Here is a 144,179-nt window from a genome sequence, read left to right on the forward strand (position 1 = left end):
AGAAATGGTGAGTCCTTGTTCTCTGCATCTGATGATGCATTGCATGGACGCTCCCTACCATAAAGCCCATTGTGTTCAAAGAACCACCTGCTCTTTTCTAAGAGACTTAAGACACTTGCGAAGGCAAAGGGAATCGTTAGGTCGACATCGTCCGCTTACGAGTGTCCGTTGTCATCCCCGAAAACAGAAAGACACTAGAAGCTATATCCTTCATCCAAAGTCAATTGCTCTGATCATTGATCATTTAAATGAATAGTGTAAAGAGACAGCATCTGGATACTGCTTAATGTTATGGATGATCCACTTCTTAAATCTTAATGACAAAATATGCATGCTAGTATAGCAAGAAAATTCAATATTTATAAGTTTGAATCTCAAATGAGTATTTAATCTGATAATAATTCAATTTTTATATAAAAATTCATTAAGTTGTTTAAAATCTTACTATTTTATTAAAAATCTCTCCCCTTTACTAAATAATTTTGGTGAAACCTAAAATAAATTTACGTTAATATCCTTTTTTTCTATTCACACTAAAAATAATTCCAAAGTTTATTAGTAATTCCATAAGCGAAACAATTAGTGATCTAGAGTTCGAGACTCAACTGCGGCATATTATTATGAATTTTTCTCATCATTAATTTTCTCTGGTTGTTTTATATAAAAAAATATAGTTCTCTTTAGTCCCACATTTTAGAATTGACAACACTATGATCAAAAAAACTTCTATAAATATTTTAGGCTGACAATGTTAAAAAATATACGTTTCTTAGTTTTTTACTAAAATAAGTATAATATTAAATTAAATTAATTTTTTTCATAGGGAAACCGTAAGAGTGACACTCGAAAATCCAAACAATTCATATTTTCAAATATTCAAATAATTTAGATTTTCAAAAGTCAGGTAAAGTCAGATACTTTACCCTAATGAATCTCCTCTATTTTAGTATTTTAATGCTAAAATACTTTAATTAATATAATTTTATTATAAAGGGTCAATATGATTTCAATGTATTATATTACACGCGACGCGTGCACGATCACTAGTCTTAATTATAAATGGACCAGAGGAATACAATATTACAAATGTAAAATAAAGAATTTAAATTAAGTTATCTGGTTCGAAAAGTCCTTAGAATACTAGTTCAAACTATGTCAAGTCAAATTGCTCAGGAGACAATTCAAGTCAAGAGCACCCAAGAGACTAAGCCAAGTCGGAGTACCCGATAGCCGGTTGAGCGACTAGGGGAGACGAGCTAAAACTTTTGTGAGGACAATCGAGATCTATGAGAAACATGATTTCTTTAAAACTGGCACAAAAATTCTAACAACTATTAATCCAACCACGTAATGGCCATTAACTACCTATACTATTTGAAACAACTCTGATTTGATTAATGACTATTCATTTCAATCAAAGAGCATTACGTGGATGATTTTTTTTTGTCTCGACCTATTTGACATCCAACATGAGTAAGATACAAATCATAGTCTTGCCAAAATCTACGTGATTATTCCCTCTTTTGTATTAGAGCTAATTTCATCTAATTTCCCCATTCATATCAGACCAATTTTAGTCTATTCTTTATTTATTTATTTTTTTTAAAAAAAGAATCAGCCGGTCTACATTCGGTCTATATCCGGTGTAATTTTGATATGTATGAATTCAATTAAAGTGGGTTCAAATAAAAAAAAGTAGATTAAAATAATTGATCTATAAAAGAAAGCATTCATCTGCATTTGGACTCCTCGTGCTAAATCAATACAGTTAGCCAACCACACCTCCCGATTTCGACAGATTACAGAGAAACACTTACGTGTGCCTTTTGGTTTCAGCTGGCCAATCCTAAACATACAATTGTTGTTGGATTACAAACCTAGGCCAATCATCAAGCCTCTTGCTCCTTAAATTTCAAATATTTAGGATTCGAGCTCGACTTCACTTGAACCGCATCCATTAGTGAATGGAAGAGAGTATGGAAAAATTTATTTAGATCTAATTAAATAATTTAATAATTGAGTATAAAAATTTTTGAGTTATGATATGGAAATAGATATGATAAAATCTATTCACATCCGACATAAATACATGTTTAATTTGTTAATTTTTATCTTTAATTTTTTTAAAAAATTTGATAAATATTCATGACTTTAATTTAAATTTGAAAAAAAATATAATTATAAGTGGTAATAAGATTTTTGAAGAGAGTATCAGTATCCTCTGATGGATATGAAAATAAAAGTTGAATACTGATGAAGATAAAAATGAGAGTAAATATAATAAATGAGGATAAGAATAAAAAAATTATGAAACTTGATCTAAATCCAATCCATTAAAATCCCTAGGACTCAGCTACTTCAACTACATACTACAATGTTCGACCATACCATGATATTCTTCTCGAATCTCATTTGACTAGAACTCTTCTTAGTTATAATCATAGAGAAAAAGATGACCGTCTCTACATGATAGAGACCTCATTTTCTAAAAGAGAATTGATCATGTTCGAGTGCTAAGACGATGGTCGCTGGAGACGTGACGCTCCCTGCTGGCTTCACGTAGACTTCGGGATGATGTAGACCTCTGTCGAGAACCTGCAAGCACAAAATCGAGCCGGGAAGGGGTTTCCGGCGATGACCTTCCGACGCTCAAGTCAGTTCCCGGCGGTGAGAAATCGAAGCAGAGTAACGAATACTGTAGTTACAGTGGTGAATAGCGCATACCTCCGTTGAAGTCTGGGGGTCCTTATATAGGACTCCCTGAAGGTGCGAGCACGCTTACCAAGACATGCGTTCTTCTCAAAGCATACATGTAATGAGTGTGTTAGAAAAGCGTGTCTGACGTCATACCTTAACAGACCGAGCATATCCCTGAAGTGACAGTGGAGGCTTCCACCGTACGATTCTCTGCCTGACTATGCCGCCAACCATGCCTATTGTCGGTGACACCTGCCCCGAGGAAGATATCCCCTCCTGCTCATCTGGCCGTTTACAAGACTGAGCGGGGGATCCGTTCGGCTGCACTCCCATACCGCTGAGGGAGTGACCGAGCCGAGTGGGAGGCCTGCTCGTCCCCTAGTGCCTCATCCTGCTTTTGCCTCGCCACGTGCGGTCGGGCAGTGTCCACAGTCCGCCTGAGCGGGGACTCCGCTCGACCCCTGAGTGTCGGAAACCCAGTGTTGAGCACTTGAGCTGGGTTGTTGCATTGCCATCCGGGCAGTACACCAACTGCTCGCCCGAACCCAAGCTGTAGACCGTGCTGACTTTGACCCCACGTGTCCAGCTTCTTACCATCCAGGTTCCACTTTACCCCTGGATTAAGAATAAATCACGATGTAATGACTCCTTTAGTTAATCTCTAGGATGTCCCCACATAATGACTCTTTGCGTGAGAAAAATTAAACACTCAATAAAATAATTCAGACCAATTAAGAATTAACCTTAAAATTTATTAGAAAACCATTCATACATGTCCCCTAGTCATCCATGATCCAACGCTGCAAGCCTCATCGGATGCGTCAGCGTCGTTAGTTATGGGGAGCTCCTCTAAATAAAATTCGATCCGCCCCGGCCCTTCAATTTGGGTATTTAGCTATCGAATCTGTGCGCCCCACGTGCCGCTGTGGTCCACCACGCACTGTGGCCCCCACGGAAGTCTATCCGTCCCTTCATTGCCAGTCCGCCGCCGCCGTTTGTTTCCAGTATAAAACGGCGCCAGCTTTGAGCCTTGTTTTAACTAACAGTCCAAGCTCGCTCCGGCAGGAATACAGCAGAGCATTCATGGAGTATTCCTTCTTCGATTCCCTCCACCAACACTCGCCGGAATCATTCACCGCCTCCGCCGAGGTCTCGCCCTTTCCCACCCTCACCCTCGGCCTTTTCTACCCGGACGTCCCTCTACCCTTCAACATGAACGACTCCGACGAGATGCTGTTGCTCGGAATGCTCGCCGAGGCCTCTGGCGAGGCCAGCGAGCAGAGTCTATTCAGCCACAAGGAAGAGGAGGTAGACTCTTCGCTCGACAAGACCGCGGAGAAACCGGCGGCGCCGGCGGAAGCAGAAGCGAAGGAGAAGGCTTACCGGGGCGTGCGGAAGCGGCCGTGGGGGAAGTTCGCGGCGGAGATCAGGGACTCGACGCGGCACGGGATCCGGGTGTGGCTGGGGACGTTCGACAGCGCGGAGGCCGCGGCGATGGCCTACGACCAGGCGGCTTTCGCCATGCGGGGCGCCACCGCCGTGCTCAATTTCCCCGTGGAGCAAGTTCGCGAATCTCTCCTCGGCATGGACCGCCGGAAGGAGGACGAGGAGGTGTCTCCGGTGGTGGCACTCAAGCGCCGCCACTCCAGTCGGCGGAAGTCGATGATCAAGAAGGCTAAAGAGGAGATGAAACGCAGCAACAGCTGCAATAGCAACAGCAGCGGTAGCAACAGCAGTGTTGGTGTGGTGGAGTTCGAGGACCTGGGAAAAGAGTACCTGGAGGAGCTTTTGTGGACGTCAGAGGTTGCTGCCAATCCCTCCTCTGTTTTTGACTGAGGGAATTCTCTTCTTGCTCTTCCTTCTTTAAGCAATGATAATGAGACTCGAAATTTTTGCTTCCGCTGATGCACAAACAACTGCTATTAATTGATCTTTTGAAAATTGAAACGAAATGCAAAAGAATGATAACGACGATAAAAAGACAGAACACATTATTACGGCAAAATGATGAGATAAAATAACGGACCTGCATGGGTAGCTGCTAAAAGCTACAAGCCTATACTATTGACACGTTTGCATGCTTTTGCAAACAACTAGGAAGGTGAGATTCACTCTTCCACCTGCGAATATCATTTTTTATTCTCTGCAGCTATTCATTTTGGTTCTGCTGCAATCACCAATTTTTTTAGTTGAAATATCACGTTTCAAGTTTCCGTAATGCGACCAAGGATGAAGGATGAAGTAGGCAGCAGAAATATAAATATCAAATGGATGAACTGTCGGCCATAATGAATGTTAGGCATGCTAAGTTTTTGAACATTCATTTTTAATGCAGTTATAATATTATATTAAAGAAAGATACAAAATCACAGCTCTGATAAACCTTAGCATGCATATTTGTATTTTGCGATCATCAAAATGCTGTTAAACTTCTGACGCGGATGGTTTAAGAAAACACAGAATTTTTTTGTCCAAACCAAAACCTTCACGTATTGCAGGGAGAGATACGATCACCTTTATTTTTTTTTGTCTTTGCCATTGTTACCGCATGTATGATACGAGGTACGCCTCTACCGTTGCCTGCCATCACATCGATCACATAGTCAACAATAGCAAACCAGTTATAATCAAAGTAATCACTATCATGATAAACTCTGTGCAACGTTCATTTAAGCTAAGCTTTGTCATTTTCTGATAATTTACAAGCGCATGAGTTGTCTCAGTGTTGAGTTATCAAACTAATCACTAAGACCATGATGGCAAACACTTTATCCTTTTCATCGAACCAGAATTTTTTTGGTTCCGAATCAGTGAAGTTGGATACTAACTTTTATCTCATACCATGCTCCTACCTATTGTCTGAAACACTTCTATTAGTTGTACCATCCTGGAAGTTATGTTTTTTTTCTCTGATAGAGGACACTTTGTTTGAGTCAAAGTTTTCAATGTCAGATGAGGAGAAGCTTTGATGATCAAATTCAGTTCAGTGATCGGAGTGCATTAGTGTTTGCTACTTCGAACAGAGCACTTATGGATGACCGATAAGTATAGCTCATCATTGTCATGAAGGCATGTTTCTCTCTAACTATTTGGGTCGATATGTAAAACATTTCTATGGGGAACACATGATGAAGCATTTCCACCTTAGATGGTCAGGAGATTCAATAGATACAATCCATCATCTGATCGATTAGACCCTTCTAACTATAGAATCTTTTGGTCACTTTTGAACATGTTTATAATATATTAATCTATTTTCTCTCACTTTATCATATTTAGATACAGTCTTAGGGAGGATTAAGGAAAATGTCAAGACTGACCTAATTATTGAGAAGCACAACGGTCTTGTTTCTTCTTTGTGTCTAAATTATTTGCCCATGTATTTGTAATGTTACATGAGGCTTCAACCCCTCTCTGAACCAACCTCCTTTGAAGGTGATAAAAGGTTAGAACCTACTTCAAGCCCATAATCTAGTCTAGGGGTTCTAGTTTTTCTTGCATGAATTCTCACTTGACCTCACCTATCCTACCCCTGAACATGATTGAAGTAGCAAAACAATCAAATTTTGGTTTTTAGATGACAAGTCAACCAAAAAGTTTGGACATTGCCACGTATCTTTCTTTTATATAATTTTCGTCTAGTATATTTAATATTGACCTATAACAGAATTGGCTTTAGTGATGATTGAACTGGCCGCTTGACAGATTCAACAGATCCCGTTCGATAAAATTGAACTCACAGCAAAAATGAGAAGACACTAAATTATATGAACTATTGAACCGTAGAATTTTTTTCGGCCAACTTTCACCTTAAGCAGATTGTATCAGTACAACCTTCTATATAGAGATGCAAGGAGAGCACATGAAGGAAGCAAAGAAAGGTGGGGATCTTACCAACTGAAACACCCCATTTTCTACCTGTTCAAAAGAATAAAATCTGGTCTATTTGAATTGTCATGATCCAGGATAAGATTGTTCGATGTACAGCAACAACCAATAATGTGCAAGAGTTGGGCTGCAAACAAGAAATGTTTCTGTTATGCTGTCAGTCAAAAAACCTATCTTAGCATTTTTCTTCTTCCTTTTTTAGATTCAACTCCCAAGCCCATTGAGGTGAGGTACCATTAAAATATTAAAGATGTATTCGAGATCTATTGTCATTAACTAAATTTTGATATCCTATTCAACTTATAAAAGGAGAGGAATTGAAGATCTTGATATCCTTTTTATCATTCATTTTAGATTCTATAATATAATAATGCCTGTTCGAAATGGGCATACACATTACTTACATGGTGTTAAATTATATTTCCTGTGATACAGTTGCAAAGCAATTAAATGCTTATCATGAATTAGGGTTCATCTACAAAATTGATTATTGTTTCATATCATGTCAGAGAGCTTGTCATTCGAGTTGTAGTGATTTTCGATAGGTTATCCTAAAATGTAAATCTGCAGCATATTTCAGATCATGACCTAGAGAGAGCATGTTAAAAATTACAGAAATAGTTCTTAAATATAACGCCCGAAAATTCTCAAAGTAATTTTAGAAATATTCTATGATTATTCTGGAATTTTAGAATATTTTTATGGAATTTTTGGAATAGCAGAAGTAACAAAATTAGATAAAAATGTAAAATAGCCTAAGCGGTAATTGAACATGACACCTAGCGAACTCTATGCCTTATAGGGTGACTTAGTAACCAGGAGGCCCCAGCAGGGGTGTGCTGAAAGAAGAGGGGAACAATTATATTTAAGGTTTAGTTGGGGTGTAATTATCACTTAATATAAATAGGGAATTTAAGTGAAGATTGTTATTTTCTTGAACGACAATTCTTCTTTTCCCTCAACCTCACCCGCCGACCCCTCTCTCTCCAAAACCTCTCGGCGCCCAAGCTCAAGAAGACCTAGGGTTTTCACCCTAGGGCCATAGGAGCACCTTCCAGCGACAATTCCGGCACGAGGACGCTCCTCTCCGCGAGAAGAACACATAGACATAGGAGGATCGTCCAAAGGTTCGTCTTCTCAGGAAACCTAGCGATCAGATCGTAAGAAAACTTAGCGCAGGATGTGAGTAACCCCTCACCTGCAGTATAAGTAGCTATTTGTATGTTTCAATGCTTTAGTTTTGTCATATGCTAATCCATTAGTACGTAGGGTGTGAATTAGTGCACACCAAGTGCTCGATGAAATGGTTAGCACAGCTAAATGCCACAGTAGGCATTTTAATAGTTTAGTTAAATGCTGTAGATGCATTTAAATAGTATACTTAGCCTTGCTTCAGCTTATATGGGACTACGGTCCAATGGGTGAGCTCCCACAGTCGCCTCTAGGTTCAGATAACCTAGTTCTAGGTTCAGATAACCTAGTAAAAGCAAGTTAAGATAAATCAGTCTATAAACAATATTTTACTTTATCAGAGGCTCTGTACTGGACTCTCAGATGTCCTTGGGTTGGGCTCCCACAGTCGTCCCTAGGTTTAGATAACCTAGTAAACCCTACTAAATTCGGGCCTTGCAACCCCGGGTCTAGTTAGGGATGCGTGCATAGCAAGTACAGTTGCGGGGCACATTAGCAGCATGATTAGTATTTTTATCTATCTATGAAAATAGTTTTTGCAACTTCACAAAACAGATGAATGAATTCAGCTTAGCTTCCATTCAGTTTTCTACAGATATAGCAGATAGCTTTATGTTTAGTTCTTGATTGCCATGATTTATATGCTCATGTGCCATGTTCTAGTATTTCTAGTATGATTCTCAGTTTGCATATCAGCATAGCATCTTTTAAAAAAGCATGATTTCTCAAATGCATGTTTTTGTGAGGTAGATGGTTTCTTACTAAGCTCCCAAGCTTATAGTTGCATTTTCCTTATACTGCAGATACAGGTAAAGGAAAGACGGATTAGCGGAGGCTGGAGGACAATGCTACTAGATGTGTGTGAAAGAGGAACTTGGAATGAAGATTTTTGGGAATTAGCAAAGTTAAACTTCAGTATTTTCTTATGTTATTACCTTTCTGCACTTTTAGGATGATAAGTATCAGAAATGGTGAACTTAAGTATTATGTCATGCTTCGACTGCTAATTGTCTTACTAATAGATAGTAAATGTGAGTAATGATACGCTTAGTAGTGATAGTATGCTCTTAGTTTAGTTCTGAAGGGTCCTGTACGAGTTCGGGTGAGATTTCTGCAGAAATCAGAAACCCAATCGATCAGTTGATCGATTGAGCAGTCCTCAATCGATCAGCCGATCGATTGGGAGAAGTCCCCGCGTACAGAAGGCTAGTGAGTCGATTAGCTGATCGATTGGGAAGCCCCGATCGATCAGCCGATCGATCGAGGCGCGATCTGTTGCGTACAGAGAGCTGATGAGTCGATCAGCTGATCGATCGGCCATGGATCGATCAGCCGATCGATCGGGAATTAATTCCCCGCGTACAGAACGATCTATTGAATCGATCAGCCGATCGATCCAGTTTTGACCCCTTGCACAGTAGCGAGTTGAGTCGATCAGTGGATCGATCAGACAACTCCAATCGATCAGCCGATCGATTGGAATGTCTGATTTCAGCCAGAGGTGCCTAACGTCAGTTTTTAACCAAATAGAAAGTTAAGTTTCCTTCCTTAGCATATGTATACACTCAGAAGTGCATTCGAAATTTAAATTCCCAGATGTTATAATAAAAAGCAGAGTAAGATTTTAATTAGTACAGTTTTCGCATCTTATAGTTCAGTTCAGCATAATGTAAACCCCGGTCTCGCAGCCTAGCCAGTAGGAGGCGGGGCGTTACAGAGTGGTATCAGAGCAAGTTCCATACTTCCTTCACACACATCAGCATTGAACCTGCAGCTTCCAAGTAAGAATACCTCTCATTGTATTATGTTCTTGCTTTCATGTTTATGGATAACAGTAGCATGTTTATATATGATAGCATCTAACCTGATAGTAGTAATTATATAAACATGATTGTATTAGTTATGTATGTCCTCTATCTCTCTAGAAAATGGTACGAGGACGTCCAGCTAGAAAGACACCAGCTACTGAGCCCCAGCATGAGGCAGGCAGCTCAGTGCCTCCTCCAGACCTTACAGTAGTAGTGGCTCAGTTACAGAAGCAGCTAGCTGAACAGCAACAAGAGATAGCCACCATAAGGGCTAACCAACATAACACTCTCACTGTCACTCCAGAACCTAACTTAGCAACCCCAGTGGTGATAGAGGTTCCACCAGTCCAACCTACAGCACCAGTAGCCCCAGCAGCAGGGGCAAGAAGAGAAGCCTATTTGACCCAGTGGCAGAAAATCAAGCCAGAGAATTTCTCAGGCACTAGTGAACCATGGGATGCTCAAGCCTGGTTCAAAACACTGGATAGTATGATGGAGCTTCTGGACTGGCCAGAGTTTGAAAAGGTGAAATGCGCCTCATTCTGCCTGACAGGAGACGCACGTATGTGGTGGGAGAGAATTAAAACGAAGCGCCCAGTGAACCAGATGACATGGGCTGACTTCGAGAGAGAATTCTTTGAAGAATTCTTCCATATGCGGGTCACAAACTGCCACTACGACGAGTTCACTGAATTTCGCCAGAGCAACCTTTCAGTTGAGGAAGCCATGAAGAAATTCAACAGACTGGCTCGTCTATGCCCTGAACTAGTCAGCACTGAAAAAGAACGAGTCCGGTTGATGCTCAAGATGCTAAGGTCGGAAATAGCAATGAATGTGGCCAGCGGCGTTCATAGGCCACAAACCACTGAAGAACTAGTAAGCAGTGCTCTGACCACCGAACACTACCAGAATAGCATCAAACAACAGAAGCAAGCCTTCCCAGAGTCCAAAGGTCAAGGAGGCTCAGGTACTCAGGAACACCAGGGCCATAGCTCTAACTGGAAAGGGAACTCCAGCCACAAACGTAAACCAGAGAGTTACCCAAAAGGAGGACCATCTAGTAAACAACCTAGTTATCCCAAATGTTCCACTTGTGGGAAATTCCACCCCGGAGTTTGTCGCAAGGGCACACGAGGATGTTTCGAATGTGGCCAGGAAGGGCATATGGCTAAGCAATGCCCGAACAAAACTAGCAATCCTCCACCACAGCCGATTCAATATGGAGATAAACCAGCACAGCTACACTGGATACAGGCTGCTATAGATGGTCCACATATCAGCCAAGGCCGACTAGAAGCCCCCTCAGCCACAACGAACGCGAGGATCTACTCACTCACCAGGGAGGATGTAGCAAATGCCTCGACAGTTGTTCCAGGTCAGACTAATATTTTACAGCAAAGTGCAACTGTCTTATTCGATACTGGGGAAACTCATTCTTATATATCCAGGGCATTTGCCGAAAAGTTAGCAATAACTCCAGATGCACTTAGTGGTCAGTTTTTGACAACATTGCCTTCAGGAGAGATCATGGCATCCACACACTGGCTCCGCCAATCATTATAGCAGACAGAGAGCTTTTTGATGATCTGATAGTGCTAGATATGACTGACTACGATGTCATTTTGGGAATGAATTTTCTGATCAAGTACGGTGCCTCCATAGAGTGCCATAAACAGAAAGTTGTATTCCAACCTGAAGCAGGAGTGCAGTTTGGTTACATCGGAGAACCAAAGAGAAAAGCCAAGAAGTTTCTCTCAGCTTTGAAAGCACAGAAACTACTGGATTCAGGGTGTACGTGATGTTGGTGCGGTTAGCACTAACGATTTAACCCAAGTTTTGATGAATGACAAATAGGTTAAGTTAGGTTTATTGCTGATCTAACACTCTGATCGAGTGTGCAGGATAAGTCCAGACAGGTCGACGGGCTGACCGGATGTCTGGCACGAAGCCCAGGTCAGGGTGGCGGATGGCGCACGAAGTCCAGAGGGTCGACAGGTGGCCGGACGCTTAGGCCCCGGCTAGGTCAGGTGGCCGGATGGTAGCGAAGTCAGACGGTCGGCCGGACGTCTGGCGGTAAGTAAGGTAAGTCGGCTGGAGGGTGATGCGAGGCGCGTTCAGGAAGGAACATTAGGCGTCGATCCGGCTTAGATCCATTTGGGATATCTAAGTCGAGATCGTGACTAGATTCGGTCTCGGAAAGACGGAATCTAAGTCATACTTTTCTATTAATTCATACTTTATAAATTGTGCTAACAATATGTATTGCAGGATATATTTTGCCTCGGACTAACCTTGTTTTGCGGAGAAGGAATCTACGGAAAAGGTGGTCCGGCGCGGAGGATCTGGGCGCCGGAGGATCAGGCGCCGGAAGAGATCCGGCGCCGGGCTTTTATCCTCTGCGTCGCCTCGCCACGTGGATCCCTGGTTGGACTTGCCACGTCGCACCGGCGCTCGGAGGATCCAGCGCCGGGCGGCATATAAAAGAAGCCCGGTGAGCTTGAATCATCTCGAATTCCCAGTTGCTTTCTTTCTGTGCTCACGCTAACAAAGCTCGACAACGCCCTTGCTCTTTAAGCTTTCTTTTAGTCGGTATAGCCTTGTGTTTTGTTTCATTAGCTTTTCTTGCACTATTTTGTAATCACATTCGAATTGCTAGTGATTGCCCAACGAAAGTGGTCGAGGACCACGGGCCTTCGAGTAGGAGTCGTCCGAACGAAGTAAAATCAAGTGTGTTCATTTACTTTTCCGCTGCGTGCTTTTACACTCGAGTTTTGAATCGATTCCCTACGTCAGTCAATCCAAAGATTTTTGGTTTTACCTTTCTTTTTTTATCGCTTTCAACATAATTTCTTGGATTTTCTTAAACCAAATTTTATCTAAATTTGCATTATAACATATTACAATCTTTGAATTTGGGATGCAACTGAGGAAGTTGTATCTGCCACATAACACTTGGGATTTTATTTTCTTTTCTTTCTTACCAGAATGTCTGAAGTGCTTTATTATCTGAATGGATTCTATTCCATCAGACTAATTACTTCCATTAGCACTTAATCAGAAACCGTTGAGGTGTTATCTCTATAAATAGTAAGAAGCATGTTCTATAGGAGTTCAAGATGCAAAAGAATATTCCTCCCCCGTCATCTTCTAGATAAGATTTGTCGTTAAAGCTCAACACTCTCGTCCTCTGATTTCGACGCCAAGATTCCTCTAGGTTGTTGTCGTTGTTGATGCGGTGAGTTTGCAATCAAAATAAGTATGATTACAAACAGTACAGCTTTTAAATAAAATTCTTAATATAAAAATGCAGGAAGGTGAAGCGGCGAATCAGCTCCACGCGAGGATCAAGGACATCCTCAACGGGCTTCATGCGATAGGCCACCGGATGGAAAATAGAGACTTAATAAGTACGCGTTAAATGCTTTTCCACGTAATAGTTTGTGGGCATCGATCGTAGATGCCTCTGAAAATTTCTAAAAATCTCTAAGTTAAAATTAGGCGAGCTTTTATGTGAATTAGAATTACATGAACAAACTAATCTTGGAGAAAGGTATAGCTTTAAGGTTCCTCCAAAGAAAAGAAGAGCAAGCCTGAATATGAAGAATAATCAAAGACTCAGAAGGCGAAGAACACCGTGAACTTGGTAAGAAAAATGTTCACCGGGAGAAAAAGGAGCTTCAAAGAAAAGGACCTTCAAAAGATCGGTTCTCCTCGAACAAAAGAGCGTGACTTGCTTATTTGATAAAAGGGACACTACTGAGCAGATGCCCAAACGAAGTTCGACAAAGGCGAACGAAAAGAAGGCCCTCAAGCAGCGTGGGACGACTCCTCGGACGAATCGGAGGAAGAAGAGCGGAAACATCGAGCCACCTCGCATGATGGCCCCGGCTGAAACAGAAGACGAGTCGGAAGATGAAGACGGGTCTGAACTCGTTTCGAAGGCCCAAATGAGGTATATTTTAATTTAAACAAAATTTTTTTAGAATTATTTCCTGTTTAAATAGTAAATTAATTAAAATAGAAAATGAAAACAAATCACTTCTTGAGGAAAATCAAAACCTCGAGGAACAAATAAAAATTCAAATCCACTCAAGATCTAACACTTGAGGAGGAGAATTTATCATTAAAAATGATATTAACAATTTAAAGAAATGCTAGAAAATTTACAACAAGATCGAAAAATCTTGACTTAATCCCGAACAATCAAAAAGCATGTTATAATAAAACCGGACTTGGATACAAGTCGAACTCAAATAAAACTTTTAAGTCATTAATAACTCAATACAAATCAACTAATCAAGCTTGGGTTCCAAAAGCGTGTCTGACCACGCAAGTAAGACTTAATCAATATTATATACCTAAATAAAAAGTATATTATATAAACTCGATTAAACCAAATAAAAAACCAAAATACAAACCTAAATCGAAAAATTCAAAATTTAAAACTCAACAAAATATAAACTATCACCAAGTTAATTACAATTATAAAAGAAACACAAACCTAAAGCGAAAATTTAAATTAAAGGTCAATAATTGGGCTCCAAATAATTGGCACCTCCAAAATTAACTAACACGGTAGGGTAATTAGGATTAGTTAAAAGAGACCAAGTTTAACTTGAATCATGGTATTGGTGAAGTTTTGGATGATAGTACGTTAGGGAAGCTTGGGCATCGTATGTAGAAATATATGGTTTCGATGCAGTGCGTTTGGCAGTGGAAGCCGACCAAAGCTACCCTTAAATGAATCCTAACCAGTTAGACCAAGATTTAGTACTAAGCTCCGTGGATAGGACTATTCGGAAAACCTCGAAAGGTTGGTTACTACTAATGACGTCCATGTGACTCACCAAGCTTAGAAGTTTATCCGAAGATTGCCTATTTGTGGAGACCAAAACTAAATCTGAATCTAACACAAGTTAAACCAAATCTCCATAATTAAAAATCCAATTTCATCTCACAAAATCATAGGATTCCCTGATTGATAATAAAAATCGGGTGAGATGAATAAGGCTTAAATTTGTTTAATTAAAAATTAATTTCAAAATTTTAAACTTAAAAATTAATTTCAAAAATTTAATTTTAAACTTAAAAATTAATTTCAAAATTTTAATTTTAAACTTAAAAATTAATTTCAAAATTAGACGTAGTTTTGAAAATTGAATTTAAAAATCTAGTTATGAGAATTTGACTTTACTTAATTCTACAAAAATTAATTTTTGTAAACTAAACGTAAGTTTATAAGCTAAGTCTTTTTAAAATTTTTTATAAACTTAGCTTTGAAATTAATTTTTTCTTCAATCAATCTTGAAATATATTTTAAAACTTAAATTTGAAATCTTGCTTATGTTTGAAAAGAGTTGAAACCTGTTTTAAAAATTTTTTTTCTTGAAATTTAGAACTTATTTAGAAGCTATACTTGAAAAATTAGCTATTTTTCACAAAACTTAGCCTTGAAATCTAATTTTTATATACACCTATTTTTGAAAACTAGCTTTAAAAAATAGATCTTTTAAACTTGTCTCAAAACTTAGCTCTTTTACAAAAGATAAATTACTAAATTTAACTCCCCCAAATTAACTTGACATGACTCCTTATTTTGTCTGAAGTCTGTATTTTTAGTTACTTTAAACATGTTTATTTTTGATGAATGCCAAAGGGGGAGGGTTAGGTGGGTTAAGTTAGTCAAACCAATTGAAAATACAAACTTACTTAAAAACCTCCACATAATGATGTTATTTGTTTTTCTTGCAAATATCTTCACTAACTTAACCAGGTTGTCATTCCATCAAAAAGGGGGAGATTGTTGGTGCGGTTAGCACTAACGATTTAACCCAGGTTTTGATGAATGGCAAATAGGTTAAGTTAGGTTTATTGTTGATCTAACACTCTGATCGAGTGTGCAGGATAAGTCCAGACAGGTCGACGGGCTGACCGGATGTCTGGCACGAAGTCCAGCTAGGTCGACGGGCTGACCGGATAGCTGGCAAGAAGTCCAGACGGGTCGAAGGGCTGACCGGACGTCTGGCAGGTAAGTGAGGTAAGTCACTGGAGGGAAGTGACTACGAGGACGCATTCCCAGGAAGGGAACATTAGGCGTCGATCCGGCTTAGATCCATTTGGGATATCTAAGTCGAGATCGTGACTAGATTCCGGTCTCGGAAAGACGGAATCTAAGTCATACTTTTTCTGTTAATTCATACTTTATAAATTGTGCTAACAATCTGTGTTGCAGGATATATTTTGCCTCGGACTAACCTTGTTTTGCAGGAGAAGGAATCTCTGGAAAAAGGTGGTCCGGGCGCTTGGACCTCTGGGCGCCCGGAGCATCCTGACTGGACTTGCCACGTCGCACCAGGGCGCCCGGAAGGGATCCAGGCGCCCGGAGCAGCATATAAAAGAAGCCCCAGGGGTAGAGCTTCAAGATCATCTCAGAATTCCCAGATTGCTTTGCTGCTCTGTGCTCCAGCGACGTTAACAAAGCTCCGACAACGCGCCCTTGCTCTTTAAGCTTTCTTTTCTGTCGGTATAGCCTTGTGTTTTGTTTCATTAACACAGACAGCTTTGATATTTACAGTGACGCCTTTAAATTGGGACTAGGAGCAGTACTGATGCAAGAAGGTAAGGTGATCGCCTATGCCTCCAGACAACTCAAGGACTATGAGAGGAACTACTCTACTCATGACCTTGAGCTTGCAGCAGTCGTCTTCGCCCTCAAAATTTGGAGACATTATTTGTATGGAGCTCAATGCAGAGTGTATACAGATCATCAGAGTCTGAAGTACTTCTTCACTCAGAAGGATCTAAATATGCGACAACGCAGATGGCTTGAGCTAGTCAAAGACTATGACATAGACATCCTCTACCATCCAGGAATGGCAGACGCTCTTAGCAGGAAATCCAGTGCTATCTTACTATCCCTAGCAGCCATGTCACCGCCCCTACAAAAGGAGATTACAGATTTCAGTCTCGAACTTATAGTCAGACAACTCTGCTATGACATTTGCATCTACCCTGCTTAGTGACATCCAGACAGCTCAGGATCAGGACCCTGAAATTAAGAAAATCAAGCAAGGGTTAGCAGAATCAGAAAGTGGAGAGTTCAGAGTATCTGATAGTGGGATACTGTATTTTGGTGACAGACTATGCGTTCCGAATCAGGAGGAACTACGGAGAAAGATCCTAGACGAGGCTCACAGGACTCCTTATGCGATGCACCCTGGTTCCACCAAGATGTACCAAGACCTAAAGAAACGTTTTTGGTGGCCTGGGATGAAAAGAGACGTCGCTAGATATGTCAGTACCTGTCTGACCTGTCAAAGGGTCAAGGCAGAACACCAGAGACCAGGAGGAGTTCTGCAGCCTATTCAGATCCCAGAATGGAAGTGGGAGGATATTTCCATGGATTTCATAGTGGGACTACCCAGAACCACGAATGATTTTAATGTCATCTGGGTAATAGTCGACAGATTGACTAAGCCAGCTCACTTCTTAGCTATCAGGATATCCTACTCCATGGAGCAGCTAGCCCAGTTGTATCTCAAGGAGATTGTCAGACTACATGGAGTCCCACGGACTATTATTTCAGATAGAGACAGTAGATTCACATCACACTTCTGGGAGTGTGTACAGTCAGCATTGGGCACTAAGTTAAAATTTAGCACAGCTTTCCATCCGGTCAGACGGAGCGAGTAAATCAGGTACTCGAAGATATGCTCCGAGCATGTGCCCTAGACTTCAAGGGAGGTTGGTGCAAATATCTGAGTTTAGTAGAATTTGCATACAACAATAGCTATCAGGCCACTATCGGCATGACACCTTACGAGGCTCTCTACGGGCGGAGGTGTAGATCTCCAATCTGCTGGTATGAAAGTGGTGAACAGAAAGAACTAGAAATTCAGACAAATCTAGTAGCAGATACCACAGCAGCTATAGAGCAGATCCGCCAGAGGATAGAGACAGCTCAGAGTCGCCAGAAAAGCTATGCTGATACACGGCATAGGCCCTTAGAGTTTTCAGTTGGGGATACAGTATTCCTCAGAGTAGCTCCCATGAAGGGAGTAATGAGTTTTGGGAAGAAGGGCAAGTTAAGTCCCAGATATGTGGGACCATACCTTATCACTAGAAGAGTTGGCAAGGTAGCATATGAGCTAGAGCTACCTCAGGAAATGTCAGCTATCTACAACGTATTTCATGTCTCTATGCTAAAGAAACATATCCCAGATGCCACCCAGGCGATTGAGCCCCAGTCGGTACAAGTCCGCGAAGAGCTCAGCTATGACAGTCGGCCTATTCAGATAGTAGACCGAGCAGTTAAGAAATTACGGAATAAGGAGGTACCATTAGTAAAAGTAATTTGGCAAGATCACACAACAGAAGAGACAACTTGGGAGACAAAAGCTAGTATGAGGCAGAAGTACCCAGAGTTATTCTAAGTTCGAGGACGAACTTTTTATAAGGTATGGGGGATTGTAACGCCCGAAAATTCTCAAAGTAATTTTAGAAATATTCTATGATTTTTCTGGAATTTTAGAATATTTTTATGGAATTTTTGGAGTAGCAGAAGTAGCAAAATTAGATAAAAATGTAAAATAGCCTAAGCGGGAATTGAACCTGAGACCTAGCGAACTCTATGCCTTATAGGGTGACTTAGTAACCAGGAGACCCCAGCAGGGTGTGCTAAAAGAAGAGGGGAACAATTATATTTAAGGTTTAGTTGGGGTGTAATTATCACTTAATATAAATAGGGAATTTAAGTGAGGATTGTTATTTTCTTGAACGACAATTTTTCTTTTCCCTCAACCTCACCCGCCGACCCCTCTCTCTCCAAAACCTCTCGGCGCCCAAGCTCAAGAAGACCTAGGGTTTTCACCCTAGGGCCATAGGAGCACCTTCCGACGACAATTCCGGCACGAGGACGCTCCTCTCCGCGAGAAGAACACATAGACATAAGAGGATCGTCGAAAGGATCGTCTTCTCAGGAAACCTAGCGATCAGATCTTAAGAAAACTTAGCGCAGGATGTGAGTAACCCCTCACCTGCAGTATAAGTAGCTATTTGTATGTTTCTATGCTTTAGTTTTGTCATATGCTAATCCATCGGTACGTAGGGTGTGAATTAGTGCACACCAAGTGCTCGATGAAATGGTTAGCACAGCTAAATGCCACAGTAGGCATTTTAATAGTTTAGTTAAATGTTGTAGATGCATTTAAATAGTATACTAAGCCTTGCTTCAGCTTATATGGGACTACAGTCCAATGGGTGAGCTCCCACAGTCGCCTCTAGGTTCAGATAACCTAGTTCTAGGTTCAGATAACCTAGTAAAAGCAAGTTAAGATAAATCAGTCTATAAACAGTATTTTACTTTATCAGAGGCTCTGTACTGGACTCTCAGATGTCCTTGGGTTGGGCTCCCACAGTCGTCCCTAGGTTTAGATAACCTAGTAAACCCTACTAAATTCGGGCCTTGCAACCCCGGGTCTAGTTAGGGATGCGCGCATAGCAAGTACAGTTGCGGGGCACATTAGCAGCATGATTAGTATTTTTATCTATCTATGAAAATAGTTTTTGCAACTTCACAAAACAGATGAATGAATTCAACTTAGCTTCCATTTAGTTTTCTACAGATATAGCAGATAGCTTTATGTTTAGTTCTTGATTGCCATGATTTATATGCTCATGTGCCATGTTCTAGTATTTCTAGTATGATTCTCAGTTTGCATATCAGCATAGCATCTTTTAAAAAAGCATGATTTCTCAAATGCATGTTTTTGTGAGGTAGATGGTTTCTTACTAAGCTCCCAAGCTTATAGTTGCATTTTCCTTATACTGCAGATAAAGGTAAAGGAAAGACGGATTAGCGGAGGCTGGAGAACAATGCTACCAGATGTGTGTGAAAGAGGAACTTGGAATGAAGATTTTTGGGAATTAGCAAAGTTAAACTTCAGTATTTTCTTATGTTATTACCTTTCTGCACTTTTAGGATGATAAGTATCAGAAATGGTGAACTTAAGTATTATGCCATGCTTCGCCTGCTAATTGTCTTACTAATAGATATTAAATGTGAGTAATGATATGCTTAGTAGTGATAGTATGCTCTTAGTTTAGTTCTGAAGGGTCCTGTACGAGTTCGGGTGAGATTTCTGTAGAAATCAGAAACCCAATCGATCAGTTGATCGATTGAGCAGTCCTCAATCGATCAACCGATCGATTGGGAGAAGTCCCCGCGTACAGAAGGCTAGTGAGTCGATTAGCTGATCGATTGGGAAGCCTCGATCGATCAGTCGATCGATCGAGGCGCGATCTGTTGCGTATAGAGAGCTGATGAGTCGATCAGCTGATCAATTGGCCATGGATTGATCAGCCGATCGATCGGGAATTTAATCCCGCGAACAGAGAGCTTCTGAATCGATCTTTGGATCGATTGACCAGATTGGATCGATCAGCCGATCGATCCAGTTTTGACCCCGTGCACAGTAACGAGTTAAGTCGATCAGTGGATCGATCAGACAACTCCAATCGATCAGCCGATCGATTGGAATGTCTAATTTCAACCAGAGGTGCCTAACGTCAGTTTTTAACCAAATAGAATGTTAAGTTTCTTTCCTTAGCATATGTATACACTCAGAAGTGCATTCGGAATTTAAATTCCCAGATGTTATAGTAAAAAGCAGAGTAAGATTTTAATTAGTACAGTTTCTGCATCTTTTAGTTCAGTTCAGCATAATATAACTCCCGGTCTCTAAGCCTAGCTAGTAGGTGACGGGACGTTACATTAAATCATGTCAGTAGTAAGCCTTAAATCTGAAGCATTGTTTTTGATTGTAGGAATCTGAAATTTCTAAAGCATTCCACGCCAAAATCTTCAACGACAAGAATAAAGGCGAAGTCATAAATCCGAACAAGATGGAAATTTCGATGGAGACGCGCATTATTGCACATGAACGCATGAAATCCGAAGAAGCCGGAAAACCCTAAATCGAGAACCATCGTCCACTCAAGCAATTTTGCACACTTCAAATCTGAATTGCTAGATCATCCGCAGCCATGTCAAGGATCAGGAAATCGAATACGTACCCGATGAGCGAGGGGGAAAAAGTCGCGCAGCTTGCAGATTTTTCACGGCAGAAACAATGCTTTGCCCCGTCGCCTGCAAATCTAACCAATTTGGAGGAATCGCCGTGCAACGGAGATGAAAGGAAAACCCTCCGTCGAGTCACCGCTGCTCCGTAAAGCTGTCAACTTTATCAGTTTATATTTCAATTTTAATTTCGACCCAGAAATAAGAAGCATGATTTCAATATTTCATTCTCAAATTCGAAAACTAGATCGATTTCAAAAACGAAACTCAATGCAATAAGATAGAACATTTCTTAAATCATTCTGTTCTAGATTAATTTGATGCAGTTGAACATTCGAATGATTCCGTCTGAAGTTCTAAACATGATCTTATTCCTAATTTCCTATCCAAAACAAAACCACGTCAAAATTGGAAAGGATTTTATACAGTTGCTGGAAATTATTTTAAATACTGGAAGTTGGAGTACTAGTATGAAAAGTGGATCCATAGTTTAGTCTATAAAAATTTGAAAAGTGAAGAAAAAACATGGGAGCAAGCAAAAGAGGGAGGGCGGCAGAGTTGTGGCGGTCGCGACGAAAATGAGAGGTCGTGCCGGCCTCAACTCCCGCGAGAAGACGACAATGTCATAGCCCACGCCGTTTCTCCTTCCATCAGAACTTGTTCACCTAATCTGTTCCCTCAAGATCAACGAAACATCGAGGGGGCAGAACCGTGGCGTGTCTAGCCTCTAGGGCTCTTGCACCTGCTGCTGTCGATGGCGTCCAACGGCCACTCCCGCGCATCGGTTCGAACTGAGCGCCAGGTTCCTCCCACGAAGGCCAGCGGCGGCGGGAACCCTCCGGCGCGACCTAGGGCGTCCTCGGCCAAGCGCTCTTCCAGAGTCTCCGTTGATGATGACAACGGTACTCGTTCTGTTCTTATGGAACTCTTTTCTCCATTTTTGCTGCTTTTATTATGGTATTCTATGCCTTCTGGTTAATAAAAATTTGATCTTTGAGTAATGCCTTTGTTTATTCGGTTAAGTTTTTATTCTTTCCCTTGGGAGTTGGGAAGCAGAAGATGGAGTTACAATAATTCCATTGGAATAAGGAGTGCATTAATAAGATAACATACAAATGTATACATTTGAAAGTAGTAAAGGTCGATGATCTTGTCCGAAAATGGTGAAGAAGGTTAGCTAGGGATGTGGCTCTTCTGTTGACATCGGGAAGACTTCGCTCCAATCTCGTAAAGACTCCACCCCGACCTGCAATACAAGAAATGTCAGTGCCGGGCCAGAGAAGGGGTCCTCGGCATTGACCCTCCGACGCTTAAGTCAGTCATCGGAACAGTAGAAGAAGGCGGAGCAACGTAGCAGCAGCGAAAGCATAAGCGCGAATAGTGAATAACACATACCTCCGTTAGTGTATGGACCCCTTTTATATAGTGCTACAGTAGGCGACGTGCACGCTCCTGAAGGCGCGGACACGTTCTCCAAACCATCTTGTGAAAGAACAAATCAGAAAAGTGTTTCTGACACCATACCTTAACAGGGCATGCAAATATCTGACAAGACAGTAGAAGCTTCCGTTGTACGATCTGCCTGTTGATAATTCCATGTTGTTAGCGACATTACCTCCCAGAGGGATATTAGGAGATATGAGAGGGGTTCCATTGTTTGGCCGAGCTGACAGTTGAAGCCAGGAATCCCTGCCCAGTCGACCTTAGCTGTTTTTCCTCGTAGTGACTTGATTCGGCTAATCATGTTTGGCCCGACTGGACATGAGCTCTGGTCGACCTGGCGCTCGCTCGATCAGTTGTGAGAATCTAATGTTCTGGGTATACTGATCCTGTCCGGACGAGCGATCCACTCCGCTAAGCTTCCTGGCCGATCGGACCAATCAAGCCTGATTGACAGTTGAAGTCGACTTTCGCACGACCCACTTTTGGTGAGCCCGTTGGTTCCCTTGCGTTGACCGCCTTAACTTTGACCTCCATGTCGGCTGCTATCTTCGTCCTTGGCCCGCACTTGGTGGGTCTCCCTTATCACCGCATCACAAACCTTCCCCTCAAGTCTAGTCGAAGGAGGTTGTAAATCTGACTGACTAGACGTGTAGTGTCTTCGGTGACCTTCCCTTGATCGGGCATTCTCTGTTCTCAGAGCTTTCAATCGGCTCATATCATCTTCATAGTTGTCGTTCTGCTTGATCTTACTGACCTGAGCTTAGAGCCGCGGCTCGACTACGACGAACATTGAAGCTGATGCTTCCCATGGGTTTAGAGCCGCCACTAAGCTAATTAATTACACACCTGGGTTTAGAGCCGCTGCTCGACTATCACTCAGTCAAGGATCTGTGTCAGTCGGGATGGTTGGCAACAACACTTAGAAATTTTTCCACATCTCGTCGCTCCTTCGGACGAGTGCCTTTTCTAGGTTGCTAACGTCCTTTCAATTTCTAGAAGACTATGCAAATCTCTGGTCATTATTACCGAGCACGCTGCCCATGTCTTTTAATTAAGCCTCATTAATGCTCCCGTGTCGCCTGCCGCCACGTGTCTCACCCTCTGTCATCGCATGCCTGATGTGACAGGTGGATATTTGAGATTGATATAACAGACGTCGTTTTGAATTTAACGGCCAGATCTTGGCCTCGTTTCCCGTAACCCTCGATCGAATGGCTCAGAGCGACTGTTCGCTGGGCTTATAAGCCTTTACTGTCGTCATTTTCATATTTCGTTGCTTTTCTCCTTCGCGTATGTACTCCGCTGATTTCCTTCTTCTTCTTCGTCGCTTTACCCTTTTTCAAGGATCAGTTTTGCGTCGGCCTCCGCTTTCTTGTTCACCCTTTCTTTTCAAACGTATGTAGATATTTCTACATTTCGTTGCATCAACTTGTGCCCAATTCTTTTAGGCTGTTGTGTAGAGTGGTCATACTATTTCATTTGCACGACATCCCTTTAGTACCTAGGGCATTCCATTATTTTTATTACCCAAAGTTGTCTGCGCCGGGGATCTTTCTATTCCAAGCCCGAGTGGGCGCTGTCTTTTTTGACAAAATACTGTCCTCCAATAAGCATTGGAAAAAACACTACTTTTTTGTTCGCTTTCCTGCTCGTCCATGCAACTAGTCGCTAAGATGCTCGACCGACTATTTCCGCGTAGGTCGAATGACCTCTTACCCTTTCTAATCGAAAATCTTATCTGCCAATTGGCAATAAAACTGGGGTTCACAATCGTTGCTTGACTGCCTGATAGCTTTCTTCTTGAATTTATAGTCACCGCTCAGCTGTTGTCTTCGACAGCCGAGCTTTCTTCACAAGGATTTATAGTCGTTGCTCGACTGTTAATCCGGGATTTATAGTCGCCACTCGACTTTATTTGGCGTAGACTCTCGGGTTTATAACTATCACTTGAGTGTGTTCTGTTTTGTTTTCTTTTAATTCTGCCATTTTGTAATTGTTTTTGATCCTCACTAGGTTTTTAATGAACTCAACTATTAAGTTAAAATCCACCTCCTTGCTGATTGAACACATGAAGTTATTTAACAAGCCATGTCAAAATTTTAGCATTGATGAACCATATATGAAGCCCTTTACAAATCCAAAAACATCATCCGTACTACTTAAAGAAACAACCAATTTTTTTAAACCCATAGAATGGAGATCTAAAACACTAAACTACCAAAAAAAAATAAAAAATCAAAGAACATCTGCAAAATGACAGAATTAAAAGAAAACAAAACAGAACACACTTCCCTTTTTTTCTTTCAAGCCGGATAGATGGCTTCTTCAAAGTTCAACTTCTCCTTCAATCCTTCTTTAACACCTTCATAGAACACCTTGAGACGATGCCCATTCACCTTGAAAACTCTTCTAGTAGGAATTTCTTGAATCTCAACAACACCATAAGGAAAAACATTAGTAACACAAAAAGGACCTTCCCATCTAGACTTCAACTTACCTCGTATCAATCTAAGTCTAGAGTTGAACAATAAAACTTTGTCTCCTTTATGGAATTTTTTCCTCAAAATCTGCTTATCATGAAAAGCGTGTCTTCTCCTTATAAATCCGAGAGCTCTCATAAGCCTCCAATCTACGCTCTTCAAGCTCTGTCAATTGCAACTTCCTTTCACAACCAGCCTCTCTCAAATTCATATAACATGATTTCACATCCCAATATGCTTTATGTTCCACTTCCACAGGCTAGTGACAAGCCTTTTCGAAAACAATTCGATAAGGAGACATCCCTATAGGAGTTTTATAAGCCGTTCGGTAAGCTGATAGAGCATCATCAAGTCTCTTGCTCTAATCCTTCCTATCTGGTCTTACTGTTTTCCCAAGGATTTGCTTAATCTCCCTATTAGAAACTTTGGCTTGACCATTTGTTTGTGGATAATACGGAGTAGACACCCTATGAATCACACCATACTTACTCATAAGTGTCTTCATGTGTTTGTTACAAAAATGGGATCCTTGATCACTAATAATAGCTCTAGGTACTCCAAACCTGCAGAATAGGTGAGACCTAACAAAGTTCACAAAAACAAAAGAATCATCAGTTCTGGTGGGAATAACCTCCACCCATTTTGATACATAATCAACAACTAATAGAATGTAAACAAAACCAAATGAGATAGGAAAAGGGCCATAAAGTCAATACCCCACACATCAAAGATCTCACAAAATAAGATAGGTTGTTGAGGCATTTCATGCTTACGTCCTATATTTCCCATCTCACAAGTCCTGTGAAACTCAAAAGCATCTCTGAATAAAGTAGGCCAATATAATCCTAAATCCAAAACTTTCCTAGCTGTACATTGAGGACCAAAATGTCCCTCACATGCAAGTGAATGACAAAAAGAAAGTATAGACTAAAACTCATCATCAGATACACATCTCCTAACTATCTGGTCACTACCAAATTTCCAGAGGTAAGGATCATCCACACATAATACTTTGTATCATTCCTAAGTTTATCACATTGAGCTCTTGAAAATTGTGCAGGAAAAACATTAACAACCATGTAATTAACAAGATCAGCATACCATGGCGATTTACCTTGCAACTGAAAGAGATGCTCATCGGGGAATGAATCAACAATCAGTGTAGTGTCCACCTCACTCTCAATCCTACTCAAATGGTCCGCCACCAAGTTCTCCTTCCCACTACTATCTCATATTTCAACATCAAATTCTTGAAGTAGGAGCATCCATCGAATCAACTGAGGCTTTGCATTTGTTTTCTTGAGAAGAAACTTGAGAGCTGCATGATTAGAAAAAACAATAACATGAGAACAAAGGAGATAAGACTGAAACTTATCCAAAGCAAAAAACAATAGCTAAAAACTCTTTTTCAGTTGTTGTATAGTTGTTTTGAGCAGAATCCAATGTCTTCATAGCTAATAACATGAGGTGTTCCATCAACCCTTTGAGCTAGAATTGCTCCAACTGCAAAATTAGAAGCGTCACACATAAGTTCAAAAGGTAATAACCAATCACGAGCACACATAATAGGAGATGAAGTAAGAGCCTCCCTGAGTCTATCAAAAGCTTCCTTGCATTTTTCATCAAACACAAACTCCACATCCTTTTGCAACAATCGTGATAAAGTTAAAGCAATGGTACTAAAGTCTCTAATGAATCTCCTATAAAAATCTGCATGTCGAAGAAAAGATCGAACTTCCTGCATGCATGTGGGATAAGATAAAGCAACAATAGCACCAATCTTAGTTGGATCTACTTCAATACCCTTTTCAGAAACAACATGATCCAAAACTATACCATGCCTGACTATGAAATGACATTTTTCAAATTTCAAAACTAAATTTTTCTCCACACATCTATGCAAAACACAAGATAGAGACATGCATCAAATGAAGAACCATAAACAGTGAAATCATCCATAAATACTTCCATGCAGTGCTCTAAAAGATCAGCAAAGATACTTACCATGTACCTTTGAAATGTACCTGGAGCGTTACACAATCCAAACGACATCCACCTATAAGCAAAAGTCCCAAAGGGACATGTAAAAGTGGTCTTCTCCTGATCTCCGGGTGCTATGCAAATCTGAAAGTACCCTGAATATCCATCCGAAAAATAATAATGTGTCTTCCCTGCCAACCTTTCCAACATCTGATCAATAATGGGCAATGGAAAATGATCCTTCCTTGTAGACTGATTAAGTCTCCTATAATCAATACACACTCTCCAATTGTTTTGCACTCTTGTAGGAATCAATTCATTTTCTTTGTTTACTACTATAGTCACTCCTGATTTCTTAGGCACTACCTGTATTGGACTCACCTACTTACTGTCTGAAATAGGGTAAATAATCCCAGCGTGTAGCAACTTCACCACTTCTTAACTAAATCCCAACTAATTGCTTTTTGATGGCGCCTCAACACATTCAACAATCGCTCTTCTTGCCTAGGTTCAAGGTCCTTGGAAATAATAACTGGCAATTGTTCTTCTTTCCTCAAGTAAGCATACTTCAAATGGCTTGGAAGAACCTTCAGTTCTAACTTCGGTGGTTGCAGAACAGAAGGAAGTACTCTTTCAGATTCCAGCTCAATCATGCAAGCTTCTTCATACACTTTGATTTCTAGAACAGAACCACACTGATCAAAATTGTCAAGGCCCTCTATATTCGGATCATCATCAAAACTATCAAAAATAGTAGCAAACTCCAACAAGTAGCTGTCCAATCTGTCTTCCAATTCATCAAACACTCTATACTCAACAAAGAATGATCCTCCACATGATATCTCATAGCATCCAGAATATTACATTGAATTACAGTGTCTCCAAATTCAAGTTCTAGCATGAACATCAATCTTAGTCTTTGTCATCTTCAAAAATGGTCTCCCAAGGATAATTGGTACATGGCTTGATAAGGTATCACCCTCCATGTCCAAAACATAAAAATTTGCAGGAAAAATCAGCTCCTTAACCCTAACCAGCACATCTTCAATCACTCCTGGATGGGCAAAACTTCGATTCGCCAATTGGATCACAACCCCTATTGACTAAAGAGGACCAATCCCAAGAGCTTGAAATACTAATTTTGGCATAACATTAATGGATGCTCCAAGATCTAGCATAGCGTCTTCAAAACTATTTTCCCCTATTGTACATGTAATGGTGAACACTCCTGGATCCTTGCATTTCTATGGCATGGACTGAAATAATGCAGAAACACTCTCCCCTACGCTTATCAACTCATCATCTTTAAGCTTCTTCTTGTGGACACATAAATCCTTTAGAAATTTTGCATACTTGGGAATGTGTTTGATTGCCTTCAGCAAGGGAATGTTCACTTCTACTTTACTGAAAACTTCCATCAACTCTTGAAATTCTTTAGACTTCTCAACATCCTTACCCTTCCTAGGTTGTATCCGTTTTTGAGGAAATGGTAATTGAATCTCTGTTTGCTTCTGTACTACCACTGGTTTCTGCATTGCGGAACAGAACCAAATTTAATCTGCAAATCTGAATCCAAATCACTTGAATGTTCAGCTGAAACTTCTTGCTTATATTTAGAAACAGTTTTACCATTCTGTAGAGTGATAGCACTCACGTTCCCTCTTGGGTTTGGAATGGTTTGTGAAGGCAACTGGCTTGAATGCTATAACTGAGTTTGGCCCTGAGCAGATACCAATTGACTCATTTGTCTCTCGATATTCTGTATGGCCGCATCAGTCCTTTGTTTCTTCTGAATTGAGTGAGTACACTATAATGAAAGTTGTTGTTGATGGAGCATCATTTGCTGCATAATATCTTTCATATCTTGTACTGACAAATCGGGTTGAGATGAAGCAGAAAATTGCCTTGGTTGCTGCTGAAATGGTGCGACTTGTTGCTGGAATTGTTGAGGAACTTGCTGAAATAGTTGTATTCTGTTTGGAGCTGCACTGTTGTAGAAACCTGGTGGTCTCTGATTGCCTGAAAAATTATTGCTCTGAATCTGCTGTGGAAAAGGTTGCTGAGCTGCTGAAGCATTTCCATACCTCAGATTTGGATGATCCCTCCATCCAGGATTATAGGTAGGTGACATAGGATCATACTTAACTTGCTGATTGCTTTGCTAATACTGTTGTTGATGTTGTGGTCTATTAGGAAAAACACTAGCTGCTGCCACAAACTGCTCAGTTGTCAAATGACCTTCATCTGATTGCAAACTGGGACAAGCATCTGTTGAATGCCAGTTACTAGAACAAAATCCACATATTCTCATTGCCTGCACAGATTCTGCAGTTTGCTGTTGTGGCTGCTGATTCAATGTCATCTGCTTAGCTGCCGACTCGAATCTGTCCAACATTTCCTCCAACCTGTGTTCTCAATGCTGCTCTGTCCAGAATATGCAATCTGGGCTTCATGAACACCCTTCGCCACCATAGGTCTTGTTCTGAATTGTTGGTAATTAGCTACCATGGTCTCTATCAAATCTCTAGCATCATTAGGCGTCTTATTTACCAAAGCTCCTACACTAGCAGCATCTATCATGCTCCTATTCATAAGTAGTAACCCTTCATAAAAATACTGAATCAACAGCTGATCACTTATTTGATGTTGCGGGCAACTTGCACACAACCAAAACCTCTCCCAGTACTCATGAAGTGTCTCACCAGTAGCTTGTTGAATTCCACAAATACTTTTCCTAATTGAGGCTGTTCTGGAAGCAGGAAAGAACTTATCCAAAAACACTCTCCTCATGTCATCCCAACAAGTGATAGTTCCTAAAGGCAAATAAAACAGCCAATCTTTTGCTGCATCAGCTAAAGAAAATGGAAATGCCCTTAACTTGATGCCCTCCTCTGTAATTCCTGAGGTTTCATTGTAGAACATACCACATGAAACTCTTGTAGGTGTCTACTCGGATCTTCACCAGAATGCCCATGAAACTTAGGTAACAGATGTATAATCCCTGATCTTAGCTCAAAATTAACTTCCAATTCAGGATACTTGTAGGGGCTGATGTGACCCATCAGGAGCTGCCAACTCTCTAAGTGTACTACCATGGCTTAGTGCCATTCTCCCTGAAGAATCTGGGAACATGGAAACCGAGGTAGAAGGCTGTTCTTCTTGAGCTCTACGTAATGTATGAAAAGTTCTCTCAATTTCTGGATCAAACTGAACCAAATTTCTCTCACTTTTCTTGGTCATAAACTGCACACTACACAACCAAATTTAGAAGCATAGAACAATGTAATATCAATAAGCAGTTATCAATCTAGAAATTAACAATCACCATTAGGTCTTTGGCAACGGCGCCAAATTTGATAATCAAAACTTGTGTTGTAAGAATCTTAGTTTCAAATAATGCCTACGATCTTCCTCAGACTTGGTTGGTAGAGTAGACCCTAGGATCGATTCACAAGGACTTCACAATGCTGTTAACTTTCTTAGATCGATTTACTGCTTAGAATTATATGGAAATTTCCTTGTAGTTCAGATCCAAACTAACTAAACCAACTAGCTAACACTCAAGGGTTTTACCATCTAACGTTCTTTTTCATGAATGCAAACTAACAAGAACAAATTCTGGAAACTCTTCAACTAACTACAACTACTGCTAATTGAATTCAGCCTCAAAACACAGAAATGAATCTAACAGGTTATGAGTTAAAGAATGGAAACCTCAGTCAAACAGTAATTGCAAAAACTTAATTCAAAACCAAACTAAGTCAAGATTTAGAAACTTGAGTCCAAGATCAATCTCATTGTTCACTCAAACAAAAACAAGAACCAGAGTTTTTCGCATCAATCCACATACAGTCCATTGGAATTTAAACAGAAAAACTCAAGAGAAAAGATAATATCAGATTCAATAGCAAAGAGAAAGAAATCCAGTGAGTTGGGAGCCCCCAAGCACTCACTAAACTAGAAAAAAACGTTGTTGAACTCTAAACAAAAAGAAACAAGTTCAGATCTAGAATCTGAATAACTCAACGATGATTGCCGTAGACGCCGAGTGATAGACAAAAATCAATCAAGACTACCTTCTAAAACCAGCGACTCTAGGGAAGATGTTCACCGAAAGTAGAAACAAGCTCCAGCTCAAATCACCATCATCTTCCTTCCTCCTTGCTCTCCTCCCCTGCCAGAGAATCGCCGATCCCCTTTCTATCCCGTTTCCCTCACGTTTTATTCCTTCTTCCCCAAATCTCAGATCTAAACTGTCTAGATCTCTAAAGCACGGATCCAACGATCTAGGAACTCTAAAGCTTAGGTCTTGATGGAAGCTTCATCTATGTCTCAAATTACTCCTTTAATACCTATGAAGATTAATCAAAACTTGTTAATAAAAAGCCCCACATTTACTACTTTACCATCAAAGTTCCAAATAGTGACTAGACTCATGAAACATGCATGAAAATGCAATTAAAACTTAATGAATGAATGAAAATTCAAAAGAAAACAAATTAAAATGTCTAACCAAAATGACCAATATTAGTGATCTGCTACCCGGATGATTACTGCAGGAGCCTTGATGAATCTCTTGCAAGATGTACTCAATGTTCTCCAATCCGACGTACTTGAGTAGCGGCCTTGAGAAAACTCTTTTATACAACTGGTCCCCAATCAGAGTGAACTGCCCGATCCTCTTTTTAACAAGCGAACTTCTTCTGGACCAGCTGGTGTGATGCCCGATCGGAGGAACTCTATCAGTGGCATCGTCCAATTGCTGAGGAAGGTTATTCCGTCCGTCTTGTCGATGTATGCCACCAGTGAGACCTGTTCGACCAGCTTATCTATGATGATTGGTGATAATGCACTGGCTAACCAGTTCGTCCGCAACCTGATTGTCCAACCAGGGGAACTTCTGTATAATCACTTCTTGGAAACTTATCTTTAATTTCTCGAAAGCTTCGGCATACAGCTTGAGCCAGGCGTTACTTATTTCGAACGTGCCCAATAGCTGTTGAGTTGCTAGTTGAGGATTCGAGTGGACGAGGACTCTCGTGGCTCCTACATGTTGAGCTGCCTGCAAGCCCGCTATCAGAACCTCATATTCTTCTTTGTTATTTGTAGCCCGATAATCCAGCCGTACAGATAGTTGCATCCTATCCTCTCGTGATGATATTAAGAGGATGTCGATCTCGCTACCCTGCCGAGTGGATGAACCATCCACATATATCTTCCAGGTTGTGCTCGACTTAGCGTTTTGGACCTCTGTGACAATCAGCTAAGACTTGGGCCTTGATTGCCGTCCACGGCTGATACTATATGTCAAACTCGTTCAGCTCAGTGGATTAGCCGTCCGGATGCTTCTGGGTTAAGGACTTTCCCAAGTGCGCTATTGGTCACCACCATGATGGGATATGAGAGAAAATACGGATGAAGCCTCCGAGCGGCGAGTACTAGCGTATGCACCAATTTTTCGAGACCTGTATAGCAAGATTCTTCATCTTTCAATATATGGTTAAGAAAGTACACCGACTGTTGTTCAGAGCCGTTCTACCGCACCAACATCGAGCCAACAGCATGCTCTGTGGATGACAAATAAATCCAGAATGACTCTCCGGCATTGGGCTTTGCCAGTACAAGTAGGGAGGTAAGATATTTCTTAAGTTCTTCCCGGGCTTTGTCACACTCCACGTCCCATTGGAATTTCGTCGCGCACCGCAGGATCTTGAAGAACGGGTGACTCCGGTCAGACGATCCGTCTGATCAGCCGTTGGGCCTCCTTCAAGTTACGGGGCGGTGGCATGTCCTGCAATGCCTTCACTTTGCTCGGATTTGCCTTAATTCCCTGTTCGATGACGATACAACCCAGGAAGCGCCACTCTTTGCTCCAAACGGTTCTTGTTTGGATTCAACTTTATTCCATATGCCCTCAGAGTTTGGCAAGTTTCTTCAATATATATGCAAAGGTCAGTGGCTCGGAGAAATTTTATCAAGATGTCATCGACATATACCTTCATGTTACGACCGATCTGCTTTCGGAACACCTTGTTCATCCATCTTTGATAAGTGGCGCCGACGTTCTTCAATTTGAACGACATGACATTGTAGTAGTATATCCCGTCGGCCATAATAAAGCTGACCTTCTCTTGATCTTCATGAGAGAGCGACACTTGGTGGTAGCCTTGGTACGCGTCGAGCATGCAGATCTGCTCCCAGCCCACCGTGGAGTCCACCATTTGATTTATTCGGGGCAGAGGATAGAAGTCCTTCGGGCAGAATTTGTTTAAATTGCAGAAGTCGATGCAGACTCGCCACTTGTTGCCTGACTTGGAGACCAGCACGACGTTGGCAGCTTGGAGATTACACTACCGATTTCCAATAATTTTTCTATCTTCGCTCGAATGATTTGATTCTGTTCCGAGCTGAAGTCCCTCTTCCTCTGCTTCACCGACCGAGCATATGGTGGGACATGAAGCTCGTGCTGAGCCATGCTCGGAAAGATGCCCGGGAGCTCTTGAGTTGACCAGGTAAACACGTCATGATTTTGCCTAAGGCAAGCAACCAACTCTGCCTTCTTCTCATCTATCAGGTTGGCGGCGACAAATGTTGTGGCTTCCGATCGGCTAGGATGGATATGAACTTTCTCCTTTTCATCATAAACCAGCGCAGACGGTTCCTCCATGGTTGTGTTCACCTCCAGACGTTGAGTCTTCTGGGCGGCTTTTGCCTCTGACTTGACCATCTCGACGTAGCACTGTCGAGCGGTTAATTGGTCTCCCTTGACTTCGCCAACCGCATTGTCCACTGGAAATTTAATCTTCTGGAAGAAGGTGTACACTACGACATGGAACTCGTTTAGGGTTGGTCGACCCAATATTATGTTGTAGGCGGATAGCGCATCAACCACGATGAAGTTCGTGGTTCTTGTCCTTTTGAGAGGCTCCTCTCCGAGCGATATGGGCAGTCGAGCCTAGCCGATCGGTAATACTCATTGCTTGTAAACCCGTAGAGCGGGGTCGTCATGGGATGCAATTCGCTCCGGTCGATTTGTAGCTGGTCGAACGTCTTCTTGAAAATGATATTCACCGAGCTACCTGTATCCACGAAAGTTTGGTGAATAGTGTAATTAGCTATTGCCACTCGGATGATCAAGGCGTCATCGTAAGGGATCTCCATTCCCTCTAGGTCCCGAGGGCCAAAGCTGATCTCTAGTCCTTCGGCCTTTTCCTTGTTGCATCCCACAGCATGTACCTCCAGTCGTCGAGCGTGTACCTTCCTTGCTCGGTTGGAATCACCGTGGGTCGGTCCCCTGACGATTATTCCTATCTCACCCTGAGCGGCATTGCTTCGGGTTTTCTCCTCTCGAGTCGAGAGTCTAGTCCGCTCAGCCGAAGTTCGGACGGGACTTGTGTTATATCATTGTTGAGGTTGTCGTCGACGTCGTTCGGATGCCATTCTTTCTTCTTCCCGCCGCCTGGCTGATCGTCGTCGATCGGAAGACGGTGAGCGACGACGATATCCCTGAGGAACCGGTTGGCTTTCAACGGGCCTTAAGTCGTAGCAGTCACGCGTATTGTGTGTCGCCGATTGATGAAAGGAGCAAAATAATGACGTCCATGACTTGGGTTTCGCAGCTTTCGGACGATTGGCTGTCACGTGCTGCACAGCATGGGCTCGGGGCTCTTGGTGCGGTTGTCCTATTTCCTCTCGGGGGCCCTTTGGTGGTCGATGGTTGCTCGTTGGCTGTTGTTCAGGTGGTGCAATCTGCTCGGCGGGCACTTCCTTCCTTCATGCCGTTTGAGCCTCCTCCACGTTTATGTATTCGATGGCGCGCCTGAGCAAGTGATCGAAATCTTTTGGCGGCCTTCGGATGAGCGAGCGAAAGAACTCGCCCTGTAAAAGTTCCTGCGAGAAGACACTTACTAATAAATATGGAGAGACTGATGGGATATCCATGGTCACTTGGTTGAACCTCTTGATATGGATTTTCAGTGCCTCCTTGGGCCCTTGCTTCAGAGCGAACAAGTTAACGTTCGTCTTCTGGTAACGGCGGCTGCTGGTAAAATGATATAGAAACACTGCCCGGAAGTCCCTGAAGCTGCGGATTGATTCGATCGGCAAGCGCCTAAACCACCTTTATGCTGATCCAGAGAGAGTGGTAAGGAAGACCCGACACTTCACCCATTGGTATATTGGTGGAGCATGACCATGTTATCAAACCTAGTCAGGTGGTCCTCTGGGTCGGTCATCCCATTGTACTCTCCGATCGTCAGTGGAGTATAATGTCGGGGTAGTGGGCCGTCTAGAATCCCCTGAGAGAACTACTGGTTGATCCGTTCGGGCGAATCATCGGTTCTTGGTGCATTTCCTTTCCGCACATCCCAGACGGGCACGTTGTCGGAAGAGGATCCTTGTTCCCTTTCCGCCCGAAGGAGTATGGAACAACGTTTGATGAAAGGGAATTGACGCATTCGGTGGATCCCCATATGTGCCGGTCAACTTCTTATTCTGCCCCCAAACAGATATATTCTCCACTTGGTTTCTATATCCGGCTTGCTGCCCGGTTGTTGACGCCGCAGGTTCATTTACGTGTCGCTTAACCATCGCCTGTTATTGTTGCTCCAGCATTTTGGCCGCTCGGGCTAGTATCAGCATATCCAACTCCTTTGTCAGCGTCATCGTCGTTAGTCGTCCGACGTCCTCCATCTCCACGTCTTAGATACAGGCTACGTTCCCACAGAAAGCGCCAATATGATCCTGTCCGAAAACGGTGAAGAAGGCTTGTTGGGGATGTGACTCTTCTGTTGACCTTGAGAAGACTCCGCTCCAATCTCATGAAGACTCCGCTTCGATCTATAACATAAGAAATGTCAATGCCGGGCTAGGGAAGGGGTCTTCGGCATTGATCCTCAGACGCTCAAGTTAGTCAACGGAATAGTAGAAGAAGGCAGAGAAACGTAGCAGCAGTAAAAGCACAAGCGCGAATAGTGAATAGCACATACTTTCGCCGGTGTATGAACCCTCTCTTTATATAGTGCTATAGTAAGCAATGTGCATGCTGCTTAAGGCGCGGGTACGTTCTCCAAACTGTCTTATGAAAGGACATGTTATAAAAGTATTTCTGACATCATACCTTAATAGGGCATGCAAATCCTCACAAGACAGTAGAAGCTTCTGTCGTATGATCTGCCGGTTGACCATGCCATGTTGTCAGCGATATTACCTCCCAGAGGGATATTAGGAGATATGGGAGGGGTCTCACTGTTTGGCCGAGCGGGGTGTCCGCTCGGTCAGGAATCCCCGCCCGGTCGACCTTAGCTGTTTTTTCTTGTAGTGACTTGATTCGGCTAATCATGTATGGCCCGACCGGGCATGAGCTCCGGTCGACCTGGCACTCATTCGGTCAGTTGCGAGAATCTGATGTTCTAGGTATACTGATCCCGTCCGGACGAGATCCACTCCGCTGAGCTCCCTGGCCGACCAGACCAATCAAGCCCGATCGACAGTTGAAGTCGACCTCCGCTCGGCCGACTTTTGGTGAGCCTGTTGGTTCCTTGGTGTTGACCACCTTGACTTTGACCTCTACGTCGATTGCTATCTCCATCCTTGACCCGCACTTGGTGACCCCCCTTATCACTGCATCAATCGAGATTGCAAATGTTCAATTGAAAAGTGATATGAAAGTTGTTCTTATGAAGCATACTTGATGAAGAGACCGGGAGAAACTGTGAGTGAAACAGAAAAAGGGCATGATACTAGAGATGTAGGATCGAATTACATAGCTAGAGAGGTGAATGTCTGATAACTTGAAAAATGAAAATTTCTATTCCCTTGCAAGTGCAGGGCTTATGCAAATATTAGATTATCAAGAAACTTATTTATATTTGCTAGTGTCAGAATAAAGCAACAAAAATATGGCAACTGTAAATAAATAGATGACAATTTCCACTAACATCTCTCTCGTTCCAGTCTGTAAACTATTCAGCTGTATGCCAATTTACTCTCCTTGCACAGATTCTGTAAGAGTAAGAGTAGCAGTTAGAGTTAGACCTAAGAACACAGAGGAACTAAACTCAGATTTCGCTGACTGTGTGGAGCTACAGCCAGAGGTTTGCTGTTTCACGGTCCAATATGAGTACCTTTATCTTATTAGTCAAATTAAAGTTTTTTTTGTCAAACCTAATTTGTCTTGCAGTTGAAGCGATTGAAATTGAAAAAAAATAATTGGAGTTTAGAGTCCTACAAATTCGATGAAGTTTTTACTCAAAGTGCTTCTCAAAGGCGTGTTTATGAAGCTGTAGCTAAACCTGTTGTGGAGGTAAGTCATATGTGCATTTTAATACTCTGTTGCACGAGACACTATGAGATATTTAACAGGTCTATTTTAAAACTTCGGCATATTTAATATATGTGTTTGAATCTTTGTGGATCTGTACAGAGTACCATACTAATATGATTGTTGAAACTGATCAGTGCATATTATACAATGTTTGATATGGATATTTTGTGCCATATCTAGTTTGCATTTTTTCCTTAGTACACAAGCTTTTGATAGTGTTCCAACATATCATCGAACATGAGCTGGTTTAGCTTCATGCAGTGTTGAAAAACATTGTGTTGTTGACCTACCTATATGATCCCAGTATATGTTTTGCATCTAGTAGATATTTTTTTCAAATTTTCTTGTTTGAATTTTTAAATGTAAAATTTAATGACACCTATTCAAGGGCCAATTTTAACATATCAGAATACTTATCTTACCAAACTTGATGCAGACTACAAGTGTTATGCATATTTATCTTTGCAATTGTTTTTTGATAATTCATTATTTGATTACCTCTCCATTTTTCCATCTTCATCTTTCTTCTTTCTAAATATCATTCAAGCCTGAAGCTGAATACCAGATGCAGCTTAATCTTCTATCTCCCAGAATCATCCTGATTCCTTGTTCAGTCATACACCTTTAGTAAAATCTACAGAATGACCTTTTAATGATATGTAGTTGCATTTGGTGGACAGTCCTTCAAATTCTACAGTGCCCAGGTTCTCGGCTGGCAATGATTAATCCTTAATTATATGGAGCCCATCCAATTCTTTGTGGGTTGACTAGGTCAATAATAAAAGCTAAAGGTTACGTTTCCTTGGAGTGAAGGGATCCAAAATGGAAGGAGAGGAGGGGGAGAGAAAGGGATGCTTATTTGGGTGGATTGTTGGAGAGAAGGGAATTGATATGGGATCCCATGTCCTCTCCTTCCCATGGAACTCAATCAACCCAAATCGGATGGATTAGAGGGAGAGAAACAAATGGTAAAAGATCATTACACCCTTTCCTCATTGTCAACTATCATTGACTGCTAAAGGCAAGCTACCAGCCAATGTTAGCCGTACTTGACATCAATGGAGCACCATTAACTATTGACCACCGCCACCACTTTTCAAATTTTGGATGGAGATATTGAGGAGAAATTGAAGAAAAGGGGAATTGATGAAAATTTTCATTCTCTCCACCTATCTCCTCATCCAAGTAAACAACTTTCAATTCCTTCTCTCCCCTCCCCTTCTCTCTCCATCTATTCCCTTTTCTTTCTCTTCAATTTCCCTCCCTTCCAAGTAACCATAGCCTAAGAGTTTACCATCCTCTCATGTCTCAATGAAGGAATCTCTACAGCTAAATAAATAAATCAATTAAGATTATGCACTAAGATGGGATTGGTCGGTTGAACAACTGACCTTCCCCCGAGTTTTTAAATATTGGGGATTTCAGCTGGAGATTATTGGCAGAAAACTCAGCTTTGGAGCTTTTGCCTGCTGTTTGTGTTTTTGAAGCATGCCTCTCAATATATTTTCTTCACTAAAAATTCTAAAGCATGTGTTGTTGTAATGCTCTTCGATCCACACCGCTTGATTGGACAAGATGCTTTCTCTCTTGCAGATAGTTGTAAGCGTGACTCTTTTAACTACAATGGATTGCATTGAGAGGAATGGTTCCTGATGTAGCAGAATTGCATATCATATGATTGTTTCTCAAACATCAAAATATGATTTTTTAATTTTGGAATTATTTTGGATGGTATCTTCAATGTATTCTCTGTTTTGATATACCTTTGCAGAGTGTTTTAGATGGGTATAATGGGACTGTGATGGCTTACGGCCAAACAGGTACTGGTAAAACTTACACAGTTGGCCAGCTTGGTAAAAATGACCCATCTGAACGTGGTATTATGGTTAGAGCTTTGGAAGGCATATTTGCAAATACAACGGCTGGCTCAGACACTGTGACAATTTCTTATTTACAGGTTCGTACAATAGTTCCTGGGTCACACTCTGCATAACAGTTGTCTACATTGTCACACTCTGCATATCATGTCCAGTTCATTGATTACATTCTCTATCTTGACATTATATTTCATCAATCTAATTTGTAAGAAGATAAATAGTAGGTTAGAATAGGATAAATTATTGATGATTTTTGGTTTTGTGATTGCCTCCAGATTTTTGAATGATTTACTAGTTAGAGCTGACAGAGCTTCTTTACCCATGAAGAATTTCAAAGAGAATACCACTGTTTACATGTTGATACATTTTGTCAAATTTGAGTATTTTGATTGTCTTATTCATATTTTTTCCGTAGTTATATCTAGAGTCAGTACAAGATTTGTTATCACCAGAGAAGACCAATATCCCTATAGTGGAGGATCCAAAAACTGGGGAGGTGTCCTTACCTGGTTCTGCTGTTGTTCAGTTAAACGACCTTGATCATTTTTTGGAGCTGTTGCAAGCTGGTGAAGCAAATCGGCATGCGGCTAATACCAAGCTAAATACTGAATCATCTCGAAGCCATGCAATGTTAGTGGTGGGTAGAGCTGTGATTCACTCATCGTTGATGCTTTCCAAAATGAACATTTTAGTTTTAGTTTTACTTTTAACATACGATTAGAGACAGTAGTGCTTAAGTATTCTGCTTCTTGTCATGTCTCTAGGTTCATGTCCACAGATCGTTTGGAGGAAAAAAGGAAAATGAGGTCTCATCCCTGTCTGATGGAACAAATGACAATCTAGCTTCTCACCATGTGCCACACATTTTAAAAAGCAAGTTGCTGATTGTTGACCTTGCAGGATCTGAAAGAATAGACAAATCAGGTATGCTTCTACAGTTATAATGTGTTTTATGTTTGATTCTATTGTTCTAAGGCTAATCAAAATCATTTTAATTGCACATCTTTGTTGCATTAATTCTTTACATTATAGTTTGTATTGATGTTATTACTTCCCAACTTTTGCATTGAAACCTCTCATTGATTCATGGAAATGGAAGGTCTTTCTTGAAAACAAGATTAAATATTCAAGAAATTCAAACTATTTGAAACATGTGTAGGTTTGGTATGATGATGGTTCCAAATAGCTAAAGGGGAGGGGTGAATAGATAATGATCTAACTCTTGTTATATACAAAAAATCAAGTTTGTTAGATAACCATGAGGTGCTCTTGTGTGCATTTGATTAATTTTGTCAAGATTGTAAGATACAAAATAAAAATAATGCTAGCATTGACACGTTGGATTGTACGTGGTTCAGAGCCTAGCTCCTACTCCATAGCTTGTTGATTCGTCAAGTGAACGATTCCCACAAATCTACAAACAATCCCCCCTTTATTAAAGGCAAAGCAATCCTTTCACAATTCCAAAACCTTAGGAAGGCTTACAAGTCTCTTCTGTCAATAGGAAATGTAAAGGAAAGCTTAGAAGGAAAGTACCAAGAGCTCGTAGAAGAAAGTCATCTCTTCAAATCGTAAACCCTTGGGGTCATTCCAACATGAGCAACAAATCACAGTCAACACACAAGTGTTTTCATACACACATTCGCAAGCCAAACAACCTGTAATACTTCTATAAGAGAATCCAACAATTCATCTGTGTATCTGCATTTACCTCCCTCCATATCCGTGGGACCGACTCTAGGGGGGCCGTTGATGTGGCGGTTCCACATTTTTTTTATAAGAGAATCCAACAAATCTATTTTGCTCGCCTCTAGTTGACAAGGAACACCCTAGTCAATTGATTGGGTAAAAGTAGTTTAACAACTAACAACTCTTTGGTCAGTCGCTTAGGATTCATGTTGAGTTGACTAGAATTCCTATCTAGTCGACTACTTAAACATCCAAGTTTATTGGATTTAGTTCTGATTGACTCAAGCCTGTATAGAAATATTTATTCTCTAAACCCCTTATGTTCAGTGAACTCTCGAATCGATTGAAAACTCCAGTTGACTGAGACTCACCTCCGGTTGTTTGAATTTGTTTGGAGATGAGGTGACCTCACTCAACTTATACCCTTGTAAGCTTACATAAAGCTCATGATCGAGCTTAACCATTGACTACAACTAGGAACCAAATACCCTTTGGTTAAAGGCTTCCTACAAGCCACTAAGTAATCTAGGCCCCTACATAGCCATACAAATTATCCAATAGCACTTACTCAAAAATTACATTTCACTTGTAATCTCACATAACACATTGTTTATAGATTTTCAACCTTGTTGAGACCTTCAATCTCTCGGATGCACCAAGCCCTCTAAGTTTGCTCCAAAATTCCTTTAGTTTGCTCCAATCTTCCATCCCTTGCTTTTCACTTATAGTCTACCTCATATCATGTTGTCTTAGTGTTCGTTGCCTTAGAGTATGCTTTGCTAGTAGGAGTTTCTAGTTCCTTGGTTGCTCCACGTCATCCTTTGCCAATCAATTATGACCTCACTTGCAAGCCCTCAAACTATTGAATCAACAATCTCAATTGCTCCATTCTCCTTGTCACAGAAGAATTAAGAAAGTAAAATACAGGAAATAAAAAAAGGTAGATCAGACAAAAATAGAAAGCACCTGAAACTTTAAGTGATAAAGCTACCAAGACTTATAGACTAGGATTTTCTTTCCAAGTTGAGAAAATTTAAGTACACATTATAAGTAGTGGTATATCATTGATGATTTGATGTACATTTTAAAGGTTATATTATCTTAGATTTAGCCTATCAGCTCAGTCAAATTTTTGGTTTCAATAATGTTAGTAGGTGGTTAACATGTCAACACTTTTCGTTTTTCACTTGAATGTTACAGGAATTGAAGGCCGCATGATTGAAGAGACTAAGTTCATTAATCTTTCACTCACTTCATTGGGAAAATGCATTAATGCACTTGCTGAAAACAATCCTTATATACCAACAAGAGACTCCAAGCTCACCAGGCTGCTTCGCGATTCATTTGGAGGTAATCTTTTCCACCTTTTGTTTCTGTTTTTCATTGTTTTGTCATACTATACTTTTAGCTTCATGATTCCGAGCTCCCTAGACCCCTAAGAATTGGTTCAGGTCTTTACTAATGGTTCGGTCTTTTGGCATTGGTGATGTAGTCAAACTTGACATGGTATTGTTCAAGGATCTCTGTTTGAATTCAATCACTAATAGAAATTGTGCCAGAGCAATCTGCTGACCGACTTCTGAGGACCATTAAACATCAATTCTTATCTATGCTGTGTCATGGTCCAATCCCAAGTCAGCAAGAAGAACAAGATCACACAGCAAAATCACAGACATTGTTGGGGCGGGTCAAGGTTTCCTTGTCATGTCTCCTTTTGTTCTCTCCTCTTCTTGTTCTCCCACATCTTTCTGTTTTGTGAAGGAATTTCCTTGCCCTTGTGCTGCCAACAATAGGGGTAGAGAGGAACAGACACAGCAGGCTCAATATGCAAGGTTGCTAGGGCTGCGGGTGCTCCAGATTTGTTGCTAGGGTTGATGTGGAAGGAAAACTTGATCACTCATATTTTGTTACTCATAAACGAAAGTTTAAGCAAAATATTGATGTGTGCTTGAGTCGTTGCAAGCCTAGAAGGTATACCATTGCATTTTAAGTCTTCATAACAATATTAGAATGAGCATAGAAGTGTCTTGTTGCAGCTAAGTGTCTCAGGGGTGTGGAAGTAATGAGCGATTAGAGGCCACTCATCAAATTTATTGGACAAATTATTCGAGTTAATATTGTATTAATTATTATATACCACATTATATCATATTCATCTTTTTATTTTTTACATTACATAAGTATACTTTGAGCAACACCTTTTGGTAAAATATGCCCTTTTAGATAACTTAAGATTGCCAATTTCCTTGGTGAGAATTACATCTTGATATTTCTTGGATGCTTGGGAGTTTTAAGAAAGCTACTGAACCAAACTAAATAGAATGATGTGACGTCGCTTTATTACTTTCTCAGGGAATTTTTCACCTACCATGAACCAAATATACCTTTGGGATAAGTGGTCAGCCAATCAACTATGACAACTCTTTTCCTTTTGTGGAATGAGGAATTATTTAATTGCTTAAACTGGCAATGGCGTTGCTAGATCCCTGGAAAATTTGAAATTACTGAATCAAATTAGGATGATGATGATATTCCATATTACATTCTCTGTGATGTTTTCACATACCATGAACCTAATGTACCCTTGATACAAGTGTTCAGTCAATTAAATAAGGTATATTTTATTTTTTTTGTGTGGAAGGTGTATTTATACAACCCCTTAATTTGGTTTAGCTGTTTATTAATAGATGTCTTGGTTTCTTGTCCCATTGACACTCAATGGTATTCTTCCCATGCTAAAAAGTAGTAGACATGGTTACATCCGTTAATCAAATTTGGCAAACAGAGTATTTATCATAGACAGGCGTATTTTGAATTGAATGGCTTTGGACATCTGTGGAATTTGATTTGGACTTTTGACTTGGACAGTTATGCTTTTGATCTGCATTGTTTCGTAACGAACCAAATGATGCCTCTATGTTACCCTTTCTGCTGCTCACAGAAAATGGAACTAGCAAATATTCATTGTTCTGCAATTCATATTTGTCTTGGGAAATACCCATACCTTCTTTTCTTCTAATCCATCTTTTTGGTCTGTAAATTGAGTTTTCTCTTGTTCTGCAGGCTCTGCACGGACCTCTCTCATAGTTACAGTTGGTCCATCGGCACAATATTATTCTGAAACTGCAAGCACAATATTGTTTGGACAGAGGGTTAGTATTTTTGAAAAGATTGGTAAAAGGAGTCTTTTAGCAAATTCTAGCAGGAACCATCTTTACTTGCTAATTCTTCTTTTCAACTTATTATTATGTTTGTTCTGTTGATTTGCATGTAAGTTAAAAAATTTAGTGAATACTTGGTCACAATTGTAATCTTTATAAGGTAAATACACTAGGCTATTCTACATTGACGAAACATCCCTTTTTGGCCTTCCACAATCCTTATAAACTAATCTATCAGGATTTTCCTATAGATCCGTTGTATCCCCTTCATTAACCATTAGTTGTCACTCAATGTCAAGTAAACCAAAACATTGAATTGTATCACATTCTATTAAGGTTCTAGCATAGTGCACTTTAGGGGATGTGATCAAGGTTCAAAATGTCAGTTTGGTATTTGACTCCTTTTATGGCCGGAGGGTTAGGCTGGTAAGGGATGACCAAAACCATGGCATAACGACGCATTTTGAAATTTCATCTGTCTTTCTGTACTATTCTGGTTATATGAGATTGGAATCAACACCAAAAGAGGGGACACCAGACAGAATAGTCACTTTGACAATGGGAGCTTACAAAGGGAGGGAACATAAATGCTAGGAAGACATTTGAGGTCAATAGAAGGAGAAGATCTTTGAGGACAACCAACCACAATGGATAATAGAAAACGTGCAATCTCTTATTCTTCTTCCACTTATTTTTATTCTCTTGTTGCCTTTCCTCTTATTGTGCCTCCATCTTCCATATCCTGTTGGTTGATACTGATCAATGCCACTCGATACTGACAGTTGGTACACCAATTGGCATTGTCACAATCTTGCTGTGGATAAGCACCTAGATACTGACATGGAATGAGGCTTGAAACCTCGAACAATAAGTGCATATCTTAACTTACATGTAAATGTAATTTTTATTCTTTATTGAGAATAAACTAGTTTATTTCTTTTCACTCAGAATCAGAGAGTGAGTCAGGCAAGTTTGATATAGTGAGGTTACAATATTCTTTGCGTGTCAATTTTTCTAAATAAGTTTCCATTTCCCATTGAGTTTCCTTATATCTTCCAACTTTTCAGGCAATGAAAGTTGTTAATACAGTCAAATTGAAAGAAGAAGTGGATTATGAGAGTTTGTGTAAGAAGCTTGAGTACCATGTTGACTATTTAACCTCAGAGACTGACAGACAGCAAAAGCTTAGAGAAATTGAGAGGGAGCAGATGGAAAAGAAATTGAAAGAGCAAGAAGCATTAATAGTTGAAACAAAAATTTTTGTCAGTAAATATGAGGTATCATCTGGATCTTGATAATGTTTATGGAAAATATGTTAGCTTCTGTTGTTTATTCTTTATTTATCCAGTTGGCTGTTAGTTATTTTTTGTTTCAGGATGTTTTTTTGACCTTGTTTTATCATTTCTATGAATTTTAACTTTCACTGTGAAAAATTTATTTGCAGACATTATTTTAGTCTGTATACAGAATTTTTTACATGTTTTAAATTTTTTTTCCTTGTTCTAGAGCAGTGTGACAAACTAGTTTTTAAATTTCACCTTTTTCTTCATAGTTCTGACATTTCCTTAACTTATTTCAGTATTTGGAGAAACAAAAAAATCATTGGGAGTTAGAGGCCAAAAAATTGTTGAAGGAATTGAACATTCAGAAGAATGAAAATGATAGATTATCTCAAGAAATTGGTCATCTTGAAGAAAACTTTAAGCAGATCAAGGTATTGGTTAGTCTTGGTATCGTTTCTGTTGTTAACTTGTTATTGACTTCCTGTCTTGTTATTTGGTCAGTTTTGTGAATTTTGTATATTAGCACATTGTTTGTATAGGGATGATTGATTGATGTGGCTATAAAGTTGCTTTTATTTTCCCTTGAACTGTGCTCCTTTGCAGGATATTTGGAAAATGAAACATATTAGAGTAACAATCGTTTTTTATTAGTGACAAGTTGCACCAAAATAGATATGGATGCCTTTATGATTTATAGTTTCTACTATGAACTCTGGAGCTTGCCTTTTGACTTTGGACTTTTGGAGATAACTATCATTATAATGATGATATTGATCTCAAGTATTCAAATGCTTGTCGATATGGTATCTTTAAAGTTTAAACTGGTCAAGTACTTAAAACCAGCATGAGAAGATCTTTATCCAGGAGCTAAATCTGACCATACTGGCTTCAAGGATTTAACTATTTGACAAGTGTATCATGTAGAATCCTTCCTTTGTTGAAACTAGTTGTTATATGTTCTTTTTTTTTTTTCACTTTTCCTGATAATTTGATTGCTAGGGCTGACATATTGTCATTATGTACCATCCCTATGTACGTCTAGATTCAAGTTATGTTAACTTATTCACATATTTGCATGACCAAAACTTATTCACATATTTACCAGGCGAGGAGCAGCAGAAGAGTGTTTGTTTATTTCTTAATCTAAACAATATATTTTTTTACTTATTTGTATATTCAAAACATAGCAAACCTCACTTAGTGGGATACAGTTGGTTGTTGTGGTTGTGTATTCAAGACATGATCTTTCTCGGGTGAGGGGCTAAGAACACCTGATACTGGACTGGCCAGTGTAAATCCAATGAATGTTGTTGTGTAATACCTGTAGCAAACCAGTTGAAGTATTGATTACCATTGGCATAGTGGACAAAAAATATGCTCCAAAAGTTTTGACAACACCAGAACTGTTATATTATTAATAATAACAAGTTATTCATTCTTCAATTCCTTCTATCATGTTATATTAGATAACCTGGGGTGGTCTTTCTCTTAGCTTTTGTTATGCATCTTGTATTTAGAATTTTTAACATATATCTGTAGGTTGCCTGTGGCTAAGTTTAATTGACTTTACATTAGATTATTCTCTTTGGTAGTCCTGACTCTACTTTTTTAGTAGCAACAGGAGCTTGAAAGTTCGACACATCAGAAAATACTGGCTGACATGACAAATACATACCAGAAGAACATAGCAGAGCTCATCAATCAACTAGAAAGTGAGAGGTCTCATTGTACAAATCTAGAAGAACAGTTGTCTGTTATGAAGAAGTCTCTGAGTGATAATATAAAATCAGTCCAGGTATTTTTTTTTTCTTAATACATTCTGAGGAAGATTTTAGAATGTGTTATATGATGTTTGTATTACTTTTGGTCCTTTAACTGTTTGTCTATGGCTTATGCTTGTTCTGTAATTTATCTTTAACTCACTGACTTTATAATGCTCATACAAAGTTATATTTGTTTGGTTGAGCTTGTCTGTGTTGGTTGCCTAATTTTAAAAATCTTAAGAAAAAGAATTTGGTGAAGTTCTCAAAGTTTGAAAAGTGTTGTACAATTGATTGTCTCATGCACAATATATACAAACAATATATTGAATTAAGGATTTAATTGTCTAGTGTATAAATCATGCTATCATCAATCCCTTGTATGAAATTCAATATATCTTTCTCAAGCCCTTGAGTAAAATGAACCTTGAGTAGGACAGGCTCAGATGCATATCTGCCCAGACTCCTTTAGAGAGCCAAAAACTAAGGTTAGAAGGCTTCATAATTCATCAAGGAAACACTTCATTGCTAGCTTTGATTTTTGGCCGATCATAAAATGTCGTCATACAATGTATACTTGGCAATCTTAGCCAAATTGATATGCTTTTTAAATATATATATACCATCTATTTGTTCGTCTTGAGCAATATTTGCATATCCATGACCGCACACTGCTGGCAGACTGCTCATTATTGATGTCATTTTCAATCTGGTTTTACAGTTTTGATACTGTTAGACTAGGTAAAGTTCTTGCCTCTTCAGCTCTAAATATCTTCTTTTCCAACATCACAAAGCATAAATTGTCCTATGGATAACAAATTCCTACACTGAAATTGAAAATGTTATGCATCTTTCTAATTGATTGACAAATGATGGTTTTGTCATATGATCACCCTTCATAGTAATATGAAGGTGTCGTTTCTGTTTGATTTTATGAACTGCATTGCCATTTATTTGATTCTATCATCAGAATTACACTTCTTTATATTGTCATGCACTTCAAACTTCAGGAAAGAATTGTTGATGATCTTGCAAGAGAAAATTCAAAGTTGAATGAAATCGCAACTAGCAAAATACAGTCTCTAGAAGTAATGAACAGAGAATTGTTGATGGAGAAGGTATGCTTAATATTACTCAAATAGGCAAATAGTTTCACTTAAAATTCATCTCATGGTTAGATACTTTTCAATTTTGTTAATATTTACCCTTTGATTTTATGAACTGCATTGCCATTTATTTGATTCTATCATCAGAATTACTCTTCTTTATATTGTCATTCACTTCAAACTTCAGGAAAGAATTGTTGATGATCTCACAAGAGAAAATTCAAAGTTGAATGAAATCACAACTAGTAAAATACAACCTCTAGAAGTAATGAACAGAGAACTGTTGATGGAGAAGGTATGCTTAATATTACTCAAATAGGCAAATAGTTTCACTTAAAGCTCGTAGCTAGATTTGTTTTTTTTTTAAAAAAATTTTAATATTTTTTATTCCCCACCCCACCACTACTAATATGCATATTTGTGACACCTAAAATCAATAAAAATGACAAGTCATAAATCTCAATTATCTAATGTTTGTTATATCACTTATATTCCCTCATTGAGCTCTACATAAGTAACAACAACCAACCCTTATCCCACCAGGTGGGGTCGTGAGCTATGCATAAGTACTTAAAGATAATTTCAAGCTCAGTTAGATCCATTAATCACAATTAGATCCACCACACTACCTATGACGAATCCATCACCATCATGGTTGGTCCTAAGCTTGGATAAAGGAGCAGGGTTGCATTAGGTTGCTAGTCAGCGTTAAACTATGACAAATATTCAATGAATGAATCCATTAAACTATTGTGCTAATGCTAAGTTGTTCCTGAAAGGAACACTTGCAGGAGGACCGCTGCATCTCCATAACTTAAGTGTAGTGCTAAATATGCAAGAGTTTGTGTTGCAGGGCTTGACTGTAACAGTTACATCTCTATGAGAACTTAGGTGTAGTATTAAATAGGTAAGAGTTCTCACACCATAGGTTTGATAAGAACAAATATGATAAGAAAACTAATAATCTAAGATTTGGAGCATGGAACATAGGAACCCTCACTGATAAATCAATGGAGGTAATAGATACGATGATTAAAAGAAAAATTAGTATTTTGTATGTACAAGAGACAAAATGGGTAGGCGAAAAAATAAAATTGATAGAGAACTCGGGTTTTAAGTTATGGTATATAGGAAAGAGTAAAGCAAGAAATGAAGTGAGTATTGTTGTAGATAGTTCATTAAATGATAAAGTTATAGTAGTTAGAAAAGGGGATAGAATTATAGCCCTTAAAATAACAGTGGTGAAAGAAACTATGAACATAATTAGCGTATATGCACTGTAAGTAGGATTAGATGAAGCTATCAAATCAAGGTTTTGAGATGACTTAGATGAAATATTATAAAATATTCTGTCAAATGAAATGATTTTAATAGAAGGTGATTTAAATGGGCATGTCGGAGTGAAAAATGAGGAATATGAGAGGGTACATGGGGTTATGGGTTTGGAACGAGAAATGAGGAAGTGAAAACTATATTAGATTTTGCGATAACATATGACCTTATATTAGCTAAAATGTTTTTTAAGAAAAGAGAAGAACACTTAGTCACATTCAAAAGTGGGAATAATAAATCACAAATTGACTTTCTTATGGTTAGGAAGAAGGATAGGAAGATTTGTAAAGATTAAGGTCATCCTTGGAGAAAGCTTAACTATCAACATAGGTTAGTAGTGTTGGATATTCACCTCAAATTTAGTATAATAGAAAGAAAAATATATACGACTTCTAGAATTAAGTGGTAGAAGTTAAAGGATAGGAAGCAAAATATATTTAAGGAGAAGGTAGAGTACAAACATTAGGTAAAATATATGGTGATTCTAATACGATATGAGATAAGATGGTATCAAAGTTGAAAATAGTAGCTAAGAGTATACTCGACGAGTCAAAGAGACATGCACCACTAAGTAAGGAATCTTGGTGGTGGAATGAGAAAATACAAGAGAAAGTGAAGGAAAAGCGAATAACTTAAAAGGAATTATACATTTGTAAAACGAGGAAAACTTAAAAAACATACAATAATTAAGAAAAAAGCTAAGAGAATAGTGAATGATGAAAAGAGTGAAATTTTTGAACGATTATATTAAAAATTAGATACAAAAAAAGGGGAAAGAGACATTTATAGAATAGTTAAGTTGAGAGAAAGGAAGATAAGATATCTTATCCAAATAAAATGTATTAAAGATGAATGTAATAGGGTACTAATAAACGATGGAGAAATAAAAGAGCGGTGGAAAAAGTATTTTTATCAACTTTTTAATGAAGGTTTAGGTAACCGACTTAACTTAGATAATTTAAGTAGGTCAAATGAGCATAGAAATTTAAATTTTTATCATAGAATTCAAGCTTCAGAAGTAGAACAAGCTTTAAACGAGATGCACAATGGAAAAGTCATTGGACCAGATGATATTTCAATAGAGGTATGGAAGTGCCTAGGGAAATAAGGTATTGAATGACTTACAAAATTATTTAACATGATATTGAAAATGAAAAAAATGCTTGATCAATGCCGGATAAGTACTCTAGTTCCCTTATATAAGAACAAGGGAGACGTATAAAATTGTGTAAACTATAGAGGTATTAGACTAATGAGTCATACCATGAAACTTTGGGAAAAAGTAATAGAAAAAAGATTAAGGAGACCACGGTGATCTAAAATTAATTTGGATTCATGCTTGGAAGGTCAATAATAGAAGCTATACATCTTAAATAATTAATTGAAAAATATCGGGAGCAAAAATTAAGATTTACACATGGTATTCATTGACTTAGAAAAAAACTTATGATACAGTTTATATGGAAAATTTTAGAAAAGAAAGATATTAGCATAATATATATTAAACTAATTAAAGATATGTACGAGGATGTAACAACTATTGGAAATGCTTCAGGCAGAGTAACTGAAGCATTTCCAATAAAGATAGAGTTACATCAAGGATCAGCTCTAAGTTCCTATCTTTTTATACTAATTATGGACGAACTCATTGCATATATTCAAGACATAGTACTGTGGTGCATGTTGTTTGCAGATGAAATTGTTTTGGTTGATGAAAAAATGCTAAACTAGAATCTTGGCGAGAAACACTAGAAGATAAAGGTTTTAGGCTTAGTAGAATAAAGATAGAATATATAGAATTTAAGTTTAGAAATATTAGATATAATGAGACAATTGTTAATATAGGAGATGACGAGTTGCCCGGATCGAGAGCTTTAAATATTTAGGATTATTTTTGCAAAATAATGAAAGGATTGAGAGAGATGTCTTACAGATGATTGAAATGGAGGAGAGTGTCGGGTGTTTTATGTGATGGTAAAATACCTCTAAAACTTAAAAGAAAATTTTACAAAACTGCAATTAGACCTGTTATGTTATATAGAGTTGAATATTAGGTTATGACTCGAGCATATGAGTAGAAGATGAGAGTTACAGAAATGAGGATGTTAAGGTGGATGTGCGGACATACGAGAATGAACAGAATAAGAAATGAGAGCATTAGAGAGAAAGTCGGAGTTGCATTTATTGAGGGAAAACTCCGAGAGACACGTTTAAGATGGTATGGGCATGCACTTAGCCAATAAATGCTCCAATCTGGCAATACGAAACTATAACAAATACGCATATCAAACGAGGAAGACAAAAAAAGACTTGGCTAGTAACAATAAAATAAGATAAAATTTATTTAAGTATGGATGATGATATAATAGGAGATAAAGCTCAATGGCGTAAAATGATCCATATAACCGACCGCACCTAGTGGGATAAGGCTTGGTTGTTTTTGTTGTAATCCCAATTACGTAAGGTTCCTTAATGTTTTGTATGTTTCACACCTTCAATCTTAGATTTTGACTCAACTTGTTTATTCTAAGTATTGTATTTATATTGATTACGCCTAAACATTCACAATTAAGTTTCTTTTTTAGCTTTGCTGCAAACCCTCATCCATCTGTTTGAAAAATATAAACTTTTCTACATTGACTTTTTGCTTGTTTTATTCTGTATTTTAAACAGTAGGAATTTTTTTTATAATTTTACACAATATCATCATCAACATTATATAACTGTGTAGGCTAATAGAGGAGCTTTATAAGTTTAGATGAGGTAGCTACCATTATCTTGGATTTAAACATTTTGGTCTAGTAGTTGGGTTTGATAAGTTAGTTCTCTCATCTAAATGGGATGTGACATGCAAGATCTATAATTGACGACATGTGAAGCCCCGTGGTGGTTACAATATCATGCTGGTAGCCATATTCTATAGCTTACCATGCCTAGGATTTAGTTTGATCTGATACAATTCGGTGAGAAAATTGATCCATTAAGCTTTGAGGCCCCTAGCTCTCGGACTAGTAACTATATCATGATACCTATTTTTTATGACATTAAATCAATAGATATTCCTTTCAGCTTTGAATCCCACTGAAATAATTGTCGAGGATTCTACTACAAGCTTATTTCAAATCACTAAAATCATATGTAAAACTTTCTTTTTTCTATGATTTTACTTTGGTTGTTTTATTAAATAAATGACATCTATGTTTGAATTTTCTGATGTGTAATCAAATTGATCGTTGAAACTGTCTTCTATTCTCCTCTCATAGCTCTTCCCGATGTTTCATGATTTGAGTCACCAATTTGATCCCACTATAATTAGGACAACATTGTTTGTCACATTCATCTAATATCTTTGACAAACTTTCCTTTGGGCATCTTAATTTGCAAAATTTTATTAATTTAGTTAACCGACTTGACCTTGTAAACTCTTTGAAATTTCATTAAGAATGTTGCTTGAACCTATATTTTACCTTTATTTCTTTTGATGCTTCCTTAACTTTATTCAGTCTTATATCACAAACAAATATATTTTCCTAAAATTGCTATAATTTTCAGCATTTTAAATCTAGTATTTTTGTAGAGTGTTCATTAAATAATTTGATTTTTTTTCCATCTTTACTTAATTGCATTGTTGTCAACAAAGAATCTTGTAAAAGGTCCATTTCATGTTAATAGGGCAGGACCATCATATTGAACACTAAAGCACTTCTCTATTTTAAACACACAGTATTTATGAATGGAGGGTTAAGAGTATAAGACTTATCTAGCTGAATAGTTGAAGCTGACACTGCTTTATGATGATGAAATTGCATTTATCAATATTACCTTGTTAGATTAAATTAGTACTTGTATGAGTTCTTTTCCATTCAACTGAACTTTTCCACCCCAATCCTTCTGAAGTGACAATTTATACATTTAGTTGTTATTCTACTTGTTAGAATCTCTAAAACTTCTCCATTATCATGTTTCCAATTGAGACTCATAAATTAGCAATATATCACCTATAAATAACATGGGCTATGGAGATTTATCTGATTTGCACATTTATTCAGTATCAATTTCGAGAGACAAGAACTTAAAGCTAAATAATTATATAAATCTTATGTACAAGAAATGAGTATATACACTTATTATGGTTCTCTCACTAGTAATACCAATTAATCTATTACCATGTTTTGTTTTCACCTAAATGCTGTTTTAGTAAAATTTTCTTCTGGTATATTTTCTACATACGTTATTCTAGATCAGGTTGTTTTAGCTGTGAGAATACAGAACAAAAATCTTGCAGTTGACAGTTATTCATACACCACAAGAATTTTATGGTGTATAGAAATTTTATTTTATTTTTTTATAAAGAAGGATATGGAACACGTGATAAAAAAAGTTTGTGTAGAGTATTGCTAAATTGTTCTTTTTTTGAGAATGTAGGACTTCTTAAATAAAGAGCTTGAATCTTTGAAAGACAAACTTTTAGACGAAGAAAGACAAAGAAGATGCCTTGAAGGTGAAATTGTGAAATTGAAAAAATTCTTGATTGATGGAAATGCAGAAAATGGGGTAACTTATCTAATTTTTTTCAAAGATTTATTTCTGTGTTTTTAACCATCCTTTCTGTTGTAACTGCTTCTTACAGTCTAAAAGATCCCATTGGGCAGAAAATTCAACCAGTTCAACTTTGCCTTTTGAAAATCCATCCAAGTCTCACAAGTCGAGAGAAAGTGTATCTGCTCAAAAAGATACCATTTCCAAAATCTTTGAAGAAGGTGAGTTTTTCTTTTTCTTTTTTATTGTTTGAATTAAGAGATTTTTTATACACATTTTTGTGTGTGTGTAACATGCGCTTCTTTTTCATTTGTTCTCAGTTGGTCTATCAAATATATTACCTTTGTTAAAGTCTGAAGAATTGGATGTGCAAATCCATGCAGTAAAGGTGGTTGCTAATCTCGCTGCCGAAGGTAAGTAGTGGTCTTCTAGTTAAGGGTGAGCTCTATATGGTGATATTTTCTAATCTAGTGACCGTGTTCCATTATACTTTAATCATGTAAGTATAGAAGTTCAATGCTGTATTTTTATACCCTAGATAGAGGTTTCACATTCCCCATCGTGTATATGTATGGATCAAGTTGATGCAAGACTTATATCTGAATCAATCAATAATCTCCAAGAATAAAGTAAACTAAACTCTTCAACAAAAAAATTCCATTTTCCCACACATTTAAACTGGTTTTTTAATCTGTTAGTCGTTGTTAAGTTGAATTCAGAGGATCCATGAATATGATAGACAAATTTACTCAAGAGACTCCAAAGCTAACACATGTTTCTGAGTATGAATATGGAAATGCTAATGATATATCCTCTGTAAATTTCCATCTTCCCATGCATTTATTTGTCTCAGCTGCTTGCTTGCAAATTTTGTAGATATTAATCAGGAAAGAATTGTCAAGGAAGGAGGTCTGGATGCTCTTCTCATACTTCTCGAAATATCAAAAGATGCAACTGTTCATCGAATTACTGCTGGCGCTTTAGCTAACTTGGCTATGAATGGTAATCAGAAAACGGATATATCCAACTCCATTTTACTCTGATTTTATTTCTGTGAGAATTTTCATGAGCTCTTTAGATCCTGCTAGTCAAGTTTTTGTAAGATTTGGGTTCTAATGTATCAATTGTCAACATTAATATACCAATCTGATTTTATCTTTATATCAAGCAGGGTATGGTTGCATACAATAAACCTTCCCCGGATCCTGCATTGGCGGGAGCTTCATGTTCCGGGCTGTTTTTTTTTTTTTTATCAATGTACTTAACTATATAGGCTATGCTGAAATGCTATGCAGTTTTAGTATTTGTTGTCACTGCATTACAGCTAATTGGCCCTTTCAATCAGCATGAACTTGTACAAAGGAGATCACGTATGGTTGCTTATTCTAGTAATCTAGATCTCTCTTCTTTTAATTACACTAAACTATCCTGGAAAATCTCATGTAACAATCCAATGTTTGCTTTCGTTTCTTTGTAGAATGAAACTTAATGAACAATCTTTTGTAAGAATTCACATGCTTTTATGGTTGCAGTTGATGCTAGCATAAATTTTAATCTACTAGATCAATGATTCATGTCACCAGGGTTAAAGGTGGTAGGATATAAACATTAGGAGGTTGAACAAAAAGCCTCATTGCATTAGTTGACTCTTCTCAAAATGTTAATTCATACTTTCTGAAGTTCAAAACAAATAATCTTGATTGTCACTACACTGACCGTATCTAGGTACACTCCATTCTAAAATATAAATGGAAACACCATGCCTATTAACAGTTTGCCTAGATTGGCCTCTGCATTCCAACATGTGGAGTATCTTCCTTATTATATAATATGTTTGTTTGAGCATTATCACTAATATTTACTAGTCAATTATTGATGTACCATTAAACATTATTTCATTGATTTGCTTGTTCTTTGTAGGTTCAAATCAAAGTTTAATAGTAAGCAAAGGGGGAACTAGGCTACTTGCAAATATTGCATCAAAAACTGAAGATCCTCAAACTCTTCGGATGATTGCTGGCGCAATTGCTAATTTATGTGGAAATGGTAAGGTTTCTATATAATTTTGTCAATTACCTTCTCATAAGCAACTTAATGAGCGACTAGTTTTATCAAACTAATTTTTTAAACTTATCCGTATATTTTCTTCTCGTTTATTTTCAGTTAAATATAGTTTAGTTTCTATTTGTTACCTTGTTTCCCCTAGCAAATTGACTAGCCAAATATGTAGTTACCACATTAGTACTTCATAGAGTCAATGCAATAGTCATTTTGCAATTATAGTTTGGTTCTGATGTGATTTCTATGCCTTGGATACTCTTCAGAAAAGCATTTATGAAAAATTATGCAATATCCGATGACTGTTCTTATTTGTTAACTTTTGACAAATATTTCTTTAGAGAACAAAGATGGAAAATGTAATTCCTGCCTATTCTTGATATTGTAATTGACTTTCAGCCTCTATCAATTTATTTCCACTTTAGTTTCAATATTTTTCATTTGGGTAAATTTTCACAGAGTAACTTATCTTTAATTCTTTTATTGTAGCATTGTATAAAAATTTATTTGTAATAGTTACAGATAAATTTTCACAGAAAGTAACTTAGCTTTATTTTTTTTTTCTTCTTTTGTAGCATTTATAAAAATGTATTTGTAATAGTTATGAGTAACTTTTCACAAATAATAACTTAGTTCAATTGTTTTCAAAACAAGTTTTTTAAAAGGACAGTTCGGTACATGAAGTTCTCAGTGTGGGATTCGGGGAAAGGGTCAGACCACATTGGGTCTATTGAATTAAGGAATCAAACTGGCTTATGAGGTTGTATATGGGCATGCGATGCTTGAAGATATCACAGACTAGACACGAAGAAGATGATTCTTATATATTTGATTTCATGAAAAGGAAAAACAAAATGACCAAATAAGGGAAGACCTATATCTGCAACTGATGTGTTATCTCAACCAATTAGGAACCCCAAATTTCATACTATAGCAATTATCAAAGCTTAATTCAAACAGATGTTGAGAAGGAATTTGATAATCGTGAAGAACTTAGTTATCATTTTTGTAGTTATCATTTCTGGCACTTAAGCTTTTAGGATGAGTAATTAACTAACCAATCATTAGCAATAGGAATGTGTGGCTATTACGGATGGAATTTGCTTTATTAGGGGGTAAATTATCATTGGTTATATCTATTTATAATTTAACCTAATTCAGATTTTTCTTATGATGTGATTATGATAAACAGAGAAATTGCATGTGATGTTGAAAAAGGACAGTGGCATCAAAGCCCTTCTGCAAATGATGAAGTCCGGACATAGTGAAGTCATAGCTCAGGTTGCCAGAGGTTTTGCAAACTTTGCAAAATGTGAATCACGAGGAATTGCTCAAGGTTCATAAATTATTTACTCCTGTGTTTAATAAAAGTATTATCTCATGTCAGCACAAGTTCATGGAAGCATGTTTATTGCTGTATGTTTATTTCACTACACGTTTGCAGTCATCTACTCTCATAATGGTTATTGAATGATGAGAATTACTCTCTTTTTTTTGTCTATAACACTCACCTGAATTTCTTTAATTGCATTTCATAAAGTTGAAGATATGAAAATCATAGACAAGCTCAAGATGAATGATCAAAGGGTTAGACAACTAATGGCAACACAGACTTTGGGAACATCTTATGAATCTGAGAACTGGTTGAATAGCAAATGCAAAGCTCTGCTAAATTTTTCACATAACCTTCGAATTATTTGAGGTTTTGTTTTTTTTTACTCTCATGCATGGCATGGATGCTGCATATAATACAATGACAGATACTAATGTAAGAGTATAGCAAATGATAATTTTCAATGCTCAAGTCTGCATTTCAATCATTAACCATTATTGGACATATTTGTTTGAACACAAGTACAACTAAGAAGCTTGTGTTTATAAAATTTTGTAATTCCTACGTATAAATATACATGATATTTCTTCATAAGTTTATTCCAAGTCTTTTTTTTTCTATCCTAAAGGATATCAAAAAGGAAAATCAGTTCTTATTGAAGAAGGAGCACTATACTGGATGATCACCAACTCATCTACATATTCAGCTTCAACTAGACGGCATATTGAGCTCGCTTTATGCCATTTAGCACAAAATGGTACATTTGCTATGAATTAACTTTTTTTTTTTAAGACTTTCTTATGAACTAGGTGTTTGTCTTTTTGTCGTCCTATATTCTATGTTTAGATATCATTATCTGCTTGCTAGAACAATAATCCTTCTGTTCTTTTTTAATGTAACTTGAATTATAGAATTCTGTAATTGCTTAAGAAGACCGCCCAAACAAATTTCTTTATTTGCCTCTTTTTCACTTGCACTCTAATAGGAGCAAAGCAATATCTTCACTTCATTTCTTAAATGTTGTTTTTTTTACTATGTTGTGATATTCTTCATTGTCAGTTTGATGAGTTAATTACATAGTTTAGAATGTAGGGTCACAAACAATTGCCTGTGCCTAATCAACTGTCATTGTTGATCTGAAGAAATCAAATCAAATTAGCGACAAATTGAGTCTACATATATAGATCCAATATCTTCATGAGCATGTTAGTTTTTTATCCTTCCCTGAATTTTTGTAGAACACAAATGTCAATGCCTCCCCCTTTTCATAGACATTTTATTCAACTTTTCAATTTGTTTTTCTTCTAGGCTTAGTCAATTTCTTTTTCTAAAGAGAATGATCTTTTTTGCAGAGGACAATGCACTTGATCTCATCCGAGGTGGAGGAATCAAGGAGCTTATTCGGATATCGCAAGATTCCTCGAAAGAAGAGACGCGCAACCTTGCGAAGAAAGCATTGGATTCAAATTCTTCATTTTCTTCCGAGATGTATACAAGTTGAGATGGCCGAAAAGCTCTCGTTGAAGCTTAGTCTTGTAGAGAGCATCATGATGGAATCACTTTAAAAAAAAAAGAAAAAGAAAAATCAGTATATTGTCATGAACAAATTCTTGTGAGTTTTTACTCCTTGAATAATTAATTTAAAGCAATGAAAATGTCACTAAATTGTTCTCAAAATATTTTAAATTATTTGTGATCATGATTAGCAAACTAATATCCATGCATCCGTTGTTTCATGAGTCACGTAGTACGTGTACAAACAAAATAATCATCTAAAATATATAGATATACACGATGACCCCCCACCACTATAAGAAAAAAAGCCTAACAATAATGATTTTTCATCGTTGTTGTAGCCCCTTTAGAACTGTTGTTAAATGCCGTATTGTTAAAAGGGGTGCCCAAAGACAACAGTTTTTAACTGTTGTCTTTGAAGGCAAAGACAACATTTTTACAACGGTGAAAAACTGTTGTCTTTTCCTTCAAAGACAATAGTTTTTCACCGTTGTCTTTGAGCGTCTACCTTTAATAACAGGGTCTTCAACAACAGTTTTAAACTATCTACGACAACGGTGAAAAATCGTTGTATTTTTTAGATAAAAAATAAAAAAAATTAATACACAATTTTTCAATATTATAAATCATTCAAAATACTAAATTTCAAAATAGAATTTAATATATAATTTTCTAACATTCAAAAATAATATCTATAACATTATGAAGAAATTTAATTAGCAATCAACAAAATTTCATAAACAACCAATAAAATGATAACACTATTAAAACAAAGGTAGAACAATATAACACGAGATTTTCTACTTAGATGTCGGTGAAGAGGAGGGATTGCAACTCCTAGTGCTCCTTAATTTGTTAGTCTCTCCATTTTTTTAGCTTGTCGGCATTATTCTCAATACTCTTGAGGACACCTATTCGAATAAAGATATATATTACAAATTAGAAACTAAAATGTATGCGTGATTCTAATTGAACTGCATAAATGTTACATAACCATAAAAACCATTTGATATAGTCATCTAACAGAAGTGCAAAAAGCGTTATCTATGTAACATAAATGGTAACCTCTTGAAACAATATGGTGGCTCTTAAATTTCTTATTAAGCAGAATTTTCATTCTATGTCATTGCATACAAAGCTTCTATTATAAACCATGCAAACATTATTTTCCCCAGTGATCAAGCAGCATTAATTCTAAAAGGTACAATCTAATGCAAACGTTCCCACACACTCCATATGATGTAAGGAGTAAGTCATACATTAAATTCTAAAAGGGACCATTAAAGGAAAGAATGCCTTAAATAAAAATGAATCCAGAAAGTTACCATAGGCTTTGGATTAATACTTTAAGTTTACATTGATCATGAGCTAAATCATAAAAAGAGAAGTGAAGTGACATGTTACATCAGTTGATTTTCTAATTTTTAATTTAAGTTTCACCATTTAAAGAAACAAGTCTATTTCTTCCTCTTGGAATCTCAGGATCTATTACATCATCAAGCTGATGCATAGGATACCAATTTAGATGTTAACATCTTATAAAGTATATTTCTCATTAAATTTGTGTCCTCACCTTAAGAAAATCTGGAATATACTATTTTAAAGTCATTAACACGTTAAGGTTTTCACCAACTATAGTAGGAATGACTACAGTAATTACCTGAAACAACATAAATCGTTAGTTTTGAAGGCAGAGTAGAGAGATGTCATGCAACTTTTAGAAATCAATGCAACATAATCTTAAAGAATAACATTATAGCAGGATAAAGATGCTAAAAGAGCAGTAGATTGAAACTAAAAAAACTACCAAAGAGTCTTTAATATGTACAAAACACCTTTTAGCTAGCTTCATGTTGAATACAAAGTGAGCATAATCGAATGAATCGAGATGCAAATATTGCAAATGTAAGTTAAGAAAAAAAACTAAGAAATGATAAAGTAATTGTAATTTAATCTAACTTACAATTTAATTCTAGATTTGGAGAAGTAAGAAGTGTAAGCTTTTCTAGATCACCATGTACAAAAATTGAAATATTAATAGAGCCATTACTTGTCAACACATGATGTTCCTAAGAGGAAGAAATGAACTTTAGAAATAAGACCAAAGAACAAATACATTAACTGCAAGCATAGAATATGCGTGGGTGATTAAACCAGCCTGTGGAGTTGTGACAGAAGCAGGCACCCAGCTATTGAAGTGAGTGACTCTGGCTGATAGCTTTTGTCTAACCTTCCAATTATGCAATGAGTTTGAAAAGTCACGACATGGCTAACGCTGCCCAAGAAGAAAAAGATATTTCTCATCTATCATGTACTCCTGCGAACAAATTAAATTAGTGAAATTACCAATAACTTTTCTTGCACAATAGTATCATTTTTAGCTATTGTATTATGAAGTTTCAATCCATTAAATGTATCGACAAATTTAGCTAAATACATCTATATTATATTTTTAAAAAGAATTATTCCTACGTGCCTAATAAAGGAGTTTTTACACCGAATGAAAACAAATTAAAAACAAACAGGACTAAGTAGAGGAGAAGAAGAATAGTTTAAGAGACATGAATATTTATGTGGTTAAGTAAGATGCCTCATATGCAGAATATTTGTGAATCAAAGCACACATAGACATTTACTTCAAACTTAAGTAGGAAAGGGTGTTTAACAGGATTGATTGAATTCAATTCAAAGTAAAAATAATAATAATAGTATTACAAAACTTATTTGACAGGTATATATTGTGAAATTTTTTTGGAGACTAGAATAATACCTGGCTTAGTTTGGGACAAGCTTCAACAATCAGATTTCTCAGTCGCCCCTCGACTTTTAATCCCTTCAGAATGGATGACAACGCAGGGCAACCAGATATCCACAAGGACTCCAAACTTAATTTCTGTACGAGCCAAATTGGCAAAGCCTCCAATTTATTGCAATTTATTATTGCTAACGCCCGTAGGTAGTGGATCTCCCTTATATCATCTGGTAGACTCCTCAATTCTTGGTTACGGCTAGCCTCTTGTGATATGTCCTGATTCATCTCTTTATGCCACATAATTCAACAAGGATGGGAAGCCATGCCCAACAGACATTATTCCATGATATAAGATGCTAGTATATATTCATTATTTATCCAAGTTTACATTGGTTCCAACAAAAATTATAGTTTGTAAGCAATGATAAACTGAGATTATGGGAAGAAACAACAGTTCTGTTTTAAGAGTTTATTTTAGACACTCATTCAATCAAATGCAAGATAATTAACATCTAAACTAAAGACAAGCTAAAAAAACTCAAAACATCTAAAAATCTAATTAACATCAAATGCAAGATAATTAACATCTAAACTAAATGTCCATGTCTTAAAAGAGCAAGCTATCTCCTAAACACAGTTAAATGTATTGCAAAGTCCATTCTTAGGTTTCTGCATGAGTTGGCTTAGGGCATTGATAGCAAGTTACAATCAAATGCATGAGTTGGCTTAGGGCATTGATCGCAACTTTAAAAATATATCTAACCAATCGATCTAAGAAATTGATGTAAAAAAATGTATATATCAGGTAGTTATTCCATAAAAGGTTATTTTAAATATGAATCTAAGCAATATGTGTAACACAAAAACATACCATTTAACAATGCATGTTAGAAGGAAGGTATAAATCACATAAAAGATAATTTACATGTTGACCTAAGCAATAACTAAACTATGCTATTTTTTTATCTATCTGGCAAAATTGGTCTTAACAAACCACTATTAACTTGGACATGACCTGTAAACTAGGGTCTGATTTAGCTTGCATAATCCTAGTGCAGCCATATTCAGGTGCTATATAATCCCTCACTTTGGATTCTAGGTCACAAGTAAATCCAACGAAATCTAGTTTCCACTGGCATGAAGGAACTCATCAAACTCAATACACTCCAAGTAACTATCAGATTAAGAAACCCCGCGAATAGATCCAACCATGTCGGAGTCAGAAAACCAGAAGTCTATCAAACCGATTTGGGAAAACCTGACAGTCAAAATGGGGAAAAAGGGGGGAAAACGGCCTTGCGGGAAATGACCATGTGAAAGAATACAGGAAATTGAAATCGACTCCACAGGTATCAATGAGAACACTTGTGATAATTAATTAACATTTAGTTTTTGCTCTGGGAGAAAAATCGGTGGGGGTTGGCCATGGATCGATCAGCTAGGGAGAGGTGAAGCTTGCTCTCCCACGGATAACAGCTGGATCGAAAGAGAGGAGCTCGACGTCGGCAAGATTGGGAGAGGAACTCGGCGTTGGCTTGGAGAGGAATGCGGTGACACTGCCAGGCTGGGCTCGACACCGTGAACAGATGGCGATGCCCTAGCGTGAGGAGGCGGCGGTAGTCGAGTGGTGCCAGCGTGATCTGCGATGGCGGCGGTGCTACTGCAATAGGAAACTAGGGCACGGAAGAGGGGAAAGGGCGGCGGTGATTGGGAGTAACCGGCAGCACCCTCGACGGCTGGCGATGGTTGTGGCTTCGGGAATGTGAGGGCAGCGGAGGCTGCGTCGGAGGTCAGCAATGAAGAGAAGATCGTGGTGATGATGAGATCGGCAGGAGAAGAGGATGAATGAGGGAAAAAATGAGATTGTTTAGATTTATATATGTAGGTTATTAAATAAATAAACTTCCACTTTATTGGTACTCGAAATAGGCTTTCTCTAATCTTAATCGATTTACCCTCTTAAATGTGTCATACCGACTCCGTTTATATTCTAAAAAATTTCTAAAAATTTTCATAAAATTCTACCTCCCAAGGAAGTGCCGAAAATTCGATGCACTAACACTTTAAAGGCAAAGCAACGAGAGCGACGAGGAGCATCTTTCGTGGGGGAGTCGCGAAGGAGGAGTCGGAGATAGGTTTTTGTTCGTTTGAAGAGTCACAGAGAAGTGAGTTTAAGGTTTTTTTTCATGAAGTTAAAAAATCTGTTGTGTTTTTAGGATTCAACAACATTTAATAGACAACAGTTTAATAAAACTGTTGTATATTATCACATAAGCAACACTAAAAGACAATAGTTTTTTAAAACCGTGGTCTTTGACACACATTAGACAACAGTGTTTTGAAAAATTGTTGTTATTTAAAAAACATTATGGTGAACAACAATAGTTTTCAATAAAACTGTTGTTAAATGGAAAAAAGACAACAATTTCTTGAAAAACTGTTGTCTATTAGGTGTAGTTAAATCCAAAAATTCTTGTAGTGCACTTAGCTCGGACTGCTCCTTCGGCTGAACCTGCGATCTTGTGTCTAGTGAGCGTGTAGTCGATGTGACTTTTTCGATGGTCAAGTTAACATTGGATTAGCAATGAAATTAGTTGATTAGAGGATGATAATTTTATTATAATAGGGTAAGAGATTAATTTTTATATGTCCTTAAAAAAAAACTCTTCTCATAATTGGCTATAAGTTGACTCTATGATTTAACATAATTACCTATTATTATTATTATTAATTTTTGTACAAAAGGGAAATAAAGTTTGAATGTGGAGAAAAAGATTATAGAGCTCGCACGTGACATAGAAGAAAAGTCTTACCTCCATCCACTTTTATTGTAAGTACCTTGGCTTAATTTTAATATAGTCAAACGAGTTAAATTAGGCTCTACGGATTTGATGCCTTGTGTCTCAGTATATAGGAATTTAGGAATATAAGAAACTGAGCGAAAGACACATTGAGTGAGAAAGATGACACGAGAAGGGAGTCAATAGGCTCGGTGCATCCGAGGGATGAGGAGTTACAGAAGAGTACACAGGTAAATGAGAAGGACACACAAGACACCCGAATGATGAGAAATCAGGGAGGAAGCCTGCTCGAGGAGAAAGCTCAGAACCGTTGAAGAGACCCATTGCGAAGTGGATCGACTTGATTGAGACCAGGTGCTCGGGGGTGCCATATCAGCATAATGGTCAGTACGACCAGTAGGCTATAAATAGATGTCTTGTTATCTAAGTTAATAACAATACACTCTGTATTCATTTCAATTTTTGTTCTTTAAAGTCTATACTTTCAACTATTGTAAGAGGATACTTCACCTTCAAGAAGGATATCTTAGTTGAGCTTTCATTGTCTTAAATTAACAATCACTTAGGTTGTAACCAAATAAAAAACTCTAGCCTCTCATTTATTTTATGTTAATTTTTTAATTAATTAAAGTGTGTCCTTACTAAGTAAGTAGCAAGAGAAAGGTTCTAATTTCAATTGCAGGGTTATTCACCCCCCCCCCCCCTAGCTGGTCCACTCGATCTAATAAGCGGTATCAGAGCCTAACCACTTCAGTGGAACTAATCGGCTACTAAAGCAACAAGATGATGGTCGGATCTAGTATCTATCCATCAAAGTTCGAGAGGGAGTTCGCACTTTGAAAGTGAAAAATGGAGGTATACTTTAAAACTAACTTTGATATTTTACTAACTATAAAATATGATTTTGAAGTGCCTAAGGATGAGGATGGAGAAGAAAAGGAAGCACATATCTAGAACAAGAAGCAGCAGACCGAGGTCATGACAAATGGTAAGTCCAAGTTCCACCTACTAAGAATATTACTACCACAAGAAGTTAATTGAATCGACAACTATAACTCCGCCAAAGAACCATGGGAGAAGTTCCTGGAGTTTCACGAAGGAACCTTAGAAACCAAGTGTTGGTGCAATTTGCACTAATAATCAAATTCAGATTTTGATGTATGACAAAGGTTAAAATTAGATTATGTGTAATTTAATATATTTACTAAGTATGCAGACTAGCAGACTTAATGGATCTATAGGACCAGACACCAGGCTAAAGTTTAGTCTAGTTAAGGAGGACCAGATGACCAGAAGGAAGTCCAGTTGGGCCAGAGAGGACCGGACAGCTAGTAGAAAGTCCAGTCGGGTCAAGGAGGATCAGATGACTGGCTGAAGTCTAGATGGAGCATCTGGCAGGAAAACCTGGTGGATCAAGAGATCAGAGTCAAGTAAGTTTACAAATGGTAAGTGGAGGTAAGCACTAATTTAGATTTATTTTGGAAGTCTAATTTGAGACCAATACTAGATCCTGATCTTGGTAAGATAGGATCAATTCATAAATCTTATTTTGTTATGTGCTAACTCTATTTTGCAGGTTATTTTTTGTTATTGGACTAACACATTTTTGCAGGAGTTAAGTGCAAAAAATCACCCTAGGATGAACAATGCTAGAGGCACCTCATGCTTGAGGTGCCTCAATTGAGGTGATGGAGGCGCCCTGAGCAGGTTGGAGGCGCTCTCGCGTAGATAGAATTGGAGGATAAAGTCTCGTTGAATGAAGGCGCCTCGGAGCAGACTGGAGGCACCTCAGAGCAGACTGGAGGTGCCTCAAAGATGATGGAGGAGCCTTCAAGTGGATAGAGGTCGAAGATTTCTAATCATATCAGTACCATTGAAGGCACCTCCAATGACCTATATAAGGCAGTTTTGGCAAGCACCTTCAGGATAAGTTTTCTACGCGCTTCCTCGATCATCCTGTTGTTCCACCTTTGTGCTACTATTATACTACGACACTGCTACACCCGACTACTGCAAATGGACCAACACCAACACCAACACCAACACCCAAGATTAATTATTTCTCTATCTTCATGTTGGGTAACGCTTTTAAGTTAAGTTAATTATTGCATAAGGAAGTATAGGTTTGTTACACTTCCTTTCTGTTATGTACTCGATTATTCTATCGGGAGCTTACCGATAGAGAGTTTTAGTGGATTATCCATCAGAAAATGCTTCGAATCAAGTAAATATTTGTGTTTTTGGTTTCTTCCTTTTCGTACTTAGTTTTTCTTCCGTCACTGATTTCCAAAATCGAAAAAAAAGTTTTGAAAATATGATTCGCCCCCTCTCACATTTTTTATTATCTGACAATTAGTATTAGAGCAGAGGTGCTATAATTCGGTGCAACCATCAATTAGAGAAACCAGTTTCTTTTTGAGAGTTTTTATATTGTTGTATTTTTGTTTTCATACTACTTATCCCAAAATGAAGTCTTAGGAATTTGCCTTAACACTTGTCATGCAAGAACACGGAGCATAAAGAGACACTCGAGCGAAATGTCAACGAACTACCTCCATACGAGACATACGAGATGGACGAATTAAATCTATGGAGATGGAGGATGCAGATGAAAAACTTCATCTTTATGAACGACTTTGATGGTGGCATAGTGCTGAAGCGATCTTCTTGAAATTTGGAATAAGATATAAAGGTAATCAAGTTAATTTCGAGTTTCTTGTTTGACACAATTATTTGCATAATAGGAGAACACTGAGATGCTCATGAGTTTTGAACTCAACTAATAAAGATTTACAAGAAGCCGTTGAAGCTGGAGAAGCAAGTTAAAAGTGAATCCAGACTCGAGTCCAAATTAACAGAGAAGCCTATAAAATTAGGAGATACAATTCTGATAAGTCAATCTATAGTTTGCAAAAACACTTCTAGAATGCATGATTAGTTAGACAACTATTCTTACAACAATTTAAGACTTTGCATGCTAAGTTAGATTTGAAAAATTCAACTTTAATTAGTATTCCATAATTTAATAATAATTTAATCAAGTCAATCAAGACTGTGATAATATCGACATTAACCTTGATTTGGTCAAATAGAACATTAACCAAATCAATTTAAATAAATTATTTAATAGAAATTCATATTTAGTTAATTTGGAAAATCTAAAAGTAAACAAATTATTTAATAAAAATTTATATTTAATTAATTTACCAAATCTAAATTTAAATTAATTAATTAATAAAAATATTGAAAACAAATTAATAAAAATTTAATCAATTCAAATATTAAGATAAATTTGAATTTAAAACTAAAAAAATAACGAAATCAATATAGATCTAGATAAAATTAATTAATGATTTTTTAATAAAATATTTAATAATTTAGATAATATAAAATTTTTTTATCCAAAACAAAGATAATTTAATTAATTCAAAATAAAAAATTAATAATCTTTTGAATAATTTATTAGATAAAGATAAGTTAACCAATCTAATTAATTTAAAATTTAAACCAATTAAATATTTAAACTTTAAGAATAATTTTACAAATAAAACTAATCTAATAAAGTCAACTAGATCAATTAATAATATAAATTTAAAAGAATATAAATCTAAACATAAATTTTAAAAATTTAAAATTAAATATTTAAAATTTAGAAAATAAAATATTAAATTTTAATAATTCAAATTTAAATATTAAAAATTTAAACTTAATCAAATTATAATTAAAATAACTTAAAATTTAAAATAAAAAAATATTCAGATTAAATGGAAATTTAATTCAAGTTAAAATGAAATTTTAATTAAATTAATGATTCAATTTAAAATTAAATTAAAATTAAAAATCGTACTCACACTAAGTTTTTGGTTAAGATAAATTAGAACATGACTTCCGAATGTTTAAATTACTAAGAAAGTTGGAATAAATAAATATTATATAAAACATAAAATATATGATTTATGGGAAGACTCTAAATTAGTTAGTATTTATGGCCAGATAAATAAGCATAGTTTTAACTAATTAGATCAAGACTTTTCAACAAAAAGATTAAATGTAGACTTTTTTAAAAAGACTTTATTTAAAAATCACTTTACTATGATACCTAAGAAGGTTCATGTGCCTTGTCATATCCTAAAAGTCTGACTAACAATTAAATCGAAATCTAGCATAAGTTAAAATAACCCTTGAAAAAAATAACTATCTCATCTTACAAAATTATATAATTACTTTGATTAAAAAATTAGATAGGTGAGACAATTAAGATTAATTAAATTAAATTCAAAACTTAAAAGGTTAACTAAATTCAAACCTTAACTTACATGAAAATTTAATTAAATTAAAATTTAATTTAATAAAAAAACTAATAAAAAAGAAAAACGTGATTAATACCTCAATCAAATCATATTAAAAATATCATTTTAAAAATTCTTTTAATCTTTAAAATAATTTTAAAAATTATTTTAAAAAATAATCTTTTAAAAAATCTTTTAAAAATCCTTTAAAAAATCTTTTAAAAATTATTTTTTTAAAAAATATCATTTAAAAATCATTTAAAATTCAAACCAAACTTAAACTAATTACTAAACATAAATTAATTAATAATTCAAACCTATCCTATACTTAAATCTAATTTTAAGCTTAAACTTAAATTAAAACGTTGTTGGATAGTCCTGTAAAAATAAAAACGAAACAACCATTTCTCGAACTCTTTAAGCTAACACTTGCATAAATAAAGCAAAATAATAAATTAAAAACATAAAGAACGAGGCACAAGATATTTACTTGGTTACAACCGATGTGGTTGTTAATCCAAGGAAGTTGAAAGCACTAGAATATTCCTTCAGGCGGAGAAGCCTCTTACAACGTTGACGTGCAAAAATAGAAGCTCAACTACAACTCTAGAGCACACAAGCATTGAAATTAATTACTTAGAGTTCGTTAAAAAGCTTCTGGACCAAGGCTATATTTATAGCCTTGGTCGGGGTGCCTTGAAGGGTTCCGGGCACCCTGGGGGGATAAAACTTTATCCCCAACGTTCAGATCGGGTTTGACGCGATCTGGTCAATTTTCAAGGTCCGGGCGCCCGGATCCATTCCGGGCACCCTGGGCTGTTCCGGGCGCCAGGAGCACTATAGTCAACAGGAGTTGACTTTTCTCAGTCGGGACCTTCGCTCTGGTTCAATCCGTTTCGGTCCGGGTCTTCAACTCCGGATCCACTTGCTTGGACGATCTCTGTCATCCGGAATAGGGCTCACCCGAACCCAACTTTCGGTCTTCTCGAGCAGCCTTCCGCTCCGGCTTCTCATCCCTCTGAATCGCCGCGTATTTCCTTCTCGTTCACCAGCGTACTCATCTGCAATCTTCGTCCCTCGGCCGCACCCCGTGCCGACCTTCTCGTTAGCTGCGTCTCTTGCTCCCCGAGCAATCTTCCGCTCCGGCTTTCGTCCCTCGGAACCACCGCACACTTCCCTCGTCCACCAGGGTACTCTTCCGCAGCACCTCGTCCCTTGGACTACCGTTCTTCTCGCTAGTTGTGTCTTCCGCTCGAGTACCTGTGTTCCTAAGCTCCTGTACACTCAGACACAAGGTTAGAAACACACAGGACCTAACTTAACTTGTTGATCACACCAAAACAACCTTGGGGTTCCAACAATCTCCCCCTTTTTGATGTGATCAACCCAAGTTAAGCTAGGGTAAAAATAGACATAACAATTAAACAAATTAATTTTGCAATTACGTGCAACAAGATAGAAAAATTAAAATTAAAAAATTTCGATTTTCAATTTCTATTGACACTTAGAAAAATTATAAAAATCTATTTCAATGATTTTCTAGAAAATATTTCTAAGTCAAGGAAAATTTCTAAGTCAAAAATAACTTTTGAAAAATTTCTAAGTATTCGTCATCAAGAATTAAGAGCTTTCTAAGCCGAAAACTTTATGCAAGAAAAATTTAAAACAATTTTTGAGAACATTTAGAAAAATTAAAAAATTTTCTATGCATTTATTTTTTTTTTTAATTTTTAATTCTCATGATTTTATCAGCAAGTTTTAAATTTTCATTTTAATTTATCATAACTTCTTAAATCACAATTTTTCAGATTTAAGGCAACAAATATTAAACATGCTAAAAATTTTATTCTATCTTTTAACATGTCCTTTTCTGTTATTTTTTGATTTTCTGCTTCACAAAAATATTTCAATAACATAAATTCTAACTTGATAAAATTTTTCGACAATATAATTTGTAAAAATTCTTTCGGCAATGTGCAAAATTCGTTCGAAAGAATATTTTGTAATTTGTAAGAATTTTTTAACAACAAAAATTATAATTTGCAGGAGTATATTAATAATAGATTTCTTAATTCGAAAAACTTTTTCGATGATTCAATTTCTGATTCGCAAAAATCTTCGGACAATTTTTCGATTGATTGAACCAATTGTTCAGAAGGTGGAGGCCATACCTGACTTACCTCGTCAGCTGTTGACTCTCCCCCTGTCGAATTGCTTTCTTCTGAAGTCTCTCCCCCTTCTTCGATGCTCATCTAGGATGAGCTTTCTGTGGCTTCGGGATGAAATTCGACTATTGAGGTTGTTGTGGCACTTATCTCGGTTTCGGACTCTTCAGATCACAGATCGGTGTTGGATTTAGCCTCGACTTGTTCTTCATAGAGTTTCAAGAACTTTTCCCAAAGTTCTTTAGCGCTTTTGTATTCTCCGACTCTGTCGAAATCTTCATGTGGTATTGCGCTCAGAATGTGAAATTCTTCTCGAGCGTTTGCCATAGACTCGTCACGTTGCTTCTCGGTCTAGAGGCGTATGTCGATTTTTTTCTCCGTTCGTGTTCTTCGGTGCTTCATAACCAAATTTCATTATTGAAAAAAAATACCAGAATCAAAGTTTAGATGTACCTCCATTTGTTGCTTCCATAAAGAGAATCCCCCCTCGAATGCTGGTGGGTAGTCGCTAGCTCCGACCATCGTTTTGTTGCTTCAAACGGCGGTTAGTCCTTCTGAGGCGTACTCGGCTCTGATACCACTTGTAGGACCGTTGCGACCGGCTAGGAGGGGGTTGTTGGATAGTCCTGTAAACACAAAAACGAAACAACCCTTTCTTGAACTCTTTAAGCTAATACTTGCATAAATAAAGCAAAGTAGTAAATTAAAAACATAAAGAACGAGGTACAAGATATTTACTTGGTTACAACCGATGTGGTTATTAATTCAAGGAAGTTGAAAGCACTAGAATACTCCTTCAGGCGGAGAAGCCTCTTACAACGTTGAGTCGTTGACGCGCAGAAAAAGAAGCTCAACTACAACTCTAGATCGGGTTTGACGTGATCTAGAAATTAATTACTTGGAGTTCGTTAAAAAGCTTCTGGACCAAGGCTACATTTATAGCCTTGGTCGGGGCGCCCCGAAGGGTTCCGGGCGCCCTGGGGGGATAAAACTTTATCCTCAACGTTCAGATCGGGTTTGACGTGATCTGGTCAATTTTCAAGGTCCGGGCACCTCGATCCATTCCGGGCACCCCGGGCTGTTCCGGGCGCCCGGAGCACTATAGTCAACAGGAGTTGACTTTTCTCCGTCGGGACCTTCGCTTCGGTTCAGTCCGCTTCGGTCCGGGTCTTCAACTCCGGATCCGTTTGCTTGGGTGATCTCTGTCATCCGGAATAGGACTCACCCGAACCCAGCTTCCGGTCTTCTAAGCAGCCTTTCGCTCCGGCTTCTCGTCCCTCAGAATCGCCGCGTGTTTCCTTCTCGTTCACCAGCGTACTCATCCGCAGTCTTCGTCCCTCGGTCACACCCCGTGCCGACCTCGCTAGCTGTGTCTCTTGCTCCCCGAGCAATCTTCCGCTCCGGCTTTCGTCCCTCGGAATCACCGCACGCTTCCTTCTCGTCCACCGGGGTACTCTTCCGCAACACCTCGTCCCTCGGACTGCCGTCCTTCTCGCTAACTGCGTCTTCCGCTCGAGTACCTATGTTCCTAAGCTCTTGCACACTTAGACACAAGGTTAGAAACACACAGAACCTAACTTAACTTGTTGATCACACCAAAACAACCTTGGGGTTCCAACAGTATCAACCTTAATAATTAAAATCTAATCTAACTTAATCAATTATACTTAACATAAACTCAATTTAATTAATCCTAATTTAATAACTTAAGTTAATCCAAAATTAATTTAATTAATTAGTAAATATGAATTTAATTATTCTGAAATTAACAATAAATTAATCAATCTTGAATTAATTAATCAATTGGATTAAGTAAATATTAATTACTCAATTTAATTTGATCAAAATAATAATTAATATAATAATTATTTTAATTATAAATTAATTTCAACTTATTTATGTTGAATTTAATTCATACACTTTATTAATGATAATATGTGGTATATAAATATCATTACAAAGTGAAAAATAGGAAAACACATAAAATAAGAAGACATATAAAAAAATATAAAATAAATAAGTATTTCCTAATAATAATTATTCTCTAATCATTAGGAAATAAATAATTATTTTCTAATAGTAATTATTACCTAAGTATTTACTAATAATAATTATTTCCTAATAATTTATTATTTCAAACTTAATTAAGTTCAGTTATTTCAAACTTAATTACTTAGCCCGACAATCATCTTATATTTAATTAATAATAATCCAAAATTAATTCAAAATTTTAATTTAAAATTCGGAAATAATTAATTTTGACAAATGTTATTTCAACCCATAATTAATTAATGATTAATTTAAATAATTTCATAAATTATTCAAACTTAGTATTTTAGTTGGTGCAATTACTTGTATACTTTCAAAACTATATACTTTTGACAATGACGGTTGGTAACACTTATTAGTGTCTAGATCCCTTAGGTTAATCATAAATGTTTAAGTCCCCAAACACATAGGAATGTCCTCTTTATGGTTAACAAAAATATTTTAAGGAAGTATCAGGTTAAGGAGAGCTTTTATTTAAAGACACATAATTTTTTTTTTTACAATCTTAAAATTCTTATCTTAGTAAAGATGCATGGTATCTTAAAATTATTTCTGAAAAGCTAGTTTCAATATATTTTTATTTTGAAAATTATGCTCTAGAATTTCCAAAATTATATTTAGAAAAACCATGTTTCCAAAAATTTCAAAATAAACATTTTTTAGAATTATGTTTGAAAATTTTAACTCTTATTTTGAAAAACCATTGCAAACTGTGCTTAAAAAATAGTTTGAAAATATCTTTGCAAGTTCTAAAAGTATTTTAAAAATATATTTGAAAATTTAAAAAAAATATATTGAAGATATTTTTGAAAACTTTGAAAATTATTATAATAATAATTTATATCCTTGATCCTTTGAGAGATGTTGAAAAGTTTTTAACTCGAAAAACCTTTTTGAAAGGTTAAAACATTTAAAATTTATTTGAAAACTTATTTGTAAAATTTATATGCTAAATTTTCAACACTTATTTGCTATATTTTAAACTTATTTGCAAAACTATAGATTACACTCAACTCTCTTATTAGTTTTTCTCAATGTTATACCTAAACTTCACTTATATATTTTTGATATGTGATAAAGGTGGAGAGTACGATTTAAGTTAAGAAAATCAACATCTCCTAAGCAACATATTTTTGGACTTAATCTTTTACTTAACCAAAAAGACCTTTATTTTCATAACTTTAATCCAGGTTGTTATTGTATTAAAAAGAGAAAGATTGTTAGTATAGTTTGTACTAATAATCAAACTCAGATTTTGATGTATAATAAAAGTTAAAGTTAGATTATGTGTAATCTAATGTATTTACTAAGTGTGCAGGCTAACATACTTAATGGATCTAGAGGATCAAACACTACGCTAAAGTCTAGTTGGGTTAGGGAGGACTAGACGACTGGAAGGAAATCTAGTTGGGTAAGAGAGGACCAGATAGTTGGCAGAAAGTCTAGTCGGGTTAGGGAGGACCAAATGACTGGCTGAAGTTCAGATGGGGCATTTGGAAAGAAGATCTGGTGAGTCAAGAGATTAGAGTCAAGTAAGTCTGCAAATGATAAGTGGAGGTAAGTATTGGAGGAGAGAGATCCAGTGAGGATGAGCCTTAGTGGGGTAATAGGTGTTGGTCCAACTTAGATCCATTTTGGAAGTCTAAGTTGAGATCAAGACTAGATCCTGGGCTTAGTAAGACAAGATCTAATTCATAAATCTTATTTTGTTATGCATTAACTCTGTTTTATAGGTTTTTTTTTGTTAATGGACTAATATATTTTTACAGGAGTTAAGTGCAAAAAATCACCCTCGGATGAATAATACAGAGGCGGCTTGGCTAAGGTGATGGAGGTGCCCTGAGTAAGTTAGAGGCACCCTCGCGTAAAAAGAATTCAAGGATGAAGTTGTACTGAATGGAAGCACCTCAGAGCGGACTGGAGGCACCTTAGAGCTGATAGAGATCCCTTGAAGTGGATAGAGGCTAAAGATTTTGAATTGGATCAGCACCATTAGAGGCGCCTCTAATGACCTATATAAGGCAGTTTTGGCCAACACCTTCAAGATAAGTTTGCTACATGCTTCCTCGATCATTTTACTGATTCGCTTTTGTGCTACTACTATGCTATGGCGTTGCTAGCCCGACTACTACAGATGGACCAACATTAACACCTGAGCTCAATCATTTCTCCATCATGTGTTGGGTAACGCTTTTAAGTTAAGTTAATTATTGCATAAGGAAGTGTAGACTTGTTACACTTCATTTCTTTTCTGTACTCGATTATTCTATTGGGAGCTTATTGGTAGAGAGTTTTAGTGGACTACTCATCAGAAAAGGTCCAAAGGGTCTGGGTCTTGAAGTAGAGTCATCAAAAGCTCCAAACTAAGCAAATATTAGTGTTTTCAGTTTCTTTCTTTTTGTACTTAGGTGACGTTTGGTTTAGGGGTTTGGGAATGAGGGAATGGATTCATTCCTAAACCTTGTATTTGGTTGATGGGAATGGAATCAAGATTTTGGAATGAAATCTAAAAACTTGGGTATCGATGAAACCCACCCCCTCCCTTGAGTTTTGATGGAATAAGAATATCAATTAAGTTTTGGACAAAAATACCCTTAGTATATTTGTTCAAATTTTCTTTCATTTCACACTCTCTCTCCTTATTTTCTCTCATCATATTTTCTCTCTCATTCTATCATCACACTTTCTCTCTCAACATATTTTCTCTCTCATCACATATTCTCTACCATTTTTTCTCCTATCACACACTCTCTCTCCTCATTTTCTCTCTCTTCATTCTCTTTCATCACACTTTCTCTCCCATTACACACTCTCTCCTCATATTTTTTCATCATACTTTCTCTCTCCTCAATCTCTCTTACCATTTTCTCTCATCACACTTTCTTTATCCTCATTTTCTCTCATCCCACTTTCTCTCTCTTCATTCTCTCTCATCACACACGCTCTCCTCATTTTCTCTAATAACACTTTCTCTTTCAGCACACTTTCTCTCTCATCATACTTTCTCTCTCCTCAATCTCTCATTTTCTCTCATCATACTTTCTCTCTCTTCATTTTCCGCATCACTCTTTCTCTCTCAACCCACTTTCTCTCTCTCATCATACTTTCTCTCTCCTCAATCCTTCATTTTCTCTCTCTGTATTTTTATTCTCATCACTCTTTCTCTCTCATCATACTTTTTCTCTTCTCAATCTCTCCTATCATGCACTCTCTCCTCATTTTCTCTCATCATACTTTCCCTCTTTTCATTTTTTCCATTACACTTTCTCTCTCATCACATTTTCTCTCTCATCATATGTTTCTCTCACATTTAACTTTCTCTCCCATATAATTTTTTCTCTTATTTTCCTCTGAGCGTAAAAAAAGAAATTTAGGTTTATTCCGATTGAAAATATTCAACCAACCAAATATTATTTTTAAGAATGATACCCAAGCTCATACCCATTTCCATTCTATAATACTATGATATACATTCCCATTCTGATTCCTAGGAGAAAACCAAACGCCACCTTAGTTTTTCTTCTGTTACTCACTGATTTCCAAAACCAAAAAAGAAAAGTTTTTAAAACGTGATTCATCCCCTCTCTCACGTTCTATACAATCATACATGCCAAGTTGGCCAGAAGAGATGTGCTCCACATCAAATTTAGCAACCTTCGATTGGAAAATGGAGAGTCAGTTGTTCAACTACACTCAAAGCTTAAGGAGTTTATCACCGGACTCACCTACCAGGGAGAAAAAGTGTCAAATCGAGATTCTCTCCGATATGCATTAAATGCATTTCCAAGAATCCCAACTGGACATCGATAATAGATTCTTACTATATCTCTAAGGATCTCGAGGTCATTACCTTAGATAATTTATTTTCAACTTTAGAATTACACGAATCTCAATGTACATGACTGAGGAAAAAAGGAATTAAATCAAAATCTAGCACTACAAGCCAATAAGAACGAACTAGATTCAAAGTCTTCTCTCGACGAACATGAAGAAACTTTTATGGTAAGAAAATTTTCAAAGTTTTTTAAAACTAACAACTTTCATAATAAATAGGCAATAAAGCTACTTGGAAAGAAAAGAAAGGTTCGATGCTATAACTGTCAAGAATAAGGATGTAAAATATCGAAAAAGGGTGAATAATCATAAGGGAATTTTTTGAAATTTTTAGAAATTTTTTGAGAATTTTTCGGAGCTCGTATGACTTAGGTTACGGAGATAAATATGGGTCACGGTAAAGTCTGTTTAGACTACCCCATTTAAGCGAGGAAAAATTTTAATTTTCTTTTTATCTTTTATTTTATTTATTTATTTATTTTGTTTTCCATTTCTTTCCTCTTCGCCGACTTCCCCGACCCGTGCCCCGACCCCCGAGCCCCGCACCCCGCGCCGTGGCCGCTTCTTCTTCCCTTCCCCAACCGACGTGCCATCGCCGCCAACGCTCGCGACTCCTCCTCTCCTCCCCGAGCATACAAAACCCCTCTCCTCAGCCCGAGAAATGGCGATCCTTTCTCTTCCCCGACTCTCTCATTTTCTCTCACGGACGGATCGCAGTTGATGGATCTTCGACGATCGTCGACATCGCCGGAGGAGCTCGTCGCCGGAGCTAGCCAGAGGTCGAACAAGGAGGTCGGATCATCCTGATCTCCTCTTCTCAATCATTTCCCGAGCCCTTTTTCCTTGTGCAACCATGCCCTAGCAAGATCTTGAAGGTAAGTGTTTACCTAGGTTATAATTTGGGCTTAGATCTTCCTCTATGCTCACTGTCCTTTCTCTATTTGGCACCCGTGCCCTAGGTATCTTCTTTCGGCATTGACTCTTCTGGTGTTGAAGTTTCCCCTGATCGGATTGGACCTCTTCTTTGCTACTGATTGAGGTCACAGGATTAGAGAAGAAGAGCAGGGAGGTCTTGCTGGGGTATTCGGTTGGTAGAAAGCAGCTCGATCAGGGCTGTGAGGTAGAGGTACAGTGATCTATGGATTTGAAATTGTGTGCTGTGGGTTGCTCTTTGATCCAGCAGCTCGCCTTGGTTTCGGCAGGACCTCCTTCCGACAATAATCTTTTTGGCTGAGCTTGAGGTATGGTGTAGGAATTTGACTACGTATTGTAGTAAGATAATGGATCATGTGTAGATTGATTAGGTATGAGGTAGACTTCATGATTAGTATAATTGATTTAGGTTTGGATTATTAATCTAATGGATTGATTGGGGATTAGGTAACTAACCCTAGTTAACCGTTGGATTTAATTTAGGTAGGTTGAGGTTTATGGTTTAGGATTTTTCCCTAAATTGTTCTTAAGGATTTTATTTAGTTATTCATTTGAGTTGTAGCTAAATAAAAATGTATATATATTGGTGACACAGGACTTTGGCACGAGATGAGCATCTCGACGTCGGATTTGGACCGGATTGAATCTTTCTATTGGAGGCGGGTACCTTGACTTATCTTTTAGATAATGTCTTGTTAATGTGCTTAGTAGATTTTAACAAGTAGTAATAATTATGTTTATATCTGCATCGGTATATCACTATTTGTTCCGAGCATGTTTTGTTTGTTACCTTTTTAGCATTCATACCCCTGTTTATTATTTATGTTTTGAGGTAGTGACATACCATGCCATGTGATATACCAGACTAGTCATTTACCATATCTGACATGTGTACCTAGATCAGTTTATTTGATCCATTTACTTTTGGTACATGTTTTATGGAGGTAGATATGGTCAGGATTTGTATGCTTAGTGTCATGCACCATCTCGCATGATTGCATGCTGTGTGATAGTCGACTCCATTATTGTTGAGCACATCGCCAGTTATATGGATCTGCACACACAACCACTCATGGGTTATTGATTTTTATTCAGGCAGGGTGTGTTGCAGCAGGTTGCTCTATTTGGCTCCGTTGGTCCGCTCATGGGTAGTTGATGTTAGCCATTTTCATGTCACTTGGCACATCAAATTAATTAAGATTGAAACTCATTAAAATTAATACAAGCGTTGTAGCAACGAGTCCCAAGTCATATTTTTTTCCAAGGGTTACTAGCAAAATAAATGTGTGAGCAGAGACAAGAAAGATCAACCTCATTCAAACATGATTCTACTCCATCCTTTCAAGTACACACAAAACAGAGGTAACATTCATCATCTCAAATTAAGTATCTACAATCAAATTCATTCACAGCACAAACAAATTCGGATCCAAGCATCATTGAAGTTTTTGAATTAAAACTACCCCTAACTTGTGAATTGATACATGGAATTAAAACTAGAATTCAAGCTAAGTTATCAGCTAACTACTGGTTAGAATTTAGAAGTTCAAAGAAAATCAGGATCTCAATTAGAAATCAGAAATGAGGTTTGCAAAGCAGTAATTAACAAATTCAGAATTGAAAGAAACAAGTTAAACAGAATTTAATTGCAGAAATGTGATCTAAAGGGACAAAGCTATAACTACTCAGTTCAGATTTAAAAGAAACAAGGAATCCGATGACAAAATCTGAAGAAACAAAAATGCAGAAATAATAAATTGCAGAATTTGAATCTAAATCATCTCTACTCAAATCTACTCTTCTAATGAGTCTTTCCTTGCCGTCACACAAGGAACATGAATGAAGAAGCTCTCAAACACTTAACTCAGTTCAGAATACCCCAGCACCGAAGAAAATCTTCCCGGAAAAGCTGGTGAAGAATGAATCTGCCAAGCTCGAAATTCTGCAGATCTGAAGAATGCAACCTCTGAATCGATGCTCTCTGATGGAGGGCGAGCCACTGTCACCAAGGAATTCCTCCGATGATGGCTGAAGCAGAGGAAACTCACAGACAGATCTGAGCTCCGGAGAGATGTTCGCCGGCGCGTGCAGATGATCAAGACTTGGAAGCCAACGGATGGAAGCTCCAACACCAATGAGACTCACTGAGAAGTAGATCTGGAAGAGGATGGTGGTCGGAATCCACTGGAAATCTCGCGGGATGCGGCGCTGTGCGCGGAGGAGTCGACGAAGGCACTGTAGCTACTGTATCTTCTATTTAAATCAGATCTGGATCTGATCGGACGACTGAGATGATTCCGGGCTAAATCAACGGTGAAAAGTCATCCAAAATTCAATCCGAAGGTGATGATCTTGATCTAAGGCCTGGATCTACTCTCCCTTAAGTTGGATCGATCAGATCATCACTGGATGGCCCAGATCTATCCTATTCTTGATAAACGACCCAGATTAATCCGGCTGGATCAATGGCTAGATGAACTCAGATCTGGATCAAAACTTCTGGATCTTCATCAATGGCTTAGATCTACTCTCCATTAAGTTGGATCGGCCAGATCTTCAACGGATGGTCTAGATCTGTCCTATTCTTGATAAACGGCCCAAATCGATCCAAAGCTTGATCTTCACTTTTGAACTCCGATTCGAGCCCAATTTCGGTCCAAATAGATCCAAATATAAGATCCTTTGATGCCTACAAAATAAGAATCAAATATTAGCATCAAATAACACCAAAAATAATATAATTTGCAATTAAGTTCAAAATCTATGCAATGCACAAAATGTAATGTAACCATGATTTAAACTATGAAACCAACATCAAAACCATGCATAAATGAATCAAAATAATGCAGTAAAATCATGGTTATCAAATCCCCCACACTTAGTCTTGAACGTCCCGTGCAAGTAAAGAAAACTAAAAATCATCTCCATAGAAAATTCCCTAGCAATACTTAGAAGATAGTAAAAAGAATTTAACTAAGACCATCTAAAGATCACAAATAATCATGAATACAATTCAAACAATAATCAGTAGGTATGGTAGTTTCTATCCAATTAAAAAATTAAGCAAGTTGCAATCTCACAAGGGATTTACCTATTCTAGCTCTCCCACTCAAAAATGTATATAAGTGGAGCTCACTCAATGCAACTCACAACATTTCACTACCATAAGCTTGCTTATTTTCTAATTCTCCACCACCATAAAACATAGCATACATGAATCAAAAGGATTTTATCAACAAGAAAGAACAATGAAAATAAATGAAATGGCAAAAGAAAAGTATTTAATGAAGAAAATGAGAAGATGAGAGTATTGGAGGAGTATACTTGATGAGTTGACCATTTTGATGTGAAAAGAGTTGTATACCATTTGTTATTACCAATTCAAAGTATCAAGCTAACCTCTCCTTAAATTTGAATGCAAACATAGAATCTTGATACTCTATCTCCAACTTTGATACTCTCTTGAATGTGCCATTTTTCAAAATTTTTCACTGTATTTAAACTGTTTTTTCCACTTCAATTTCAGCATTTGGAAACAAATCTCACAACACGTATCAAACACTCTCCCCTACACTTAAAATATTGTCCGTCTCGGACAATAGAACATATCATGATATCCAATGACTTGATACTTTTCTAGCCACTGTTTTCTAATTCTGCATCTCTATTCTATTCACAGTTGATACTTTTCAGTTCTGCATTCACAGTTGTCAGAGCTGAAATTCTGCATTTCTAGAAATATCAATTTCAGAAAACCCAGATTCAGAATTTGTGTCAAAGGTCTCCATTTGCAATTGTTTTTGAAGCTTGAATCTGGATTCTAATTCTACATAGCTGTTGTATTTCAAGAATCAGAATGCTCACTTTAAACTCTGCAGCTTTTGATCACAGCCCTGTAATTTCACTCCAACTTCTGAATATATAACCTCAAATGACATTGCAAATTAGACCTTAAACTTGTACTAGGCACTGTCCAGGAAGTTCATAAGAAAAATTTACACAAAATAGGATTTGGATGCCAAGTTCAGATTCAATTCTGCACTACAAAATTCATATTCTGGATTCTGTTGCAGCCTCTTGTTCTAACACTTGTTTCCTCAACTTCTTAAAGTTAAATCTGCCCTTTTCGACTTCTGAGATTCTGAACCATAGATTCAGAATATGGAATTGAAGGAAATCTGGGCCAGAATTCAGTTTCTTTCAACATTCCCTTTGTTTAACAAGTTTGGCACGCCATTGATACAACATTCTGTATTTCTGACTTTCTAGCAAGTTCAAAATTCCAGCAAGTTCAATCTTCTATCAGTTTCTAAATCCAAAAACTTAAATACAATTTTGGTTGAGTATCCATCTTCTAAGTGAGAGTGCAAAAGCTCAACTTGAAACTACCAATAATTAGAAGGTTGAAAAGGAAACTTGGCACGCAACATGCTGAAGTTGATACATCAATGGCATCATCATTTTTTGTTCTGTTTCTCTCGAGATTCCCAGATTTGCAGATGTTGTTTCAAAAGATACTTGGAAAGAAAAGAACATCAAATGTCAAGAAGATCATAAGACTTGCACTTAAAATCCCACTAATCAGAAAAATGCAAGAAATTTAACATGATGTCTGCTTCGTAGCACAGCTTCTGCATTTACCACTTCAAAAACTTAAGATCATCAAAGATTGCCATAGAACTCGGCACTGCAATCCAATCCTCTAGCTGAAATTCCTTTAGTTTGCACATAACTCAAGATAAAAGCTGTTTCAGTTTATTAACCCAGAAATCATTTCCAGTAATTTGAATTACAGATTCTAAACTCGGCTCAATAGTACAGCTCTAAAAATATATGAATTATATATATCTATCTTCCCTTGAGCTTTCCATTGATGGAGAATTTCGTGTGCAGCAATCCAGTAGTAGAAATGCAGCAACTTTCTGCATCTTGCATTATTATGTTCTGTTGGCTTACCGCCTTTCCTACAATTAAAACTTGTTCTTCATTTGCCTTTAATCCTTGCTTCACACTCAACTCAAAAATTAGCCTTCAGCAAGATTAAACCATATTTTCCTACAATGGCACGAAAATTCAGCTTGAATTTGAGCTTTCTCCTGCTGCAATAACAGTCTAAAACTCAAGCTGCAGATTTGATTCATTTTCAGTTTTGTTTTCTTGTTAAGTATCAAATTTCTTATCTAAAAATCTTGTCACCTTTGAGAAGCAAGATAGTCCTTTATCAATCCCGGATTGGTAGTTAAATTTCAAATTTTCAATGAACCAAATGCCTTGATTCCATTCTGCACAGCCACTGCTGAACCATTCTGCACATTCTGAATTTTTGTACCAATTGCCACTGTGTAGCCACAAGAAATTTCAATACTCCTTCATCTTGTCTCTTAAGACCTTTTACATTGCATAACTGAGAAACTTACAGGTTTCAGCATCTCGTAATGGTTACAATCCATTTCCCAATTTGGCACAAAACTATCATTTTTCTACAAATCTGCACTTTCTGAATTCCTGCAGTATCCTCATTCATGTCATTTCAGCAATACTTCCTTTTGTTTTCATTATTCCATTTCATCTGACATTCCATTTCCTTGTATTACAATTTCCAGTGAAGATCCAGATCAAATTCTGCACATTCTAAATCTACTGCATAGCATCATTCCAGATTAAACAGCTTGGAAACATTTGCATGCATTAGCATTCCATATTATTCTTCAATTTAGTATCACCATAGCAACAAACTCCAACATTCACTGAAATCACAGAAATCAGTCCCTATACTGCAAATAAATTTTCCTTGAGCTTCCCATTGACTAGAGAATTCTGCAAGGGAAAATTGGCACATACTGCACATCAAAATCCAGGTAATTAGACTCAACTTCACTGGTCTTCATTTGAAAATTGCAATAGGAATTAGATTCAGTTTCTGAAAACTCAGAATCTGTATACTCAGTTTCCAGCTTCAAAACTATCCATCATTTAGCAGGATTTTGAACTGAAATCATAGAAGAATGATTATGACTACAGCTTCAGTGATGTACCAGATTCATCTTGATCCCAATGTCTTGATACTCTTCTTTGTATCACTGCTCTGTAGTTCTTGCTCCAGCAAAATCTCCTTGGTACTTCAGATCTAGTTTTGAGCTTTAATTCCTCTACATTGTATCATTTAACATTGAATCAGATCCAGCTTGACTTCATTTGGTTCAGACCATAGCTTCACTGTTTTTCCTCATTGTTTTGTAAGCTACTCATAGCATTTTGGTACACACTTGACAGCAATCTAAAAACTGAATTCTGATTTCCAGCACAAACAATCTGTAGACCATTAAGATTGAACTAATGTAAACTTGAATTCAAACTGTTGCTGTTCAGAAATTTCTTATAAAGTTGGCACCAAATTCAAACTTTTGCTCCTTTTCAGCTATATCAAATGTTAACTCTCTGGATATTAGAAACTTAAAACAGAACTTGAAATTCAGCTTCCATTACTGTACATTGTATCAAGTTTCTATAGTCAAAACCCTGGTTGGACCACATCTCTCTCAAAAATCACCATTCAATAATTATGAAACCATCCCTTATCTTCAAAATCTCTGAGCATAAGCTAATTTCCCCCCACACTTAAAACATTGTCCATCATCGAAAAATCTAACTCATCAAGATAGTCAACCAAAACCCTCAATGAATGGACAAAGAAAAAGGGAATTAAAGGTTAAAATTCAAGATAGAGAATGCTTAAAGGAAATTGTTAAAGAAAATTGTGGAAAAATGAATTGGAATTTGAAATAGGCAAAAGAAAAGAATTCATCCTTCCTTTCCATGCATACTTATGCTATTATGATTTTGAAAAGAAACTAAGCAAGTTCTAGAGTTTCAATTGTCATGAGTACATGCCACACAAAGATAAAATAGTAGAGTGTAGGCTTTAAGTGGTTCTCTCTAGGTATTTTCATGCAAATAAGCCCAATTGATCAAATTGGAATCCACCACCATTTTAACCAATTTCATGTAAGTAGAATATCCAATCATGTCCAATGACCTAAAATTGATAATCAAATTTAAGAAACTTTTACCATCTTAAAAGCATTACTTAGAAAATTTCATGGAGACTTTATTCCAATTGAAAATGCTATATACTAAACAAAATGCAAAATATGATAGCAAATATGGAAACAAAATGCAAAATGCAAAGTATAAAACTAAATAAATGCATAAAAAGAATTTATTGACAAAGCATGAATTAAAATGCAAAAGAAAGCTAAATTAGAACCAACTCCCCTTTCATTCCGGTGGTCGAAGAAGATTTAGCAATAAAATCCACACCGGTAGTGGTGTAATTGTGGTTCCACAAAAATTCTTTTTATTCTTCATTTTTCCATCGCAAATTCTTTCTGGAGGTCTTAGGCGGTTCAGTTCAAGCATCCACTCCGGGAGCTTGTATTCTCCTACAACATCAATACAAGAAACCAACTCCCACACGCATGTGGGGTAAAAAGAAAATAGGAAAATATTAGTGTGGGTATAAAATATATCATGAAATGAATCACAACTAATGAAATCAATGAATGGTACCTCTATTGAATTTTCTGATGAATCACAAAAAATGCTCACCTTGTCATTTTGAACGGTACCTGGAGTGGTGATTGTTACCTCCTCTTCATCAAGATATGGCTCTAGCTTTGATTCTGGTGACTATTCATTCTCATGTAGTGATTCTTGGGTGCTTGGCTCCATAGCACAAGTCCCTACACTTACATCTTCAACTCTTGGTGATTCTTGAGGTAATGCTTCCAGTAAGCAATCCCCTACACTTAAATCATCTTCAAAAATATGTTCAGAACCTGAATCACTAACAACATCCTCAAAAATAAAATCATTAGGATCAGAAATTTACATAATTACATCATTATCACAAAAAATATTAGAAAAATCATGTGAATTAATGGAAGTAGGGTCAGGCCTGACAGAATCGCTACTTTCCATCTCTCCACTGAAGTTTTGTGCTTGCAGCTGATTGATGGTTGATGTAATTTGATCTATCTGACTCTGTATGTTCTGAATCCTTGAAAATTGTTCCTCTTGATGTTCATTCATTTGTTGCATAATCTCCTTGAGTTTCCATGTTTACTCATCCATCTGAGGTTCGTTTTGTTGAAAAAAATTTGGCATAAAATTTGTTGAAACTTCCTGGAACCCATATGAACTCTGGAAAGCTGGATATGACTCAATAAATTGTCCTTGTGCACTTTCATACCTGAAACATGAATTATCCACCCAATTAGCATTAAAACCATTTGAAAATAAATCATACATATTTTGTTGATCCATTGTTGGGTAAATTTGATACTCAGGTTGAAAACACTGATAACTCTTCATTCCACCTCCAAAATTCTGAAAATATGGATCCATGCTAAAGAAATCTCCTGTTCTTACAATTCAACACTAAAAATAAATGTTAGAAGATCCAAGAGCATAAAGTTTCAATCTCATGAAAACATGAACAGTAGAAGCATTTAAAAATTCAAGAATAAGTCAACAAGAAAATACAAAAAGAATAGGCAATCAAATCAAGTAAGATAAATGCTAACCAATTAAAATCACACAATGATCAATCTAAAATAAACACACATTGCTAGTTATGTCCCCGACAACAACGCCAAAATTTGATGTTAGCCATTTTCATGTCACTTGGCACATCAAATTAATTAAGATTGAAACTCATTAAAATTAATACAAGCGTTGTAGCAACGAGTCCCAAGTCGTATTTTTTTCCAAGGGTTACTAGCAAAATAAATGTGTGAGCAGAGACAAGAAAGATCAACCTTATTCAAACATGATTCTACTCCATCCTTTCAAGTACACACAAAACAGAGGTAACATTCATCATCTCAAATTAAGTATCTACAATCAAATTCATTCACAGCACAAACAAATTCGGATCCAAGCATCATTGAAGTTTTTGAATTAAAACTACCCCTAACTTGTGAATTGATACATGGAATTAAAACTAGAATTCAAGCTAAGTTATCAGCTAACTACTGGTTAGAATTTAGAAGTTCAAAGAAAATCAGGATCTCAATTAGAAATCAGAAATGGGGTTTGCAAAGCAGTAATTAACAAATTCAGAATTGAAAGAAACAAGTTAAACAGAATTTAATTGCAGAAATGTGATCTAAAGGGACAAAGCTATAACTACTCAGTTCAGATTTAAAAGAAACAAGGAATCCGATGACAAAATCTGAAGAAACAAAAATGCAGAAATAATAAATTGCAGAATTTGAATCTAAATCATCTCTACTCAAATCTACTCTTCTAATGAGTCTTTCCTTGCCGTCACACAAGGAACATGAATGAAGAAGCTCTCAAACACTTAACTCAGTTCAGAATTCCCCAGCACCGAAGAAAATCTTCCCGGAAAAGCTGGTGAAGAATGAATCTGCCAAGCTCGAAATTCTGCAGATCTGAAGAATGCAACCTCTGAATCGATGCTCTCTGATGGAGGGCGAGCCACTGTCACCAAGGAATTCCTCCGATGATGGCTGAAGCAGAGGAAACTCACGGACAGATCTGAGCTCCGGAGAGATGTTCGCCGGCGCGTGCAGATGATCAAGACTTGGAAGCCAACGGATGGAAGCTCCAACACCAATGAGACTCACTGAGAAGTAGATCTGGAAGAGGATGGTGGTCGGAATCCACTGGAAATCTCGCGGGATGCGGCGTTGTGCGCGGAGGAGTCGACGAAGGCACTGTAGCTACTGTATCTTCTATTTAAATCAGATCTGGATCTGATCGGACGGCTGAGATGATTCCGGGCTAAATCAACAGTGAAAAGTCATCCAAAATCCAATCCGAAGGTGATGATCTTGATCTAAGGCCTGGATCTACTCTCCCTTAAGTCGGATCGATCAGATCATCACTGGATGGCCCAGATCTGTCCTATTCTTGATAAATGACCCAGATTAATCCGGTTGGATCAATGGCTAGATGAACTCAGATCTGGATCAAAACTTCTGGATCTTCATCAATGGCTTAGATCTACTCTCCATTAAGTTGGATCGGCCAGATCTTCAACGGATGGTCTAGATCTGTCCTATTCTTGATAAACTGCCCAAATCGACCCAAAGCTTGATCTTCACTTTTGAACTCTGATTCGAGCCCAATTTCGGTCCAAATAGATCCATATATAAGATCCTTTGATGTCTACAAAATAAGAATCAAATATTAGCATCAAATAACACCAAAAATAATATAATTTGCAATTAAGTCCAAAATCTATGCAATGCACAAAATGTAATGTAACCATGATTTAAACTATGAAACCAACATCAAAACCATGCATAAATGAATCAAAATAATGCAGTAAAATCATGGTTATCAGTAGTGTGACTCAGCATGGTAGCCTGTAGGGATCCCTCCTCTGGATTGTCTCAGGGAGATGAGAGGATTGCGCTCCCCCACTTATGATTTGGGGTAGGAGGATAAGTATACTCCGATAGCATCCCGTCCATTCGGTCACTCATCAGGAGCAGTGACGACAGAGTGCACGGTTGTCACAGCTCTACTCACTCGGTCTCACCATCGTGTGTGAGATGACTGACTGGCATCAGGGGTGACCAGGACATGTCATGGGCATCATATGCATGATGCATTTATTGCTTGTATTTGCTGCACTTTATTTGCTGCATATTGGATGGATGCATATGATTGACATGCATACAGGGACATGCATTTTCGGTCTGACGACCTTGTTATCTTGATAGGAGGTCCTGGTGAGTACAACTTCTCCCTTATCTTCAGTTTTGCATTGTTTCATTACTTCTGGAGACTGTACGCATATTTATTACGGCTGGTTATTATTTACTATACATGTCAACTAGGTATCCGCTGAGTGTTGGACTTACCCCCCCCCCCCGTTATTACCATTTCAGGTTGAGGTTGTCCAGAGGAGTTATAGTCTCTAGTTTCCCCCTTCAGATTGCGAGGATTTTCATTTTGGATTTTCTTTTTTGGTTTCTTATTATGTTATCGTCTACGTTTACCTTTTGGCACTTGAATCTTGTATAATCCCTTATTATCGATGAGTTTTCATTTGGATGTATGCTGGTGATTTGTGTTTTATGGGTGTAGTTGAGTATGATATAAGTTTTGAGCTTTACGGGTGTAGTTAGGTAGGATTTTTGAGATGATTTTCCTTATCGTTGCATTAGTTTAGTTTTACTATTAAACTGCGTGGGTGTTTGCTTATATTTATTGTTATTATTTCGGCCATGTTGGCCGAGGTATATGTGGCCCTGAGGGCATTGTAGGAAGTTTCATATTGTCACCCGTACAGGGGAGATGCTGCCGAAATTTCTTTTGGCAGGACTACCTGGGGCGTGACAATTTATTTGGTATCAGAGCCAAGTTTTAGATACTTGGTTTTCGTATTTTGGTTTTGTGTGTTAATCTGATACTAATTTTTTTGGTATCAAAGCCCGGTTTACGTGTCAAATTGGGTACTTTCGGATTTGTAAGGATTTCCGTTATGTTCATGTTTCGAAATTCTGTTTTGGATTTGTACGGATTTTCGTCGATTTTCTCGTACGGGATTCCGAGGTTATATATGGGGATTGGACAGCGACGGAATATCTTCAGATAGCAAATAGGTAAAAAGGTAATTTTATAATTTTTGATACTGGTAGTAATATTTGTATGTTATAATTCAACAGATATGAGGCGAGGTGCACGTGCTTCCGCGCTGAGACGTGGTGCAGGACGACCATGTAAGAGGACGTTGGAGTCCCTGGCAGCCAAGTCGCCAGAGACGTCTACTGAGGTTGAGCCTGTTGGTCAGGGATAGACTTTTTACAGTGTTGAGGGTGCGTCGGGCTCTCAGACCCCGATAGCTCCTTTAGAGGTACTTACCTTGGCTGCACCCGCTGTACCCACCCCTACCGTATTTACGGTACCACCAGCGGTACCACCGGCATACCCGGCACCTACTCCGGTCGAGTCCACTACGTACCCGGCACCCCCACCACCAGTACCTACGGCATACCCGGCACCACCGCTACCTGGACCTACCATGTACCCGTCACCAGTGACACTCGCACCCCGAGTGCCTACCGCACACCCGACACCCTCACCAGCAGCAGCAGTTGCTCCAGCTTCGATACCACCACCCATCGTACCTCCAGCCGCACCCACTTATGCTGACCCTGCAGTGCCACTGGTGGCATCTGCCCCAGCCTATGCAGCAGCACCGGGGATACCTCCCCCGACCTATGTAGCGGTACCACCTGTTGTACCAGCTCTATTGGTTCCGCCAGTTCCTGTAGTCGTCCATACTCATCACACTGATATAGTTGCGGCACGAGCTCGGATCCTAGCTTTGGCAGAGTCGATGAAGAGTCGATTCACCCTATTCCGTGGAGAGACCGATCCGAGTGTGGCCCAGTCCTGGATAGAGACTATGGAGCGGACCTTCTTCTACATGGCTTGATCCAAGTGGGAGAAAGCAGATCTAGCTGCTTTCCATTTACGGGATGAGACCGACACCTGGTGGGTTACGTAGCATTCCATCAAAGGCGAGTAGAACATCACTTGGGCCAGATTCAGAGAGGCTTTTGAGAGTTGCTACTTCCCATGAGCATATCAGATGACTCACCGGCAAGATTTTCTGAGTCTGCGGCAGAACAACCACTCAGTGACAGAATACAATGCAGAGTTTAATCGGTTGGCCAGATTTTGTCCAGAACTAGTTGCTGAGAACAGTTCCCGTATACAGCAGTTTATTCAGGGTCTGGATGGATATCTACAAGTAAAGCTTGCCAGTTTTGGGAACTCATCTTACATAGAGACACTAGACAGAGCCTTGATGATAGAGTCAACTCACCAGAGAGCGTATCCGGACAAGAAAAGGAAGCAGACGTGTCAGGCATCAGGGCAGATCCAGCAGGCACAAGCGACCGGACAACAGCAGGGTGGTCGCAGTCGGCCAGGTCAGGGTACTTCTGGGGCTTCTGGGCAGCCTCAGAAGTCAGGGTGATCTTCATTAGGACGTTCCCGGTCTTCTCAGCAGAATCGGAAACAACCCGCCAGTGACACTCACTGCACCAGATGTGGGTCCAGAGACCACCTCACCATAGCCTGCTCCTTGGGACAATCAGTTTGCTATTATTGTAAACTGTCTGGGCACCTGAGCCGAGATTGTTCGCTGAAGGCTCAACATATGGCTTCCGGAGTGTCTGGTCATGGAGGACAGCTCAGTCAGACAGGGACTCAGCGAGGAGGGCACAGAGCCCAATCTTCACATTGTCAGTAGAGGAAAGCTCCCCCTACAGCTGCTACTTATGGTCTGCATGGATAGGAGCACTCCAGTGCCCTCATAGTACCATAGAGCTTTGTTCCGGAACCACAGTATCTGACTCAGGGCCAATATCAGCTGCAGCCACAACCACTGGTCCAGTACTAGTCACAGCCCCAGCCACTGGTCCAGTACCAGTCACAACCCCAGCCATCGGTCCAGTATCAGTCGCAGCCTACATATCCGTCTCTAGCTCAGTAACCGACACCGACACAATGGCAGGCTCAGACTCAGGCGCCGCAGCCTTTGGCAGCACTGCCACCTCCACCACCGCCAGAGACCAGACGTATTCACGCGGTTACCAGAGAGGATGCACAGCGGGCCGACGGATCTGTTTTCCACGGTATGATTTTACTTTATGCATTATCCGCTGATATGTTGATAGATACTGGTAGCTCGCATTCTTTTATTTCCCGTGCTTTCATGAGGGACATATGTAGACTACCTACTCATAGACCGCAGCGACTGACCGTCTCCCTACCGTCCGGTGATATATTGGACGTCATTCAGGAGGTCAGAGGTTGTCTGTTAGATTTTGACAATATGATACTCATGATTGATTTATTAGTGCTGAAAATGGTCGAGTTTGATATTATTCTTGGCATGGATTGGTTGACAGCATATCATGCCATTGTTGATGGTCAAACGAGGGTGGTCACATTCCGACCTCCGAACCAACCCTCGTGGGATTTCACTAGCATCAGGAACGATGGCATATCGATCATTTCAGCGATTCAGGCTCAGAAGCTGCTGTCACATGGCTGTCAAGGATTTCTTCTGTCTTTGATTAATACTAACGATAGCAGTAGCTCCTAGCTCTCAGACGTTCCAGTGGTCCGAGAGTATCCGGATGTATTTCCAGATGAGCTACCAGGCTTGCCTCCCTGAAGGCAAGTGGAGTTTGCTATTGAGCTGATTTCGGGGACCGCGCTAGTATCGAAAGCTCCTTACCGTATGACACCGAAAGAGTTGGACGAGCTAAAGGTCCAACTCCAGGAGTTATTGGACAGGGAATTTATTCGCCCTAGTGTTTCTCCGTAGGGTTCTCCGGTATTGTTCGTCAAGAAAAAGGATGGTACTCTGAGGTTGTACATCGATTACAGACAGCTGAATGCAGTGACCGTCAAAAATAAGTACCTCTTACCACAGATCGAGGATGTATTTGATCAGCTCAGAGATACATCAGTATATTCTAAGATTGATCTGTGGTATGGATATCATCAGCTGAGAGTTAAAGAATCTGATATTCAGAAGACAGCGTTCCGTACCAGATATGACCATTATGAGTTTTTGGTAATGTCATTTGGGCTTACCAATGCTCTAGCAGTATTTATGGATTTGACGAACTGTACCTTTTTGGAGTATCTTGATCAGTTTGTTATCGTTTTCATCGATGACATGTTGGTCAATTCGTGTTCCGAGGAGGAACATGCACAGCATCTTCACATAGTCTTGGAGACTCTTCGACGACATCAGCTATATGCGAAGTTCAGCAAGTGTGCCTTCTGGCTATCTTCAGTCAGTTTTCTGGGTCACATGGTCTCTAGCCGAGGTATTTCAATAGACCCTCAGAAGATTGAGGTTGTCACCTGTTGGGAGCAGCCGAAATCAGTACAGGAGATCCGTAATTTTCTGGGACTAGTTGGATATTACAGACGGTTCGTCGAGAGTTTCTCCCGGATTGCTATGCCGCTAACACGCCTGACCAGGAAAGGCATGAAGTTCACTTGGACAGAAGATTGCGAGACCAGCTTCTAGGAGCTGAAGCAGAGATTAGTGTCAGCTCCGATTTTGGTTTTACCCTCCGGAGAGGACGGATTCATACTCTACACCGACACATCTCTTCAGGGTTTGTGCACTGTCCTGATGCAGCACGGCATGGTAGTCTCCTATGCTTCTCGTCAGTTGAAGGAGCATGAGAAGAACTATCCAGTACATGATTTGGAGCTAGCCGCCATCATCTTTACTTTGAAGATTTGGCAGCATCATCTGTACGACATTACCTTTGAGATTCTTACGGATCATAGGAGTCTCAAATATCTATTCACCCAGAAGGAGCTTAATCTCCGACAGAGGAGATGGATGGAGTTCCTGAAGGATTACGATTCTACCATTAGCTACCACCCGGGGAGAGCTAATGTGGTTGCCGATGCACTCAGCAGGAACTCCAGAGGGACTTTGGCGTGTCACTGGGCTTCAGTCACAGACTTGATTCAAGGTTTTTCTGAGTTGGGCCTTTAGGAACAGGGACGGACAGAGCAGGGTATGTTGGTTACCATGGTTGCTCAGTCGTCGATCAAGACGAGGATCCGAGAGGCCTAGGCCGGTGATCAGTACTTAGAATCCATTGTCAGCCAGATAGCTTCCTGGCAGCAGACTGAGTTTACACGAGATGAGGAGGGTATTATATATTTTCGAGGTAGATTATGCGTACCTTAGTCTCATCCGGTCTTGCAAGAGCTACTTCAGGAGGCTCATCGCTCCTGATTTGCTATCCACCCAGGCGGGACCCGCATGTATCGAGATTTGAGGCGTTCCTACTAGTGGAACGGTATGAAGAAAGACATCACGGAATTTGTAGCTAGATGTCTTGTCTGTCAGTAGGTAAGGCGGAGCACCAGAGACCTATCGGATTACTTCAGTGGATTCCTATTCCTGAGGGGAAATGGGAACACATTACCATGGATTTTGTGGTGGGTTTGCCTAGGACACGACGAGGTCATGACGCGATTTGGGTAATCGTTGATCGATTAACCAAATCCGCGCACTTCTTAGCGATCCGGAAAACTGATTCCCTGGATCGATTGACAGATCTGTATTATCGAGACATCATCAGATTACATGGAGTTACTTTGAGTATTATTTCGGATAGAGACCCTCGGTTCACGTTCTGATTCTGGCAGAGTTTGCAGTAGGCCTTATGCACTCAGCTCCGTTTCAATACAACTTTCCATCCACAGACAGATGGACAGTCAGAGCGGACCATTCAGACTCTAGAGGACTTGCTAAGATCTTGCGTATTGGATTTCGGAGGCAGTTGAGAGGACCACTTGCCATTGGTAGAGTTCGTCTACAACAACAACTTTCATTCGGTTATCCAGATAGCACTGTTTGAAGCGTTGTATGGTAGGCCTTATCAGACACCCACCCTCTGGGAGGAGGTTGGGGAGGCCCAGTTGCTAGGACCTCATAAAACTCAGCAGGAGGCAGAGTTGGTCTGTACTATCAGACGGAGGATGTCAGAGGCATAGGACCGCCAGAAGAGTTATGCTGATCGGAGACGGAGACCCTGGAGTTCTCTACAGGCGACCATGTATTTCTGCGAGTTTCACTCACGAAAGGGGTGAAGAGATTTAGCCTCCGAGGTAAGCTAGCTCCGCGATACATTGGACCTTTCCAGATCTTGGAGAGGATTGGAGCGGTAGCTTACCGGTTGGCACTACCACCATCCCTGGCAGTCGTTCACGACGTATTCCATGTGTCTATGCTGAGGAGATATATATTCGACCCAGCTCATGTGCTGACACATATCTCAGTTCCTATTCAGCCTGACGTTACCTACGAGGAGGTTCTGGTACGGATTCTGGACCAGAAAGAGCGTCAGCTGCGGAACAAGACTATCCAGCTGGTTAAAGTCGGATGACAGCATCATTCGAATGAGGAGGCTACCTGGGAGCTCGAGTATAAGATCCGAGCTCGATACCCCCATCTTTTCACTTGAGGTATGTGAGTTAATTTCCGTTCAGCATTTATACTATCTATTTATTGTTAGTACTTGCTGATGGTATATAAAAAATTTTGGGGACCAAATTTTTATTAGTGGGTGAGAATGTAAAATACCGTAAAAGGGCGAATAATCATAAGGGAAATTTTTAGAAATTTTCCGGGAATTTTTCGGAGCTCGTATGACTTAGGTTACGGGGATAAATATGGGTCACGGGAAAGCCTGTTTAGGCTACTCCATTTAAGCGAGGAAAAATTTTAATTTTAATTTTCTCTTTAATTTTATTTATTTATTTTTTTTGTTTTCCATTTCTTTCCTCTTCGCCGACTTCCCCGACATGCCCCGAGTCCCGCACCCCGCGCCGTGGCCGTTTCTTCTTCCCTTCCCCAACCGACGCGGCGCCGCCGCCAACGCTCGTGACTCCTCCTCTCCTCCCCGAGCGTACAAAACCCCTCTCCTTAGCCCGAGCAGCAACGATCCTTTCTCTTCCCCGACTCTCTTGTTTTCTCTCGCGGACGGATCGCAGCCGACGGATCTTTGGCGATCGTCGACATCGCCGGATGAGCTTGTCGCCAGAGCTAGCTAGAGGTCAAACAAGGAGGTCAGATCATCCTGATCTCCTCTTCTCAAGCATTCCCCGAGCCCTTTTTCCTTGTGCAATCGTGCCCTAGCAAGATCTTGAAGGTAAGTGTTTACCTAGGTTATGATTTGGGCTTAGATCTTCCTCTATGCTCACTATCCTTCCTCTATTTGGCACCCGTACCCTAGGTCTCTTCTTTCGGCATTGACTCTTCTGGTGTTGAAGTTTCCCCTGATCAGATTGGACCACTTCTTTGCTACTAATTGAGGGTACGAGATTAGAGAAGAAGAGCAGGGAGGTCTTGCTGGGGTATTCGGTTGGTAGACAGCAGCTCGATCAGGGCTGTGAGGTAGAGGTATAGTGATCTGTGGATTTGAAATTGTGTGTTGTGGGTTGCTCTTTGATCTAGCAGCTCTCCTTGGTTTCGACAGGACCTCCTTCCGACAGTAATCTTTTTGGCTGAGCTTGAGGTATGGTGTAGGAATTTGACTACGTATTGTAGTTAGATAATGGATCATGTTTAGATTGTTTAGGTATGAGGTAGACTTCATGATTAGTATAATTGATTTAGGTTTGGATTATTAATCTAATGGGTTGATTGAGGATTAGGTAACTAACCTCAGTTAACCATTGGATTTAATTTAGGTAGGTTGAGGTTTATGGTTTAGGGTTTTTCCCTAAATTGTTCTTCAGGATTTTATTTATCTATTCATTTGAGTTGTAGCTAAATAAAAATGCATATATATTGGTAATACAAGACTTTGACGCGAGATGAGCATCTCGACGTCGGATTTGGACCGGATTGGATCTTTCTATTGGAGGCGGATACCTTGACTTATCTTTTAGATAATGTCTTGTTGATGTGCTTAGTAGATTTTAACAAGTAGTAATAATTATGTTTATGTCTGCATCGGTATGTCACTATTTGTTCCAAGTATGTTTTGTTTGTTACCTGTTTAGCATTCATACCCCTGTTTATTATTTATGTTTTGAGGTAGTGACATACCATGCCATGTGATATACCGGAGTAGTCATTTACCATATCTGACCTGTGTACCTAGATCGGTTTATTTGATACATTTATTTTTGGTACATGTTTTATGGAGGTAGATATGGTCAAGATTTGTATGCTTAGTGTCATGCACCATCTCACATGATTGCATGCTGTGCGATAGTCGACTCCATTATTGTTGAGCACATCACTAGTTACATGGATCTGCCCACACAACCACTCATGGGTTAGTGATTTTTATTCAGGCAGGGTGTGTTGTAGTAGGTTGCTCTGCTTTGCTCCGTTGGTCCGCTCATGGGTAGTGTGACTCAGCATGGTAGCCGGCAGGGATCCCTCCTCTGGATTGTCTCAGGGAGATGAGAGCATTGCGCTCCCCCACTTATGATTTGGGGTAGGAGGATAGGTGTACTCTGACAGCATCCCGTTTACTAGGTCACTCATCAGGAGCAGAGACGACAGAGTGCACGGTTGTCACAGACCTACCCACTAGGTCTCACCATCGTGTGTGAGATGACTGACTGGCGTCAGGGGTGACCAGGACATGTCATTGGCATCATATGCATGATGCATTTATTGCTTGTGTTTGCTGCACTTTATTTGCAGCATATTGGATGGATGCATATGATTGACATGTATACAAGGACACGTATTTTCGGTCTGCCGATCTTGTTATCCTGATAGGAGGTCCTGGTGAGTACAACTTCTCCCTTATCTTCAGTTTTACATTATTTCATTACTTCTGGAGACTGTACGCATATTTATTACTGCTGGTTATTATTTACTATACATGTCAACTAGGTATCCACTGAGTGTTGGACTCACCCCCTGTTATTACCATTTCAGGTTGAGGCTGTCTGGAGGAGTTCCAATCTCTAGTTTCCCCCTTCAGGTTGCGAGGATTTCCGTTTTAGATTTTCTTTTTGGTTTCTTATTATGTTATCGTCTACGTTTACCTTTTGGCACTTGGATCTTGTATGATCCCTTATTATTGATGAGTTTTTGTTTGGATGTATGTTGGTGATTTGTGTTTTATGGGTGTAGTTGAGTAGGATATAAGTTTTGAGCTTTATGGGTGTAGTTGAGTAGGATTTTTGAGATGGTTTTCCTTATCGTTGCATTAGTTTAGTTTTACTATTAAACTGCGTGGGTGTTTGCTTATATTTATTATTATTATTCCGGCCGTGTTGGCCGAGGTATATGTGGCCCTGAGGGCATTGTAGGAAGTTTTATATTGTCACCCGTACAGGGGAGATGTTGTAGAAATTTCTTTTGACAGGACTATCTGGGGCGTGACAAAGGACATATAAAGAATAACTGCTCAAGACTAAAAAGCAAAGGAAAAGAAAAGAAAGAGGGGTCAAGAAGGACAAAACAAAAGAATCTACAAGTGACGTGGAGCGAGTCATCGTCATTCGAGTCCGAGACAAAACAATAATATGCTCGATTAGTACTAATGGCTAGTCACTGAGAAGAAGAAGACGAAGCCATCTCAGAAGAAAGCAACGATAAAGGGGTAACATCTACGTATGAGTCCATCACGATAAGTGAGATATGATTCCTATCCTCCGATTAATTATACGAATCTATTAAAATGCTAAGTGGATCACTTTGTAAAATTAGGGCAAAGTATATTAATTTAAAGAATAACTATGCATGTATAGTAGAAAATTTTGACAAACTTAACTATAAAAATATAAAATTAAAAGAATAAATCGAATTATTAGAAAAAGGTCATGCATGCTCAAATTCAAAATTTTTTCCAGATTCAAATTTTAAATATAATGGATGACTTAATTGGTATATCAGAATTAGTCAAATTATAAAAATATATATAAAAAATATTTTATGAAAATACTTAATAAATCCCATAGCTAAAAATTTATTTTGAATTTCTAAATATGTTCTGACCTATTAGATTTTTTTTAATGGCTAGAAAATTAGTATTTATTTGGAAATAATTTTTCACAAATATTATATCTGATTTTAGTCTGTTTAATTTTTTTTTGTGATATATAAAAATGTCATTTATTAGAATAAATGTTTTCAAAATTTTTTAATTGATATATAATTTTTTTATAAATTTTTTACCCCAAAACGAATTTTTAATATTAATTTTTTTTTTGAAAATTGAATTTTGAAAACCTCAATTTTTATGCATATATCTATTATATTTTTAATGTTTAAAAAAATTAATAATATTTTTACAAGTCAAAATCGATTTTTAAGTATTTTATTTCAAAAATACATATTTCTATATAAAAATATTTATTTTGGTAAAAATAAAAATATTTTTCACGTGAAAATTTTTATAATTTTCTGAGTTTTTTTGTTTGACATTGATTTTTTTTTAGGATGTTTAAATACTTAAAAATTATTTTTTTAAACATAAGGTTTAATTCTTAAAAATTATTTTTTTTCCAAAATAATTATGGTAAAAAGAAACAACCTTGGATTATCTGTGTAAAATTCCTAGAAAAATTCTATGTTTTTTTTCTCATTTTTGTCATATTTTCTCTTATTTTTTTATATGATCAAAAGGAGAGAAATTATAGTGGTTAAGGGGAGTTTGTAATTTTCTTTCTTGCAAACATCTACGCTTGCAATTTTCTATCTTATACTTTATTACAAAATTTAATGTTATTTATTATTTTTTTTACTCTAAACTTAACTCAAGTTGATGCACATTAAAAAGGAAAAAATTATAAGTAAATCGAGTTAGTTTTGATATGGTCAAACGAGTTAAGTTAGATCATGTGCATTTGATACCTGTGTCTAAGTGTGCAGGGATTTATGAATACTAAAAGTCGAGTAGAAGAGATAGTGAGCGAGAAGGATGACATAGGGAGTCGAGGGGCTCGGTGCATCCGAGGGACGAGGAGTTGCGGAAGAATACACCGGTGAATGAGAAGGACGTGCGTGATACACCCGGGGGACGAGAAGCCGGGCAGGAAATCTGTTCATAGAAAGGTCATAGTTGAGTTCGGGTAAGCTCAACTCTGGACTATCGGAGCATCACCCATGGGAGCGGATGGAATAATGGTCAACTTTTGAGTTGACCATTCTAAGTGCCTATATTATAGGCGCATGGATCCATTCCAGCCGCTTGGGAAGGGCACCCACATTAGCAAGAGCTGTTGCCAAAGCAGATTAGCATAGAGTCCACGTCAACTAACTCCAGACACCCGTATCCTTTTCAGGCGCTTGGGAAGCCCAGAATCGTTGAAGAGACCCATTGCGAAGTGGATCGAATCAACCAAGTCCAAGTGCCCAGATCAGTTCCAAGCATCCAAAAAGTGCCACATTAGCATAACGGTCTGTACGACCTATAGACTATAAATATACGCCTTGTCCTCTAAGTTGATAACAATACATTCTGTATTCATTTCGATTCTTGTTCTTCAAAGTTTGTACTTTCAACTACTATAAGAGGTTACTCCGCCTTCAAGAAAGAGATTTTAATTGAGCTTTCATTGTGTTAGATTAACAACCTCTTATATTGTAAATAAGTAAAAAAAACTTTAGCCTTTCATTTATTTTATGTTAATTGTTTTTAATTAATTAAAGTGTGTCCTTGCTAAGTAAATAGCAAGAGAATATTCTAATTTTAATTGTAGGATTATTCACCCCCTCTAGTCGGTCTATCCGATCCAATACTTACATGCTCTTTTATACTGGTAGGGAAGAGGGTTTACACGAGCTATCATGCAAGGACAAGAAAGATAACTCTATCTTAACTAGGTGGCCGGGAGTGTTGGTTCGATCCCGACTGAAGGCTAAGAAAGATGACTCGATCCAAATCAGATAGTAAAGAAATATGACTCGGTCTAGGTTGGGCGACTGGGAGACATGATTCAATCCTGGTCAGATGACTAAGAAAGATAACTTGTTCTTAGTCGGACATCCGGGAGAGATGACTTGATCCTAATCGAACGGCTCAAAGAGATGGCACGGAGTCAAACCAAACACCGAATGACCAAGTACTAAATGACCGAACAACTAAGCGACTGAACGTTGAATGACTAAATGATCGAGTGGTTGAGCACCGAATGGTTGAAATGACCAAGTGGCCAATGGTCAAGTGGCCAAATGGCCAGCGGTTGGGACAGCTTGACAAATTCTTAGTCAGGAATAATACTGATAATACTATTGTCAATCGCAGCGACATTAATATGTCAAATAGATAAAGAAAAAAATTAATCAAGTCTTCACTTAAAGATCAGCTTGAGTGATTTAATGATGAAAATATACATAGCCATTAATGAGATATTTGATTTGTCCTGTTCCATTAATGTCATGTTTGACTGTTGCAAAGCTAATCCGTTCACCATTAAAGCAGCTGCTAACAACCAGCTAACAACTGCTTGAATGTCGTATACTGAAAGGTGGCTTCTTCGCTTTCTCTTTTGATCAAGCTGCATCTTTGGCTTCTTCCCCAATTAATGTGACTGTTCTTCACGGAAGGCCACTTCACTGGGCCACCGCGACTTGATGAGGCAAGTGTTGACAAGATGCAAGGCGCTAGTCAAAGAGATCGGCGGAGGGAGCATTCGTTTGATGGTCCCTCGGAGTCTCCTCGTTCCATAACGGTGTATGGTTCTTTAAATTTTCCTTTAAAAAAAAATTTATGATATGATAATTTTAGTTAGTTTTAGTGACTATTTTTAATGTGATGAATCTAATTTGATTCTATAAAATCTTTTTATCAATCATTAAAATAAATTTAGAAGTACATATTGTAGTCAGTCTAGAAATTTAGTATTTTTTTAATTGTACCCCTTATTTAGAAAAAATATTCTTATAAATATATCATAGCTGGGGATCAAATCACGGATACTTAGTGACAACTTGGATATCCTATCATGCCACCATAGTCCCAGGAAAAAAACACTTTATTCAATATATAGAAGATGATTCCAAAATAATTAAAATAAGATGTTTATATAGATAAATTATAACTCATAAATATTAACATACTAAAAATATTCTTAATATCATAAAAATAATAAAAAGTTCTTTTGAAAATGATCTAAATAGTATTTTTTAGGTTCAAAACTTGACGATTATGAGTTCCTCGTAACAAATATAAATATCTAAAAGAGTTAGACGTGAGTGCAAACAAAGTTAAAATTTAAGAGGTCTTGTTGGTTGATCCTGCATCAAAATGACTCATCCTTGTCGTTTCCTACTGCCGTCGCCACCATTCACGAGAATTGTTCCTATAAGACAGGACCTCTAACCGTTTCTATCATGGTCGGAAGAGCAGGTCGACACTGCTCTTTTAACTCTTTTGAATGAGGTGTTGGATATAATTATCCCTATTAGGTGAGCTTATTTGTAAGTAACACGTGAATACCATCTGCACCCTTTAAAGTGATCTAACTTATGTCTAGTGGATTTCGGGTAATTGGATGTGGATCTCATATGTGTAGAACCTATAGTCCCGCATCTATTATCATCTATTTGTTGATAATAGATGTTCAGTATATATGGATTTATAGTCCCACATCTATTATTATCAATGGACTGATAATAGATGTGCACTATATAATGGGTTGGCCCCAGAGGATTAGGAAATCCTTGATGTTGGTGCAGTAAGCATCCGACGATCGAACCTCAGTTTTGATAATGGCAAAAGGATTCAAAGTTAAGACTCCTTGTTATCTAACGTGGTTAAATAAGGTTTCAGGAAAGTCCTAACTGCGGTTAGGCAAGGGAAAATCCTAGGGGGTGGTAACCCTAGGTGAAGGAAAATCCTAAGGGGGGGTAACCTTAGGTCCTAGGGGGTGGTAACCCTAGGTGAAGGAAAATCCTAAGGGGGGGTAACCTTAGGTCCTAGGGGGTGGTAACCCTAGGTGAAGGAAAATCCTAAGGGGCGGCAACCTTAGGTCCTAGGGGGCGGTAACCCTAGGTGGAGGAAAACCCTAAGGGGCGGCAACCTTAGGTCCTAGGGGGCGGTAACCCTAGGTCCTAGGGGGTGGTAACCCTAGGCGGAAAGTCCAGTCGGTCTGGAGGACTGGACTGGCAACAGGTAAATCTCCTGAGTGGAGTAGGTGAGGACGCGTTCCCCGTAGAGGGAACAATAGGCGTCGGGTCGACCTAGGGTTTCCGGTTGGAAACCTAAAGTCAGACCCGGACAGTTCGAATGCTGTCAAAACCTTTATTATCATTCATTATGTTTCTGTGCTAACTTTGTTTTGCAGGGTATGTGTTTGGGACTAACACATTTTGCAGGAACAAAGGAGCAAGTTACAACTCGGATGAACAGTGTCCGAGGCGCCTCCATGGAGCTTGGAGGCGCCTCGGGTGCGAACCAGGAAAAGCCAGCGCAGAAGGTTGGAGGCGCCTTAGATGAAGTTCAAGGCGCCTTGGGTCGAAGGTTGAAGGCGCCTTGGGTAGGCTGAAGGCGCCTTGAACTGGATGAAGTTCGACCAAGTCTGTGCTGATCTCCGCGGGTGACTCGGCCTGTTTAAGGCGCCTTGAAGGGCTTCAAGGCGCCTTGAACACCCTTTATAAGGGGTCTCGAGCAGCAGCACCAGAACAACGAATTCCAAGTCTTCTCTCTTCAACGTGCTGCTCCGAAAGACGCCCGGAAGTGCTGCAACAAGTCTCCGACGACCCGAAGCTTCAATATTCTACTGTTGTCGTCGGTATAACTAGTTTTTCCAGTTACTTGTACTTCATCTTGTAATCATTTTATCGAGCTTATAGTTGTTGCCCACCGGAAGCGATCAAGGATCACGGGCCTTCGAGTAGGAGTCGATCAAGGCTCCGAACGAAGTAAAAATCCTCCTGTCTCTGTGTGTTTGTTTTGTTTTATTCCGCTGCATTAACTCTTACGTTTTACGATTCCAATAATCGAACGATTTAGCCACGAGCGCTATTCACCCCCCCCTCTAGCGCGTCTCGATCCAACACTTGAGACGTCTCTTCATTCCCCATTGACGAAGAGAATTCGGCGCCGTCAACCCTAACTCCTCCGGAAGACCTATCTTTTTCTTTCGATGCTTCTTCTTCCCCAGGATCTTCTTAACGACGCTAAAGGACAAAGATATGGCTCTTCAATCAGGTTCTTTGTCATTATATTTATGTATTATTTACTTTCTTATGTCGTGTTCTCGATAAAACGAAAATCCATGCTCATAACATGAGGGTCTATTATTGTTCCCCGTGTGCTCACCATCGCAACTTGTTTTTTTGTCTCTCTTACCGTAGACAACATGTTAATGCAGACCAATCCAATACGACCATTTGAATTTTAAAAGGTCATAACTTTTGATCCGAAACTTAGAATTAAGATCTATCAGCGGCCACACATGAAGAAGTCATAGACCTACATTTATTATTAGAAACCAGTAACCATCAAATTTCAAGCCCAAAAAACAACATTTAGGCTCTCGTTAGAGTCTTCAAAGATCTTTTTGCTACTTTTAGTAATTTATATTTTTATGGTATTTAAAGAAATTTTGATATTTTTGGATTATGGTTTATCTATATTAGTGTCCTGCTTTGTTAAGTTCGATTTTTGTTAATAAATTTTCTTTTTTGGAAGGATTTCTTTTCTTTCTTTACAAGATAGGAATTGGGGTTCATATATTGAATTTTTCTTTCTTTCTTTGTCTTAGGTCTAGAGTCTTTATAAACATATATTGAGTTGTATGAGGATTCATACTCTATTATTGAAAAAAGTTTCCTTTTTTGGGCAAAAAGGAGATTTTTCCTTGTTCCTTTAGTTTTCTCTTCTTATCTTCTCCTCAATCTTCCTCATTGTTAGCCCATATGATAATTGCTATCATGTCCGCCGAGGTATTCATGAGTAGGTGAAACAAGCAATTATGAAGAGCAATACAAGTGCAAGACTCGGGTTGATAGTCATCATCGACAGATACTTTTTGAGGTTAAAGATTTTGTTTGGGTTGTATTAACTTGTAATCATTTCCCTGTTGGTGAGTATAATAAGCTTAAGGATTAGAAGATTGAATTATGTGAGATATTGCAAAAGATCAACGATGAATTCTATATATTGAGATTTTTTTTCTTTCTTTGTCTTAGGGTGTAGAGTCTTTATTGTTGGTGCGGGAAGCATCCGACGATCGAACCTAAGTTTTGATAATGGCAAAGGATTCAAAGTTAAGGTGTGTGGTGATCTAACGGTCTGAATGAGATTGCAGGAAAGTCCTAAGTGTACTTAGGCAAAAGCCCTAACTATGGTTAGACAAGGTGAAAACCCTAGGGGGTGGTAACCTTAGGCCATAGGGGGCGGTAACCCTATGCGGAAAGTCTTGGTGGGTCGAGTGCTTCAGGCAAAAGTCCTAGGGGGGGGTAACCCTAGGTGGAAAGTCCTGGTGTCGCGAACCAGGTGAAAGACTGGACCAGCCGGGAAGCGGAAGTCCAGCAGAAAGTCCGGAAGCATCGAGCACCGAGCAAAAGTCCAGTCGATCTGGAGGATCACACTGGCAACAGGTAAATCTCCTGAGTGGAGTAGGTGAGGACGTGTTCCCCGTAGAGGGAATAGTAGGCGTCAGGTCGACCTAGGGTTTCCGGTTGGAAATCCGAAGTCAGAACCGGACAGTCTGATGACTGTCAAACTTCATATTTTTGATATTATATGTGCTAACTTTTGTTTTGCAGGATATGTTTGTGTTTTGGATCTAACATGTCTTGCAGGTACGAAAGAACAAGGTTAAGCCTCGGATAAACAGTGTCCGAGGTGACTTCATGGAGCTTGGAGGCACCTTGGGTGCAAAAGATGAGCTGGCTGCGAAGCAGGCTTGGAGGCGCCTTAAAGGAAGCTCAAGGCGCCTTGGACTGGTGGATGAAGCCGCCTTGGAGAGAAAATAAGGCGCCTTGAACCTGATAAGGTTCGACCAGTTCAGCCCTTATCTCAGCGTGTGACTCGGTCAGCATAGAGGCGCCTTGGATGGCTTTCAAGGTGCCTTGAACACCCTTTTTAAGAGGGTCTCAACCAGCAGCTCTTAACAACTCATTCCAAGCAATCCTTCTACGACTAGCTGCTAACGACACGATCCTGAAGTGCTGCAACGACCCCCCCACGACTCAGAGCTCCGAATATTCAGTTATTCATATTGTCGTCGGTATAATTTAATCATTTCTTATTGATTATTGTACTTTACTTGTAATTCTATTCGAGCTATTAGTTGTTGCCCACGGTAAGTGATCAAGGATCGCGGGCCTTCGAGTAGGAGTCGAGTGCGGCTCCGAACGAAGTAAATACCCTCGTGTTTGTGTTGTTTTTCTCTTTTATTCCGCTGCGTTACTCAAGTGTTTAATCGAACGATTTACGATTCCGAACCGAGTGAAAGCCACGAGCGCTATTCACCCCTCCTCTAGCGCTTCTCGATCCAACAATTGGTATCAGAGCGAGGTCGCTTTGAACTGGTGCAAACACCATTCAAGCATTTTTTCCGTCGCTTTTTCGTTTGTATAGGTTAAAAATAAAACCTTACGCCTTTCATTTTTTCCCTCCAAATCTGATTTTAAAAAATTAATTTTCATCTTTTCACAATTGGTTGGGATTAACGAAATATCGTATTTTGCAAATTTTGTAATAACATTTTTTATTAATATTTTAATAATATATTATTATTATTTTTCCTCAAAATTTGTGAATTTATATTTTTATTATTTCCCGCACTACTAATCCAAGACTAAGTCTTGGAACAAGTTTTTTGTTTATATTGTGTGCTAGGTTTTTAAATGGCCTATGAAGATGGATACAACACCGTAAACCTACCACTCTTGTCCAGCGAAAATTTTGGTTACTGGAAAGACCAGATGGAGCACCAACTGAAAACCCAAGTGGAGACATGGACCATAGTCCAGATCGGACTCATTCTCCCAACTGAAGAAGGTGTATCCATCACTTGTGACAAGTGGGATGCACAAACAATAAGAAACTTCGAGACAAATGCAAAGGCAACATGTATTCTCCTAGGCGGACTATCAAATTCAGAGCTTGATCGAGTCGGAAGGTTCGACACTGCTAAAGAGCTTTGGGAGAAACTACTCAAACTTCATGAGATTCCTTCAGAGTCAGAAATTGAACAAGATTGCGAACCCAAATACGAATCTCCAGAGTCAACCTCCGAACCAGACTCGGAAGAATCAGATCAGACCGATTTCATAGCACTAATGGCCAGAGAGGAAATTGCTGAATCTGAGTCTGAACTCGAGGTGGCAACAGTCAAGGGGGAGGATCCTGTCATGAATTTGAGAGGTAAGATTGCAAATTCAAAATGCAAATGTCACATAACTTGTTTTAAGTGTAGGGAGAGAGGGCACTATAAAAAAGAGTGTCCTACTCATAAGACTCGGCTAGTACAATCGAAGGAGAAGGAGAAAATGATCAAAAGAGGGAAGGAACAAATTAAATGCTCCAAATGCAAACAAATGGGTTACTGCAAAAGACAATGCCCAGAAAGAAGACCCAATAATCCAGAGGGAGAAATCAAGGTAAATAAATTTACATTATATGAAAATCTAGTTTTTACAACACATGATTGCAGTAGTTCAACTAATCTTGCTTGCTCTAGTATAGATTTTTCTTCAAAATTAGATACGCATGCTAATAATACCATGATTAAATTTGATTCATATCTAAACAAGAATAACTCAAAATTATTAAGTAAAAATAAGAAATTAACTTTAAGAAAATTAGGAATACAAAATAATATTTTAAAAGATAAAATTGATAAATTAGAGAAGATTGTTAATAATTTAGTCAAATCACAAAATCTAGACTTAGATTACAAGTCTAAAGTAAAACTTAAACACTACAAACCAAGCTATAATCAAGTACCTTTTATTTACTAAACTTAATTTAAATATAACTCTAACCTAATTTAAATAAAATTATCAATAATGTAGGGGGAGGTTCCAGAATAGCTGGCACCTCCAAAACAAACCTACTCGGCAGGGTAACCCAAACCAAACTACCCGATAGGGTAATTAGGACTAGATTAAAAAAGGGCTAAGCTTAACTTGACCCACGGTACTGGTGAAGTATTGGATGATAGTACGTTAGAGAAGCTTAGTCTATGCATGTCTAGGAAGATATGACTTCGACCTGGTGCATTTGGCTAAGTGAAACTGACTGAAGCTACCTTTTATGGATCCTAACCAGTTAGACCAAGGTTTGGTACTAAGTTCAATGGGTAGAACTATTTGGAAAACCTCGAAGGCATGGTTACTTTAATGATGTCCTTGTGACTCACCATAACCCAGAAGTTTATCCAAAGAACGCCTACTTGTTGAACCCAAAGCTAAACCTGAATCTAACACAAAGTTAAACCAAACCCTTATATTGAAACTCAATTCATCTCACAACAATTATAGGAGTACCTGATTGAAAATTTAGATCGGGTGAGATGACTAAGGAATTTAAAAGAGAATCAAATTTGAAATTCAAATTCAAAATTAAACTCGTAATTAATATTCTTTTTTTAATTAAAACTTAATTTCAAAATTATTTGAAAAATCTTTTAAAAAATCATTTGAAAAATCTTTTAAAACTTAATTTCAAAATTATTTGAAAAATCTTTTAAAAATCTTTTCAAAATCAATTTCAAAATTATTTAAAAATTATTTTCAAAATCAATTTCAAAATTATTTAAAAAACTTTTCAAAATTATTTAAAATTATTTTCAAAATTATTTAAAAATCTTTTCAAAATCTCTTCAAAATTATTTAAAAATCTCTTCAAAATCAATTTCAAAATTATTTAAAAATCTCTTCAAAATCAATTTCAAAATTATTTACAAAATCAATCAAACTTAATTATTTTTAATCAATCAAATTTAATCAATCAAACTTAATTTTCAAAATCAGTTAACTCAAAATTAATTAAACTCATATCACAATTTAAATAAATTTTAAAAAAAACTTAATTTCAAAATCGTTCTAAAATTCTTTTAAAACTTAATTTCAAAATTATTTGAAAAAATCTTTTCAAAATTATTTTAAAAATCTTTTGAAACTTAATTTCAAAATTATTTTTCCTTTCAAAATCAATTTCAAAATTATTTTCAAAATTATTTTAAAATCTTTTAAATCATTTTAAAAATCTTTTAAAACTTAATCTGAAAAAGTCTTTTAAAAATTATTTGTCAGATAATTAACTTAAAATTATTAACTTCAAAATAAATTAACCTAAAGTTAGATCTTTGTTTCAATAAATACAAACTCAAACTTAACCACTTCACTTTCTTTTCATCAAATAGAGTCCAATTCAAACAAGTTATGTGTAGGAACATAAAGAATTGGATCAGTAGATGTTAGATAGTGGATGCTCCAGACACATGACTGGAGATAAACTAAAGTTCACAAAGCTCAAACTAAAGAATTTAGGTTCTGTTGCATTCGGCAACGACAGCAAACTTAAGGTAATCGGAAGAGGTAACATCGAACTTAGTTCCGATTTTTTTATTCGACAAGTTCTATTAGTTGAAAACTTCAATTTTAATCTTCTAAGTATAAGCCAATTGTGTGATAGTGGATATTTAGTTACCTTTGACAAATCTAGTTGTTTAGTTAAAAATATTGAAAACCCTAAAATCACACTTAAGGGGCTTAGGAAAAATAATATGTACTCAATTGATCTACCCACCTCATCGTTAACATGTTTTCTAACACAAGAAGAGGAAACTGAGTTGTGGCACAGAAGATTGGGTCACACTCACACTAGACTCATTTCAAAAATGAGTCAAAATGGTCTAGTTAAAGGTTTGCCCAAATTAAAATTTATTGAAAACTCAATCTGTAATGCTTGTCAACAAGAAAAACAAACCAAGTCAATCCACAAATCAACTAATCTAGAAAGAACTAAGTCTTTACTTGAGCTCCTTCACCTTGATCTATTTGATTCACATGGAGCCAAGTCACTAAGCAAGAACGAGTATTGCTTAGTTATAATTGATGATTACTCTAGGTTCACCTGGGTAAAATTTCTAAAAACAAAAGATGAAACTTTTGAAGAATTTAGTAATTTTTGCAAGTTAACAGAAAATGATAAAGATACTAAAATTAAAAGAATAAGAAGTGATCATGGGGGGAGGGGGGAGGGGGAATTTGAAAATCATAGGTTTACCCAATTCTGTAAAATCAATGGATACCAACATGAATTTTCATGTCCTAGAACCCCCCAACAAAACGGTCTAGTGGAACGTAAAAATAGAACCCTACAAGAAACCGCTAGAACTATGCTAAATGAATATAACTTAAGTCATCAATTTTGGGCCGAAGCCATAAATACAACAAATTATATTCAAAATAGAATTCTAATTAACAAATATCACAATAAAACTCCTTATGAAATGTATTATAATAGAATTCCCAACCTAAACTACTTAAAAGTTTTTGGATGTAAAGTTCATATTTTAAATACTAAAGATTACTTAGGAAAATTTACACCCAAATCAAACCAAGGAATCTTTTTAGGGTATTCCACAACCAGTAGGGCCTATAGAGTCTATAACCAAAATACCCTAAAAGTTGAAGAAACAACTAATATAATATTTGATGAAGAAAATAATCTACCTAACTTAAATGAAAATGTTGACATTAATCCAAGAGTTACTGAAGATGATGAAATTCATCCCAACACCAAGAAACCAGAGGAACTAATTTCTGACCCAAACATAAGACCAACTAGAACAAGTACCTCTCACCCACCTGACCAAATTTTGGGTGATCCAAACCTAGGAGTCAGGACTAGATCCTCTTATAGAAATTTTAGTCAGATTGCCCTTATTTCTAAAATTGAACCTAAGACTATAGAAGAGGCCCTACCTGATCCAGACTGGATCATTGCTATGCAAGAAGAATTAGCCCAGTTTGATAGAAACCAAGTCTGGCAACTTGTACCTAAACCCTTAGATAAGGCAATAATATATACCAAATGGGTATTTAGAAACAAGTTGGATGATCAGGGTGAAATAATTAGAAATAAGGCTAGACTAGTGGCCAAAGGATTTAGTCAAGTTGAGGGTTTAGACTATGACGAAACCTATGCACCAGTAGCTAGGCTCAAATCCATTAGGATGTTGTTAGCCTATGCAGCCCATAAAGGGTTTAAGTTATAACAAATGGATGTAAAATCCGCGTTTCTAAATGGGTTCATTAAGGAAGAGGTCTATGTAAACCAACCCCCAGGATTTGAGGACCTTGACTACCCTAATCATGTATTTAAACTGAAAAAGGCCTTATATGGACTTAAACAAGCTCCTAGAGCATAGTATGAACGGTTAACCAATTACTTAACATCCAAAGGCTTTAACCAAGGTCACATAGATCTGACCCTATTTGTAAAAACTATAGAAAAAGACATCTTCATAGCCCAAATCTATGTTGATGATATAATTTTCGGCTCAACTAACTCTAAATTTCTAAAAGAATTCATTAAATTAATGGAAAATGAGTTTGAAATGAGTATGGTTGGAGAACTAAATTTCTTCTTAGGTTTACAAATTAAACAAACAAAAGATGGAATCTACATTTACCAAACTAAATATGCTAAAGAACTAATTAAGAAATTTGGCATGGAACATTCTAAAATCATAAATACCCCAATGGACACTAACATCAACATTGACTCAGACCCATAAGGAAAATTAGTAGACCCAAAGTACTATAGAAGTATAATAGGAAGCCTACTCTACCTAACTGCAAGTCAACCAGATATAATATTTGCAGTTGGTATATGCGCAAGACACCAATCTTGTGCAAAAGAATCACATTTAACATATGTTAAAAGAATACTTAGATATATAAAAGGCACCCTCAATATAGGACTTTGGTACCCTAGAACTAGCACCTTTGACCTGTTTGGCTATTCTAACTCAGACTATGCCGGGTGTAAATTAGACAGAAAAAGTATAAGTGGTAGCTGCCAAATCCTAGGTCAGTGTAACACCCGCCCCTCCTGCTAGTAGGGCGGGGTTACTTTACTTAACTATTTGTGGAAACATTCATGCATATTAAAATTTCTCTCTAAAGTAAAAAACAGCGGAAGTATCATGAAGTCATGCGGAACACTGATATAGATAAACTTAGTTCATATCAACATAAATAGAAAAAAATAACATAAGCAGGTCTCTTATTTTGTCTTAGCCGAGCCACCACCACACACATCTCCTGCCTCTCCTGCGGCTCCCCTAGTTCATCCATTCTTTGCCCTTATCTGTGGTACAAGGAAAGTAAGCTATAAGCACACAGGCTTAGTAAGATCCTTTCCTACTCACAAAAACCATATATCAAAGCATAATCACATAAGCATATGACAATGGAAACATAATCATCTAACATCATATTGTGAAAACATAGCATCATAACATATCATCTCATAAAGATCATCATGCTATATCATATCGTAAATCATAAGAGCATCATGTTATATAAATCATAAGGGCATAACATATCATAAAGAAATATCATGATGTGTCATATCATCAATAAAAGAACATCATGCCATACAAATCATAAAAGCATATCACATCATAAATCATAAGAGCATCATGTCATATAAATCATAAGGCATAGCATATCATGTCATAAATCATATCATGCAAGATGTCTTTTAAAACATGTGTCATGTCATATGCAAGATGTCTTAAAACATATCATATAGTACTTGAACATAATATCATCATGAGGGCCCGGCTTGTACCACATACATACATAAATATGCGCAATCCCTAGGACAGGGTAGCTAGCCCCGAACCTACTAGGGATCTAGGTCCGTACTACGACCGTCGACCTAGGGGCGTACTAAGGAGCCCATCCCTTTACTAGACCCGTTCATAGTCCGTCGGCCTAGGGGCGCTTATGGAGCCCACCCTTGGTACAAGCCATACAAAGTAAAATAGCACATCATAGTTTATGTCATAACATAGCATATCATATCTTATCATATCATGAAGAGTGCTCTTAGTCCCCAAGGGGAAGCAACTCTTAGGCCTTCACTTATCATGTCATAAAGAGTGCTCTTAATCCCAACAAAAAGGGAAGCAACTCTTAGGCCTTTGCTTATCATATCATAAAACATGCATATTTGGGCACATAGCACATCATAAGAGACATTATTATGCATGGATCATAAGCATACATAAATGAGCATGTTATTTGTCATATCATAAAGCATACATACTTGGGCACATAGCACATCATAAGAGACATTATCAAGCATGGTTCATAGGTATACATAAATGAACACATCACCTATCATAGAAAAGACATAATCATGCATGGAATCATTAAATAAAATCTCTTAATTCATAACGTAGCATGTGAGACACATCTAGGCTCCTAAACCCATTGTGGCCGAAAGTTCAAGAGTATGAACTTAAACTCTAAACAACATACAAGCATAAGAATCTCATGTTAACTTCATATCATATCATAAGGAAAGTCATAAGCATGTTAATCCAATTTTAAAGCTTTCCTAGGTCTTGATCCTTATCATGGCCGAAAGTTCATGAAGAAGGAAAATAAGCTCCAAACAACATACAAGCATGAATATCAAGCTAACTTCATATTATATCATAAGGGGATCCATGAGCATGCTAGATTAAATTTTAAGCTTCCTTGAACCCTAGAAATGTTCATGGCCGAAACTTTATAAAGAAGAAAATCAAGCTCTAAACAACATGCAAGCATAAATATCTAGCTAAATTCATATCATATCATAAGAAGATTCATGAGCATGCTAGGTTAAATTTTTAGCTTCCTTGAACCCTAAAATGGATCATGGCCGAAAGTCTCATGAAGAGGAAAATCAAGCTCTAACAACATACAAGCACAAATATCTAGCTAAATTCATATCATATCATAAGGAGATTCATGAGCATGCTAGATTAAATTTTAAGCTTCCTTGAACCCTAAATTTGTTCATGGCCGAAACTTTATAAGGATGAAAATCAAGCTCTAAACAACATGCAAGCATAAATATCTAGTTAAATTCATATCATATCATAAGAAGATTCATGAGCATGCTAGGTTAAATTTTTAGCTTCCTTGACCCTAAAATGGATCATGGCCGAAAGTCTCATGAAGAGGAAAATCAAGCTCTAACAACATACAAGCATAAATATCTAGCTAAATTCATATCATATCATAAGGAGATTCATGAGCATGCTAGATTAAATTTTAAGCTTCCTTGAACCCTAAATTTGTCCATGGCCGAAAGTTTATAAGGAAGAAAATCAAGTTCTAAACAACATGCAAGCATAAATATCTAGCTAAATTCATATCATATCATAAGAAGATTCATGAGCATGCTAGATTAAATTTTAAGCTTCCTTGAACCCTAAATTTGTTCATGGTCGAAAGTTTATAAGGAAGAAAATCAAGTTCTAAACAACATGCAAGCATTAATATCTAGCTAAATTCATATCATATCATAAGAAGATTCATGAGCATGCTAGATTAAATTTTAAGCTTCGTTGAACCTTAGAGATGATCATGGCCGAAACTTCAAAGAAGTGATCCTAGGTTTTTAAGCATTCTAACCTTATGGAAAAATCTGTAAACAACTTGTACCACAGGTGAGGGGATACGCTTGTTGTTCCTAAAGAAAGTGGTACCCTTGTGAGGAGGAAGAAGGAGCTTCTCTTCCTAGTTCTCTCTTTTGTTTTCTCTTTCTTGTAAGGAGTAAACCTTGAGACTCCTTCTTAGGAATTGGTTTTCTTAGAGAGAAAACCTTAGCTTGGATTTTAATAATGAGGGAGAGAGAGCTCTATGTCTCGCTGGAGAAGGAAGAAGGAGAAAGAAGGAGGAGGAAGAAGAAGGAGGAAGAATTAACAAATTTTCTTTCCCTTTTTCTTCTCTCATTCCTATTTATTCCTCATGTAAATGAAACATGTCCTCATTCATCCCCTTAACCCCTCTATCTCTTCCCTCTCTTAATTCCCACGAAATTAGAGGAAAAAAAGAAGGAAGGAAGGCAACTTGGCTTTTGCTTGCTTCTTTCCTTAACCAAGAGGAAGAGAAGGTAAGCTACTTGGTTTTCTCTTGTTCCTTTACTTAACTATCTTCTTACTTTTAACTACAATTTCCATTCTTTTCTATTCATCTATTATTCATTACTCTAGTGGTTACCATACACCAATTTAACTCTATCATTTGTGGGAGGTTCAAGGTTCAAACCTTAACCTCACTTTCTTTTTATTTCATTTTGGTTTCTATTTCCATTTCTCTTTTTCTTTTATTCTAAAAAAATACTCCTAGGTATAGCTTATCATTTCGTGGGTGTTACAGTCAGTGCCTAGTAAGTTGGTCAAGCAGAAAGTAACATTGTGTTGCTCTATCCACCACTGAAGCTGAATACATAGCCCTAGGAGAGTGTGCCTCTCAACTTTTGTGGATGATGCATACCTTAAAAGACTATCAATTAGAATACAAAAATATAAAAATCTTAATTGATAATATAAGTTCAATTAATCTTACTAAAAATCTAATTCACCACTCTATGACTAAACACATAGAGGTAAAACACCACTTTGTAAGGGATCATGTAGCTAAAGGTGAACTTGCACTCAACTATGTTGAGTCCAAATCAAACCTAGCTGATATTTTCACAAAACCCTTACCTGAACTTGAGTTCAGTATACTTAGAAGACAAGTAGGAATGTGCTGGGTAGAATAGATTGTTTTACTTAATCATCCTGTTCTTTTCCCAAAAAAAAAAAACTGTTTTGAAAATTATAGGGAAAATAATGATTTTAAAATCCCTTTTTCTTAGAATTTTCAAAAATTGGACTTAGTTTAGGCTCAACCCTAGAAATCCTGTTCCCCTAGATTTGAGCCAGAGCATCTCACAAACACCTAGGTATACCTTGCTTGTGTTTGAAAAACATAGAATGGTGTGAGATGCATAGGGTACAACCTGGACTCAAGAATGCTTATTTCAGTGCATCAATATGAGTCTGGGCGTTAAATACTTTATTAACAGTAATCAAGTCAAGTCTTCCAGCCTTAGTCAAATCTAACTGGACTAAATGACTTAACTTGACTAACCAAGTGAAAGCTGCTGCCCTCTAGGCAGTCAGCAAGTAGCTAAAGGTTAGACAGTTGGTGAAGGAAATGGAAATACTAAGATTAAGCATGTTTGTACTTTAGGGCTATGATACCTTATAAAAACAAATTGGATAACTTGAAATCTAATTTAACTTGACTCATGCTTGGACTTAAGGACCAACTGAATAAACAACCTAAATTAAATATTTAGTTACTCCCTCTTCGTCCTAAAATTTAATAAATTCTTACTCCTATTTTTTTCAAAATTATTTCTTTTAATTAAGCTAAGTACCTTTTTAAATTGAACCTACATTTTCAAAATTCAATGTTTGCAAAAGGCTTAGCTAAGTGATTCATATAGCAATTTTCAAACTTAGCCACCTTTATACATTTTTGCTTTCTCTATACTTAGCTAAAGGATTAAAAAGCATACTTCTTTACTTGCCAAATTTAACTCATTGCTTTCAAAAGTCTAGCTAAGTTTTTCAAAATTTAGTTAAGTATTCTTTTTCCTTCTTTCAAAGTCTAAATCTATTTTTTCTAAATACTTAAAACTTGCTTTCAACTATTTTTTTGATAAATGGCAAAGGGGGAGAGTAGGGAAATTCAAAAGTAAAAGAAAATTCAAAAAGAAAGCCCTGTATTAAGGGGAGCTTCACAAAGTTTAAGTGTTAGCTTAAGTTATGCTTGTATTTGAATTTATATATACTTAAGCTTGCTCACTTAAAACCTGTTAAATATATTTATGCATCTGTTTTACTTAACTTTGAATTTGGGTTGCCATAATAAAAAAGGGGGAGATTGTTGGTGCGGGAAGCATCCAATGATCGAACCTAAGTTTTGATAATGACAAAGGATTCAAAGTTAAGGTGTGTGGTGATCTAACGGTCTGAATGAGATTGCAGGAAAGTCCTAAGTGTACTTAGGCAAAAGCCCTAACTGTGGTTAGGCAAGGTGAAAACCCTAGGGGGTGGTAACCTTAGGTCATAGGGGGCGGTAACCCTATGCGGAAAGTCTTGATGGGTCGAGTGCTTCAGGCAAAAGTCCTAGGGGGGGGGGGGGTAACGCTAGGTGGAAAGTCCTGGTGTCGCGAACCAGGTGAAAGGCTGGACCAGCCGGGAAGCGGAAGTCCAGCAGAAAGTCCGGAAGCATCGAGCACCGAGCAAAAGTCCAGTCGATCTGGAGGATCGCACTAGCAACAGGTAAATCTCCTGAGTGGAGTAGGTGAGGACGCGTTCCCCGTAGAGGGAACAGTAGGTGTCGGGTCGACCTAGGGTTTCTAGTTGGAAATTCGAAGTCAGACCCGGACAGTCCGATGACAGTCAAACTTCATATTTATGATATTATATGTGCTAACTTTTGTTTTGCAGGATATGTTTGTGTTTTGGATCTAACATGTCTTGCAGGTACGAAAGAACAAGGTTAAGCCTCGGATAAACAGTGTCCGAGGTGCCTCCATGGAGCTTGGAGGCTCCTTGGGTGCAAAAGATGAGCTGGCTGCGAAGCAGGCTTGGAGGCGCCTTGAAGGAAGCTCAAGGCGCCTTGGACTAGTGGATGAAGCCACCTTGGAGAGCAAATAAGGAACCTTGAACCTTATAAGGTTCGACCAGTTCAGCCCTTATCTCAGCGTGTGACTCGGCCAGCATGGAGGCGCCTTGGATTGCTTTCAAGGCGCCTTAAACACCCTTTTTAAGAGGGTCTCGACCAGCAGCTCTTAACAACTCATTCCAAGCAATCCTTTTGCGACTAGCTGCTAACGACACGATCCTGAAGTGCTGCAACGACCCCCCGACGACCCGGAACTCTGAATCTTCAGTTATTCATATTGTCGTCGGTATAATTTAATCATTTTTTATTGATTATTGTACTTCACTTGTAATTCTATTCGTGCTATTAGTTGTTGCTCACGGTAAGCGATCAAGGATCGCGGGCCTTCGAGTAGGAGTCGAGTGCGGCTCCGAACGAAGTAAATACCCTCGTGTTTGTGTTGTTTTTCTCTTTTATTCTGCTGCGTTACTCAAGTGTTTAATCGAATGATTTACGATTCCGAACCGAGTGAAAGCCATGAGCGCTATTCACCACCCCTCTAGCGCTTCTCGATCCAACATTTATAAACATATGTTTAATTGTACGAGGATTCATCCTCTATTATGGAAGAAAGTTTCCTTTTTTTTTTTGGAAAACATCAAGATTTCTCCTTTTTTCCTTTGGTTTTCTCTTTTTGCCTTCTCCTCAATTCTCCTCATTATTAGCCCATAGGATAATCACTATCTTGCCTGACGTTAGTTGGTATCAGAGCAAGATTAATCTAATGGAAGGTCATCATTGTAGTCATGGGTGTGATCGCAATAATAGGCAGGTTCCAATGAAAGAAGCTGAGCACGTTATCGTAGCATTCATGAGTTGACGATTGAGGATTTACAGAGATAAGTTGTAGATTTAATCCAACGTCTGGTGGAAATGTGCGATGGGTGAAGAACGTGAGATCTCAAATTGTGGATCTGAGTCTACCTTCGAGAATGCATATCACCATCAGACTTATATCAAGAATGCCAACGTCGGGAGGAGCCTTATGGAGACCTCAATTTTTGGATCGATCTGATGAAATTTTCTAGTACGTTACAAGTAGAAGGCTTCATTGACTGGATCAACGGATCTTCGACTATAAGCAAGTTCTAGATCGGATGAAGATGAAGTTGTTTATCATCAGACTTAAGGGGTAAGCATCGATGTGTTGAAACAGATGCAGCGCTCATGAGACAGACAGGGTAAATCCCAAATAATTGACTGGGAGAAAATGAAGAACAAGATGCAGAAGCATTTCCTTCCTTTTGACTACACCAAAACTTTGTTTCAACGACTTCACTCATTGAGACAAGGCGCTAGATTGGTCAACAAATATACGAAAGAGTTCTTCTAGTTGGTTACCCTAAATGACTTATTTGAGGAGGAGCAGAAGGTGGCACGATACTTAGGGGCTGCACATGTCCTTATAAGATGCCCTTAGCCTTCATTCATTTTTGATGGTTTCAGAGGCCTACTAGCGTGCACTAGCGGTCGAAAAGTAGCATAATGGGAAACCGATGGATAGAGGTGACCAGAACAGCCGACTAGTTCATCCTCAGACTTCTCATCTTTCGCAGCAGCAGCCACCACAAGTTAATTTTAAGGCCTCTTTCAGGTGTTATCATTGACATAGGGAAAATTAATGTAGGAAATCTATCTTGCAGATTAGAAAGGTAAAAAAATTTTATTGGTGCGGGAAGCATCCGATAGTCAAACCTGTATTTTGATTATGTCAAAGGGTCCAAAGTTAAGTTGTTTTGTTATCTAACAAGTTAAATGAGATTGTAGGAAAGTTCTAAGTGTATTTAGGAAAAAGTCCTAGCTGCGGTTAGATAGGTGGAAAATCCTAGAGGATGGTAACCCTATGTGAGGAAAAGTCTTAGCTGCGGTTAGGAAAAGGGTCCCTAGGGGGCGGTAACCCGAGGTCCTAGGGGTGGTAACCCTAGGCGGAAAGTCTTGGTGGGTTGAGGGCTTCAGGTAAAAGTCCTAAAGTCGAGGACTCTAGGTGAAAAGTCCTGGTGTCATGAACCAAGTGAAAGACTGGGCGGGTCGTGGAGCGGACATCCAGCGGAAAGTCCTGGAGCCTCGGACGCTGAGCAAAAGTCCAGTTGGTCTCGAGAATCAACTAGCAACAGGTAAACTCTCCTGAGAGTAGTAGGTGAGAACACGTTCCCCGGTGAGGGAACAGAAGATGTCGGTTCGACCTATGGTTTTCGGATGGGAATTCAAAGTCAAAACCGGACAGTCTGATGACTGTTAAATACTTTAATTTTACATATATCTATTATCCTAACTTTGTTTTGCAGGGTATGTTGGACTAACATATTTTGCAAGAAGTGAACCTAGAGAAGCAACCTCGCTGCAAGGCGCGAGGGCACCCTCATGGAGCTTGAGGGAGCCTGGACACTGGCATGAGGGCGCCCTCATGGAGGTTGAGGGCGGCCTGGACCTTGGCGCGAGGGCACCCTCATGAAGGTTGAGGGCACCCTCAGGTGGATAAGAGATGACTTCTTCAGATCTCATCCTCGTTGCGAAATTGGCAGGGTTGAGGGCGCCCTCCAAGATGTTGGAGGTGCCCTCAATGGGCTTTATAAGTCTGTCTCAAGCAGGAGCTGAGTAGAAGACATTCTAAGCGATCTTTCAGCTGTGCACTGCCAACGAGATGTTTCGACTAAGCCAGAGCTTGACCTCGACAACTAGAAGCTTTGAATTTGAGATTACATTATTGTCGGTATAATTTATTACTGCATTTATTGTTGTACTTGTTTGTAATATTTTCAAAGCTATAGTGTTTGCCCATCGAAAGCACTCTTACGTGCGGGCCTTGGAGTAGGAGTTGCCACAGACTCCGAACTAAGTAAAACCTTGGTGTCTTTTCTGTGTTTGTGTTATTATTCCGCTGCATTTACTCATTAAGTTTTCTGAAGCGAAAGTGAAAGCCACGAGCGTTATTCATCCCCTTCTAGCGCTTTTCGATCCAACAATTGGTATCGGAGCGGGGTCGCTTCGAATTCGTGCAACCGCCATTCAAGCAAGATTTTCATAGTAGTTTTTAATTTTTTTGAGTCAATCGGAGTCAGTATAATTGTAGCCTTCCGATCTAGTTTTGTTTCATAATTGAATTTTTTTCTCGAAGTTGGTGCAACACTACTCGAGTACGCGTGTTTATTTTTCTTTATCCCACACTACTAATCCAAGACCAAGTCTTGGAACAAGTTTTTGTTTTTCCTGGTGTGCAAGATCTCCCTTTGCTATAATGGCCCATCAAGAAGGCTATAGCATAGCTCTCCCTCCGCTCTTCACCAGTGAGGACTTCAGCTACTGGAAGGGCCGAATGGAGTCATACCTCCAAAATCAGTTCGAGATGTGGATGATCATCAAGACTGGGATCACACTTCCACTCGACGGCTTAGGAAAATCGGTAGCATACGAGAACTGGGACACAAGAATAATTAAGAAGGTCGAGGCCAACGCGAAAGCCACTTGCATCCTCCAATGTGGACTGACAAAGGAGGAGCTAAACCGAGTCGACCAATTCTCAAGCGCAAAAGAATTGTGGGAGAAACTGATCAAGCTGTACGAGGGCACATCCGACACAAAGGTAAGTAAGCGTGACTTACTTTTTAATAAATTGTATAACATCAAAATACAGGAAGGAGGGACAGCCATCCAGCTTCACGCACGAATTCAAGATCTACTGAACGGACTTCACGTGATTAGACAGAAAGTGGAGAACCACGACGTTATAAGGTACGCACTTAATGCCTTTCCGAGGAACACTTTGTGGGCGTCCATGGTTGATGTCTACAAAGTTTCTAAGGATTTGTCTTTAATTAAATTAGATGAGTTATTTTCTGAATTTGAATTACATGAACAGACTAATGCTCGGCCGATCGAGAAAGGTGTTGCATTGTTTGCAGGTACAAGCAAGACAAAGGAAGCAAAGAAGAAGCATAAGATCAAACCTGAGTCTGAAGAAGAACCAGACTCGGATAATGACGATGATGAGGTAGAAGCTGAACTCGTCAACCTAGTACGCAAGCTCCATAGAAAGAAGAAGGGGATCATGAAGAAGGATATCAAGAAGGTGGTTCAGTCCAAAAAGGTACAGACAAGTCCAAAGGTAAAGTTCGAAGTAACCTGTTATGGGTGTAATCAAAAGGGACACGTCAAGGCCAATTGTCCGAACCTAAAAGAAGCAAAGAAGCAGAGGAAGAAGAAGTCACTACAAGCCACATGGGACGAGTCCTCTTCAGAAGATTCCGACGAAGAGCTCGAACAGATGAGCTTTCCTGCACTGACGACCCGAGAGCACATCAACGAATTGGAGACCGAGAGCGAATCAGAAGCTGAATCCGAGCGAAGACATGGATCCGTATCCATTTCCAAAGGGCCTAAACCCACTGTAAGTGCTTGTCAAATAGATAAATTATATAGTTTAGTTAATTATTTGTTACGTAAGCTAGCTAAATCGAATGTTCGGGTCAAGTCACTCCAAAAAGAGGTAACAACCCTTAAGGAAGTGACTAACTCGAGTTCTTTGATTGAACAAGAGAATTCTAATTTAAAAACTTAAGTCAAAGAACTCAAGGACTCATTAGAGTGGTTCACTTTGGGTTCCAAGAACCTTGACCTAATTCTTGGAAAACAAAGGGCCGTATACAACCGAACTGGACTTAGATTTAAGGCCAAATAAAAATATAGATCTTATTTGTCTATATTAAAATGCTCAAATAGAAACTTAGTCCAAGCATGAGTCCCCAAGTCAAACTTGATTAATCAAGTTGGACTTGGTCAATATTGGATCCCCAAGGATCAGGTTCATTACCTTGATAGACCTTATCGAGGCTATGATCCAGGGGAGTCAATAGAAAGACCATTTTTATCAATAGATAGATTTGTTTGATGATTGATTTACTGTTTTTTCAATTATGCATGCTTAGATTAGGATAGATAAGGACCTAGGTATGATTTACACTTGATTAGTTAAACCTAGGAGTTACTGTAAGGAAATTAAATATTCAATTTCTTTTAAAGACTTTGTCTAGAAGTGATGGATGATCCCATAACCAAAAAGGCCTAGTGCCTCGCCACAACCTGGAAGCCAATCATTGAAGTAGTTATTTAATTGACTAACTGTAAAATTTGAGTCTAACACAAATGTAAATCAATCCTTAGATGATAATTTAAATTGAAGATTGAGTTAACCATCTCACAAATTTACTAAGACTCCCTGATTAAAAATCTAAAAAAGGGTGAGATGGACCTAGGCTTAAAGTAGTTCCAAATTAATTCAATTAAATTAACTTATTTAATTTCAAAAAATTTCAAAATGTTAATCTTAATTTCAAAATGTTTAAATCATAATTTAATTATAATTTTTAATTAATTTCAAAAATCATAATTAATTTTTAAAAAAGTTAATTATTATTAAGTTTCAAATCATAATTAATTTCAAAAGGCTAATTAATTTCAAAAGTAAATTATAATTTTTTTTTAAAATTTCAAAATTCAAAATCATTATTTACAAAATTATAATTTTCAAATCACAATCAAATTTCAAATTATTATATATTGTTCAAAACTTAATGATAATTAATTTTTAAATTATATTTAATTTTTGAAAATCTTAATGATAATTAATTTTTAAATCGTATTTAGTTTTTCACAATCTCAATGATAGTTAATAGGTAAGATTATCATTTCAAACTTAATTAATATATTTTCAAAATCTTCAAAAAAATTTAAATATTTACTCATATTTTAAATTCAAACTCATTGGAAATTCAAACTTAGATTTTAAATCTCAATATTGCTAAAATTGAAATAAAGTTAACTCCGTCTCACACACACTCATAAACTGAATATGCTTGATAACCTAGAATGGGTGAGATAGAAAATAAAAAAAAATAAATAATAACTTTTATGTTTACATGTTTGGACTCTAGTACCCTAAAAATTTATTTTGACATTAATTAAGGGGGAGTGCAAAGAAATTTAAAACATTAATTTTTATCTTTATTTTCTTAAAACATTATTTTTCAAAATTAAACTTTTCAAAAAGTTCAAAATATTTCTAAAAAGGAAGTTCAATTTTTTTAAAAATAAATTATTTTTGAAACTAAGTATTTGATAAAATATTTTAAGTTTTTTTAAAAAAAATCATTTACTTAGCTAAGTATTTTTTTTAAAAAAAAGCTGAAGTTTTTATCACAATATTCTAAAAGTAAAGTATTTTTTCAAAATCCTTTAAGCTGAGTGTTTTTAACTAAGCCTTTTTTAAAACCTCTATAAAACTAAGTATTAAAACTAAATTCTTATCAATTTCTTTTGAAAGCTAAGTACTTGACAAAGCTAAATTTAGCTAATTTTTGGAAAAATCTAAGTGTTTTCGAAGCACTTCTAAAATTAACTAAATGTGTTTCAAAGCACTTATTTTCAAAGCTAAAAAGCTAAGTATTCTCAAAATATTTCTAATTTAGCTAATGTGTTTTTCAAACAGTCATTTCTAAAACTAAATTTAGCTAAGTGTTTTTCAAAGCAATTATTTTCAAAGGTAAGCTTAGCTAAGTTTTTTTTGGTGCTACCCTTCAGGGGGAGCCTAAAAGTTAAACGGAGTATATTTTTACATATTAAACAAACTTTCTCTCTACTTAATATTATTTTTGATTTATGACAAAGGGTGAGAGAAAAGTCAAAGTTAAGAATTCAAACGAATTTAAACATAATCTTTGAATGTAAACATAATCTTTGTGAAAGGGGGAGCATAGGGTTTTTTTTTTCAAACTTATAGTGTGTATGCTCCTTTATTTATTGTTATGTTTTACTTAACTTTGAACCATGTTACCATAATCAAAAAGGGAGAGATTTTTGGTGCGGAAAGATCCGACAGTCGAACCTGTGTTTTGATTATGTCAAAGGATCCAAAGTTAAGTTGTTTTGTTATCTAACAAGTTAAATGAGATTGGTAAAAGTCCTAGTTGCAGTTAGGCAGGTGGAAAATCCTAGGGGGTGGTAACCCTAAGTGAGGAAAAGTCCTAGTTGTGATTAGGAAAAGGGAAAACCCTAGGGGGCGGTAACCCTAGGTCCTAGGGGGTGGTAACCCTAGGCGGAAAGTCTTTTTGGGTCGAGGGCTTTGGGCAAAAGTCCTAAAGTCGAGGACTTTAGGTGAAAAGTCCTGGTGTCGCGAACCAGGTGAAAGACTAGGCGGGTCATGGAGCGGGCGTCCAGCGGAAAGTCTCGGAGCCTCGGGCATTGAGCAAAAGTCCAGTTGGTCTGGAGGATCAACTGGCAACAGGTAAACTCTCCTGAGAGGAGTAGGTGAGGACGCGTTCCTCAATTAGGGAACAGTAGGCGTCGGTTCGACCTAGGGTTTCTGGATGTGAATCCGAAGTCAGAACCGGACAGTTCGATGACTGTCAAATACTTTAATTTTACATATCTCTATTATCCTAACTTTGTTTTGCAGGGTATGTTGGACTAACATATTTTGCAAGAAGTGAACCTGGAGAAGCAACCTCGGTACAAGGCGCGAGGGCGCCCTCATGGAGCTTGAGGGCGCCCTGGACACTGGCACGAGGGTGCCCTCATGGAGCTTGAGGGTGCCCCGAACCTTGGTGCGAGGGCGCCCTCAGGTGGATAAGAGGCAACTTCTTCAAATCTCATCCTTGCTGTGAAATTGATGGGGTTGAGGGCGCCATCCAAGATGTTGGAGGCGCCCTCAACAGGCTTTATAAGCCTGTCTCAAGCAGGATCTAAGTAGAAGACATTCTAAGTGATCTTTCAGCTGCGCACTGCCAATGAGACATTCCGACTAAGCCAGAGCTTGACCTTGACAACCAGAAGCTTTGAATTTGAGATTACATTGTTGTCGGTATAATTTATTACTGCATTTATTATTGTACTTGTTTGTAATATCTCCGAACCTATAGTATTTGCCCATCGAAAGCACTCTTACGTGCGGGCCTTAGAGTAGGAGTCGCCACAGGCTCTGAAACAAGTAAAACCTTGGTGTCTTTTCTGTGTTTATGTTATTATTTCACTGCGTTTACTCATTAAGTTTTCCGAAATGAAAGTGAAAGCCACGAGTGTTATTCACCCCCCTCTAGCGCTTTTCGATCCAACAATTTTTGATCGAGGGAGAGGTGGAAGAAGATGTTGGAATGTATACTAAAAGCCTAGCTTTTTGTATAAACATTTATTTAGAAATAAGAATCACATTGGTCAAATGTCTACATTTATGCTAAGTGTAGTTGTTCAATTAATTTGTATTGTAGATAACATGGTGTGTGGTGTCACATGTAGAAGTTCATGTTATCAGTTCCTTATAAATTATAAACAGTTGCTCACGACCAAGATGGAATGGGACAAACCATTGGAGTGGTTGTAGTGTAATTAGGTATTAGTTTATCTTGACTAATAAATTACACTAGTACACTATGAGTGTATTGAGCAGGACCATTTGAGGTAGTTGCTTTTTATACTGACTATATAAAAGAATAATATCTCTGTTATTATGGAAGTGTGTACTCTTAATCATGATATAACAACAAGCACATATACTTAATATTTATTTCTTTAATTTATCAAAGGGTTCGATTTACCTCATTAAATCAATAGGCTTGATAAGTTGAAAAATAATATTATTTATAGTGTGTGTTGTTGATTATAGAATGAAACTGTGTCCTAGTAATCTAGGTTGATAATGCCCCCTTGAGGAGCTCATGAGGATTGTCATGTAAACCCTGCAGGTGGACCTAGTCCGACATGACAATGAAGTTGAGTGGTACTACTCTTGAAGCTAGATATTAATTAAGTGAGTTGTCAGTAACTCATTTAATTAGTGGACATTCTATATCTTAAACACAGAGAGACTAACGCACTCATGATAAGAAGGAGCCCATATAGTAATATGGGATTGGTGCGGTAGTGCAATAATAACTCTTTAGTGGAATGAGATATTATTGATGAACTTGAGTTGGGTGTTTGGGGCGAACACGGGAAGCTCAAGCTCATCGGGAGACCAAAACTAATTCCTCCTCTCAATCCCTATTGTAGCCTTTTATTTATAAAGTCTTATATCCACAAAACCTAACTTTTTACCCACCTTAAGGTGGCCGGCCAGGCCAAGCTTGGAAGCCCAAGCTAGGGCCGGCCAAACCAAGGTTAGATGGGTTCAAGTTGTGGCCGACCCTAGCTTGGAGCCCAAGCAAGGGTGGCCGACCACATTGAATTCAAAAGGAAGTTTTATTTTGTAAAATCTTTCCTTTTATAGAGATCCATTAAAAGGATTTAAAAGGATGATTTTAATATAAAACTTTTCTTTTTTAGATCGGTCATAAAAGGAAATAAAAGGAAGTTTTTATTTTGTTGAAAACTTTCCTTTTATGTTGGTTTTAAAAGAGAGTTTTAAATTTTAAAATCTTTCCTTTTATAGCTTTCTACAAAGGAATAAAAGAGAGATTTGAAATCTTTTCTTATTTGTAGTTATCTATAATGTGAAAGAAAGATTTTAATTTTTTGATAAAACTTTCCTTTCTTGAAACCATGTTTTATTTTAAATCTTATCTTTTATAGATATCCATAAAAGGATTTAAAAGAGAGATTTTAATTTATAAAACATTCCTTTTAGAACTATCCACAAAAGGGGATTTTTAAAAGAGAGATTTTAATTTTTGTTTAAAATATTTCCTTGCTTGGAGAACAAGCATGTGGCCGGCCATGACAAGAAGAAAAGGAAGTTTTAATTTTTTATTTTAAAACTTTCCATTTTAGTTGATCCTGTCCGAATCAGGAGTCAAGGGACGCTGGGCACGTGGCGCTTCCTGCGGAGTCCTCGAATGCTCCGGTGAACCTGCAACAAAACCGAGCCGGGAGGGGTGTCCCGGCGACGGTCCTCCGACGCTCAAGTCAGGCGAGGAATAACAAAAAGGTGGCTCCCGAATCCAGATTTCGCTTACCTCTGGTGGAGAAATGGAGGCCTTATATAGACCTCTGGAGGAAACCTGGGTGCTCCAGTCAAAGCAACCACATGCCTTTGACCATGCTCAAGTATGGGTCTGTCAGAAGGGCCATGCCTGAATCATGGATCTGTCAGGAAGACGTCCATGAGAACATACTGTTACTGCGCCAACCTTCCCATGATGTGACAGCAAGATCTTCCATCGTGCGATTTTGTGCAAGGCATAATCATCGGACGTGCTCCTGCTGATATCCCATAACCCGAGCCGAGCGCATAGGCCGTTCGGCCACCTTTGTACCCTCGCCCCTATCCTGGCCGAACGGATCACTCGATCGGCCCTTCGGTCCCAGCCGAGCGGACTTCCGCTCGGCCCTTCGATCTTCTTGCCTTGGCGTCGGAAACCCAAGCCCACGGATGGGTTATCTCTAGCTCCGCTCGGACCATTACCCTCTTGGCCAGCCTTCCATCCGTCCTTAGGTTGGGACCCTTCAGAAGGTGGGCCCCCCATTCTTACCGCCGGATCACTTGCCTTCCCTTCAAGTCTAGTCGAAGGAGGAAATGAGTCCGACTGACTGGACCATATGTGTCCGAGCGGGCGGTCGCCGTCTTTCTGTAGCTTATAATATCCATGGGGCCGTTCGGCCCTTCTACCAGATTCAGCCGCTCGGCTCTTTATTTTGGTTGTCTTGTCGTTCCTTGTTGATGTTCACTTGTCTAGATCTCCTCGAAAATTGTGCAAATCCTCTCCATTAAGTGGGAGCATGCGCGACGTGGGCGCATTAATTGCACTCGGTGACAGAGCGCCACGTGTCGATCTTTGTGTGGCGGCGACGTTACTTACGATGGGATGCGCTCGTTTGAAATGGACGGCCCGATGGCATCCTTGTTTCTTGTAACCTGGATCGGACGGTGGAGGCTAACCGGCCTCGGCTGTATAAAGCCTCCGTCCCTTTCTTGGCCGCACGCTCGCTCGTGCTTCCTCCTTCTGCCTCCTCTGCCTCTGCAGCCTTCGGCGATCCAGTCCCACTTTCCGGCTGCTACCTCTTCCCCGGTGATCTTTTCCGCCCGTTTCCTCCTCAGTGAGTCTTCTTCCTTCACTTACTAAGTCTTCCCTGCTCATTTCGCCCCTTTCGTTTCCCTTCCTTCGCTTTCTTGCTATTCTTTCGCCTCTCCGAGATGGCAAGCTCCTCCGAACCCGCGGTTGGTGTTCAGGGCCCTTGGTACCTGACCATGGAGAGCCGATTTGATGAGGAGGGTGCTCGGCGCCTGGTTCGGACATATGAGCTTCCTGATGACCACGAAATAATCATAGCCGACCCGACCGACCGGCCACATGACCCGCCGACCGGCTCTATTTGTTTCTTTTTAGACCAATTCCAGGGCGGCCTCAGATTTCCTACTCATCCCTTCATTTTGGAAGTTTGTAACTATTTCCGCATCCCGCTCGGCCAGCTTGTGCCGAATTCCTTTAGGTTGCTGAGCGGGATGGTCGTCCTCTTTAAGTTGCACAGTATCCCCCTCGACCCTAAGATATTCCATTTCTTCTTCTACCCCAAGCAATCCGAACCGGGCACTTTTATCTTCCAAAGCAGAATAGGCTTTAAATTTTTTGATAACATGCCGACCTCCAACAAGCACTGGAAGGAGTTTTTCTTCTATCTTCGACTTCCCGATCGGCCAGCCTTCCGAACCCAATGGCAGACCGCCGTGCCGGCCCAGCCGGAGCTCGGCAAGTTCAGAAGTAACCCAGCCTATCTTCATGCGGCGAACTGGTTGTCCGGTCAGCGATACAAGATCGACAAATTGCTCTTGCAGGGGGTGCTATATATTTTCGGATTATCTCCCGTTCGGGCGAATCTTCCCTTCCGCATGAGTAAGGACTCTTTACTCTCTTAGTCTTTTTTGTCTAACTGATTTTAATTTCTTTCACTGCAGCTGACGTCATGTGGCGATCCAAGGCTACCACTCACTTGAAATTGAAGTCTGTAGAAATTGAATCGGCCACCAAGAAGGAGCTCGCAGCGCGGGGTTTAATCCCTAGCCGCCCGGCAGGTACAGGAGAGGGAGGGGCACAGTCCGCCCCTGAAACAGAAGCTGCCTCGTCCGATTCTGCGGCGGTTGAGGCGGAAATCGATCCTGTTTCCTCGGCTCCCGCCGAGCTGGGCGTTCCGCATGTCGAGGATCCCCCATTGGAGGTGCGGCGGAAACGTCGAAGAGACCCGAACCCTCCGCCGACCCAGGAGGAGGGACCATAGGCGCCGATCGGCGTGACTTCGCCCGACCGCACGCCATCACAGATCGGGACCCCTATGGCGTCGCCACCGGCACAGCTTTCTGGTTCTCCTCCCCGGACTCGTCGTCGCCTGCGACGGTTCGGCGAAACTTCCACTATAGGGGAGTCTTCGGGCCAGGCTACTGCAGCTGCAGAAGCGGCGTCCGGCCATCCGACCATCAAGACCACCCTCCGATTCCCATCGGAGGAATATTTGCTATCGGCCGATCGGCCGTCGAGCCCTGTCCACGAAATAACCTTGACGGGTCCGCTCGCCAAGCTCTTCGAGGACGCCCAGATTCAGGCGGCCCTCATGACGCCCAAGCAGCTCGGCGATAACAATATGCAGCAGGCGACTCAGGTAAACCCATCTTCATTCCCGTGTCATGCTATTGTTTGATTCCTGACATTATTATTTCCTTACAGCGCTGGGCTGAACAAATTGCCACTAGCCGTCGGCTAGCCGAGTTAGAGGGCCTTCTGGAAAAACTCCAAGTGTCGGAAGGTTCCACGGCCGAGCGGGAGAAACAGGCTCTCGAGGCCGAACAGAAGAAGGCTGCCGACCTGGCTGCTGAGGTAGCTCGGCTAGGGGGCTTGGTGAAGAAACGCGATAAAGAGGTGAAGCGCGCCGGTAGCCGTAAGAGGCAGGCGATCGCTGACCTGGACAGAATGAAAGTGGATGTCCATGCGCTAGGTCAGCGATCCAAGGATCTGGAGGCCCAGCTGAACGCCGAACGGGAGGTCCGTTCGGCCGAACGCACAAAGGCTGAAGCAAACTTGAAGGCCCTCCAAGATTCCTTAATTGCTTCCCGGGCGCTGCTCAAAAAATACCAGGAGGGAGAGCCGAGTCGCCTAGCTGCAGCGCGCCAAGAATACATCCGCTCAGAACGATTTGGCGAAAAGTTTGGCGGCAACGTCTCCTCAACCTTCCTCGAGGCAGTCAAGGTCACCACAGCGTACTTCAAGAAGGGGGGGCATCTTCCTGCTGACCTTAGCATCCCATCTCCCGAACTGACGGCCATGCTCGACGACATCCCGGACACCTTTTTTAATTTTGAGGATCCGGAGTGATGTGTGTTATTTAAGTACTTTTTTGTACTTCCTCCGCTCGGCGGATGTGAACTTTTTGTATGTGCCGTACGGCATAATTTTTCTTCTATGGAAACGTTCTCACTCCTTGTCCATGATATTCTCTGGTTTGCTTAACATCAATGCTTGTAAAATTTTCGCCAGCCGTGCTCTTAAGCTTTCTCCCTCACGCGTCCGATCGGTTCGGCTCGTGTCCCGCTTGCGTGGAGTCAGCAGACGCCGAGTGTCGGAGGACCAACCTCCCTTCGGGCCTGACTGTTTTAATATTCATAGTTTCCGTAGTTTCTTACTCTGATATTCGTTCCGCTTGTTATATTCATAGCCGGTCGGCGCGGCTCTCGATTTTTAACGACGGTGCTCGTTGACGCGGTTTTTATAGCCGGTCGGCGCGGCTTTGCGGTTTAACGTCTGGGCTAGACGGCTCGTTCGCGCGGACTATTTATAGACGCCGGCTCGTCTCTCGATATTTATCGTCGGAGCTCGTCGGCGCGGTTTTTATAGCCGGTCGGCGCGGCTTTGCGGTTTAACGTCTGGGCTAGACGGCTCGTTCGCGCGGACTATTTATAGACGCCGGCTCGTCTCTATTTACCGCCGGGGCTCGTCGGCGCGGTTTTTATAGCCGGTCGGCGCGGCTTTGCGGTTTAACGTCTGGGCTAGACGGCTCGTTCGCGCGGACTATTTATAGACGCCGGCTCGTCTCTCGATATTTATCGTCGGAGCTCGACGGCGCGGTTTTTATAGCCGGTCGGCGCGGCTTTGCGGTTTAACGTCTGGGCTAGACGGCTCGTTCGCGCGGACTATTTATAGACGCCGGCTCGTCTCTCGATATTTATCGTCGGAGCTCGACGGCGCGGTTTTTATAGCCGGTCGGCGCGGCTCTCGATTTTTAACGACGGTGCTCGTCTGTCTCCAAGTGAGACTATATACCCGGCCGAACGGCTCGGTTCTTCACATCGAGCGCTGGGCTCAGATACCATATACCCGGCCGAACGACTCGGGCCTTCACATCGAGCGGCTCAGGCCTTCGCTCCTAGGCAATAACCTCCCTCTATCATCCTGATCAGCGCAGGGTTTTGGTTTCTCATCCTGCCATAATAGTATGCAGCCCGGCCGAACGGCTCGGGGTCTTCGTGTTTGAGCCTGTGGCTCGGATATAAACCTCCCGGCCGATCGGCTCGGGGGGCCTTCGATTTTTAATGATCCGGCCTTATTTTTGCTCTTCTGACTTTCCATTTCTGCATTTTCAGTAATCAGTCGAAAAATGTACACGTGGTAATTTACAGTGATACCCCATTCACCCCGCCCTATAAGGCTGGAGGTGGTTCGCGCTCCACGGCCTATCTAGCTGCCGACCGTCTTTATCCTCCAGATAATATGCGCCCGAACGGAGCTTTTCGATGATTTTGAAAGGACCTGCCCATGGAGCTTCCAGCTTACCGACGTCGCCAACCGGCTTGACCTTCTTCCAGACAAGATCGCCGACTTGGAATGATCTGGGAATGACGCGTCGGTTGTAGTTCTGTTTCATCCGCTGACGATATGCCATCAGCCGGACGGACGCCTTTGCCCTCTCCTCTTCGACCATATCTAGCTCCATATTTCTCCGCTCGGCATTGCCTTCATCATAGCACTGGATCCGAGCGGACTCGACGCCGACTTCAACCGGAATGACGGCCTCACCTCCGTATACCAAATGGAACGGGGTGACTCCTGTCCCTTCTTTTGGCGTCGTCCGGATGGCCCACAAGACGCTTGGCACTTCATCTGGCCAACTCCCTCCCACATGGTCGAGCCGAGCGCGCAGAATACGAAGAATTTCCCGGTTGGCGACTTCAGCTTGGCCATTGCTCTGAGGATAGGCCACGGATGTGAAATGTTGCTCAATGCCGTAGCTATTGCACCAATCTTCTAACATCTTCCCTGTGAACTGCCGCCCGTTGTCGGACACTAGTCGGCGAGGGATGCCGAACCGACAAATGATGTGTTGCCAGATGAATTTTTTCACCATTTGTTCAGTAATCTTTGCGAGCGGCTCGGCCTCCACCCACTTGGAGAAGTAATCTACCGCCACTAGTAAAAATTTCCTTTGCCCGGTCGCCATCGGAAATGGACCTACAATATCCATTCCCCACTGATCGAACGGGCATGAGATGGTTGATGCCTTCATCTCCTCTGCCGGTCGGTGGGAGAAGTTGTGATACTTCTGACATGAAAGGCAGGTAGATACTGTCCGAGCGGCGTCTGCTTGTAATGTTGGCCAAAAGTACCCGGCCAAAAGGATCTTCTTGGCCAACGAGCGTCCTCCCGGATGACCGCCGCATGATCCTTGGTGTACTTCCTGAAGGATGTACGCTGAGTCCTCTGAGCTTACACATTTCAACAAAGGGCGCGAGAATCCTCCTGAGCAGCTGGGCTTCGTCCCGATCGGCAGGTATTTTTCCCGATTGGAGGAACTCTATGATGGATGTCTTCGATCGCTTGGAAATGAGAGGCCTTCCATCCGATCGACGTGCGCCACCAGTAGTACTCTTTCGATTGGTTGTTGAACGGCGATCGGCGTTATAGAACTTGCTAGTTTGGCCAACTCATCGGCTGCCTGGTTCTCCGTTCGGGGAATCTTCCGGATAAGGACCTCTCGGAAAGTGGCTTTGAGTTTTTCAAAGGCTTCAGCGTAGCGCTTAAGCCGAACGTTATTGATTTCAAAGGCACCAGAAAGTTGTTGAGCGGCCAACTGTGAATCGGAATAGAGTGTCACCCGACCGGCTCCCACATGCCGTGCTGCCTGTAATCCGGCTATAATAGCCTCATACTCTGCTTCGTTGTTGGTAGCCTTGTAATCCAGCCGGACGGATAAGCGCATCTTTTCTTCTTGCGGTGAGATAAGCAATATCCCAATCCCACTTCCGAGCCGAGTGGAAGACCCATCCACATATATCCTCCATAGAGCTTCCAGTTCTGGCCTCTGTACCTCGGTCACAAAATCAGCCAAGGATTGGGCCTTAATCGCCGGGCGAGGCTGGTCTTGGATGTCAAACTCGCAATTACATTGTCCACTTGATAAGCCGTCCGGACGTCTGGATTCAACTCTCCAAGTGGACTGTTCGTCCGGACAATGATTGTGTGGGCCAAGAAATGCGGTCGAAGGCGCAGGCGGCTAGAACAAAGCAAAGGCCAACTTCGAGCCGGTGTGGCAGATTGAGCATCTTTCAAAATATGGCTCGGAAAATACACTGCTCTTAGCGCTAGCCCTCACAAGTCTTGAGCCTCTGACATGCTCGATTGACGCAGTACATATCTGATGACTAGCCCCGATCGGCTTGGCGATCTGGTAGGGAATTTAGATATGTCTTCAACTCTTCAAATGCTCGGTCACACTCTTCACTGGAATTTAGTAGCCTTCGCAGGATCTTGAAGAACGGCAGGCTCCGGTCGGCGGTTCGGGAGATGAATCTGGATAAAGCAATTATCCGCCGGTCAACCTTTGCACTTCTCTTGTATTTCTTGGGGCGGCATGTCTTGCAGTGCTTTCACCTTGTTGGGATTTGCTTGATCCCCGCTCGGTCACTATATACCCCAAGAACGCCCCTTTAGCTCCGAACAGGCACTTCGGGATTTAGCTTGACTCCATATTTGCGCAGTGTTCGGAAGGTTTCTTCCATATCCTTGAAAGATCGGCCGCTCGGACGGTGATAAGAATGTCGCCCACGTAAACTTCCAGATTCCGCCCGATCTGCTCCTTGAATACCTTGTTCATCAAGCGTTGATAGGTGGCCGCATTCTTCAATCGAACGGCATCACATTGTAGCGGTATGTGAGTCGGCGATTCTGACTCACTTTTCTTGATCTTCCGGGCGGCGGCATGATGATATCCTTGGTAGGCGTCAAGCATGCAAATTAATTCCGGCTTAGAGTCCACCAGCTGATCTATCCGGGGAGGATAAAATCCTTGGGGCACGCTTTGTTCAAGTCTCGAAAGTCGATCTGGACCCTCCACTTGCCACGGCTTGAGACCAAGACTCGTTGGCCAACCGCTCGAGCGCACCTCGCGTATGTGGCTGCCTTGAAGTTTTCCACTTCCGCCGGATTATGGCATTACGCTCGGCGCTAAAATCTCTTTTTACGCTTCGCGGCGTCCGGTGGACATGTAACTCATGTTGCGCGAGCTCGGCAAAATTCGGGCAACTCATGTGTCGACCAGACAAAGACATCATGATTTCGCTGGAGGCATTGGATCAGCCTCTCCTTCTGTTTTTCCTCCAGATCTGAGGCGATGAAAGTGGTGGCCTCCGATCGGGTCGGATGGATCTGAACTTCCTCCTTTTCATCATAAATTAAAGCAGGAGGTTTCTCGGTTATGGCGTGTACCTCGATTCGGGGGGCCTTCCGAGCGGAAGAAGCTTCTGCTCGGATCATCTCTATATAACATCGCCGAGCTGCTAGCTGATCTCCACGCACTTCTCCTACTTTGTCTTCCACGGGGAACTTTATCTTTTGGTGGAAGGTTGAAACAACCGCTCGGAATTCGCCGAGCGCCGGTCGTCCCAAAATGACATTGTAGGATGATGGGGAGTCTACCACCACGAAATTTATTGTTCTGGTCCTCCGGAGCGGCTCTTCTCCCAGCGAGGCAGCTAGCCGGATCTGTCCGACCGGCTGAACTTCGTTGCCCGTAAACCCGTAGAGCGGGGTCGTCATGGGCAGCAGCTCGGCTCGATCGATTTGTAGTTGATCGAATGCCTTCTTGAAGATGATGTTGACTGAGCTCCCTGTGTCAACAAATATGCGGTGAATGGTATAATTTGCTATTACCGCTTTAATGAGTAGTGCGTCGTCGTGGGGCACTTCTACCCCTTCTAAGTCTCCGGGCCCAAAAGTAATTTCCGGTCCACTCGCCCGCTCTTGGCTACAGCCGACCGCATGGATCTGCAGCTGCCGGACGACCGCCTTTCTCGCTCGGTTGGAGTCTCCTCCGGTCGGCCCGCCAGCAATGACGCTGATCTCGCCCCGGGCAGTATTGCTCCGGTTTTCCTCCTCCCGAGTGGACGGTCGGGATCGCTCCCTGGACGCCCGGCGATTCTCCTGTCTTGGGGATCGGTGCCGATCGGGCGTTTGGTGATGTCGGCTCTCGGTGTGGGTCCGGTCAGCTCCACAGGTCCTTTGTCTTCTATCGACGGGAGGAGACCGTCGTTCGACTTTCCTGGGAACGGGGTTAGTCACGAAGGGAAGACTTCGACAATCCCTCGTGTTATGCGTATCTGACTGGTGGAAGGAGCAGAACATAGGGGTCCACCTCTTTTTTGGCTTGGGCCGAGCGGCAGCCACTTCTTGTACGTGCGATATGGTATGGGAGGATCGAATTGCTTCAGCCCTCGGTCCTCTGGGTGGTTGCTGAGCGGCGTGCGGCTTCCACTCTGCATGAACAGGTGCACGTTCGGTTGGAGCTTCCTTTTTCCGAGCTGCTTGAGCTTCTTCCACGTTTATGTATTCGTTGGCCCGGTGCAGCATGTGATCATAGTCTCGGGGCGGCTTTCGGATGAGTGACCGGAAGAAGTCCCCATCCACAAGGCCTTGCGTGAAGGCGTTCATCATCGTCTCCGATGTGGCCGTTGGGATATCCATTGCCACTTGGTTGAATCGCTGGATGTAAGCTCGGAGCGATTCTTTTGGTCCTTGCTTGATGGCGAACAAGCTAACACTTGTTTTCTGATACCGCCGACTGCTAGCAAAGTGGTGGAGGAAGGCCGTTCGGAAATCCTTGAAGCTTGTGATAGATCCGTCCGGCAACCTCCGGAACCACCGTTGAGCCGATCCCGATAGAGTGGTAAGGAAGACGCGACACTTCACTCCGTCGGTGTATTGATGGAGTGTGGCTGTGTTGTCAAACTTACCCAAATGATCATCCGGGTCCGTTGTTCCATTATACTCGCCGATCGTAGGGGGCACGTAGTGCTTGGGCAGAGGATCTCGCAGAATGACCTCCGAAAATTGGCGGTTGGTCCGCTCGGGAGATGAGTCCGTCCGGGGGGCTTTCCCTTTTCTGTCATCCCGCCTTGGCATTTCGTCTGAAGAGGAGCCTCTATCTCTTCGAGCTGGTGCTGCTTCAGGGGTGCGAAATAAGGCTCGATGGAATGCGACGGTGGCTTGAGGTGCTTCCGCTCGGCCACCGGACGCAGATGTCGCTTGTTGTTCCGGCCGCTCGGCTGTTGCTTTTTGTCTTTGCTCCACTAGTTTGGCAGCCCTCATCTCGACCAGAGCTTCGAGTTCTTCGGTTGAAAGCGTCACCGCGTGTTGTCGTCCAGCCTCATCCATTGTTTCCGATCGGATGCAGGAGCGTTCCCACAGACGGCGCCAATTTGATCCTGTCCGAATCAGGAGTCAAGGGACGCTGGGCACGTGGCGCTTCCTGCGGAGTCCTCGAATGCTCCGGTGAACCTGCAACAAAACCGAGCCGGGAGGGGTGTCCCGGCGACGGTCCTCCGACGCTCAAGTCAGGCGAGGAATAACAAAAAGGTGGCTCCCAAATCAAGATTTCGCATACCTCTGGTGGAGAAATGGAGGCCTTATATAGACCTCTGGAGGAAACCTGGGTGCTCCAGTCAAAGCAACCACATGCCTTTGACCATGCTCAAGTATGGGTCTGTCAGAAGGGCCATGCCTGAATCATGGATCTGTCAGGGAGACGTCCATGAGAACATACTGTTACTGCGCCAACCTTCCCATGATGTGACAGCAAGATCTTCCATCGTGCGATTTTGTGCAAGGCATAATCATCGGACGTGCTCCTGCTGATATCCCATAACCCGAGCCGAGCGCATAGGCCGTTCGGCCACCTTTGTACCCTCGCCCCTATCCTGGCCGAACGGATCACTCGATCGGCCCTTCGGTCCCAGCCGAGCGGACTTCCGCTCGGCCCTTCGATCTTCTTGCCTTGGCGTCGGAAACCCAAGCCCACGGATGGGTTATCTCTAGCTCCGCTCGGACCATTACCCTCTTGGCCAGCCTTCCATCCGTCCTTAGGTTGGGACCCTTCAGAAGGTGGGCCCCCCATTCTTACCGCCGGATCACTAGTCATTAGCAAGGAATATAAGGAAGTTTTAATTATGTTTAAAATTTTCCTTATTTTTCAAGACCAAGGAATATAAAAGAGAGGGTAGAGGTGCCTCACCTCACAACAATACATCTATTATTCCTCTCCTCTCTTCCTTGGTGGTGGCCGACCCTCCTCTTCCTCCTATTCTTCTTCCTCGGTGGCCGGTGGCATCTCATCTCAAGGAGTTCAAGGTGGCCGGATCTTGTTAGAGGAAGAAGGAGAGATAGGAGACATTGTTTCTTAACATCCCTTGGAGCTTGGTTGGTGGCTGAAGTTCTTCATCTCTAGGAGATTGTTGGTGGCCGAAACTTGGAAGGAAGAAGAAGGTTTTGGTGGAGTTTCATCTTGGTAGATCATCGCCCACACGACATCCAAGATAAGAAGAGGAATACAATAGAAGATTGTGAGGTCTATAAGCTACAAAGAAAGGTATAACTAGTTGTCTTATTCCGCATCATACTAGTTTTCTTTGTATGAATTTTGAAATACCAAACACAAGAGGCTAAGGATTCTAGGTTTCGGATTTGTGATTCAATTTTGTGTTTCTTTTGTTTTTTCGATCTTGTGATTCGATTGTTCTTAATGGTTAAACCTAGGGTTACTATAAGGAGATTAAATATTGAATTTAGTTGAAAGGCTTTGTCTAGGAAGTGGTGGATGATCCCATACCCAAGAAGCCTAGTGCCTCGCCATGTTTAACCTGAAAGTTGATCTCTAAAATAAATATTTAATTAAATTTGTAACATGGGTGGATTTGGATTAATAATGTTAAGCATCGTTTGCGATCCAAGTCTAAACCTCTAAAAATAGATAAGTTGAATTTGGAATCAATAATGTTAAGTTCTGTTTGCGATTCCAAATTTAATTTCTAAAGAACACAATAGGTTGTTAGGAGTGGTTCAGGACTTGAACAAAATTTTTGTACAGGGGAACCAGTATGATATTCCGAGTAGCAACCAACAGAAGAGGCAGCAGCAATTGGCTAATCGGTGTATCAAGCTAATGACATGCTATACGGTGCTTGCCTTGAGACTTTGGTTGTTCGTAAGAGTCTGCTGACTCCTAAGGGCGATTCATGGGATGAGTAGTTGAAGATCAATGTTTTTCATACTACCTAGACCATCATGAATAAAGTCTGCAAGATGATCATTGACAGCGACATGTAGTACATCCATATATTTTTTTACTAGTATATGTTTGCATGAATTTAAAGATAAACAGTTGTGTTGAGTTTTATAAATTTTATATCTCTGATATGAGAAGTGTCAATTGTCTAAATATTTCAAAGTGGGTGCTTGTAAATTGGGTTTCATCTATAAGTTATGACTAAATTACGATAAATTTCAGGTAGAACATGTTAGGCCCACGGTGGGCTTGATATGAGACCATATCAGGCCCAACGGTGGGCCTGCTATGGAAAAATATCAGGTCCACCGTTATTCCTGATGTGAGAATTGTATAGTTGAATAATTTATTGAGTAACAAATATGGTTGTAAATTGAGTTTCAACTCTAAGTTATGACTTAAAAAATAGGATTTTGTTGTGCTTGTAAGTTAAACTCGAAAGTGTGCTATTTACTGAATTCCAACAAGTGTACCGTTCCATGCCAAATGACACAATAATTTCATTGACAGTGGTTAGAACCTAGATTTTACACTATATCTATCTTCTCCTCGCTCAACCCTTCCCATTGATTAATATTTTGGTGAAATCTGACTGTCCTAGGTCCATTAGTGGGTTTTGGTCAAAATCCACTGATGTGTTAGGATCTTAGATGGCTAGAGGGGGGGGGGGGGGGGAATAGCCTCTTAAAAACTTAAACACAAATTTCTACAAAGAAACTTGTTAGCACAGCGGAATTAGGAAACTAAAACAAAGAAGAAACAAGCACACTAACACACGAATTTACGAGGTTCGGGGATAACTTGCCCCTACTCCTCGGCGTGTCTGTAAAGTGGACAACCCCTTGATCTTCGGTAGATCGCACCCCGGATAAATTCCGGCTAAAGATCCTCCTTCTCGGTGGAGTAACCTATCCACAAAGTCTCAAGAAATATATATGTTAAAGCACAAGACTTACAGAGCTCGGTGGCAAAGAAGAATGAACTAAAGCTTACAACCACGCGAGGATCAGTGGAAACAGAGAACTCACAGACAGCAGTTTCTCACCCGAGAGCTCAAGAATTTTTGCACACCACAACGATCAACAGAACTTTCTTTTTCTTGCTTTCTTGTTGTTCTTTCCTCTCGCTTTTTACTGCTTCTTAAGCCCCTGTTCTCCGCTGTCACGGATCGTGGTCAAACTGCACAGAATCATCGCTGCAGCCAATCCCTCTTCCTCCTTACCTGGTTCTCTGAACTCACACCAATGAAATTACAGGATTCACTGGGGTCTTCTGAGCTCGAACCAATCACCAGGAGTCAAGCGGATCGCAGCCAGATCACACCAGTAGCCGTTGATGCTTCAAATGCACCATGCGCCGCGAATCACAGCAGAAAGGTCATTTGTCGTATTCCTCTTATGTACTTAATTTGAAATTAAGCTCGGAATGATACCTGTGATCCTGCAAACTCAAAAGCTAACAGCACAGAGGGTTATATCACATGAATCATGTAAATCAAATGCAGTGGAGGAATCGCAGAAACAACAACCAATCTGATTGTGTGTGGATCGGTCACCAGACCGATCCATGGACCGATCAGGGCATATCCTGATCGGTCCGCAGCTTGTCTGATCGGTCGTGGAGACCGATCAGACTGCCGGTGGATCGGTCTCCACGACCGATCCCCTCCTTCTTCTCTTCGCAATACCCTCTCCTGATCGGTCCAAAGACCGATCAGATTACCGATGTGCTCTGAGTGTTTCTGACTCGATCGCCGATCAGCGCTTACACCCGAGCTACTAAGTGTTCTGATCGGTCTGACCGATCAGATTACCTGTGCTGCGAGTGTTTCCGATCTGTCACCGCCGATCCATGGAAACTCAGTTTCACCGGATCGGGCTCGATCCACTATCTTATGTATCAATGGATCGGTCTACGACCGATCCAATGTACCATGGAATGTCCACTTAGGTCCCTCTCTGACCTAATTCGGAGAACGAGCTCCCGAGTCCTCTCCGACCTAGTCCGGAGAACGAACGCGAGCCCTCTCCGACTTCGTTTGGTCCATAGAACGAGCTACCGAGCCCTCTCGACCTAGTCCGGAGGCAGGCTACCGAGCCCTCTCGACCTAGTCCGAGAATGAGCTACGAGCCCTCTCGACCGTCGGGGTCCAGAGAACGAGCTCACGAGGCCCTCTCGGCCTAGTCAGAGAACGAGCTGCAGAACCCTCTCGACCGTCGGTCCGGAGACGAGCTACCGAGCCCTCTCTGACCTAGTCCGGAGAACGAGCTACCGAGCCCTCTCCGACTTCGTCCGGTCCAGAGAACGAGCTACCGAGCCCTCTCTGACCTAGTCCGGAGAACGAGCTACCGAGCCCTCTCTGACTTCGCGTGCCAAGTTTCCAACTTGGACTTTTCCCTTCCACTTGATCAACCTTGATCATTAATCAAACCGAGTTTAATTAACATCTGATACAAACTTAAATCCGTGTCAACATCAAAACAACAGCCAGGTCAGACTGTATCAACAATCTCCCCCTTTTTGTTGTTTGACAACACGATTTAAGTTTAGATCAGAAATGTTCTTATTTTCATAATTTTAGGGGAATCAAGATCCTCCCCCTAAGATGAATACACCACGATGTAAGGAAGTCAATAACGGGAATCAAGATCCTCCCCATTATCTTCTCCCCTAAAATCAAATCTTCATACATATCTAAACTTAGATATCCTCTCCCCCTTTGTCAAACACCGAAAAGGTGCAAATGAGGTGACAAAACTCAAAAGACTCCCCCTTAACCCATACTGTCGTTTTCTTAATGCACCTAGAATTACCTCTAAGTGTATTATGAGACAGTAATAAAGAAATAAGAGGCAGTCAAGACAAAACATATGAACAACATATCAATAGCCAATAGGAAATGACACATAAAGAAAAACAGGAAAATGAGCAGCATAAATAGATGAAATAAGCAAATATCCAGGTCATACAAAAATATCCAATAGAATAGCATCCAAAACACAGACAGTCAAACAGAATGTATCAATCAATGTCCTCAACATGAGGAACATCATCATCATCTGCGGGAGGCACGTAATCCTGAGGCGGCATGCTGGAGCTCGAAGGTGGATGGCCCGAGAAACGCTGCGGAGGTGGGTAGTTGGCCATCCAGCCCAGAAGCAGCTGCTGCATCACCAACTGCTGACTGCGTAAGTCATCGTAGCGCTGGTCGATCCGAACACGCAGTCCATGAAGCTCAGCAACCAGCAGCTCATCGTGTCGATCAAAGCGACTCTCCAGCTCGGCGATCTGCCAGCGCAGATCAGGATCGGCCTCTCCATCGTCAGCAGCAGGAGGAGCAGCAACAGGAGCAACCTGTCGTGGAGGTCCCCGTGGTAACTCACCTAGTGCTCTCCCATCCTTCCACCGAACATCCCCATTTTGTCCTATGATTCCAGACTTGGAAAATGCCCGCTTCCCAAGTCTGCAATCCTGTCTGACCATCTTAACTATTCTACCCTTAGAGACATCAATCTGAAGGGTCTCGAGCCAATCTGTAATTATATGCCCATAAGGCATATAAACAGTGGAGCTACTAGGCTGAGAATATGAGATGATCGAAGAATAGATGCTCGACATGATATCAAAATCGAGACGCCGACGCAAACCATAAAGCATCAGGCAGTGGTATGGTCGGATCTCTGCTAGAGGTTTGGATGTGATTGGAAGAAGACAGTTTGTGACTATCTTAAAAAGAATATAGTCAGGAGGAGATAGTCTCAGAGCCGCAAAAGTAGGAAACTCTACATCCAACTCATCCAGTCCATCCGGTCTAGGGTGTCCAAAGAAATACTCATAGATAGTGTCAGGTGATACATCAAGTGGAGGAGGTAATGATTCTGGTAAATCAGGATAAATGGGAAAAGGATCTCCTGAACACATTCGGCAACCTAAATACCCAAAGAATTCTCTGATGGAGAAATCGATAGTTCTCTTAGCAACTCGGGTTTTATAAGTACCATCACTGTTCTAATGAAGATTGTTGTAGAATTCAGATACTAGGTCATAGTTGATGTCCCTTTCTAGGTAGACTACCGAGTCAAGTTTATAATAGGCCAGGGTTTCGGATACAGATGGACAAAACTCATCCATGTACTTTCAATCCACAGATCGACATGGGAGTAGCTTGAATGTCCTCTGTTGAAATGCTTGTTCAAACTGTCAGTTTGGAAATCTCGAAGAAGAGGAAGGTTGAGGTCGGGAGGGTGCCTGGGACTTGGATTTCTCAGGTGACTTAGATTTAGAGGTCCCTTCTCCGACTGATTTCTTCCTAAATATGCCAAAAATGGGACATGATCGGGACAAGTGAGAGTGCACGGGAGCCCCAAACAATCAAGAACCGAGACAAGAGACAATATACAGAGATTCAGTGAGAAATGAAAACAAAATGCCAAGTTCTAGAGAAGTAAGAAGTTACCTTGGTGCCATTGAACTTTAGGCTAGGGCTTCCGAGGGCTAGAGCTTCGGCTAGGGTTCGGCTAGAGGTCCGCGTGCAACGAGAAGAGAAGGAGTGAGGTGAGGGAAGGAGTCGGCTAGGGTTCCGCGTGAAAGAGGAAAAGAAGAGATCGGGAAGTTTTAATGGTTTACTGATGGGTATACAGTTGATGAAATGATCGGACGGCTGTCCGATCAGGAGAAATCCTGACCGATCAGGGAACATCCTGATCGGTCAGGGAGTGTCCTGATCGGTCATGGAGACCGATCAGGAAGCTTCCTGATCGGTCCCTGGACCGATCAGATGTGGATCAGAGGTGAGCCTCCTGATCGGTCGTGGAGACCGATCAGGGAACCTCCTGATCGGTCCCCGGACCGATCAGAGGTCGATCAGTAACTAGTGATACGTGCCAGAACCCCTGATCGGTCTGCAGACCGATCAGATATCGAACAGAGGTGGAACTCACCTGATCGGTCGTAGAGACCGATCAGATATCATCCTGATCGGTCCCTGGACCGATCAGTGTCTGATAATCAATGATTTCAGCCTCTGAAATTCGTATCGAAAGCTCTGAAACTTGGTTCAACAACTTCCAAGTTCAGAACCTAGGATCTGAAGAGCCCACAGATTATATTCAGTGATACCAATGAATATTTCCTAATGATGAGCTCTAATGATTTGGAATTATTTAGGGCTCGAAAGTTTTAGACACTTCATAACAAATGTGTTGAATCTCAAAGTTTCAAAACCAGAGAAGTTTGTTTTATTTGTTTGCTGAAACTATGATCTATAGTGAACCAAGGTAATAAATCTGACTCAGGCTATCGGTTCAAAATATATCCTTGCTATGAGTAGTTACAAGTTTGTCAAAATATGTCAAAATTTCTTCACCAACTTGTCCTATTTTCAATCAAAATCAGGAAGGTATCAATCAAGGGTATCAATCAACACATCAACAAGGTTAGATGATTTCTAGACACAGGTCCAACCAAGATTCCTTGGTTGGAATATATGAGTAAGATCTAGGAGTCAAATACACATGAATTATGTAATGACCTTCCCCATACTCAATTTATGTCTCTTCAACCTAATTATTCAAGGGATGCATGATACATTTTGAATAATTTGGTTGATCCTAGCATCTCACCCCATATTTAGCAAACAAAAACAATTTGTTAAACCTTATAGTTTGTGTGAGATGTCCCCAAGTTGCCCAAATTAATTTCCCAATTTCTCTTGTACTTTTAGTTGTCCTTATTGATCAAGATGAAATCCTAAAGGCCTATTGAGCCAAACACATCCCCAATTCTCTCCTTAAATGACTAAATTCATTTTCCGGAAGGGGTTTAGTGAAGATATCGGCTAGGTTTGACTTTGACTCAACATATGTGAGTGCAATGTCTCCCCGAGCTACGTGATCTCTAATGAAGTGATGACGCACTTCAATGTGTTTGGTCCTTGAATGATGGACTGGATTTTTCGTTAGGTTTATTGTGCTAATGTTGTCACACAACACTTGCACTCCCTTATACGAAAGTCCATAATCTTCTAGAG

At 39.4% G+C, this 144,179-nt stretch overlaps 2 protein-coding genes and 1 long non-coding RNA gene across 5 annotated transcripts; all 3 read left to right on the top strand.

Annotated features, from left to right (window-relative positions):
• The first annotated feature begins 3,780 nt into the window (after window positions 1-3,780).
• On the top strand, window positions 3,781-4,581 carry LOC121984784 (ethylene-response factor C3-like). The gene has a single exon (XM_042537917.1). The coding sequence runs from the start codon at window positions 3,781-3,783 to the stop codon at window positions 4,531-4,533; it is 753 nt and encodes a 250-aa protein (XP_042393851.1). The 3' UTR covers window positions 4,534-4,581.
• Window positions 4,582-20,350: 15,769 nt separating this feature from the next.
• Window positions 20,351-58,703, top strand: LOC121984783 (kinesin-like protein KIN-UA). Of its 3 annotated transcripts, none has more exons than XM_042537915.1 (21): window positions 20,351-21,563; window positions 36,564-36,658; window positions 36,745-36,867; window positions 38,660-38,845; window positions 39,181-39,402; window positions 39,530-39,689; window positions 41,655-41,804; window positions 43,518-43,606; window positions 44,683-44,892; window positions 45,195-45,329; window positions 46,520-46,693; window positions 47,669-47,776; window positions 47,952-48,059; window positions 53,522-53,650; window positions 53,727-53,856; window positions 53,956-54,048; window positions 54,512-54,637; window positions 55,556-55,681; window positions 56,886-57,029; window positions 57,655-57,783; window positions 58,379-58,703. In XM_042537915.1, exons 1-21 carry the CDS (start codon window positions 21,416-21,418, stop codon window positions 58,525-58,527), a joined length of 2,934 nt encoding a protein of 977 aa, XP_042393849.1. In that variant the 5' UTR covers window positions 20,351-21,415; the 3' UTR covers window positions 58,528-58,703. The 3 variants fall into 3 exon arrangements, with proteins under 3 accessions (XP_042393849.1, XP_042393847.1, XP_042393850.1); XM_042537913.1 differs by having other exon boundaries at window positions 20,352-21,563; window positions 46,514-46,693; XM_042537916.1 differs by lacking the exon at window positions 47,952-48,059 and having other exon boundaries at window positions 20,353-21,563; window positions 46,514-46,693.
• Window positions 58,704-76,957: 18,254 nt separating this feature from the next.
• LOC121984785 lies at window positions 76,958-78,018 on the top strand. Its single transcript, XR_006112997.1, has 3 exons — window positions 76,958-77,306; window positions 77,391-77,672; window positions 77,960-78,018. It is a non-coding gene; the product is annotated as an uncharacterized LOC121984785 (long non-coding RNA).
• Window positions 78,019-144,179: the final 66,161 nt, after the last annotated feature.

The sequence above is a fragment of the Zingiber officinale genome, chromosome 5B, assembly GCF_018446385.1.
Source record: "Zingiber officinale cultivar Zhangliang chromosome 5B, Zo_v1.1, whole genome shotgun sequence".
Taxonomy (NCBI): domain Eukaryota; kingdom Viridiplantae; phylum Streptophyta; class Magnoliopsida; order Zingiberales; family Zingiberaceae; genus Zingiber; species Zingiber officinale.

Coding starts and splice junctions, on each gene's coding strand:
- LOC121984784 (XM_042537917.1), top strand. CDS start 3,781: ATGGAGTATTCCTTCTTCGATTCCCTCCACCAACACTCGCCGGAATCA.
- LOC121984783 (XM_042537913.1), top strand. CDS start 21,416: ATGGCGTCCAACGGCCACTCCCGCGCATCGGTTCGAACTGAGCGCCAG. Junction 44,893..45,194: donor TTTTTGTCAGTAAATATGAG/GTATCATCTGGA, acceptor AACTTATTTCAG/TATTTGGAGAAACAAAAAAA. Junction 53,651..53,726: donor ATGGAAATGCAGAAAATGGG/GTAACTTATCTA, acceptor TGCTTCTTACAG/TCTAAAAGATCCCATTGGGC.